This window comes from Cupressus sempervirens, chromosome 1 (assembly GCF_028749045.1).
Source record: "Cupressus sempervirens isolate cs-2001-9-10 chromosome 1, ASM2874904v1, whole genome shotgun sequence".
NCBI lineage: Eukaryota > Viridiplantae > Streptophyta > Pinopsida > Cupressales > Cupressaceae > Cupressus > Cupressus sempervirens.
Genome location: NC_143118.1, coordinates 691,177,689 through 691,321,867, shown reverse-complemented (window position 1 = coordinate 691,321,867; position 144,179 = coordinate 691,177,689). Strand labels below are relative to the sequence as shown.

The 144,179-nt window shown below is 34.7% G+C and overlaps 1 protein-coding gene and 1 pseudogene across 3 annotated transcripts; one reads left to right on the top strand and one right to left on the bottom strand.

Annotated features, from left to right (window-relative positions):
• Positions 1-26,571: 26,571 nt before the first annotated feature.
• Positions 26,572-41,819, top strand: LOC149579822 (receptor-like protein 4; annotated as a pseudogene).
• A 41,661-nt stretch (positions 41,820-83,480) lies between these two features.
• LOC149579821 (uncharacterized) lies at positions 83,481-131,456 on the bottom strand. Of its 3 annotated transcripts, none has more exons than XM_089787153.1 (10): positions 131,174-131,456; positions 114,179-114,425; positions 113,536-113,931; positions 106,020-106,284; positions 103,999-104,143; positions 103,196-103,914; positions 102,105-102,415; positions 101,951-102,007; positions 84,445-84,947; positions 83,481-84,359 (listed from the first exon to the last, which is right to left on the bottom strand). In XM_089787153.1, the coding sequence occupies exons 3-10, from the start codon at positions 113,696-113,698 to the stop codon at positions 83,958-83,960; spliced, it is 2,565 nt and encodes an 854-aa protein (XP_089643279.1). In that variant the 5' UTR covers positions 113,699-113,931; positions 114,179-114,425; positions 131,174-131,456; the 3' UTR covers positions 83,481-83,957. The 3 variants fall into 3 exon arrangements, with proteins under 3 accessions (XP_089643279.1, XP_089643289.1, XP_089643294.1); XM_089787163.1 differs by lacking the exon at positions 131,174-131,456 and adding an exon at positions 130,103-130,554; XM_089787168.1 differs by lacking the exons at positions 113,536-113,931; positions 114,179-114,425 and having other exon boundaries at positions 131,174-131,453.
• Between the last annotated feature and the right edge of the window lie 12,723 nt (positions 131,457-144,179).

The following is a 144,179-nucleotide window of genomic DNA, read 5'->3' as shown; positions in this document are numbered from 1 at the left end:
TTAACATTTATTACAAATAAAGTATAAATATTATTTAAAATAAAAGAAGCTTCAAATTTCTTGTAATTTATTTATCAAATTAATGTTTATGATATTAACTAGATAAATCAATTATAAATCATTAAATATGTGTGATAAAATATAAGATAGTTATTTTCACCTTATATTTCCTATTTCTTATTTTGCAAATGTGAGACATTTATTAAATGGTATTTTAAATAATTTATTTAAATAATGTTAGAAAATAAAAATGGGAGGTGTGTTAAGTGAAATAAAATATCTACTTTGTACTTATTAATAATTATTAAGCGATTTATAATTGATAGTTATTTTAATAAATGTTATCATGTTAATAATATTATCAAGGTAATTTCATTATTACTTAATATAATTACTAGTATAACTAGTATTTATCAAAATAGTAGAATTAATAAATCAATTAAGTATCAAATAGATATTTTATTTACTTTTAAGGAGGTAAAAATGGGATACTTTTTATATTTATGGTAGAGTTCCAAGGGTTGTACTGATGGGAATAATAGTTAGGTAGAGTTATTGTGTATTAGAGACTTTTGAGTGCTTAATTTGGAGATAAGACTGAATTTATGTTAGGAAATTATGATAATATTTTGGGGACATGCATTTTTTGTCATTTGTACACCTTTTGAAGTCTTTTTGGGGCCTCAAAAAGTCCCTTATTGACTAAACTTGTCCAAGCAAATGGTGTTTGCATTTATGATGCATTTGGATGTAAAAGTGCATAAGTATGAGCTTGAGGCTCATTTTTTAAGGGTTCCAAATTTTTTGCACAAGTGCTTTTGAGGTGATCTATCTTGAGTCCTTCATGATTTATTTGTAGATTACTTTATAACCAATTTTATGAGGTTGTATTGTACTGCTTGAATAAAGAACAATTTGGAAACCGATTTTGTGTTCACTTTGTTGTGTGTAAATCACTGGTCTGATGTTACTTTTGTGATTATGTTTTATTCCTTGAGTTAATGTCTCAAATTTAGCATCTGCAAGTGAACTTTGGAATACCTATATAGGTTATAAGTTGTAAAATTGTACTTCATTTCAAGTTGTTAATTGTGAATATCATTAGTCATGTTAGAATTTTGTTTGAAGTCCATCCTTCTTATAAAGTGATTATATATGAGTATGTTTATAATAGTATGGTGTCAGTATTAAGTTGTTTAAGAGAGCCTTCATCATGCTAGTTTCAATAAACTTCTCATTTCAATGTTTTGGTACATCACCTTAAATTTTAGTCAAATTTACCATTTCAATATGTAGTTTTGTGCAAGAATTCCTTCTTACCCTTTTCTAGCCAAACATTTTACTTTTTTGCATCAATCATAGGTGAAGTGTCATATAGGAATTGACCTAGAATTCAAATATCTACTCTATTTTTGGGTAACCCACAAACCCAAGAGCTTTCCATGTTTCTCAAAGTGACTAATTTTTATGACTTGGTTAGGGTGCAACTTTTAGAGATAACAATTATCATACAAAAAGGAGAATAAAATTTCTACTATCTATAGAGTACCTTACAAGAAGCACAAGAATAGCCAGTGCATGGATGATTTTTTAAGTGCATTTTCTCTTAAAAGAAAGGAACTTTGTTCCATTTATAATAGAATAGGATACTGATCCGCATCTCATAATTTTTATTCATTTTTGTAGGTAATTTTTTCTTATGTGTGATTCTTGATCTACTCCCCATAGATAGTTGAATTCTCTCTATGTCTGATATAAGCATACATCCGCACAAAGAGCCACTATTAAGACTCAACAATGCATGCCTTTTTGTTGTACTATTCTCATAGAACAATCACTAGAAGTTTTACACACAAGTCATCACCAAGATTTTGTATTCAGTGTCCCTCAATAAACATTGAAGATGTAGACATTTTCTTAACCTAACAAAAGAATGATATGTTGATGAATTAGAGAAGAGATAGTTACAATGGTAGAGAAATAATAGGGGGGAAGGGTCAAAGTATATCAGCAAGAGTAATATTGATGAAGTAACAAAAGATTATATAGAAAGTCTTACATTGTTGAGAAAGTTTACACTAATGAAATCATTGATAGTAATCACAAAAATCATCATTGTAACTCATTATTATCAAAAGTAAGAAATAAATTGTCTTCACAGTGGTTGATGAGGCCATTGATAAGATTGATGTTGATAAGACAAAATGAAGTAAAATCATTGATAGAGATCATAGCAATAAATTGATATTGGTAAGTTAGTAACTATAAAAGAGGCTATTGATATGCTTTGCCAATTTTTGAAGATGAAAATTGCGATAAATTATGTTGACAAGAGATGAAAGGATGATTTGAACCCACTCAAAGTAACTCTTGTTGATAGAGTTAAAAGGAAAATCGGTGAAAGATATGTTGATGGCCTCATTGGTGAGGCTTTTAAATATGCGATGACAAAATGATAAATATGTTTATGCATGATGGATGAAGTAGTGTTAGCTTATGTCAATAAATGAACAACTAGTGATCTCATGGAGCAACATATAGGGAGTTTTGTCAATGGTGTTTAATGGCTAATATTATTAGAAACACCTATAGAAACTTTTATGTTAGTCAAAGTGGTTGATTGAATTTTTTTAAAAGGGCCCAAGGACACCATTAAATACATAGATCAAATGAATTAAAGAGCTTACATGAGGCATTATAATTATTTGATTTCTTCACAATTTGGTGAAGTCAATACATTTCATAGCCAAAGATTATTACCAAAGCTACAAAGAGTTAACATAAAGAAGAATTACAAAAGGGAAATTCACAAGAGCCATTTTCTATAAGGTTTGTTTCCAAACAAACTTGTTTAGATGGGGTGCTCTATGTAATCAAGAAAAAAAAGACTATCTAAGAGTGGAGATTTAGAAGGAAAGAAAATTAAAATGGAGACAAACCCTGTAAAAAAGATCAACTAGGATATGATTGACCAAATCCATTACCCTTGCCCTAAATCAAGGAGGTTGAAGCAACATTTACTAGAAAGAGATCATCTTGAGGATAGATTTAAGAATGCATGGGACATTTGAAAAAATGTAAGAGGGTATGAGTGTTGGAAACTAAAATTGGAGCAATATTTACGTTGTTAATTGTGTTAAACTTATTGGTAAGCCAAAATGTCAAACCTATTGGAGAGACATTTCCTAATAGTGTAGAGTGTCATATCATTTTATTGATGAAGAGGCTTTGAAAACAAGATATAGTAAGGTGAACTAGTGAGTGTTGATGTGTTATGAGAAGTTAAGTATCATTGAAATATAATGTGCACTTGATAAGTTAGTCCTTGAAAAGATAATTTGTTGTTCAATCAATACATGAAGTGTAGAAGATAGTTGGATGAATCTCAAAATTGAAACAAGTCAAAAGGATGAGCTTGACCAAGTACTTGTTTTACACAATCAATAAAAGAGTTGAAGTAGAAGATTAAAGAACTTATGTAGAAGTCAAAAAAAAATAGTTAAAGTTGAGTGTTAGTTATTTGCTAAGAAAATATATGAAGAAGTGTTAGTAGCAAACGAGAATAGTAATGCATGCTCATGTCGAGTGAGAAAGTAAAGTGTCTTCCATGCTACACATTGATGACCAAGTAGAAGAACATGGTGATTGTCAAGTGACACCAAAAGTTACAGTTTGAGAAAGAATTGAATTTGAGCCCAACAAAGTTGGAATTTTGAATTAGCTAAAGCATGTGGAAGATAAGGATTGATGACATGTCTTATTTAATGCATGAGGAGACTTTTTTAAGAGATCAAAGGTAAGGATTTGATTAGAAGTTTCTAGAAGAAAGAGAAAAAAATGGAAGGATTTGATGAATCTAACCAAACCCTAAGATTAAAGGTGATGTTTAGGTGGTAAAATATTGAAATTACCTATTTAACAAGGCATAAGAGATATTTTTGAAGGTTTATTTGTTGTTGATTGGTGCTTTTAAGAAAAAGTTGTGAAGAGATGAATAGAAGAGGTGAAGTGTGAAGAGTTTGGTGAAAAGTGATTGATTGAGGAGGAGCTAAGAAGATCAATGACAAAGATCTCAATAAAGGCCAGTCAATGAACTAGTAGATGAGTGAAAGGAGATTTGAATTTACAAAGTGAGTTGTACTTTATAGATAAAACCTATTGTTATATTGTAAACATTGTATAAGTCAAAATTCTTTAATCAAGGTTGAACTAACAACTATTTTTTAAATCCTTTAATCAAGGTGACATTCTAATGGAATGATATAAAGTCCTATAACAGGGTCAATCCTAACTGTTAGAGTAATTACTTTTTTTCACTTATTAATTAAATCACTTTGATTTAATTAATTAAGTTTCCTATTACTCTAGTTTTATGAAGCTATCTCATAGGTACATATAATTAATATATTATTAATTATAATGTGCAACCCTAGCTTTTTTAGGCTTTAGGTTACTGTTTTTGGGTTTCGATCTCCTTTAAAAGGATTGATCTCTTTGTAAATTTATAGAATTTGTTGAATAATATTTTTCTTCTTCATCTGAGTTTTTCAAATCAAACCCTTGCCTCTTCTTGTCTTTTTCTTCTCCGTCACAGGTTTTTTGCATGTAGGTTTTCTTGGGCTTCATGGATTTGTTATGCACTTTTTCTCAAATCCTATACTAACATGGTGATAAAATCCTATACTGCATGCAAGTTTTCATGGGCTTCATGGGTTTTTTATGCGCTTTTTCTCAAATCCTACGTACTATCAGAGCTAGATCTGTTGTATCTTGTTCGGTGTTTCAAGAAAAAAGGAGAACAAGGGTTTGGTGGATCAAATCTGGTGTTTTTTTGGTTTTTTTTGAGAAAATAAGGGGGTCACCAATTTTTAGAGTAGTTTGAGGCCAAACAGACATCATAGATGGATTCAGAAGGTGTCAAAACCTCATTTCCATATAAAATTCATCTAATTTGGACAGCGTTGATCTGGGAGGCAAAAAAATTTGTCGAGGAAGCCCTTACGAACCTTGGCACATAGATCAAGGTGAAATTTTCCAAAAAATTGCCAAAAAAATTAAATGTTGGTGTTTTTGTGTCGCCACGGTTAGAAAACTGCTAGCAGCTTTGCCACAGTTATCACAACAATCATCACTAGCAACCTGCTTAGCGGTCACCACTAGCGGCTCTGTCGGCGGCTCCGCAATGGCGCCACAGTGGCTTCATCGCAAAAAAACTAGCTCTGCACTGCTCCATTGCCACTCAGCCGACAGTGGTTTTTTTTGAAGTTTTTTACTTTTTTTATTTTTTTAATTAAAAAATAATAATTTTTCATGCCTTTCAAAGGGCCTATTGGTTTTTTCTCCGTAACTTGAGCATAGAGACGTATTTTTTTGATCCAAAAAATGTGCTAAAAAGCTAGTTCCGAGATGGAGATGCTATTATAGGTATTTTTGGGTTTTGATGCAATTTGGTTCCTTATTTTGGTAGTCAAAGCTGGATGTTCTATTTTGCACTCCAAGAGGCGTATCTTGAGCATCCGATCTCTGATTTTGGACTTCTTTATATCATTGGAAAATTGTTTCCACACTCTTTCTAGTGATACTAGTTTTTGTTCTAGATTCTACTCTAGGAACTTTTTATTCAGTCTTAAGCATTTTTGCATTCTAGTGGATATCTTGGTTGTTTCAGGTCGGAGGATCAATTTTGTTGCTTCAGATGCTTCGTTTGGGTTGTATCTTCTGTTGTATCAGTCTTATACTTTTTCTAATAATTTTTGATATTCATTGTAAGCATCTTTATGCAAATAGAATGAGATAAAGTGCCACTTCTTATTTTTTGAGATCCTTTTCATCATTGTGATTTGTTGTACTCGCACTATTTTATAAAGTGCCATGGGGGGATAGTTGATTTCCATTTAGATTCTCTTCCTTTTTCAAGTGAGTGTCCCTTCCATGACATTAGCCCCATGATGTGTCGATGACATGTGCCTTTATAGGTGTTTGTACCTCACTCTCAATGTGTTTGGTTCCTATGTTGTAGGAGATTTTTGGCCCATCTTTTCAGTTGCCTATCACCTACCCTAGTCTGCATTAAGGGGGGGTTATATTGTTGGTTCTAATGCTTCCTTGATTCAATGGTTCATTACTATGAGCTATGTATTTAGTACTTGATCCTACATACTAGGTGATTACAGTGGCTGGCTACCTATGCATTTTGGTGAGATGGACCATCTACCATATAGACACGCTCAGTTGGTTCCTTCTATTTCCATGGAGGTTCTACAAATCAGCACCTTTTGATAGAGTTTTGTGGCTTTTCATGCTTCAGTGGTTCTCTTCATGATCTCTCTTTGTTCCTTCTTTTGGAACATTCTTTGCTATCTCTTTTTGCAGTAGGGTTTTTCCCATGTGGTTTTCTCTATTTCTCCAATTTACAAAGATTTCCTTGTGCTGGGTACTTGATCAGGCCTTGTTGTCGGGACCCACTTTTCTTCTTTCATTGTTGTGCTAGGTTAGCTCACCTCCTCAGCTTCGCTTAAGTGGGGGTGTTAGAGTAATTGGTTTTTTTCACTTATTAATTAAATCACTTTGATTTAATTAATTAAGTTGCCTATTACTCTAGTTTTCTTAAGCTATCTCATAGGTACATATAATTAATATTTTATTAATTATAATGTGCAACCCTTGCTTTTTTAGGCTTTAGGTTACCCTTTTCAAGTTTCAATCTCCTTTATAAGGATTGATCTCTTTGTAAATTTATAGAATCCGTTGAATAATATTTTTCTTCTTTGTCTGAGTTTTTCAGATCAAACCCTTGCCTCTTCTTGTCTTTTTCTTCTCCATGACAGGTTTTCTGCATGTAGGTTTTCTTGGGCTTCATGGATTTTTTATGCACTTTTGCCCAAATCCTATACTAACATGGTGATAAAATCCTTTAATAGGGTCACATTTAATAGTGTTTTGTATAACCTTTAATAGGGTTGGCTCTTAACCAAGCTCTATAAGACCCCTCCTCATATGTCCTTATTACAATATGAATTTCTTGTTAAATCCTTTATAAGACATTTGAATGGATATATGAGCATGACAAGGCAATGGTATGGGAAAATATTGTTGTTCTTACTAGAAACCATGTAGAGGACATTATGATAATTATGCTTTTCTTGTGTATAATGGTTTGATGATTGTTGCAATAATATAACTTAATACATACCCTCTTATGAATCATTAGAAATTTGAAGACAAAGATTATCAACTCACTAGAAGTTACCTTAGGTAGCTTAATTTTAAATATTAAACATACATTATGATGTGCTAAGGTTGTTAGAGTATTATGTACAAGAGGTTGTACTTTCGTATTGGGATGAGCTATTTGGTTGTTCAAAATTATGGTTTAAATCATAAACATTGCATATGTTCTCTAGGATACATCTGCATAACTAGGTGATAGAATTTCTAGAGTTAGATTATTATGATGATGGATATGAATTAAGGTTTTATGGTTTAAGTGTTCTAATGGAAATTGATATCAGTTGATAAGTTCATGTTTTGATACCCTATGATTCAAGACTTGCTACATTGTTTGATTGTTTAACAATATTATGTGGTGTTTTACCTTATGATGATGATGTTATTTATGGTACCTTGATGATTATGTTATATGTGTTCAGATGGTTTGTTTGATAATATTAAATTGATCGAAATTAGATTTATAATAATTGATGAATTATGTTTTAAAAGTTGAAGACTAAAATTGATGGACTACATCACGATGTTTGAATTACATAAGTGTTTTATACACATACTATTTAGAAATGATAAATTCATTGGAATGATATTACAAACATTAAATGGTTAATTCTATCATGCAAATCAGTCATATTTATTCAATGTGCATAAATGGGAAAAGTTTATTAAAATGAGTATGTAGAATGTTCAACCAAATGATTATGCAATTTGATTTTTATATACATGTGATTTCATCAAACTATTGATATTCGGATTGAGTGTGTGAGAAAGTTAACATGGAAGTTTAGTGGAGAGATAATAACAAACCCTATGTGCAAACTGTAAAACCAAGGTTGAATCTAATGAAGATATTCAAATCTCATTATTAAGTGATTTAATTTGTGATCATAATTTGTATGTATGTATTAGGTGATTTCATTATGTAATTAGTGGCATGTCAGATGTTGTGTAATGTGATTTTATAATGTCACTTGACACTTATCATGTGTATGTATAAATGACATGTCTACTAAGGTTGACAATGTAATACTTAACCCACCTGACTTATTAGGAGCCTAATTAAATGCTCCTTGATTAGAGATACTTGTAAAGTCCCATCAATTAGGTTATTTGGATTCAAATTTTTCAGTCACTTGTAGATGCCAAAAATTGGTCCTAGGGGACTCATTTTAGTGAAATCTAAGTACCCAAGCTTTAGGGGTATGGGTTAGGGACATTTTTAGCACTACGAGAACCCCCTAGTGGCTTTGATGACCCTCTAAATATCTCATTTTCCACATGTTATGAAAATTGAGTAAACTCTTGATCTTCCCCCAAACCCACACTCCTTTCCAATCTTGCATTTACAATAGGGGGAAGGTGAAAGCCAAAGGACTAAGGGTCAAAATTGAATTTAATGTTGATATGTGGGTAGGACTTGGAGGCCTTTTTAGAGGCCCTTGGAGGAGTTAGTGGGTGTTCAACCAATCTCTATTTTTAGAGACATTAGGGTTTTGGATTGAAGAAAGCAAAGGGATTGGGATATTCTCAAATATCATTTTACCATAACAGTTGCGAAGGTTGGTCATCTCCATTGCCATGGAAATCTTGTTCTTGTTTTGCAAATAAATTAGAATGTGATTGTATTCTCTTGCATATGACATTATGTATTTTGTGATATTGTAATGTAAGGGATGGTATTTTGGGTTTGATTTCATTCTTGTTTTTTTCATCTTTCAATTTTTTGTATGAGGGTGTAGAACCAGAATCAGTATGCAAAGAACATTAACAAATAAAGTAAACATTCACAAACCAAAAACTAAATTCACATATATGCTTAGACAAAGAAAGAAAACAAGAAGTGCAAACCTCACAAGAGAAAACACTCCATGCTTTCTTGATTCTGTAGATGTGTCCTTTTGCTGTGGATGTATGCTCAAGATGCTCAAAAGCTGCTTCAATGGAGATGGGTAATGGCAAATTGGTAGCTTTGTGAGCTCTCAATTTGGCATTATAAGGGTAATATTGATGGCTTTGGTTCTCAAAATAGCATGGTAACTTTAGCTCAAAGATTGTTGATGAAATGGCTTGGGATGGGATTCAATTTATAGGCTAAGGGGTAGAGGGATGGAGGGCTTAGATGCAAGGATGGATGAAGGCTTAAGGAGGGCTAGGATGCACTCAAAGGAGAGCACATGGATTGTGCTTTTTTAGCACCAATGGGAAGGTGACACTTGTCACAAGGAGGATGAGTGTGATAGGGTAGGGTAAAGGGTTGGTTAAAGGCATGATGAGTGGGGTTGAGTATGTAAGAGGGATGTAAGAGGAATGAGTGTGGAAGAGGGAAGAGTGTGGAAGATGGGTGTAAGAGTCATGAGTGGGCTTGTAAGAGTCTTTATGTTTTGTAAGAGCACTCATGACTTAGTGGTTGGGTTTTTTGAGGGGAGACTTTGGTTTGGATTAGGAAAGTCTTAAGCTTGTTTAAGGAATGTGACAACATTAGGGGGTGGATTAGGCTTGGGTTTAGGATTAGATTAGGGATGTTAGAGATGTGCAAGTGGATGACATTAATGAGGGCGGGTGAGTTAGTGGCTAAGCTTGGTTAGTATGGGTGGATGGGGTGGATTAGGCTAAATGGAGGATTAGAGATAGGTTAGGGGTTTTTGAATTTGAGGATTTCATTTATCAAATAGATTTATTTAATAAATGGGGAATTTTGGAATTAGATAGAAGAATAGGATTTAATTGATAAATAATAGATTATTTGATTTATCAATTAGGACTATAGATGATTAATTAAATTAATCAACTAGGGGATGACAAAGGATTAATTAAATAGAAATTTAATTAATAATGCCTTTTTAGATAACTAAATAGGATTACTAAAATAGTGTAATCAAATTTAGGTGTCTACATTTTGCCCCTCTTTGACATAGTGTTGAGACAATACTATTTCAAAGAAGTTCGAATGAAGACGACATGAAGAAGATGTTTTAGCAACAAGGTTGCCCCAGTCTCGGATAAGAAGAGGACAGACTAGACTTAGATGATGCCCCCTCAAGAAGGTGGCGGGGAGAGAAATGAGGCTCGACGACTTCTTGAAAAGTACAAGAAATTGTGATGAGCTAAGACACACATTGGCAAAGAGAAGGGGCTGAATGAGCTCAAACTCTCACTATGGGAGAATGATGAAGGGAAATCAAGGGCACAACAGTAAAGCAAGCTTAAGACTTTCCAGGATGGGGGGGGGGGGGGGGGGGGGGGGGGGAGGGGGGAGGAGGAGCGGAGTGCTCTAAAAGGAATCCATGGTAGGGAGATGGATGATAGAATGATAAAGCTGATGCAACAAGATTTCAAAGAGTCAGACTGGTGGAAGATGGGCTCTGGAGATCCCTAGGACTAGGATTGTGGATCTCAAAAGATGAGGCTTGGTGGATTGATTTGATTGGTGGATCCCTAAGACTAGGATTGTGGATCCCTAAAGCTAAGCGTGAGGAGTGATTCAAAGAGATATTGATGCATAAGCTGGGGTAGGAGTGATAGATGTAGGATATGGATGGGGGATAATGGAGATGAAGGGAATCCATTGAAGCTTTTTGAGCGGGGGGATACTTCAAAGAGAAGTACCACCATGTAGTTGAGCACTAGATTTGCTATAGGACTGTTGGTTAATTGCCAAGGTTACCAAGAACATCAAGGCCTTTTCACCAACCGTCCAGAGGACTGACGAACTAACTCGAAACAAACACGCAAGGATTGCCCCAGTATCACACATGAATCCCAGAGGAAGAAGCGTGGAAACGACACTAGGTAACCCACAAGCAGAAAAAGAAAACAAGCAAAAGACCTGATCAAGACCTTACACTCTAATTGCCCCATTCGCAGCATACCATGATATGGAAGATCATGGCAACCTTGAGGAGGGAACAAGGAGATTGCTTGGAAAAGATATTTCAAGACCCAAAAGGGAAGATCCCAAATCAAAAGAAAGTGAAAATCCAAAAGAGAACTGTTTTCCAATGAGATGGGTAGGATGAGGTACTAACGGACCAAGATCAGACATGAGGAAAGCTATATCCTGCAAGAATCTATCAGAGAGCACCTAAGCTGATGGATCCGGATGAGTGATGCATCTGGCAAGCTGAACTAAGAAGGATAACACTTTGGTGACAGGAGATCTAGCTAAAGGATGCATTGGAATATCTAACCAAGGTGTGCGATGTGTGCAAGATGTTGACCAAGGATGAACTAACACGAAAGCCAGATAGATACAATGATACTAAGCTAAAGAGGATGTACAAGCTGATAGACCAAGATATGTTACAAATGTACAAGTTTGTTCATGTTTTGGTTTTTTGTGAGATGGAAATATTTGTGAAGGATGGGATGTCTATAATAGTTTATAGGTGGATAGGTAGATGGTTTGTGAAAAGCTTAAGGAAAATGGGATTCTGTGTGTGCATGTGATAGGATACAGGCTAGGATACAAGATTATTTACAAGCTAGAATATGGTACAAGCTTTGGACAAGATTCAGATATATACAAGGTATGGTACAAGATTTACAAGGTATAATACAAGCTCTGGTACAAGATTTACAAGCTGTACAGGAGGTATTGACAAGCTCCATCAGATTTTGGATATTTGATTGGAACACCAAGGGAACAAGCAGCTGTTTTATGGGATGGTGGGTGGATGGATGAGGGATAGGATAGTGATAGATAATGGATTAGTCTTTAGCACACAAGGCACTTGAATTACCAGGTTTTCACCAAGGTACCTATCCAAGGCGCTTGAATTGCCAAGTTTTCACCATTGGACGCTTATTTCTCTTTACTATTTTTTATTTTTTTTGTATTTTTCAAAAGCTAGGTATACCAAGGATCTTCAAGCATAGAACTTCTTGAGATGAATGATGTTAGTGGGATCATTCAAGAGTTCTCCTTCTGGTGTAGATAATTGATAGGCTCCGGAGCCAAAGGAGGCAGTAACCACATAGGGACCAAGCCATGTAGGTTCTGTAGACACCTAAATTTGATTACACTGCTTTGGTAATCTAATTTAGCCATCTCTAAAGGCATCATTAATTAAATTCTTATTTAATTAATCCTTTGCCATCCCTAGTTGATTAATTTAATTAATCATCTATAGTCCTAATTGATAAATCAAATAATCCATTATTTATCAATTAAATCCTTTTCTCCTATCTAATTCCAAAAATCCCCATTTATTAAATAAATCTATTTGATAAATGAAATCCTCAAATTCAAAAACCCCTAACCTATCTCTAATCCTCCATTTAGCCTAATCCACCCCATCCACCCATACTAACCAAGCTTAGCCACTAACTCACCCACCCTCATTAATGCCATCCACTTGCACATCTCTAACATCCCTAAGCTAATCCTAAACCCAAGCCTAATCCACCCCCTAATGTTGTCACATTCCTTAAACAAGTTTAAGACTTTCCTAATCCAAACCAAAGTCTCCCCTCAAAAAAACCCAACCACTAAGTCATGAGTGCTCTTACAAAACATAAAGACTCTTACAAGCCCACTCATGACTCTTACACCCATCTTCCACACTCTTTCCTCTTCCACACTCATTCCTCTTACATCCCTCTTACATACTCAACCCCACTCATCATGCCTTTAACCAACCCTTTACCCTACCCTCTCACACTCATCCTCCTTGTGACAAGTGTCACCTTCCCATTGGTGCTAAACAAGCACAATCCATGTGCTCTCCTTTGAGTGCATCCTAGCCCTCCTTAAGCCTTCATCCATCCTTGCATCTAAGCCCTCCATCCCTCTACCCCTTAGCCTATAAATTGAATCCCATCCCAAGCCATTTCATCAACAATCTTTGAGCTAAAGTTACCATGCTATTTTGAGAACCAAAGCCATCAACCATACCCTTATAATGCCAAATTGAGAGCTCACAAAGCTACCAATTTTCCATTACCCATCTCCATTGAAGCAGCTTTTGAGCATCTTGAGCATACATCCACAGCAAAAGGACACATCTACAGAATCAAGAAAGCATGGAGTTCTTTTTCTTGTGAGGTTTGCACTTCTTGTTTTCTTCCTTTGTCTAAGCATATATGTGAATTTAGTTTTTGGTTTGTGATTGTTTACTTTATTTGTTAATGTTCTTTGCATACTGATTCTGGTTCTACAGGTTCAAACTTGCCTTTCTTTTCTCGATCTGCTTGGACTTTCATATTTTCTTTGAGGAGCATGTCACCTGGCTGAAAGTGTCATGGGAGCACCTTCTTATTGAAATTTCTTTTGAGATGAGTTTGATAGACTTTGAGATGGTCATAGGCTTGTTGTCTCTTCTCGTCTAAGAGATCTAGTTGGGTGAGTCGAGCTACTCTGTATTCTTCATCTGAGATTTTCCCTCGCAAAGATATGCGTAGTGAGGGAAGTTCAACTTCTATAGGTAATACCGCTTTGGCACCATAGACTAGGGAGTATGGAGTTGTGCCTGTGGATGTACAGAAGGAAGTTCGATAGGCCCATAGAGCTGGATTTATTTGAAGGTGCCAATCACGGCCAGAATCATTGACAACTTTCTTTAGGATTTTGAGGAGGGTTTTGTTAGTTGCCTCTGCCTGGCCGTTACCTTGTGGGAAATATGGGCTAGAAAAGTGGTGATGGATGCGGAGGGAAGTGCATAATTCTTTCATGTTGAGATTTTCAAAGTTACCTCCGTGGTCAGTGAAGATGGTGGATGGGATGCCGAAGCGGCAAACAATGTGGTACAAGATGAACTTGGAGACTTGAACTCCTATAGCTGAGACTAGGGGGACTGCTTCCACCCACTTAGTGAAATAGTCTGTAGCTGTTATTATCCATTTATGTCCATCAGATGAGAGAGGGGTGATAGTTCCAACTAGATCAAGGCCCCAACAAGCAAAAGGCCAAGGTGGTGCAATAGGTTGTAGATCCTGTGCTGGAGCGTGCACAAGATTTGCATGTTGCTGACATGGGAGACACTTTCTAACAAATTCACAAGAATCTTCTTCAATGGTAGGCCAATAGTAGCCTTCTCTAAGGATTTTTTGTGCTAGGACAATACCACTCATGTGGGCACCGCAAATTCCATAATGTACTTCTTTTAATGCCATCGCGGCCTCATTTTCATCTAAACATTGAGAGAGAGTATCGTGATAACCCCGACGATATAGGGTATTGGCTATGATAACATAGCGGGATGATTTTCGGATGAGGTTCTGGTGTTGGGTACGTGTGAGGTGAGGGGATATGATACCATCATTAAGGTAAGCGTGAATTTCATGGTACCAAGGGGATTGGGGACCAACCAAGATACAAACACGGTTTGAATCCTCATTCGCATAGGCAGGTGTGAGGAGCTGCTCAACTAAAAACTCATACTGCGTAGCTTCTTGGGGAATTTCCAAGAGTGAGCCGATAGTGGCCATGGCATCTGCTACCTTGTTCTGCATTCGAGGCACTTGTGTAAACTGAAGCTTTGTAAAATGTTGGGTCAGCTGATCAACTAGCTCTTTGTAGGGTAATAGCTTTTCATCTTTGGTTTGATATTCATTTAAGACTTGTTTGATGATGAGCTGGGAATCACCAAAGACTTGTAACTCAGTGATATTCCATTCTACAGCTATCTTTAATCCTGCTACAAGAGCTTCATATTCTGCTATATTGTTGGTGCTAGGGAATTGTAGCTTGAAGGCTTTTGGAATGTAATCTCCTTGAGGTGTAACTAATAATATTCCTGCCCCTGATCCATGAGAGGTGTATGAGCCATCAAAATAAAGCTTCCATGGGGGTTGTTCTTCAATTAGGTAGATATGCTCATCTGGAAATTCTGTGAGCAAAGGATATGCATCTACTAGAGGTGCATCAGCTAGGTGATTTGCTATAGCTTGCCCTTTGATTGCCTTTCTATCCACACATTGGATGTCAAACTCACTTAGTAGCATAACCCATTTGGCCAAACGGCCTGTAAGTGTTGTTCTGGAGAGCATATACTTGAGAGGGTCAATCTTGGAGACTAGTTGGATGGTATGACTTAGCATGTAGTGGCAAAGCTTTTGAGTTGAGAAAACAACTGCCAAACAAGCTTTTTCCATAGGAGTGTAATTGAGTTCATAACCAACTAGGGTCCTACTGATATATTAGATGGCTCTCTCTCTGCTATAATCATCATGTTGTGCTAGAAGTGCCCCTAGAGCAGTAGGTGTTGCTGATATATACAAGATCAAGGGATGACCAAGAACTGGTGGAACCAAGATAGGGGGATTGGTGAGATACTGCTTGAGCTGATCAAAGCTGCGCTGACATAAAAGATCCCACTTGAAGTTCTCATTCTTCTTTAGCAAGTGTGAGAATGGTGTACACTTATCTGCAAGTTGGGAGATGAAGCGCCGGACAGATTGAAGTTTTCCCTAAAGAGAGCGAAGCTGTCATAGTGTCTGGGGAGGAGGCATGTTTAAGATAGCCTTGACCTTTTTGGGGTCGATCTCTATACCTCGTTTAGAAACTATGAAGCCTAGAAGCTTGCCAGATGTGACCCCAAAGACACACTTCTTGGGATTTAGCATGAGATGATATTGGGCCAACCTATCAAAGACTTTCTCTAGGTCAGCAAGATGATCCATGAAGGTGTGAGATTTGACTAGGATATCATCCACATAATCCTCCAAAATGCTATGGATAAGATCATGGAAAATGGCTGTCATAGCTCTTTGATAGGTAGCCCCAGCATTCTTTAGGCCAAAAGGCATCATGGTGTAGCAAAAGGTTCCCCAAGGGGTAGTGAATGTTGTCTTATGCTAGTCCTCTTCTGCAATCTTGATTTGATTATAACCAGAAAATCCATCCATAAGGGACAGAATTTCATGTCCATCTGTAAGATCTACAATCATATCTATGTTGGGCAAGAGAAAATCATCCTTTGGACAAGCTTTGTTAAGATCTCTAAAATCAGTACAGATTTTGATGTCACCAGAAGGCTTAGTGACATGGACCATGTTGGAGATCCATTCTGAGTAGTCGATAGGTCGGATAACCTTAGCAACTAACATTCTTTCTAGTTCAGCTTTGACTAGTAATGCCACCTTGGGGTGCATTTTTCTAAGCTTTTGTCTGACGGGCTTGATCTTTGGATCGACTGCAAGATGATGAACTACAAGCTTTGGATCAAGTCCTGGCATGTCCTGATATGACCATGCAAATCGGTCAATGTTCTCTCATAAAACCTTAAAGAGGAGGTCAGCTTGGTCTTGTGATAGGGATGCAGCAATGTGAACAATTCTAGGGATCTCTGAAGAACCAATGTTGACTTCTCTAGTATCCTCTATTAGAATAGAAGACACCTCTGGTCGATTATCTTGAGGAGGCAATACTAAATCCTCATGTTCTACTTGTGGCTCTAGATTTTCTTGCTGAGGAGTTCTCTTCGCTGCCTTAGCTAGTCCCAGATTTACCTTAGTTCCAGTTTTGGGTGTATCGAAACTAGGTTGGGGATTTTCTCCAAAATACCCCTTGGGATCTAGCTTGTAGATGTAGGCAGAATCTGGCTTTGTCTTCTTATGAGGAGTTTCAGCTCCCATGAATCTTAGAAGTGCTTCCTCTAATGCGAACTCATCAATATGTATGACACTTGGTTGGTCCCAATCTATGAGTTGTGGATGAGCAAGTGGTAGGTCAATGAGATGGATGGATAGTTCTCGGAGAATAGAGTCTCCTAGGAAGATTTGGTCTGGGACATCGTCGTAGGCTCTCTTTTCAACTTCCTCAAGAATGTCTTTGATTTTGACAAGGTCGCGGTGGATGTTCGAAAAAGCGTGACCGTTCTCGTTGGTGCCCCCAGTTGTGGGTATGCCAAAGCCAAGACCTGACTTTATTTCCCAATTATGTGCTTCGATGGGACATTGCATGCCCCTTTCTTCTGGTCCTAGTCCACCTCCTTGATAGTTCCATTTTTTAGTGATGAGCTTATGTTGTTGGGGATACTTCTGGCTGAAGTGATCAAGGCGTGCTTGATTTCTTGGAGGGGCATCCTTATGTAACCAATTGTTGATATCTAGATTGAGCTCCTCATGAAGAGGCATTTTTGAGGATACAAAGGTGGTTGGGCCAAACTATTTGTATCGAGGAGGTGGAATCTCCTTAGATTTGTGACATGTTGGTCGTCCATGGGTATGTGGATCAAGTGGGATTGCTCCAACAGCAAATGCATCTGATAGACTATATTCTCCACAGCCTTTGTTGTTGATCTTTACAGTAGATAGGGTGGAGGCGAGGATGGTTTTTGCGTCATTACAAGTGTGGGATGAGCTGGCGATGGCTGTGCCGATGTCTATTCTAGGGTAATGGTTTGTATATGAAGCTTCAACTGCATTGCAGTAAGCAAAGGGTTCTGGATCGGCGTGGATGGTTACCTCAGTGCCCTGATGCAAAAATGTGATGCACTGATGGTAGGTGGATGGAATGGCCTTCATAGCATGAATCCATGGGCGACCGAGGAGGATGTTAAATGGTAGGTTTAGATCAAAAACATGGCAAACTATCTCTTGGATGACTGGACCAACCTTGATTGGTAGCAAAATAGTCCCTTCTGTGGTCCTTTCCAAGTTGTCATAAGCTTTGATGGTGATAACCTCACTGATCATATCCACCTTAGTATACCCAGCTTTTTTTATAAATTTTAGGGTGAAAATGTTCAAGGCTGATCCATTATCTATCATTACTCTTTTCACGGCAAAATTGGATACCATGATGGCTATGCGAAGCGGAAGGGTGTGATCTGGCTCAACTGCGGGTATGTCGGTGGGTTTGAAAGATAGGGCACATGAGGATGAAAGGTGTCCAACAAGATTACGAAAATCAGTAGCATTGATATCAGAAGGGACACGGGATTCTATGAGAGCACTGTCAAGGATGTCTTTGTACACAGGACTAGTGTGGAGAAGGTCTAAAATGGATATTTGGGCTGGCATGTTCCCAAGGTGTTCCAAGATATTGTACCGGCTTTTTGATGGAGCTGATGGTGTTGATGAAACTGGTGGGCCTGCGATGTTAAATTGCGCTCTTCGAGTGGTGACCGCACACTCATTGTCTGGTCCTCGGATATTGATAACATTGATAGAAGGCTCTTTCTCAGATATACAACCTATAAGGCTACCATAGTCTATATAGGATGAAGTGTGGTCATTGTTCTTCCCATGCTGTTGGTTTGGCTGGCGGTTGTTGGTGTTGTTTTGGATAGGTGCTTTTCCAGGATTTTGGTTGTTGTGTGGAGGAAAAGCATTTTGATAAATCTGTAAGCCTGCATTGGGAGAGGTTTGGGCACCAACAGTGATTTCCTTTCGATCAATGAGGTCTTGCACATAGTCTTTCAGTTTCATGCATCTGAGGGTGGTGTGACCGCTTACCCTATGGAACTTGCAATACTCATTGTCCTTGTACCATGCAGCTTTGGATTGGCTTGGATCAATTTGCTGGGTAGGAGGAAATTTGATGAGGTTTTCCTTAGCCAATTTCTCAAAAATAACATCCAATGGCTCACCAAGGGGTGTATAGTTTCTAGGTGCAGGTTGGAATATGGGCTTTTGCCCTGCAGCTACATTGATGGCATTAGCTTGATTGTTAGACCCTTGAAAGTTGGGTCTTGTATTGTGGTTTTGATAGCTTTGGTTATTCTGTTGTTGGTAGTTGATAGCTTGTTGATTGCTTGTTTGATATGGTGGGTTAGACTGATTTTGGGAAGGACCAAGGATATTCACATGTCTGGTGTCAGTAACCCCATCTGTTGCAACATGCTTGTTTTTGTTCCAATACCTAGACTTGTCATTGGAATGTGATTGATTTTGGTTGGCCTCTTTGTAAATCTTTACCACACCATCTTTGATGAGTCCTTGCTCAAGGATCATTCCTTTCTCTTTGATATCCTTATAGGTCTGTAAACAGTTCATGGTCATGTGGTGAGCCAAGCTGGGATGTGCATTATCAATAAACATTTTCACCACATGGCGTTCTGGCAAGGTGCAGGATATGCGGGTGGTAAGGGTTTGCCATCTTTGCAGGTATTCGGCAAGGCTTTCTCCACCTTTTTGCTTGGTGTGGACAAGATCAACTATTGATAGCTCTGTTTCAACAAGATGGGCATATTGGGCTACAAATTCCTTAGATAATTCAGCAAAGTTTTTAATTGTGCCATAGGGGATTCTATAAAACCATTCAAGAGCTGGTCCAGCCAAGCTTTTGGGAAAAAGGCGCAAGAGGAAGACATCATTGTATGCCACGTCCTGGCAATGCATGTAAAATTCTTTGATATGTGTGACAGTGTCTCCTTTTCCTCTGAATTTTTCAAATTTAGGTACCTCAAAGTGTTTGGGAAATGGTGTCGTGGTAATGGCTCTGTCAAAATGTAGAACCAGAATCAGTATGCAAAGAACACTAACAAATAAATTAAACATTCACAAACCAAAAACTAAATTCACATATATGCTTAGACAAAGAAAGCAAACAAGAAGTGCAAACCTCACAAGAGAAAACACTCCATGCTTTCTTGATTCTGTAGATGTGTCCTTTTTCTATGGATGTATGCTCAAGATGCTCAAAAGCTGCTTCAATGGAGATGGGTAATGGCAAATTGGTAGCTTTGTGAGCTCTCAATTTGGCATTATAAGGGTAATATTGATGGCTTTGGTTCTCAAAATAGCATGGTAACTTTAGCTCAAAGATTGTTGATGAAATGGCTTGGGATGGGATTCAATTTATAGGCTAAGGGGTAGAGGGATGGAGGGCTTAGATGCAAGGATGGATGAAGGCTTAAGGAGGGCTAGGATGCACTCAAAGGAGAGCACATGGATTGTGCTTGTTTAGCACCAATGGGAAGGTGACACTTGTCACAAGGAGGATGAGTGTGAGAGGGTAGGGTAAAGGGTTGGTTAAAGGCATGATGAGTGGGGTTGAGTATGTAAGAGGGATGTAAGAGGAATGAGTGTGGAAGAGGGAAGAGTGTGAAAGATGGGTGTAAGAGTCATGAGTGGGCTTGTAAGAGTCTTTATGTTTTGTAAGAGCACTCATGACTTAGTGGTTGGGTTTTTTGAGGGGAGACTTTGGTTTGGATTAGGAAAGTCTTAAACTTGTTTAAGGAATGTGACAACATTAGGGGGTGGATTAGGCTTGGGTTTAGGATTAGATTAGGGATGTTAGAGATGTGCAAGTGGATGGCATTAATGAGGGTGGGTGAGTTAGTGGCTAAGCTTGGTTAGTATGGGTGGATGGGGTGGATTAGGCTAAATGGAAGATTAGAGATAGGTTAGGGGTTTTTGAATTTGAGGATTTCATTTATCAAATAGATTTATTTAATAAATGGGGAATTTTGGAATTAGATAGAAGAATAGGATTTAATTGATAAATAATAGATTATTTGATTTATCAATTAGGACTATAGATGATTAATTAAATTAATCAACTAGGGGATGACAAAGGATTAATTAAATAGAAATTTAATTAATAATGCCTTTTTAGATAACTAAATAGGATTACTAAAATAGTGTAATCAAATTTAGGTGTCTACAGAGGGAACTATGAAGGGTGTAATGGCATTACTCACCCTTGAATAGGGAAGAAGTGGCCAAGTATGGGGGAAGGGGTTAGTTGGACTCCATGGAAGGGTAGAGTCTCTTCTTATGGAGAGAAGAGGGAAGAATTGCAAGGTGTATGGGTCTTGCATGCCAATGTTATTGATCTTGTTTTGGGGGAGATAAGGAAAAGAAAGTATGGAAATTGTATGTGAATTCTAGCTTTGGAAGATGCATGTTTCTTGTATGTTCTACATTTGGCATCTCCTACATGGTATTCCACCTTCACCCCTCTATCATGGGTTCAAGGTGAATCCTATTGTCTATACCTTGGATGGGTGTTATTGTTTTGTTTGTTGTAATCCCTACCCCTAGTTTTCTTTTCATTTTGGATTGTCATATTCTTTTAGGCCAATTTTATGGTTATGTTTAATGATTGTGGTACTTGGTTACCCAATTTGATTTAGATGTTATTTCATATTCAATTGATATATTCGATGAGCTACATAATACTCAATTATTTCATGTGATCATGGTTATTCTTTTGATGATGATGCATGTATGTTCATATAGTGATTTCAGAAATTTCATGATGATAGATAGATGAATGATTTATATGTAGTTCTATGATTTACTTACCTTGTACTTGCATGTGTGTGGAGTACTTGTATGTTTTACTTTATGTTTAACATTTCTAATGTGGTTAAGAGAGGGAATCGTAATCACCTGCTAGTTGGGATGTACACAATACACCACTTCCCACCATGTCCTATTTAGTTTAGATTATATGTGTATGTACATGCTCAAATTTTATACAGATTGTAGGTATCGGGCATCAACTTCCCTAAATTGCTAAGATGAGTGTGCCCTATCACAGTACCTCAATGGTAAAAGAGGGAAAATAGTTCTTGAGTCCAAATCCTAAAGTTAAGCCAATTGTCCTAGAAAGTATGACAAATATTTGAGTTTTATCCTTCCAAATTTGTCAAGTGATGTGAATTCAAGATTTTGACCCTTAAGTTTGATTTAGTACTATGTTCTTTAAATTGGGTTTTCATATTTAGTTTTGTGGGTCTGTTGCGATTTTTAGTTATAATTGAATGAAATGAAAAGATAATTTAGTGATTTAGTTTAATGAAAATTATATAAAGAAAAATCAATATTTAATTATATTTAATTAATTGAGAAATTAAATAAATAAAACAATTAAATTTAAAGATTTAATTAAATTTCTAATTTTGGCATAATTATATTTATTTAATTTAATAATAATTTATTTAGGAGTTTCATTTTTATAATAAACTCTAAATATGATTATTAGTTAAATTAATAAATATTTTATTAAAGATGTCTTGTAATTTAATAACAGAGAGAAAGAATTAATTTAATAAAGTTTATTTTAATTAAATTGCAAAAAGATTGCACATGAAATTAAAAATATAATACAATAATTAAGAAAAAGATTTTGCGTGATTTCAAAACTGAAACCATAAAGGGAGAAAGCTCTTTATTAAGAAATTAGAGCTCATTTCTCCACACACAGGTTTGGAGGAGCTAATTTCTGAGAAGAGGGTTTCAAAAGAAAAAGGGAATTTGCTTGCGAGCTCTGTGCATTCAATCATTAGAATCAGATTCAAGTAGGATCTTATTGATGTTTTGCGCAGTAATTCTTCTTTTTAAAATCATTTTGTCTTCTTCGGTTTGTGGATATGTATTCAGAATTTTATTGGGTTCAAATGCTTGTTTATGAATTCATTGTTCTTTGTTTTGAAAACATCTATAAATGAATTGAAGATTGGAACCCTCGTTTGGTAAATTTTAGAGATTCGTAATTTGATTGATTATAATTGGGTAGGGCGTGGAAAATGGATCAAAATTTGATATACAAAATTAAATTGGTTCTTCGTGTTTTCCCTATTAGATCTATTACTTAAATTTTTATTTTAAAAAATATGTTAATTAAAATTGCCATAATAAATAATTTTGTTGTCATAATTTTTATCACATATTATATTGTAGAAATTGAGGAATATTGTTTTTTTATGGGGGAGTTAAGTTGTGATTTCTATTTATAAAAAAAATTGAAAGAGGGAATTGGGGTTGTGACTTCCCCGTCCCCCCCTTCCCATGTTGCAAAGGCAGCTAGGGTTGTTGACAGCAGTCGTAGCTGCTACAATAGCCAAGGTTGTCTAAGTAGCTAGCGTTGTTGATAGCAACAAGCCCGACGGGCCTAAAACATGAGTTTCAATTTTTTTTTTTTTTTGTGTTTTTATTATTAAATTTTGTTAAATAAATTTTTACAATATATTAAATATTAAGTATTTATCAATATGTTTAATGTTAAATATTATTAATTATTAATAACTTTTATTATATTATTAAATTGATAACTATTATTAATAAATAATGTTAATATTATTTTATTAATGATTTAATAATGATTATAATATTAATTTAAGTTATTATTTAATTTTAATAATATTTATAAAAAAATATTTAGTATAATTATTACGAGATTTGGAAATTGAGTTTTGATTTAAATCAACAAGGTATAATTGTATTATTTATTTTTTTAATCTAATATTGATTTAATTAAATAATCATTTATCTGTTAAGGGGAAATTTGTAACTTTTGTAAAAGGACTTTTAGGGATATATTTTTCTTAAATGAAGTACGAAAAACTTGAACCTTGTTGTTTAAACAAAATCTTATGTTTTCAAAACCAAACAAAATTATAAAACTATAATTGTTGTGATGAACATTTATTTTGTTTTGGGCTATGGGTTTGACTTAGTACATTGACCAGTCAAGATGTTTACCAGAGGCTTGGGGAATTTTATTATTTGATGATGTTATGTATATGATCTTTTATACCCCACCATGGTGATGTATTTACATATTTCTATGATGGGTTTTGATCAATGCTTTTTAGTGTTTTCCAGTTGCTTGTATAGAACTGAGGTGTTTATTATGACTTTCTTGTTGTAACCTTTGAGTTTTTTATCAGTTATCTTTTGGTGTTTTCTTGTTGCTTGTATAGAACTAAGGTGATTATTGTGATTTATCTTTAGGTTCTTTCTAGTTTCTTGTAAAAGACTAGGTGAATACTGTGTTTTATCTATAGGTGCTTTCTAGTTGCTTTTAAATGAGTGAGGTGAAAATTGTGATTTTATTAGCTTTACTTTTCATGAGCTTAGGGTAGGTAATCTATGTGTACATTGGAAAGTGGCTTGCAATGGAGGTCAGAGCCCTAAAGAGGCTACCTAGGTAACCCATTGTAATTTTTTTTAATAAGTGATAACATTTTATTAAATGAGAGTAAAATGAATTAATAAGAGTTGGTATTTTTCCTTGCCCATGCCTTGAGTGCTAGTACAAGCTAGGATGGGAGTAGAGAGGATGCTTGGTTGTGACCTTCTTCATTAGTATGCCTTGTATGTATGAAAGGATATTGATGTTGCATAAAGACACTAGGGGGCTAGAGTCCATAGAGGCTTCCAGGGTAACCTTAGAGTTGTCTCATGTGATGACACTTGCCCACTTGTATAGTAGACTTCCTACTTATCTTTTTTGCCTCTGGGTTTAGATGTTACTTGTGTCTTGGTAATCTTTGAGATAGATTGCTATCAGGATTTCTTTGACCTAGATGTTGATTATGACTTGTGGACTGATATCTATATGGGACTTGAGACTATCTCCTCAGCACAGTCAAAGTGGTTGAGTTAGGTTCCATGAGGTCAGGTGGTAGTGATTTTTCTTATACCATTGAGATACGAGAGTTGGATGTTGATGTTGGATGTCCTTGTGCAGTTTTTCCTTTCTTTCTAATCTTGTGTTTCTATTGGATGGTTTTATTCTATTATATTGTACTTGATTTATAATCAAATCATGTATTTTATTTATGATGTATATTCTTTGAGATTTTCATACCCTATGACTTGTACAGTGGATGATTTTGCACTTCGATTATGCCAAGTGGCATCTTATGTAATCGTATATTATTTAATTAGAATTGTATTTGTAATAATTATTTGATGTGGATTTGTTGTGTATCGAATTTAGTATTAATAAAACTTTTGTGTGTGTGTGTGTGTGTGATTCAACGTCATGGGACCCTTAAGAGATGTAATCTATTTATGTTGGTTGTATGTATGAGATTTATTGCTTCCACTATATTATCTCTCATTGTTATTATCTTTTTTTTTTAATCTTTGACAAACTTAGTGAAACTTTAGGTTAATTTATTTTGGGTTCCCTAGTGGGGCGTTACATCTGGTATTAGAGCTCAAGTTTCTACATTGGGAATTGTGGGTATATTGGAATGCCTCTAGATGACAACTAGTTAAATTGAAATGAAACTTAAACAATGTTATGTATATGTTACAACTTGAACACACGATAGTTTTGACTTGATTTCTTGAAACATAGAAAAAGGAAAATTTTGAATAACTCTTGAGTTGGATTTCAAACATATTTTCTTATGATTGTGCTTTAAGGTGGTATGTCGTTGTTGACTTTGTGAGCATTTTTGTTGTTCTTGTTTGGATTTTCTAGGAGGATGATGTCTGAGACTAGATCCATTGTTACGGGTTGTAGTCCAGGTAGAGGTAGAGGTCGTTGGAGAGGTAGACATGATAGTCCTCTTCCTACTGCTAGAGAGAGTCTTGTTCCATAGGTGAATAGAGAGGAGAGACATAGAGAAGAGCATGTTAACTCATAGGAGACTAATTTGAGACAAATGATGAGGATGATATTAGAGTGCCTACCTCCTCCAAGGGGTGTTGATTAGGAGGGATCACATCATGTTGGGAATGAGGAAAGGTGGAGATCCAGGAGTCCTTAGAGAGACCTCCATGGTGACTGATAGAGGTTAGTTAAGGTCACTAAGGTGAAGGACATACAAAGGTCAAAGGTCAAACCTTTCACTAGGATTGGTACAGGATATGTGGTAGAGCAATGGTTAATTTCATTAGATATATGTTTTATGATGTAGGACTTTGAATCTAAAGTCAAAAGTGAGGTATGTCATCACCCACCTATAACTCTTTGGGGCTACATCATGGAACATTGAGGAGAAGAAACTAAGAGTGAACATGAACATCGTTACATGGGATTTATTCCTAGAGAACTTCTATGAACTCTTCCTACCAGAGGAATGGCACTAGCAAAGGGTAGATGAGTTCCATGATCTAAGGCAATGTACTATGACTATTGCAAAGTATGACCATAAATTCTATGAGCTCATGCCTTATGCAGGTACTAGTGACACTTCACCACTGATGGTTCAGCACTTCATTTAGGGTCTAAACAATTGTCTCATTAGGGTTGTAAAGGTTTTCCAACCTAGAACCCTCAAGGATGCAATACATTAGGCTATCCTAGTAGAGAAAAATGTTACTTTGGGACATGGTGGTTTTGTGGGAGCACCTATAGCGTCAAGTTCCAAAGGTAACCAGGGGGCGGGTAGTAGAAGGAAGCCTTGTTCTAGATGCAATCAACAGCAGTAACAGGGAGGATCTTATCCTCCAGTACAAAATGGTGGTGGTGGTTCACTATCTAGGGTTTCTTCAAATTCTCAGCACAACCAATATGACCAGCCATAATAGAGTACTTATTATTTTTCTAGTGGGAGTAGTTTTCAGCAGTCTAGTGCATCTAGAGTGTAGAGGAATTTTGATGGAGAATGTTTTTTAGGCAGATAATGTAGACACAAGTCATCCCATTATCTTTAATAGAAATCATAGTTCTCAGATAAGAGACCTACAACTTTAGAACCCACAATTAGAGATATGGGTAGATCACAGAGGGTGTTTTTAGTGGAGTCTTACCCTCTTACAGGGAGAAAGGGTCTAATGGAACCTGCAAAGTGAGTGCTAGAGTTTTTATCCTTCTTGTAGGCTTCTAGGAGTAAGCATAAGTCGAGGGGGTGGATGTAATGCCTACCCCACATTTTCCTTTCATGTTGGATTTTCATATTCTTTTAGGCCTATTTTATGGTTATGTTTTATGATTGTGGTACTTGGTTACCCGATTTGATTTAGATGTTATTTCATATTCAATCGATATATTTGATGAGCTACTTGATACTCATTTATTTCATGTGTTCATGGTTATTCTTTTGATGATGATGCATGTATGTTCATATAGTGATTTCAATTATTTCATGATGATAGATAGATGGATGATTTATATGTAGTTATATGATTTACTTACTCCATACTTACATGTGTATGGTGTACTTGTATGTTTTACTTTACGTTTGATGTTTTATGTGGTTGAGGGAGGGAGTCATAGTCACCATCTATTCAGGATCTACATGACATACCACTTCCCACCATTGCCTATTTAGTTTAGATTATATGTATGTACATGCTTAGATTTTATATAGATTGCAAGTACTAGGCATCAACTTCCCTAAATTGCCAAGATGAGTGTGCCCTATCACAATATCTCAATGGTAAAAGAGGAGAGATAGTTCTTGAGTCCAAATCCTAACCTTAAACCAATTATTCTAGAAAGTAGGACAAAGTATCTGAGTTTTACCATTCCAAATTCATCAACTGACGTGAATTCGTGATTTTGACCCTTGAGTTTGATCTAGTACTTTGTTCTTCACATTGGTTTTTCATATTTAATTTTGTGGGTCTATTGTGATTTTCAATTATAATTAAATCAAATTAAAAGATAATTTAACGATTTAATTTAATGAAATTTTTATAAAGAAAAATCAATATTTAATTATATTTAATTAATTGAGAAATTAATTAAATAAAAGAATTAAATTTTAAAGATATAACTAAAGTTCTAATTTTGGCATAATTATATTTATTTAATTTACTAATAATTTATTTAGGAGTTTTATTTTTATAATAAACTCTAAATATGATTATTAGTTAAATTAATAAATATTTTATTAAAGGCATATTGTAATTTTGTGTGTGTGTGTGTGTGTGTGTGTGTGTGTGTGTGTGTGTGTGTGTGTGTGTGTGTGTGTGTGTGTGTGTGTGTGTGCGTGTGTGTGTGTGTGCGTGTGTGTGTGTGTGTGTGTGTGAGAGAGAGAGAGAGAGAATTAATTTAATAAAGTTTATATTAATTAAATTGCAAAAAGGTTGCACATGAAATTTAAAAAAAATAGAACAATTAAGAAAAAGGTTCGTGTGGTTTCATAACTGAAACCCTAAAGGGAGAAAGCTCTTTATTAAGAAATTAGAATTCATTTCTCCACACATAGTTTCGAGGAGCTAACTTCCAGGAAGAGGGTTTCGAAAGAAAAAGGAAATTTTCTTGCAAGCTTTGTGCATTTGGTCGTTAGCATCAGATCTAGGTCAAATCTTGTTGAAGTTTTGTGTAGTAATTCATTCTTTTAAAATTAATTTGTCTTCTTTGTGTTTGTGGATCTGTATTCAGAATTTAATTGGGTTGAAACCATTGTTTTTGAATTTATTGTTCTTCGTTTTGAGAACATTTGTAAATGAATTAAAGATTGGAACCCTTGTTTGGTAAATTTTACAATTCATAATTTTATTGATTACAATTTAGATAGGGTTAAATTTGATATACAAAATTCAATTGGTTGTTCATATTTTTCTTATTAGATATATTATGTAATTTTTTATATAAAAAATGTATTAATAAAAATTACCGCAGTAACTAATTTTATTGTGATAATTTTTATCACATATTATATTCTGGAAATTGAGGAATATTATTTTTTATGGGGGGTGTAAGCTGTAATTTTTATTTATTAAAAAAATTAAAAATGAAAGAGAGAATCAGGGTCGTGACATCCTCGTCTACCCTTCCCATGCTACTATGGTCGTCGGCGCGTAGCTATTGCAGCAGCCAAAGCTACCCAAGCAGTGAGCGCTACTGATAGAAGCAAGGTCAAGGGGCCTAAAATGTGAGTTTCATTTTTTTTTGTTTTCTTTTTTATTATTAAATTTTGTTAGATAAAGATTTATAATGTATGTAATATTGAATATTTATTAATATGTTTAATGTTAAATATTATTATTAATTATTAATAACTTTTATTATATTATTAAATTGATTATTATTATTATTAAATAATGTTAGTATTATTTTATTAATGATTTAATAATTATTATTATATTAATTTAAGTTATTATTTAATTATATATATATATATATGAATTCGTATAATTATTATGAGATTTAGAAATTGAGTTTTGATTTAAATGAACAAGGTATAATTGTATTATTTATTTTTTTAAATATAATATTGATTTAATTAAATAATCATTTATCTGTTAAGGAGAAATTTGTAACTTTTGTAAATGGACTTTTAGGGATATATTTTTCTTAAATGAAGTACAAAAAACTTGAACCCTATTGTTTAAACAAAAGCTTATGTTTTCAAAACCAAACAAAATTATAAAACTACACTTGTTGTGATGAATGTTTGTTTTGTTTTGGGTTGCGGGTTTGACTTAGTATGTTGACCAGTCAGAATGTTTACCAGAGGCTTGGGGAACTTTGTTTTTTGATGATGTTATGTATATGATCTTTTATACCTGAGCATGGTAAAGTATTCACGTGTTTCTATGATGAGTTTTGACTAGTGCTTGATAGTGCTTTCCAGTTGCTTGTATAGAACAAAGGTGATTATTGTGACTTTCTTGTTGTAACCTTTGAGTTTCTGATCAGTTATCTTCTAGTGCTTTCCAGTTACTTGTATAGGACTAAGGTGATTATTGTGATTTATTTTTAGGTGCTTTCCAATTGCTTCTAAAGGATTGAGGTGAATATTGTATTTTATCGATAGGTGTTTTCCAATTGCTTATAAATGACTGAGGTAAAATTTATTATTTTATTAGTTGTACTTTTCGTGAGCTTAGGGTAGGTAATCTATGTGTACAATGGGAAGTGGCTTGCAATGGAGGTTGGAGCCCTAAAGAGGTTGCCTAGATAACCCATTTTAAGTTGTTTTAATAAGTGATAACATTTCATTAAATGAGAGTAAAATGAATTAATAAGAATCATTTTTTTTCCTCGCCCATGCCTTAAGTGCTAGTACAAGCTAGGATGGGAGTAGAGAGGATGTTTGGTTAGTGCTTGATATTAATTTAAGTTATTGTTTGATTTTAATAATATTTATAATTATAAAAAATTAGTATAATTATTATGAGATTTGGAAATTGAGTTTTTATTTAAATAAACAAGGTATAATTGTATTATTTTAATTTTTTTAAACTAATATTGATTTAATTAAATAATCATTTATCTATTAAGGGGAAATTTGTAACTTTTGTAAATAAACTTTTAGGGGTATATTTTTCTTAAATGAAGTATGAAAAACTTGAACCCTATTGTTCAAACAAAATCTTATGTTTTAAAAACCAAACAAAATTATAAAACTGCACTTGTTGTGATGAACATTTGTTTTGGTTTTCGTTGTGGGTTTGACTTAGTATGTTGACCAGTCAGGATGTTTACCAGAGTCTTGGGGATTTTTGTTATTTGATGATGTTATGTATATGATCTTTACACCTAACCATGGTGATGTATTCACGTGTTTCTATGATGAGTTTTAATTGGTGCTTGTTAGTGCTTTCTAGTTTCTTGTATAGAATTGAGGTGATTATTGTGACTTTCTTGTTGTAACTTTTGAGATTTTTATTAGTTATCTTCTGGTATTTTCTAATTGCTTGTATAGGATTGATGTGATTATTGTGATTTATTTTTAGGTATTTTCCAGTTGCTTGTAAAGGATTGAGGTGAATACTATGTTTTATCTGTAGGTGATTTCTAGTTGCTTGTAAAGGACTGAGGTGAAAATTTTTATTTTATTAGTTGTACTTTTCATGAGCTTAGGATAGGTAATCTATGTGTATATTGGGAAGTGGCTTGCAATTAGGTCAGATCCCTAAAGAGGTTTCCTAGGTAACCCATTGTAAATTGTTTTAATAAGTGATAACATTTCATTAAATGGGAGTAAAATGAATTAATAAGAGTCAAATGTTTTTCCTCGCCTATGCCTTGAGTGCTAGTACAGGCTAGGATGGGAGTAGAGAGGATGCTTGGTTGCAATCTTGCTTCTTTAGCATGTCTTGTTTGTGCGAAAGGATATTGATGCCACATAGAGACACTAGGGGTTCAAAGTCCACAGAGGTTGCTAGGGTAACCTTAGAGTTGGCTCATGCAATGACAATTGCCCACTTACATAGTAGGTTTCCTACTTGTCTTTTTTGCCTCTCATTTTACATTTGACCCCATTTTTCAACCAATATTGGTAAAAATTTTGACTCAGGTTGGTCAGAATTTGGACCAACCAATTGATCAAAGTTTCTCTTGTCAAAATTTTGACCAACTTACTAGTTGGTCAAAAACTTTCCAAAGCCCTAGTGCAATTTCTACCAGGCATTGGTCAAAATTTCAACCAATGCTTGGTTGAAAACTACCAGGCATTGGTCAAAATTTTGACCAATGCTTGGTAGAAGACTTTTAGGCATTGGTCAACATTTTGACCAATGCTTGGTCAAAAACTTCCAAGAATTGGTCAAAAGTTGGTTGAAAACTTCCAAGACCAATCCTTGGTAGGAAACTGCCAAGCATTGGTCAAAATTTTGACTAATGCTTAGTCCAAAAAAAATTTTGAGGCATTCTATAAAATAGTTCACATGCCTTACCTATGATTTGACATTTTGCATGCATCGTAAACTCTCTCATCTTGATGATGGATTATAGAGAGTGATCTGAAATGATGATGCTAAAAAACACACACAATCAAATCCAAAATGAACTTGCATTACAAATGGATTGTGAAAATCTAATATTGTTAATTTTGCATGCATGTCTACCAGGACAGTCACAACTTTAACATATATATAATAACATGCATGTCTACTAGGACAACCATAACTTAAAAATATATATAATCTATTATATATATGTTTAAGTTGTGATTGTCCTGGTAGACATGCATGCGAAATTAACAATATTAGATTTCCACAATCCATTTGTAATGCAAGTTTGTTTTGGATTTGATTGTGTGTGTTTTTTAGCATCATCATTTCACATCACTCTATGTAATCCATCATCAGCCAAATGAGAGAGTGCAGGATGCATGCAAAATGTCAAATCATAGGTAAGGCATGTGAATTGTTTTATAGAATGCCTCAAAGAAGCTAAGAATATTGAAATACTTACAAGGGTGTGAGGCACTTCATATTTTTTGATCACACAATATGGTTTAAGAACTCCTCCTCAGTGATTAACTTACACCACAGACAGACAATCTTCATCATTTTTGTGGGCTCCTATCCCCTATGTGAGTGTTGATGTAGAAGCCGAAGCAGAAAAAATGTGAAAGTGTGTCGAATAAGGTTTCTAATCTCAACTTGGTCAACATTTTTTATTTAAGGGCTATGGACTGGGCAATTCTTCAATGTCTGGCAATTAGGGGTAGCATTGCATGATTTCTTAAAGAAAATAAATGTTGAAGAAAGATCAACAATGGATTAGAGACACAAATTGATGCTTTTAAAATAAGTCAACCACTAGATTTGACAAAAGGTATGAAATACATTACACTTTTGAACCAAAATTATATTAAAGATGCATCATTTCTTTGATGCTAGTCATTTTATTATTAGGATATATTCTCAAACTATCTTGATTTGTAATTTCACAATGCTTTAGAAAAAAGTAGGACTTTCAGTGATATATTTGCAATACAAACTCTAAAATAGATGATCAAATCAATTATACAACAAAGATCATTATTTATCAATAAAAATTTCATTTGTAGAAAACATCAGAAGATGATCATGGAAATGATTCAATTACGTAGAAATACTTATCCAAGGTCTTCTAAAGAAGCTACGAATAAATATGCATATAATTTGTACTACCTTTCCTTAAGAAATGTCTACCTATAGGGAATTTTATAATTTTTAATCACACATTGTGAATTTTAGGCCTCTCCTCTAGACTAACATTTGAGGTCCTATTGGGTCCAGTAAAAATGGCCAGATTTCAAACATTAAATACAGGCAGCACCTGAAGCTCCTAGAAATTAGTACTTCAGTTAGATCATTGTGGTCTGTTCATTTTCCTTTAAGGATGCATATACATTTCAGTAAGGTAAATTAACTAAAACAACCATTTAACTCCCACTATTATCTATAATGTATTCAACATGCTATTTATGATTGCATACTAGCCATATATAACAAAATATATAGTTTATGCTTCTATGACTCTTCTATAATCTTCACTGTGATCAAATTATTCATACTTGTCCAATCATTTCTTCAATCTTCCATTGTGCATCAATATCAAAAGGATCAGTACTAAGAAGTGCCTACCACATACAAAGCCCTTATAGAATTAGAAAAGAAAAAAGAGGCAGCACCTTAAACAAGAAAAACTTTGTATGTCTCAAGTTGAAGGTTAGAATTAATATAAGTATTGATTACAAACTGCTACACATTCTAAGTAAATATCAAAATCAAAAGAGGATTTTTCATGGTAAAACAAATTCTTCAACAAAAAAAGAAACAAACAATCAATATCCTATTTAAGCAACAACATCACTTATTTAATTCATCTACAAGAATACATGAAAACTTGAAATGAATTCATTAAGCACAATAAGCACTACCATAGAAAATCTAAATGCCAAAGCAAGCAAAGAATTAATTTTTCCATTGAGAAAACCTTCATTTAGACAAGCACAGACTAGAAGTTCAAAACCATAAATAGAATGTGCAAGGTCAATAAAGAATAAAAAATTCACTTACTACTTCTTCCTGTTGTATGTGTTGTTGTTGCAACCTTTCTTGATGGTTTCTTCTAAGAATGTTTTGAAAAGCATCTAAGTTATCCCCGAGAATAGCCTTTGTGAATTCTGGATCTTTCTACAAGATTTTTAAGTTAAAATGGGAAATGAAAAGATAAAATTTCTTTTGAAATGCAATGCAAGGAAGGCTCTGGGACTTAACTTCCCACTTCATAGTTGCTTCCAACTATAAATTAGAGATCAATAACATTTTCCTTAACAAAATACCATACACAAACCAAAGAATACAAAATCTCTATGCAATATGTGCATAACCTCTTGGGATTTAATTTTCAGGTGGTAAGATTTTAGAAATGGCATTATAGGCTGAATGAAAATGCCTCCAAACTAACCCAAACAAGAACATGTATCTTAGTTCTCTTTGGTAAGTCCAACACTGGAAATAGCATTTTAAAAGTGTTGAATTTAACAAGAAGAAGAGACCACGCATAGCTTTACATTATTCAAAGACCTTACAAAAATTGATTTGCAATAATTCTAAGCCTCTTGATCAAATAAGCATATAGTAATTATTTATGGAAGGAAATTTTATATTGAAATAAATGTTAATCAGACAAATCCATGAAAGGAAAAAAATGATTACCAAATGTGGGGCAATAAATTAGCCCAAAAAACTACTAAGTTCAACACTGCATGGGAAAATTGTGAAAATAATAATTAAGATTGATTCATATCTACAATCATGAAATTATATTCAAAATCAATATAGTCCAAGCATAATAGCTGCTAGCATTAATAGAGAAAAATTGTAAGGCATCAATTATAGATAGGCGAGACTACAACATACACAACCTATTTGGAAGACCTCAAACCACAAAAGGAATCCAATGTTGACCCAACTTCAACTACCTTCATCCTCCATATTAATTGAGAAGAAACATTGCCCAACTTTTCTTAAAATTTTAATATATCACTAGCTTCTTCTCATGAATAGTCATCCACTGTGGAAAGGATGGAGAACTACAACTGCTAGTTTAAAGTACAAGTTTTTGCATTCATGAGGAAGAGATAAATTGCACTTAAATTCATCAAAGATTGTTAAGTCATGGGCATGGACTGCTAATTGCCACATTATCTATTAATTCAATCTGATATAAGCCATGTGCACTCCATAAGGGAAGTCTTCTTCAATCAGAGATCACCCTGGTTAGATGAAACTACTAAGTTTGTTGATTATTCAAATCATTTCACTTCTGCAAAAGATGGTGAAGTTACAGTTTGCCTATATAGCATTGCTACATATGCCCCTATCGTTGGATCATTTGAAATCATTAGGTAACTTCATTGTCTTATGCTTCACCCTCAATTGGTAAGCATGTAATCTCGGTGAATTGTTGCCACCTAATATGTGGCTCTTGGTCCTAGCTTTAAGAATGATACAAATAATTTTGGGTGTGCCTGGTAATTGAACATCAATGGTGTTAATAGCCTCAATGGGAGCAAGGCGTTGTCGACCCAAAATCTAATAAAGAGTACAAATCAACCTCATGATTATTTCTTAGCTCATTTGTATTAAACTCCTCTTACATTGACTTCTAATGTAGTCTATGAGTATGTTGATACAAGGTTGCACTATAGGCTTTGGTTTCTCACCTTGCAGAAATTGATTCAAGTATTACTATTGTTGGGAAGCAAGTGTTTGACATTATTTTCAATGGCATCAATTTACACCAGATAGATATCTTTAGGGGAGTAGGAAGCTTCACTGCATTTCATTTACAACAAACTGCTCACAACTTTACCAAACCAACAATGAGCATAATTTTAGCACCTCTTATTAGAACTCCAATAATCGGTGGTCTTGAGAACTATGCATTGATTCCAATGGATTTCACAACTGAAACATCAAAAGTTTTACCTATGAAAGCATTGAAAGAATCTTTTCAAAATCCTGATTGAATGTGATGTAATGGAGATCCATGTGCTCCTTCTACATGGAATGTATGGCACTAATAAAGATAGCTCTTCTCTTGTTATAACGTTCTTTGATCTTGGGAGTCAAGATTTAAAGATTTAGATTTTCATTAGTGAGAAAATCACCACTTTCTCGACCTTGATAAGCCTAAACTTGAGCTCTTACAATTTGAAAGGTAGTATTTTTTTGGAGCTTGGACAGGTATCTCTTAGAAAAGGGGATTTTTTGAATAAACACAGGCATGATTCTAAACAATCTAGGCTTTTGACAACTTTAGCTGGTATTACTTAATGGCAATGGGATCATCTCACAACACACTAGACCAATCAATCTTAAAACATTGCATGCTTTGTGTTTTAGTAGTTCTAGGCATATCAATGCATGAATCAACAAAAGTGGTTATATTAAAAGACATTTCAAACAGCTAGTTATTCCCTTTGTGTAATTGGGTGTGAAAAGTAGGAAATGATGATTATAAAGGTGCACTCCACAATGAGTAGGGTTTGTGTCATGGTAAGTGCTTAGTCATTGTAATCAAATTTATTGTAGTACACCTTAGGAATGTCCCCCTTGGTCAACTAGTGCCAGAAGAGGAGGTCCTACCCTCCTCAATAATCGGTCCTAAAGGGCACTACTTGATCACAATGTGGCAGGTTTTGGCCCTAAGTTTGACATCCCCAACACTCAAGAAGAGACCTACCTTAAGATATTTGGTACAAATGCACTCAACCCTCCTTGGGTTACTGCCAAGAAAACCCCACTCTAGTTCTAGAAAACAAAAAATAAAATCACTTTTAGGCCATCTCATAATTGAAAATCAGCCACTTTTTATTTCCTAAATTTTTTATAGTAATATTTAATATTTGAGAATGTTTAATAGTAATATTTTATAGAATAGCTTTCCATCAGTTCAAATCTACTTTTGTACACAATTGTCTGATATATGCTTGTGTGTGATCAAGGTAGCATGTAATTCTCCACTTTTTTTTGTTTTAAAAGTGATTAGAAGTGTGCACAGAAAAAGCATTTATTTCACTAAAAATCCTCTATATTTCAAGGCTTCTTCAATCTTCCAAGTGTCTGCCAAATCAAGGTGTTGACTCCAAGTCTAGGTTCAAACTCAGCATGCCACATCTATTCTACAATCAAATCCAACAAGTAATATCATGACTAATTTTTCATAGGGATTACACATGTTTCAAACTCATATCTAAACTTTAATCTTTTTATTCCAATTATTTATTTCCTTTTTTCATTTAGTTTAGGATGGGAGAATAAAGTGTTGGTTGTTGGAGGGGGATAATGCTTGGTCACATAACTTATTTCTTATTCTCTTGTATAGACCATTGCACCATTTTCCAAGATTGAATTCATAAAAATATAGAAGACAAGGTAAGGGGCAGTCCATACAGCACCAAAACAAAGACTTGGCACAAGGCCTTTGTAGTTTTGCGATTCTTTGGTATGTTAGTTTGAGCTTCACTTGGTTTCAAGAATACTATAATATTCTCTACTTAACAAGGCCAATCACGTGAAGCTGGAAGCTCAACTAGCCTCACCACGCCCCCCCCCCCACCCCAACATCAATCTAAATTACCCATTATCATCTAATTACATACTTCATTCATTCATTCATCCATTTATGAATTATAACATTCAATCAGTACAATCACATAACATTCATTAATATGATATAAAATTCATTAATACACAATACTAATCAAGAATTTATCAACACATAACAATATTCATTAACATAAAATAAAAATCAATAATAATATGCATCATTCATAGATAATTACTTAAAACAAAGTTCGTTCATTATCCAACAAGGTTTATCAAAGAGCATTTTTAAAACATCATTTCTTCTTTTTATTTTTCTTAGCTCTCTTAAGAAAAACTCTCATAGGAACATCCATATCTTCCTCATTCTCCTCCTCTTCTAGCACATGTAATGTTAAATTACGATGGCCCCTTCTGTTTGGAGGAGCAGGAGGTTGCTACACTAAAGGGGGCTTTGTTGCAAGAACAAGTAAATGGGATAAATTGGCATACTCTTTTTCTTTTTTTAACTGTTACAAGTCTATAATTAAGTACTAGTACAACATAACATGCATTTTTCTTACCTGACAATGCCACATCATGTACATTAACAGTCTGATCTGCTACCACATCAACATGTTGAACACTTGGAACATGCTCCACTCCTTCACCATGATGTTCAACATGCTCTAAAATATTTTTAAAAAGGATACATGTCAAATTGCAATTGAAGATGTTAAATTGTATTCATAATTGCATAATTAATTTCCAATAGCAAATTAATACCTCCACCACTATAATGCACATCATGGCTTTCGTCACAAGTAGGTTCTGTGATAGGATATGAAGGTTATAGTAAAATGTTAAGCACGTTGTTATCCAGTCAATTTACGTTCAAAACTAATAGCAAAAAAGAATCTTCTCAACTATTCAATTTCATTTACTTTTCATCTGAACAATTTACCTATGAGATACCATTTGGTGCACTAGATTCTTGGGCAAGGCTTTTAGATTCTTTGTGTAGGTGTGCAGCCATGACTTTATAGCTTTCCTTCAAGGCAATTTTTCTATCTTCATCTGTGACCTCCACATTGAATTATGTGCCCTATACTTTTTTCTTAATATCATCAGTTTTCCATGTATGGTTTCATTAAACAAAATTGTTTGCAACATTATATAAAAAAATTAAGATAAAATTTAATTGCTCCTACTTACAAGTCAAGACTGGAGATTCATATAGCCACTAGAGCCAAGTTTGTGTTGGCCAACCTTTTGTAGTCTCGCTTTTGTAGCCATGGATGTGTCTTGTAATCTACGAACAATTTCAAACATCTTAGATTATATATTTACAAATATCACTAATTAGTGCATGATTACAATGTACTTAATACTATCATGACATACCTTTTTTTGCGTTGTGCTGCTTCATTTACTCTATTTTCACTTAGCCTTTTCTCCTTTGCATCTTCTATTGTTTCATTCCACTCCATTGGTGGAATCATAAGAGGATGGTCTTACTTTGGGTTCTCCTTAAAACACCTTCTATATTGATCCCTCACAGTCTTTATATGCTTTGATGCTCTTTTTAGAAGTAGGCCAGTGTCAAAAATGTTATTTCCAAATTTCTCATCAAAAGATGTAATTAGCTAAATTTTTAATTCCATAGCTTGTAAATTCCACCATTTTAAAAAAAAATAGATTGTTAGATCAATAACTTTAATATAGTACAATAAATGAAAGAAAAGAAAAATTATGTAGCAATGATATGAATCTACGTACCTTTTACGTATTGTGGGTCCAAATAGTCTCAATGTCATATCAAAAAGATGATCAAAGAAAACATTATTACCTACAAAAACATAAAGGGATTATCAATTCAAAATGAGTAAGATAAAAGTAAACTAAATTTACACTTTAAATAATAACAATTTTAAAGCACCTGGAAGCTTTTGTAATTTTAACAGAAACATAGTTTTCTTGTTCAGCAATAATGTCCCTGCATATGAACAAGTACTAATCACATGAACTCCTCCAAGAAAAGGATCAGCTTCATAGTACTGCTCTATGTTGCTCAACTAAAGGTCTATCTATTAGTGCACAAAATAGGACTGTAGTAAGATCTATCTAGCATAACTTTTATCACTAGTTACAATTGTTGATGAATTAGGGAAAACATTTACAAATGATACTATTATTTTACTACCATTCCTCATGACGAGTTTGAAGATTTAAAGTATATTAGTTCATTGACATCCAATGACCCTTAAAGTGGAATTGAATGGTATGGTTTTGTAGCTAAAATGACATCTTAAAAGATAAAATGCATGGTTTTGTAGCTAAAATAGCATGTGAAAAACACATTCTAACCAACATACATTGACATTTTTGCCCCTAGCTTTTAATTTGTTTGTAGTAATTTAATAGCTGCTCCTGCCAGTTAGCTCGTCAAAATTTGGGAAACCTTTTGTAGATTGTATCACTACATCCCCTCATCCCAAAATTTCATATAAACATTGGTGAACTTATTTAGTAGTGGTGGTGAATAAGTGTTAATATTGATTAAACACCCCTTCTAGCCCACTCAAACCAAACAAACAAAAGGTTGGAATGTTTAATGAGTCTTCTATTATGTTTTGAAATTTAATTTTTCTAATTAGTTAAGTAATATTTGTAGGGTGATTAATATTTCCTATCACTACTCATTCTCCTTGTGTTGACACAAAATAATACTATTACTTCTAAGTACATACATTATGGAAAAGAAAATTTGCTTGAGTAGAAGTGGAGCAAACCTCAGTATGTTGAAAATATGTTCCGTTGAGTGGAAAGTTGCCTCGCATCACTGTTCTACAAGGAATTTGACATGTGACCAGCAAATATTGTTGGAGTTGAGGAAAGCCAACTCCGAAGACGCCAAGATCACCTGCATGCGAACCTGTCAAAGAGAAGCCATAGAAGGGGAGGAGCAAGGAGCACGGGCAAAAACCCTAAACGGACATGAGAGACACCATGAATGCAAACACAATGAGAAATGTATTTACAATAAGAAATGATGTGAAGATTGATACAATGAGAGAGAGCCCGAATATAAAGAGCTCATGGAAGCTTGTAGAACAAGCTGGAAGGAGGTAGAAGATAAGGATGACAACAAGAAGGGAATAAACTCCCGTGTTGTCAACAACTAACCACTACATGCTAATATGAAATATTAAATAAATGCATGACCTAAGTAAACTTAAGCAATAGAATAAATAATTAGATATTAATTATTTACTCTAACACCCCCCCTTAAGTGCAACTTAGGAAAATGCCTTCAGCTCACAAAACTAAGATGAATGCAAAATGGGTCCCGGCAACGAGGCCATTTTAGGTACCCAAGTACAATGCAAGAAAATGCAACCTCTGTAAGCGAGGAAAGAGAGAAAACCACATGGGAAAAACCCTCCCCCAAAAAGAGGTAAGAACCCAGTGAAGAGCTGAAGAAGTCTCCAACTAGGGAAATTGTCCCCTAAAATAGGAACAAAGAGTGATCATGAAGAAGCAGCATCACTGAAGCATGAAGAGCTGCAAATCTGCCAAAACTGCTGATCTGAAGAAACCTCCATGGAAGAAGAAGGCACGAACTGAGCATGTCTATATGGTAGATGATCCATCTCACCGAAATGCATAGGTAGCCAGCCACTGCAATCGCCTTGTATGTAGGATCAACCACTGAATACATAGTTCACACTATCGAACCATCGAACCATGGATGCATTAGAACACAGCATAACCCCCCCTTAATGCAGACGGGGTGTGATGATAGGCAACTGAGAAGGTGAGCCAAAATCTCCTGCAAACGAACCAAGAACGAGGAGAGAGGGAAAGAGGTACAGACACCGATAAGACACGGTCTAACTGACTCTGCATGGGCTAATTTCGTGGAAGGGACACTCACTTGACAAAGGGAGAATGCCTAAAACAGCAAACAAATAATCCCCCCCATGGTACTTTATGAAATAGTGCATGCACAGCTGACTCAAAACAACGTTCATGACTCCCAGAATGAAAAAGTGACAGTTTATCTCAGTGCGAAATAGAAAAGTGCTTCAAAAGGATAGCTACAATGATCAGAACTGAAAAAGAGCTGAACCAAAAGAAAGTACAGCCGAAAAGAAAGCAAACCATGCCAGGAAAACGATCCTCGGGCCTAAAACACTCAAAATATCCACCATAGAGCAAAAAATGCCAAAACTATGATAGAAAGAGAAGAGGCCAAAAACGAAGAAAAAGGACTACATTTCTGAAAAGTACACAGAATCAGCTTTCCAAAAATATAAAGTTTTCAAAAAACAGGCATGGGATGCAAAAGATATGCATGCCGGAGTCAAAAACAGGACTTCAGACTTCAACAGAAAAAACGAGCAATAAAAATGCATCAAAACCAAAAAATACCTACACTAAAATCTCCATCTCGGAACCAGCTTTCCGGCGCTTCTTTCGGATCGGAAAAATACCTCTGTATGCAAGAGTTATGGCCAAAAAACCACAAGTAGGTCCAAAACCAAATCAAGAGAGGTGCATGCAAGGGCTGATGCAGCGCTGACGTCAGCAAGTCAGCCAATTAAATTTGATGGTTTGGTGGCCGTCGCAGCAAAAAAAGAGTTCCACGTGGCAGTACAGATGATGACGTGGCAGGGCCATGTGGCAAAGTGCCACGTGGCAGGCCTGCCACGTGTCACACACAAACTGGTGCTGACTGTGCAGAAAACGGCTGAATGGTCGCTGACTCGGCTGCACAGCTGGCGGGCGGAGGCGGCCGCAGGGGCGGCGGAGCCGGGAGGAGGTGGCCGCAGGGCGGCGACAAGGAGGAGCCGCTGGTGGAGGGTGGCGGACGGGCGGCGGCCGGGAGGAGGCCGGGCCGTGGCGGAGCGCGGGCGGCGCTGCCTGCTGCGGCCGCTGCGGGCTGCGCGCAGGTGGCGCGGCGGTGGCCCCGCGGTGGCGTGGCGGCGGCGCTACCGAAAATATATATTTTTATAAAAAAAAATCGTCGTTGCGTCCGTACGACCGTACGGCAGACTCCTGGAGGCCTCAAAAAATTGCCAAAAATGCCCTGTCTCCAAAAATGACAAGTTTTATATGAATCCTGACTGCAAACGGCCTTCCGGATCCAATGGTGATGTCCGTTCGGGCCCAAAGTGCTCTGAAAATTTGTTGATCCCCTGATTTGAAGAAAAAATGCACAAACAAACTAGGGTTTGTGACTTCAAATCACGGCTTCAAAATTTCTTCAACGAAGCTACAGCAGGAAGGCTCTGATACCATGTTGGAGTTGAGGAAAGCCAACTCTGAAGATGCCAAGATCACCTGCATGCGAACCTGTCAAAGAGAAGCCATAGAAGGGGAGGAGCAAGGAGCACGGGCAAAAACCCTAAACGGACATGAGAGACACCATGAATGCAAACACAATGAGAAATGTATTTACAATAAGAAATGATGTGAAGATTGATACAATGAGAGAGAGCCCGAATATAAAGAGCTCATGGAAGCTTGTAGAACAAGCTGGAAGGAGGTAGAAGATAAGGATGACAACAAGAAGGGAACAAACTCCCGTGTTGTCAACAACTAACCACTACATGCATTAAATATGAAATATTAAATAAATGCATGACCTAAGTAAACTTAAGCAATAGAATAAATAATTAGATATTAATTATTTACTCTAACAAATATAAGTTTCAAATGCCAAGTAACCTTCGAGGTAAACAAATTAGTGACTAGTTTTTGCATTAAGTTTGAAATTAAAAATTTATCCAAGTCTCAAGTTATCTATTCATTACTAGTATTGTGAATTAAAGAAAGTTGTCATTACTAGTATTATGAATTTAAAAAAGTTGACAATAGTGGAATAATTTAATCTACAAGGAGATCAGAGCAACTTGATGAATTAGCTTAAGTATATGTTTTATTAGCAATCTAGGTGAGTGGAAGTTATGAGACTAGCTAAATATGGATGTAGGCTGAACATGGGATATCTAATGAGTATGTTGTTTGCAAATTCATTTTTATGGTGGCAATGATTCAGAAATCACTGCTTTGTGGTTTTTAAAAACTAACTTATTTCATATTAATACATAATTATGATTATTTATGATGTAATATGTGGCTTCTCTGAGTTTTATTGTTCTATTAGAGCGGTCAGCATTGAGCTACACTTCATGGTAGCATAGCATGTAATTTCCTCTAGAAAGCCCTTGGTCAAGAGCTTTTATGTTAGTTGGCAGTTAAACTTTGGAGCAATCAGTTAAGTTGTGTTTTGATTTGCAACATTCCAGTAGAATTGAATATTTTAGCATGAGTGGTCAAAGCAATGATATAGGCAGAGCTAGAGTTGATCCATCATCAGGAAGGGAAAATTTGATTCAAAAAGCATATACAGGTTTCCCCAGAAACTATTTCACATAATTTAAGTTGTATACCTCAAGAATGTCACTATAGGAGAGAGCATATTTAATGTTTCATTTAATATGACCTTTCAACAGTTGAAACAGTTGATTTACACTACATCTAGAGTACTTGGGTTCCCAAGAAACATCCTTTAAGCATCATTGTTCTCTCTAGTTTGTAACTAGAGTGTAGGGATAATACACAACTTATGGTGAATTTTGTTGTATCTCAATGTTTTTGAGTGTAGTTTCTTTTGTCAGCATCCAATACTAATATTGTTGGGAGGAAACTACTCTGGTACATATGTTTTTTTTCTAGTAGATAGATTTGACTAATAGTGTGCATGTGAAAGAAAGTAATTTAATATGTGTTGATATCCATACTATCAAGTAGTGGAAAGCATCAATGATCTATAGGCTTACAAAACTTCAATAGGATTTTAAATGCATAACCAAAAGCTGCCATTAAAGATACAAATGAAAAGCCAAAGAAGGTTGTTTTGCATGCAAGGCTTAATAGCTCAAGTTTGCAAATCCCAATGTCTTAAATACAATTCACCCCAGGATCTTATCCATAGTTATACATAGTGATATAGACATAAGGCTGAAAATGACAGTGATGAGGAATGCTTTGTTGGTGGTGGAACTAAAGTATTAATCACACGGACTACTCTAGGAAATGGATCAGTCACATGTACCAGAGTACTAAACATTAGATTTTGTACTCTAGTATGTATGATAGGTACATGAGAAAAAAATCCACCCAACAAAAAAAATGCATGATTAGCACATTACAAAATATAGCAAAACAAGGTTTTACTAGTTGTAGTGGGCATAGACGAGGATGTTTGCATGGACCTTGCTGCCAACAATACACAAGGAAATATTGGACCGCTGACTGAAGGAGGCATCCACACTTTATCATGATCTGAAGAATACAATATTGTTAGCAAAGACATTTGTAATGGATAAAGATCAAATGGGATACTAGCTAAAAGCATCCACAAAAAAAAGGCAAGTGTTATAATGTTGATGAAAACAAACAAACAAAGAGCTACTTACACGAAGGTTGTCTGCTACAACCCTCACCATGTTCACCATGTGATGTCACAACTATGACATATTTCTATACAAGAACACATAAAATTAGAGATCATGATCCATAAGATACTATAAAATATTAACATCTATTGAACTTCTATTATTGCTTTAGTCGAATTATTGCTTACCTTCAAAGATTGGACCCTACGACCCAATTCTTTTCTCTGTGCCTCTTTCTCCTTGCTTGTGTCACCCTCGATGATAATGTTAACAATTTTATCAATGTATCTTTGTTTGATTTGTTGGGCCATGAACATAGAGTCAGCACTAAGGGCAATGTCATGTAGAAATGATGCCCATATTTCAGATCGCATTTGATCAACTGTCATTCTAGCTTTTTCCTATCATTTGTGACATCAAATATCAGTAAAATTTCATCAAAATAACTCCAAAGCCATAAAAAAAAAAGAACATAATGATACGACATTTGTTTCTATATTAACATTAAAATTTACAATAATTAATGTTTACCTCCACTGAAGGTGTGTGAGATGGTGCATCCATGTCGTCATGTGAAAAAGATTAGTAAGTCTTAGAAATCAGCAGAAAAATTAAAGTAATAGACTTAACAAAAAAAATATTAATAATAAAGTAGATTGCATATGTAAATCATTTATCTTAAGTTAGCCAAAAATTTGGTGTAACTAATGTTTATATCTAAAAAAATATTTGACATGTTCTATTTAATGTTTATATCTGCACATATGGTTTGGAAAGAAAAATTTGGTTGTACATGACCCCATCATAGTTGACATTGATCCTACTTGGACATTTCATTGATCATCATGATCTTCATCCATGTCATCTTCATCATCATCATCATCACCATCATCATCGTACTTGCCACTTTGATCATCGTTGTCACCACCACCATCTTCATCACCATCATCATCATGACCATCATCGCCATGGTCATCACTATCTTCATCACCATGATCATGATCATCATTAGCATCATCATCATTATCACCATTATTGTTAGCATGACCAAAATCATCACCATCTTCTTCTTCTTCATCACTGGGTAACTATCGTTTCTGATAAGCATTTACTTCATCTTGTGTTTCTTCAATATCTTCTTCTGTCACATTATACTTTACCAACCTTCCTCTTGGGTCATGTCTAACAAAAAAGACCAACCTAGTTTGTGTGGAACACCAAAGTAAAACATGTGCTCACTTTGGCTTGGAAGAACATAGGGCTTATCTCTGACTGGCTCAAATGACCTTGTATTAATCATAGTAAATCTACTATCATGTTCAATAACAGTCCTATCAAGATCATTTTGATTCAGTCATAGCCTGTATCATATGACAACAAATAAAACTATTTTGAATGAATTAAAGTTGCACTCAAGTATATCATCCAAAATGTCATAGTATCAATTTTTAGATTGTTGAGGATGTATTTCAGTTCTAGACAAAATATTAGTGATCACAAAGACAGCACTTATCCTAGAATCACACGTTTTCTTCATTTTGTCTGACTTTTTTGTGCAAAATTTATAGCCATGGTAGTGCATAGCTTTGTGGTGTTTGACTTACAATTTTTCAAACATGTCAAAATTATTTGCATCAATCTGTGAGTTGATATTAAACTTATGTCTCATGATTAGTAATCTTATGCGTACCTTTATATCTCTTAAAGCATATACTAGATCAAGTACCATTGGTGTAACACTAGGATCTCCATTATAATGAGCTTCTTTAATCAACGATGCAACACCATCCCATGTTAATGAGCAGCCATTTTTTCAAGACTGTTCAATCTATACCGTCATTCAATCAATATTGTTTGCAATATACAAATGTAGTGCATCCCACTCACGACCAACTATAAAGAAAACAATTACACCAATTAGAAACAACTTATATATATATATATATATATATATATATATATATATATATATATATATATATATATATATATATATATATATATATATATATATATATATATATATATATATATATATATATATATATATATATATATATATATATATATATATATATATATATATATATATATCAATTATGGATAAGAATTATTAAACTACAAAAAAAAAATTATAATTACCTCTCACTCTCCTCAATCTCTCTTTCCCTGTCAGGTACTCCCCTTTAAATTTTCATTAAAGTTGGGATCCCAAATGCGGTCTACATGAATATTGGTTGCAAACTTTGGAAGATATTCACTAATGTACACCATGATCTAGTATACCATATATCCCTCTACCATAGAACCCTCAGGACATGCTCTTTATCGAACCAATCCCTTTATAAATTTCAAGTGCCTCTCAACCATCCACATTGACCTAGTTTGTACAATTCACACAATTCAATCTCCTCAACTTGATGTATGAGTTAGTGTTCTTGAGCTTTGAAAAAGGTTGGAGGTAAATACTTTTGCATTTCACACATAAGCTATGGAATTTCTCTCTTCCAATGTTTTATATCTTTTTTATCAATTTCTTTAGATGATAACCACCTGAAAGAGATCAATAGACAAAAACATATAAATGAGATTTCAAATAAAATTATACAATAGATTTTAGATAAAAAGCTACAAATCTAAGAAAAAATATTTCTAACCTCATGTATTTTCCAAGATCATATATAACTTATTTAATACTATTATCAAACTAGTGTGAAAGGGATAGAGGTAGGACGTACTACAATCATTAAAAAATGATCATTTGAATATTATATTAAATAATGCAATAGGTAGTACATTCAATCTTACAAATATACTGTAAATAGAGGACATGACTTACCTTAACAAAGCTATGTCAATCATGTGTTTTCAACCCAGCCCCAAAATCACCTTTCTTTGATAGAAGAGTGCTTATATTTGTAGCAAACCCTATTGGAAATTTTTCTTTTTTATGAGTTATTTTAATGTATCACTTTTTTGCTCCTTTAATAACCAAGGAAGGGCACTTGTATTTATGCAGTCTCTATTGCTATTTAATTCAATAAAATATTTTAGTGCAATTTTTTCTCTATCATGCCTTCCATCCAACATTTTTCATAGTGTCGTTGTTACATTCTTTCCAATATGCATAGCATCAAACAAATGCACGATTGGGAGATCCTTGTAGTACGGTAACCTACTAAATTGAGTAGGATAACTTTTCATTCCTCTAGGAAGTTGGTCATTGATGTCTTGACGACCTTCAAGAGCATCATTTACAACATTAGTAAATATAAGACTATCAAAATAAAAAAATTAAACTTCAGATGACAAATTGGACATTACTTCGATGATTTAGTCAATCATATTCCAACTTCCATAAATGAAGTGTCATTCTTCATGGCCTTGATGATGTCTCTTCTTTCCCATTGAAAAGATATTTTTTGGCAATTCGATACCTATTATTATTGTAGAGAAAGTGCCTAAACTCATCAAAAACCTGCTTTCCTAAACTTCTCGAATGATAAGATTTCATCTTTGGACCACAAATTGAACATGCAAATTTTTCCTTTGTCTAAAGACCTAAAAGATCATGTACAATTATCATGTGCAACTTAAGCATACAATAGTAATGTGTAAGCACTATAACAGACCAAAAATATGTGATCTTAACAATATAACATACTGCAAAAATGAGTTAGCCCAGGGGCATCATGTATTGTCCATAGAAGCATTGCATGGAATTAAAATTGTTGGTGTCTTATTGGTCTAGCGATGTCATACATAGTGATGCCATTCCATAACTTCAACAACTCGTCAATTAGGGGCTCAGTATACATGTTCATATCTTTAACTTGGTACTTACCTAGTAATTAAATGAACATAAACATTACATAATTATTATGACCATTTTCAATCACTATTTATAAATTAATTTAGATAACTATAAAATGAAAAAATACCTGGCACAATCATTGACAACATTATGTGCTCCCTCTTTATGGACATCCAAGGAGGAATGTTATTGTTAATAACAAAAATAGGCCATACTGAGTAAACAAATCTCATATCTCCATATGGATTGACACCATCCGCTGCCAATGAAAGCTTCAAATTACGAGGTTATTCTTTAAAGTGTGACCATGTTTCTTCTATCTCTTTAAATGTAAAACCATCGGCAGGCATTTGCATAATGTTATCTTGACTTCTATTGCATGCATGGTAATCCATAAATTGTGCCAAGCTAGCGCACCTAAATAATCATTGAAGACATGGAATAATGGGAATGTACCAAAGAACCTTGTGAGGCACCTTTTTTATTATTTGATCTTACTGATATCTACTAATATGAAAATCAAGGCATTCTATTGCAAATTCATGTTGTTTATGATATAGAATGTGATCATTGGGACATGCATGTATTGTTTGATACTTTATTCCAATCTAATTCATAATGGTAGATAATTCTCAGTACAAACGAGGCAAAATATTTGATGGTGGTAACAAAAACTCACCTATCAACCTACAATAACAAATATGCATTGTTAATATAATGAATAGTAATTATATGCTAACATTGAAGATGACAAAAATGGCATACCTTAGCATACGTGACATTGCTACATTGGATAAATCATTCATAACCTTTAAGTTCACCAACAACACTATAGTCGAGAGTAGATTTGTTTGGGAGCCTTCGTATAAGGGCTCGTGTGCCTTCTCAAGTAAAGTTATATCAAGACCATCTTCATCATCATTATCAAATTTGCTAGTACCATCATTGTGAGCCTCTTCATCACCTACTCCAATACCATCTTCTTCAATCATGTCCTATGGCACATTATCATCTTCTTACATAGGAGTGTTATCCTCAGCTTGGATATTCATACCTCCATATTCCTCCAGTAGGAAATCCACATTCAGAAATGGACCAAAATTGCGGTCCCCTTCAATGTGACCATGTTTCCTACAATGACTCTAGGCTGTTGTGATTAGAATTCTTTGATTCTTTAAGCCCTTACACTTTTTGCAAGGACAATAACATTTATCAGGTTTTCTTTGGAACTGAGAGCACAATGCAACCATTGTCTCATTATTTTGTTCTGGGTTCATATTGGCAGGTGTGGCCTTTCTTCACAGTAAAATATATCTACAAATAAATTGGACATGTTGTAGTTAATGTTTATATCTGCACATATGAAAATTGTTGATTAATGTTTTTAAATGTAACTAAAATGATCCAATAATTTCTAGAAGGCCTAGATGTTTGCAAAATGTGGAGTTATAGACAAAGTATCTTAATTATTTGCAAAATGCCTCAAAGAGATCTCACAAGGTGAAAGTTACTTAGGTGCTATTAGTAGTATGCCTTGACTAATCCTAATAGCAATGACTAATGTAATTAATGCATCAACTAATGAAGATGACTAAAAGATTGAAACATATTAATGTATAGCAATGTTTTTCTTGAGGAAATATATGCTCTTCAATAAGATATAAAAGGAAATATGAGTTACATGTGATCTATGTGTGCTCCAGGCAGATGGACATTACCTTTTGAAAATAGTTCAACAGGGGCATCATATTTTCATCAATTTATTAAGAGGTTTGTACAGTTTGAGACTGGAGTAAGAGATAGTTATCATTATCCTAAGGATTGTAGACTAAGTGTAATCCGACATTTTATTGTCTATGGTTTTACCAATTTCTCCTAAAAATAAATAGATTCTTGAAAGATGGATTCTTGAAATAGGTTCCTATTTCAACAACCCATCTCATTTCAAGAACACATCTCTTAAGAATGTATTCATTCTTTCCATTTCAAGAGTCCCTTCATTCTTTCCATTTCAAGAATCTATTCATTTTTTTTCATTTCGACAACTCATCTCTCAAGAATCCATTCATTTTCATGACAAATAGCTTTTTGAGACTACTGCTCATGAAACATGGGTTTTTGAATTTTTGAATTTTGATTTGAAGGACAACACAGTTGAACCCTGAAAGCAATATCACAATAATGGAAGTTTTCAGTTACTCAAATGGAAGCTCATAATTTTTTTATATAAGAAACTAATGGAGTGTTCCTTTTCACTTTGTATATTTAAGAATCTAATTGGAGTGTTTCTTTTCACTTTGTAGCAATCAATATGTAGTACCTCAGAATTATTTATCCATCCCAGGAGGAGTGCAGACATATGTTGACCTATCTAGTCCATCACAGGTCCAGACATTGGCTCAAGCTGGCAGACCATCTTCATTGTCAACTTATTCAAACCGAAATGTGGGTCGTGTTGAACCCACATCAGATTCAAACCAGAATAGAAATGGCTATGGGTCATCAGATAACATTTACCATAGTATATTCTATAAGTGATTTCAACATTTTAATTTTGTTTATGTCAACGATAATTGATTGGAAGATTTAATTTCATTATAAGATAATTTCTACAATCCCTATTTAATTTCATTATAAGATAATTATTGCAATCCCTAAACTTAGAATATTTGAGTTGGCAATTAAACTATGTAATGGATGCTATGAATATAATTGTGTGGAAAATAACAATGAACAATTTCACTTGCTATCTCTGATATATACAATTATATATGTGCTAAAAAGGATTGATACTTCTTGCACTTAGTGGAATGATCCATGCTATGCCAATTATGTCAATATAAACTATATCCAATGGAGATGTAATGGTATTGCTTCTACCAATGCAAATTGTTATCACTAGTATGACTTTAATAACATGCAATATCTAATCCTTATTTATTGCTAATAGTGATACAATTGTATTAATGTTGTTTCTAATATAATCCTTCAATGCTCGCAATCAAATCTAATTATTGCTTAAAGTGAGATTTGATGTTTTTGATTTGTTGATAGGCTTATGAAATAATGGAAATGTTGTTATGTCTGATATGATCGAATAATTCTTGCAACAGGGGTGCTATGTCTGATCTTTCTTTAATTGTGTACAACCAATAATGCCAAAGGCAGTCGTTCAACATAACGTGTTTATTTCAAATTGATGTTGAAATAAATTATAATGAATGTCCTTTTATACCATGTGCTTGGTGTGATAAGTCACATAGGATAAAGAATGCTCTCTATTTCTTTGTAATGTCACTCTTCATAACAGCTAATTGTAACACAGCCTTGTAATTGCCTCCTTCCATTATTAATTACTTATCAGAACATATCATAATTCGTTGTCTTAATCTAGATCGGGCTTGATTAGCATCGTCAAGGTACCTATTCATGATTAGTAATTGCCAAGAATGGATTAACATTTTGTTTTTGCATAATGACATCAGTTTGTTAACAACTCAATGCTAACATTAACATAAACTATCATATTATGGATAAGGTAGTATTTTTTATCTTTATCAATCACTATTTATGATATTGATTATGGATGTTATTCAATCACTAATGTTCAAAAACATTAGCCTCTAATGTGATTGGTTCATGCCTTAGCCAATACTAGTTGTTAATGGCCATCATTGATTCTTGAAAATATTCTCCATTAATTTTGTTATTTGATGGAGAACATGGATCCTCCTCTTAGTTGATCTATTAATCTTTCTCTTGCTCTATGATTGTTTAGTTATTATAGAACTAAATAGATATATTGATATTTGCATTCACTCTTCAACCCTCGATATTGTTTGTTGTTCCTTATCAACCATTGATGCTTCTGTCAACTCCCTTAATCTTGTTTGTAATTTCTGACACTTGTCTCGACTGAGGTTGTAATCTTGCTCACTACTCTGCAATGCATTTGTTTTGAACAGGTATCTAATTGATATCTTCAATTGATATTGATCAATGTAATCTTATCAGTATCTTCTTTTTGATGCTCAGTGACCTCAATTGGTTAGCTTCCTCATAGTATTAATTATATGATTAGTCTTAGTAGGATTCAGATGAATCATCAATATGCATTGATTCTTACTGTCCTTTGCAATTGTTGATCAATTGATCTACACAATCGTAGTCTATAAAATTCATGATGATGTCTTGAATGTGTCAATGAAAATGAAGATACATACTTGGTATGATTGACATGTTTCCCACTTTCTTGGTAAAGTCATCAAAATCTTGGACTAATCCTTATTCCTCTGATGCAACTATGGACCAATCCTTATTCCTCTAATGCAACTAGGAAAGCCATCTTATTCATAAGACTTCACGGTTTTCCAAACATCTTATTCTTCTACGAATACATATGTACTTCTAATTTTAACTATCAATGTGCTATTGGTGTCAAGGACTACCACTCCTTGTCCACAAAAGTACTTTATTGTCTAGATGTTATTAGTTTGATAATGGGTACACCACAACAAAGTAGGTATGTCAATATCTCTAGTTCCTTTGGTATATGGCTAAACATAGAATCTGGTAGTTTTTAGTTTTATTACGCATTACTTAATATTGTTATATATTATAAACTATAGGTCTTATTTTGCAACAAATAAACTTCAAAAATTTTGGTTGTATTTGTCAAAAGTAGAATTTGAGTTAAAAAAAAACATTATATGCTATGACCAAGGTTTGAGAGGCAAATTTTAGTTTCTTTTCTGCTATCATAGTGAAGGAGTGTGTCTTTTTATACATTGATTATATCTATCAATCAGTGGGTAGGATACTTCAACAGAGAGACTCAGCCTATATTGAAATATCTAAAAATTAATCAACTTGAAACTGCCTAATACACAAACAATAATAGTCTAAGAGCACTAATTTCAAAAAGTTCTTGTAGCAGAGTATAACTTAAAAGTTAAACCCTGCATATTCCATAACATGAAAGCAAGATAGAAGAGATACCATAGGCTTAACTAATTTGACTGGCATAGAACTTACAAGAGCACTCAAATCATCTACAATGAGATCATAAGAAGGCTAGAACTCTGGGGGCAAAAAACAATATCATCCACAACATTAGAAAATGTGTCAAAATTTAGCTACTTTAAAGCATATAATTGATAAGGCTTATCTCAAAAGAATATCTAGTTGTTGTGCTTGTGTGATTAGTTTCACTCTATGATGTGTGTAATTATAAAAGATATTAGTGATTAATCATGGATATGGGATTCTAATTTGGGGTCATTAAAACTTTTTTAGTAAATGATATCTCAAGATGGAGGAGATTAATCACAAATTCTTTGTTACTCCCATGACTTCTTGTGAATTTTGACTAATTGCCAGCCCTCTTATTACCTTCTTCTCAGTTATATGCTCGCTAAATTTTTATTGTGGCTTTTCTAAGATAATGTTCTCCTTCAGCCAATAAGGAAACTAGCAAATGGAACATCTTTAATACTAATTATCTTACAGAAGTTCCCAATAATAGATATTCTCAATATTCAAATAGAACAATATTGTCCAATACCTAGATGGACTAATCACATTATACAAGTTTAGATTTAATACAATTTAAGCAGTGTATATATAGGTTGTCTAACGCCCAAAAATTCATGAAGAGCAGTTATGTTTGAAATAGATACATTAAGTTAGGACTCTAGATGGAGTTTTACAATAATCAACATGTTCAAATCATATCTGGAATTTGATTTTTCTATAGGTATAAAGCAATACTTTAACTAGCAAACTAGGGTTCCAATGATGGTTCAAATTCTTCCAAATCTATACTTCTCCCCATAGCTAATATCCATGTATTTTCCAAACCTAGGTGTTGTCAATTATGGAAAGAAACCACCCAAACCCTAGTTGCTTGGCCCTCAAAATCCCATGTCTCTCCTGAAAGTGGGACAGACAGTTGAGGAAAAGGTATTGCCAATTGATGGTGGATAATCTGCAACTTGCACTTCCAAACCTTTTTTTTTTACTGTTATAATATTAATAATAAACCCCCTTAAAAATGAACCAGATTGGTGCCGAAGCACCTCGCACAACCAATTTGGAAAAGGAGACTATGTAGACTTTCAAGACCTTCAAAGCAAATTTGGAGGATGGAATGCACAATTAGGGTCAACAAATTAATTGGAGGATCCTAGCACCTATGATGACTTTCAAATAGTACAATACATTAACATATTTACAATGTCCTCAAAGTACTACTTTTCATTTTGTAATGTCCTCTTATGAACTAAGAACTTGATTGTTATGGACTAATGATGTCCAAGTCTTAAATTGTGTTTAAGAAGTCTAGGAGGGGTATTATGAAACTAGGTGAAAGGCTTTAACAATGAGAAAGGCTCTAATGTTTAATAAAGCCATTTTATGATTTAATTCAAATTTTTAAATCATGATGGCTACTTTAGGAAGTTAGAGGGAATTTTTAACTTGTTATCCCTTTAAGACTAAACTATTCAACTCAACAATGAGAGTTGGTTGAAGCAGTTTAGAGAAGTTATTTTGAAGGGTTTTATATATTTTTGTGAATTCTTTGTTATAGGATAGACTGGTATATTGAATTGGAGAACGAAGCAATAAAACTACTATGTTTTCAGCAAATTGTATGATTCCTAGAATCTCAATTGGATTGGTTTGAATTCCTTATGCACTAAAAGGGTTTTCTTGATAATTTGACTTTCTATTTGACCAATTTCACAATTGATTTTAAGTTTGTTGTTGTGCCAGTAACTATTACCAGTCGGGTTTTTCTTTAGGTTTATTATTGCAGTAGGGTTCTCGAAGTAATGAATAACATTCCATGAGTATGAAGGCCTGATATTTATGGAATGAATTAATTTTACTTTTATTATAAATGACTAACCGAGCATATGCAGATTTGGATTGAATAGAGGTGATCACAGTCAAGATAGTGGGAAAAGTTATTGAAGTTGAACACCAAGTTGTAGCATTGGATGAGGCATAAATTTTATGCTTTAGAACATCTAAGTATGGAGAATGAGAGGTGATTCAATCACCAATTTGGCTCAAAAGTGTGGAGAATCAGAAGATTGAGGAAGCCTTAGATTACAAGGGTTTGAGGGCACAATTTGGGGATTTCTAGGTTGTAGAGTGCTAGAGTCTAATTCCTTTTGAAATTAAGCATTTGAAGACATAAGAAGACACGGTCCAGGAGTTGGGGTTGATAGGAGATCATCGGGGGGTACATCCTTTATAAATTGGATCATTTTTCTACATTAAAAATAGGGCATCAGTGTTGAACAGGTGTGTTAGTCCAAAGTAACTATATGAAATTCATTGATATTTTTTAGAACATTGAAAAGGGTATCCATAAATACCATTACCTTGTCAGGTATCTTGGAAGAAGTCTGAGTTATTTAGTTTTTTTTTCTGTTGCCAATCTACTAAACAACCTACTAGGCATTTTGAATAGTTTGATGAAGAGTTGTGTGGATTGGGGGTCTTTGAATTGAATTGGAAACTTAGAACTCTTGAGTCCAAGTGTTTTAAAGTTTACAAAACCAAATCCTTCATTTAGGAGTCTTGAAGATAGTCTTGACAAATCATATCCTTGAAGCATTTGATATAATATTAGAGAACAAATTTTTCTTTTCACAAACTTAACCAAATTACCCTCTAATGCTTAAAACCTATGACAAGATCTATAACCAACAGTTGAGACATTTGCAATGGTTACATGCAAATGTTCTCTGAATTTTGATGTGAAGGTGTGTGTCCCTTCTTCAGATAAATATAAATTTTGGGAATGCTTTAAACTTGAAAGCAATAGAGACTTACACATATCTACCTGTAAACATAGAATATATGTGGAAGAAGCTTAAATATAAAGAAATTGAACACAAGGAACTGGTACACAGCTCGCTCCCTCACATTCACCAATGAAGATTAAATAGAAGACACAAGAAAGTTTATATTACCTCTCAATGAATAACTTTATCTGAAAACAAAAATCCAAACTAAGCTACATATTTGCATTATCAATGGTATTGAAAAATGATTACAATAAGACAACTCAACATCATCCAAAGAATCAGTAATCAATTCATGGACTCAATAATGGTTCCCCTTTTATTCAATCTCAAAGAATGAACCCACATTTTTAGAATCTATACAACATATGACATTAGAAAAAAAGAGTATCTCTATTATAAGAAAAACAATAACAAAAAGACTCCCTCCTTGAAGTACAAAAACCCCTGAAAGAACCATGGCACATCCCCTCCAATTACAATAAATATTGTTCTTGATAATTTGTTGGTTATGTAACCAATTATTGAAATTACTTTACCTTTGTATTGATATGATAATACTTTATTCTATAAAAGAATAAAACATTATTATTTAATGATATGTATTGATTGGTTATTGGCAAGAAGATGACTTTGGACATATAAATAATAGAGACTTTATGTTGTATGATATGAGATGCCTAAACTCATCACATCAGATTTTGAAATAGTAGGCTGTGAATCGTCTCCCCTTTGAAGACGTTTAATGGCTCACAATGCAGTTACTTAATCTATCATTGATTAGAATAAGCCAAAGAGTTAACACCTCTACCAGGAAGCATGAGAATGTATCCATTACATTATTCAGGTGATTATTGTGAAACATGGAAAATCCCAAATTCATGTGGCAATCATGCTTCTGTCTTTGATACAATATATGTGTTCTATGTCGCATCATCTCATAGAAGTTTGTGACCAGATATCACATATTGTTACCAATTGAGGTCCATTTTTTATATGTGAGCTCCTGCAGGTGTTTATTCTTTGAATTTGATCAATCAAACATTAATGTCTCAGATGCCCAATGGTGCAATTATGGTGATATGATTCGCCAAGTCAAATGAACTTAGAATTTTCTTGTTTGATGGTGTTGATATTCTATCGAACATGTCCCATCGACTTCCCATTTGTAAGGAAACTTGGCAACAAAGAATATAACCGTTTCCACATAACCCATAATAAATCTAAAATAAACACAGAATTAAAATCCACATGCAAGAGAATAGAAAACATACCCACAAAATTGTGACACAAGATATACCCTGGGAAACCCTCATTGAGGGAAAAACCCAGCCTCCAAAAGCATCCATCATCATGTATTATTCAGCAAAAAATACCATTGCCATACAACCATGGAAGCCTTCATGGCCATAGCCACAACCGAGCAAACTATGTGAACAAGCATGAATCCACACATCCCATGCCATGCTTTCAACCTTCACAAATGCTCCCTTGGCTAACCTGTCAAGCCTTGTCCCGCTCGACTCTTGCCTTTTGTCTTCTCCTTGTCACTCTTACTCTCTCTGTCACTCTGCAACAACTACCCTTGTGGCTGCTTATATAGTAGCAAGTCCCACAAAACCACTAAGTGGTATTACATAAACCATGTGCTAAAACCATGTGCTACCTAACCCACTGACCCCACATTTAATATTGGGTATTTAATTCTTTTTCCCAATATTAAATAATTACATTAAATATTATCACAATGTTACAATACAACTCATCAAGAATATTCCATAGAAATCTTTACATGTTGCACGTCCATCTAGGTACAACATTACATAATAAAATATAACAATATTATGCAATGTGTGCAACACCCATTATCTCAACAATCTCCCACTTGTTGTATACATTGCATAGGGTCAATCCGTAGCCACATAAATGAACAAGGGAACAATCCCTCCCAGAACATCCACCATCATGGATCAAAATACACCAAGTGCTCCATTCTAGTACCCACAACAAAATCAAAGTATCCAGCATCTCAAACATGAATGATCTCACCTCCTATTATGCCACTCCCACTGAACATACATAGAAGCCATCCAAAGAGAAAGCCACCCAACCTGTCGCATTAGAAGATCATAAAATCCTGTACCAACTAAAATTCCAAGCACAAATAACCTGATCCAAAGGTAATCACATGTATCCGTAGTTGTCAAAATATCCATAGCTAAAATAGCACCCACAGAAAAGTGCCAAACCCATCCAACTATCCATACCTAAAAAAGGTATAACAAGTGAATCTCATATCACTAACATATCCAATCTAAAACCTGCAATCACAAGCCTCAAGAGCAATACCTGCCACATATATACCAAGAAGCTCTCACTGCAAAAGATAATGTCAAATCTATAACCAATCCACTCACAACATCTCAAAGAAGTGAATCCATGTAGTATCAAGGACATCCACAACACGTAAACTGATATCTTGCAAGAACAACTCTCATAACAAGTCTCCAATGGTCTCCCACGTTCACCATAACCAACAGAGGAAAGAGATAAAGGAATAACCATGTCATCTCTCACATGACATACATGAGCACAAACCAGTGATCACAATCTCCAACCAATCTCAAATCCAATGTAGTCAAAACTGAACATCCAGGAAGATAACCAAGACTAGAGAAACCATGTAAATCATAACCTGTATCATGTCCTTCTACACACACCTCTAGATGTAAACTGTGCAAGTATGATCTCCTCCATAAAACCCCAACAAGAAGCCTCAACAACACCCAAACAATAACATATAACTAATCATGGATGTAAGCCTCTCACAAGAAGATCAAACTCAATAAACTCATTCCTAAACCAAGGAATAACCATTCCTAATCCAAGGAAAATGCCCAATATAAAACCATCTCCCAAATTCAACCAGCATAACAACATATGCACATGGAGATAACCAATGCTAAACCATCTCTCAAATGAACCCTCCAGAACTAACTCATGTACCATAGCTCAAGATCCATATCCATGAAAGATAAGCATAAATATAATGCAACTGAGAGAAAATAATGGGCTATACCTCTCAAGTAGCAAACCGCCGAGTAGACCAAGAGTGGGGAATGAGAATGCTCATCAAGATACCCAAGTCTCCAACCAAGACTCATCTAAGAACAATCTCCTCTCAAGTCCATATCAGGTGACTGCCCCTCGAACTTCTTGCTGAAACCATCAATCATCCCAACAAATACTTCTCTAATCCAAGAGAAATCATCGTCACCACCTTCTCTAAGTATCCATGAGCACCTGTAACCAATCAATCCATGCTAACTCCAAATGCAACATAGAAATATCATGAAGTATCCAGCTTATGATCAGTGTACTCAATACCAAGAAACTAAACCAAGATCAATGTCAAAGTTCCAACCATGGCCTCAGGAACATAAACATGATAACATGATCTAACCATCTCAACTAAAGAGATAACATGCTCCATATGAACATACTATAACATGTCACAACTCTAAATGCGTATCAAGAGTATACCATGACATAATAATGAAACCATCCTCATACCAAGGATAACATGCCAAATAAAAAATATAAACCACACATTTGCCAAGAACCCTGTGAGTCCTCAAGATGCAACCATCTCCACACACCATGAAGAAAACCATCTCCACATACTAGGAAGAACCATCTCCACATACCATGAAGATAACCAAGAACTCCATGAGTCCTCAAGATCTAACCATCTTCACACACCATGAAGATAACAAGTGCACCATGCAAATGTCAAAGATGCTTCTGCAACAACAGGATCTAAGACAAACCTCCAACATTTGCAAACATTAAATAAATATATCAATGCCAACAAAACTCCCATTCAATCGTGGTACCAAGTCACCTATGGCATCATAAAATCCATCCTCTCCAAGCCAAGAAGATATAAACCAAACCAGAAACTAATCCTGCACTGTCACCCCATCACTGTCACAAGCTCCCACTAAACCATGTATCCAAGCTATCCATGACATAATGATGAAAAAAAACCATTTTCTAACCATGAGAATCAACCAAGGCATCAAACCATCAAAGAACTCAAAGTGCACATCATGAGCTCCTCAAAAGAAAACCAAATAACCATGATCCTCAACCAAGAAGATATACCACCATAACTGAATAAAAAAAAATCCAAGCTAATGAACATCAAGGATGTACTTGTGTAACCAATCATGCAATGCCAAAATCCATGACACCATAATCACATCCATGAACCGGGCATCTAGCTCTCAATATGTCCAACCTGTCAGCATAGTCAACCACAATCCTCCACCATGACTGTCCCTGGTAACAACATCTCATCCCTTCTACGTGAAGAAAAAATCATGTGACTTAGGGCTTAGACAACCCAAATCCAAGCCACCAATCTGAATATGCATCAATAATGAAAGATCAATGGGAAAAGACAACCCATAACCAAGCTATAAATGCAACCTGTAAGTATAGACCGCTTACAATACTGCACAACTTGTAGACCCAACAAGTCATCATACATATCCAAATCCAAACACTGATAACTATATTATTATGAGACCAATCTGAAATATGAACTGAGTATACAATGACATCAAAACTTAAATCTCCAATGCCATAAACTCACAATGTTACCATAGTCAAAATATACCTCTAAACTGTTCAGTTCAATATATCAATAAATAAATCATGCCAAACCTACACCAAATCTAAACCAATGTGTAGAGCTCTCCAAGAGCTTTCCGTTGACTACTCGAAGTCCAAAATCTGACTCCGTATGCCCAAGTTATGCCCTAATTCGTGCTCAAAATAAATAAGATCTGACTTTAGGGCTCTTAAAACCTAACAAAATTTCAAAATCATAGAACCAAACCTACACCATCTTGTAGTGCTCTGAATTAGCTTTCCAACGCCTATAAGAACTCTGAAATCCGATATTCTGAGAGAAAGTTATGACCATTTTACTAAAACTGTCTTTTTACCATTTTCAATACGATTTTTCATTTTTTAATTTTTCAGTGACGAAAATTCCGACGGGATTAAATTTGACGGCCATCATGGGCTGAAACCAAAAAACTCTTTCATTTCCTCTGAACATGGCCAAACTAGGGCATATTATATATCAAGTTTTATGGAAATGTCGACCCGGATCCAATGGTGAGGTCTGTTTTTACCCGGGAGGTCATTTCTGCAAGCTACCCCCCAAAATCCTCATTTAAATGAAACATCTGAAGAAAAAAATTTTGTCCAACATTTCACATGCCCAAATCTTTTAACATCCCATCATAATAGCAAACCCAAAACCCTCAGATCTGCAATAAATCATTCATATATCTTGCCCTTTCTTTTATCCTCTCATGCATTCCCATGGATTCAATCTAGGGTTACAATAATAAAACCATAGCTCTGATACCACTTGTAAGGAAACTTGGCAACAAAGAATATAACCATTTCCACATAACCCATAATAAATCTAAAATAAACACAGAATTAAAATCCACATGCAAGAGAATAGAAAACATACCCACAAAATTGTGACACAAGATATACCCTGGGAAACCCTCATTGAGGGAAAAACCCAGCCTCCAAAAGCATCCATCATCATGTATTATTCAGCAAAAAATACCATTGCCATACAACCATGGAAGCCTTCATGGCCATAGCCACAACCGAGCAAACTATATGAACAAGCATGAATCCACACATCCCATGCCATGCTTTCAACCTTCACAAATGCTCCCTTGGCTAACCTGTCAAGCCTTGTCCCGCTCGACTCTTGCCTTTTGTCTTCTCCTTGTCACTCTTACTCTCTCTGTCACTCTGCAACAACTACCCTTGTGGTTGCTTATATAGTAGCAAGTCCCACAAAACCACTAAGTGGTATTACATAAACCATGTGCTAAAACCATGTGCTACCTAACCCACTGACCCCACATTTAATATTGGGTATTTAATTCTTTTTCCCAATATTAAATAATTACATTAAATATTATCACAATGTTACAATACAACTCATCAAGAATATTCCATAGAAATCTTTACATGTTGCACGTCCATCTAGGTACAACATTACATAATAAAATATAACAATATTATGCAATGTGTGCAACACCCATTATCTCAACACCATTGACCAACCCAAACCTCAATCAGGCAATCATAGTAATTGTTGCACCTTAAGAGACAAGCCACATATCTTGATTGCTAAAACAATTATGTCTTTGACCAAACAAGTGCCTTCATAATGTACATTCAGACTTACAACTTCCTTGACGAATTGAAGGGTGCAAGAACATGGCACATACATTCAAGGATTGATGAAAGTCTTCAATCAAAACCCCACCATCTCGCAACACTATAAGTTTTTAAGTTTTGTGATGCAGCTATCATCTACTCGATAACCAAAAAATCTTTTTTTTTGCAATTTATCTCTTCCACTAAGCTTTGGAGATATACCAACAAAAGACAACTAGCTACAACATCAAGGCTTTCTAATTTGGAATGTGAAGCATTCATGTGATTACTATATCATTGTGTCTTCATTAAAAGTATTCTTAATAGGATCAAGTGTCTCCTATTAATGGGTAGCCCTACAGACCGGTCTTAATATGGACTCAATCTTCTTGCTTACTTGAATTTTATTGCCCAGAATAGCATTGGTCAAACATCAAGCCCTAAACAAAGAGTATATCTAGAGTAGTCAAGGGCAATAAAAATTATATATATCTATATGTGGATGCTTATGACCAAGTTTCAAATTTATTGATTGGTGCAAAGTATTGCAATAGTGATTTACCCCCCTCATAGTATTGCTTGATCCTAATAGGGATGTTGTCTTGGAGGTTTTTATAATGTGGAATATTTTGGTTGATTTATTGAGGGAATGTTTAATAATTTTGTGGCCAAAAGAGGTTGGAAATTTAATTGTTGTATGATAAAGCCAATTCGATGAAGATTTAAAATAGAAGAATTGAAGGTTTCAAGTTAATTTCTCATTCACATGAATTAATAGAAGACAAAAAGGTATTATAAAAGGTAATAAAAAGACATGAAGTGCCCAATTTTCAATTCATTCTACATTATACCAAGTCCTAAATTTTATCTGAAGCTATCCATTTTATTGAAGTAGTGTTTCTAAGAAAAATTCAGTGCAAGATTAAGCAAAAAAGTTGTAAGTAGGATTTTCTCTTAGAGTTTGTTCGTATAATTCTTGGCCAAATTTATATTGAATTTTGATGGAGGATTGTGGTTTTTTGGTTCGTAAACTATTGTAGTGAGGTGAATTTTTTTAATTGGGGTACATTGTTTATTGGATTGAAATTATGAGGTTAGAAATCCTTAATTTATAGAGTTTAAATTATTTCTATACAAGCCCTAGTTTATATAGTTTAAATTATTTTTGTAGAAGCCCTAGAATTCATCAATCCTCCACCAAGATGAATTACATAAAAGGAACATATTTTATGATTTCTTGTACCAATTAAATCCATTAACCAATGATAAATATGATGGTCCAAAACTAGTTAAGGGTTGGAAGGTTGATGGTGGATTGTTTGATAAATATGGTTTTATCTCAAATGCCCCTATACCATCCAAGGGTTTACAACTATTTATACAATTTTAGGGTAGGGAAACCTTGAAAACTCAAAGTAAAATGCATTGAGGTATGAATTGGGAAAATTTTTGGTGTCAACAATATTTTTAGATGTAGAATTTTTGTTGCTTGTTTCTCATACATGTGACCCAAACACAAGAATTCTGAGGGATAATAGTGGTGAGGAATTTTTGAGAATTGCAAGAGAAGACACTTTGGAATTTTTTGATACCAACAATCCAAAAATCTACATAGAAGAAAGTGAGCTTGAGGGTTTTGTAGCCAAATATAAAAAACTAGAGAAATGAACAAGGAAAGGCTATTGCTTGCACATTTGGCTAAGGTTGGATAGTCTAGAAAGGTCCATCATGTTGATTGAGTATATTTATATAGTTATTCAGATCTAGCACCGTCACTTAATCACAAACTATAAATTTTCCCCATTTATTGCAAACCAATTAAATGAGGCTCTAGTGAATTTGGAAAAAGGAGAATACAAACATTTCTACTAGTATTCTTTTCTAATTCACGTGTTTCTATTCAAGAATACATATTAAGTCACTTACAGGTATTCTCTTCTATAGGTAAGTGCCAAGCCTCGCTAACATTGTGGATCTTTTGTGCCAAAAGCAACCCTTTAGACAGACCTTCACAAACAGCTCATCTAACTCTGCAAGCTCTACCACACCTGAAAAACTTATGAATGGTTAAAACAATTTTATAAATCCAAAACCCTCTACATAAAATAAACCTTAAAATGGGGAAACAAAGAAAAAAGGAAAAAGAAATAACCTACAGTCTCTGATTTTGCCTCGACGAGTACTTGATTAACATTCTCTTCTATTAAATTCAATGGTTGTAGCTGCCCTGTTGAAGCTAAAATTATATGTTGATGACCTCTAACTCTGCAAAAAACATGTGAAAATTCATAGAAAACCCAAATAAACCCCCGCGCGAGAGAGACATAAAGTAAGAAATGTTTCTTTTTTTTTAGATGTATAAGCCCCGTGTTGGTCAAAAAAAAAAGAAATTTTTTCCTTAACATTCTCACCAACCTAAACTTATTTAGTTGATGGTTGAAAAATTTGGTAGAAAAATGAGGTTAAATGTAGCAGTGTTTGGGTTTAGATGTTACTTGTCTCTTGGTACCCTTTGAGATAGATTGCTACCAAGATTTCCTTGACCTAGATGTTGGTTATGACTTGTGGATTGATATTCGTATGGTAGTTGAGACTATCTCCTTAGCATGGTGGGAGTGGGCCATTTAGGTTCCATGAGGTTGGGTGGTAGTGCTTTATCTTATACCATTGAGATCTGATAGCTAGATGGCGATGTTGGATGTCCTTGTGTAGTTGTTCCTTTCTTTCTGATCTTGTGTTTATGTTGGATAGTTTTATTATGTTATATTGTACTTGATTTATCAGAGATCTTATGAGATGATGTATTTTATTTATGATGTATATTCTTTGATTTTTTCATACCCTATGACTTGTACAATGGATGATTATGCATTCTGGTTATACCAAGTGACATCTTATGTAATTGTATGTTATTTAATTAAAATTGTAATTGTAATAATTCTTTGATGTGGATTTGTTGTGTATCGGATTTATTATTAATAAAAATTTTGTGTGTGTGTGTGATTCAACATCATGGGACCCTTAAGAGATGTAATTTGTTTATGTTGGTTGCATGTATGTGATTTATTGCTTCCGCTATATTATCTCTTGTTGTTATTATCTTTAAAAAAATGTTTAACAAACTTATTGAAACTTTAGGTTAATTTCTTTTGGGTTCCCTAGTGGGGTGTTACATTTGTGTTATTATGGACTCGATTGTCACTGGTTGGTCATTAGTTCTCCTAGCTTAGTGGGTGGTCTCCTTGAGGCCTAGGTTGGGAAGTGATCTCTTCGTGGTTGGTCCTATGTGTATTTACATATTTTTATTGGTTCAAACGATGGAGTAAACTTGGATTTGGAACGTTGGTGGTATTCTTGGGTCACTTGTGTTGGGGACTTCTCCATTGTGATACCTTCTTATTGTATCTTGCATTCATGTGATGAAGATAGATTTGTGATTTGATGAAGATCTATGATGTGGATCAAATGTTGAAAATTTGATAATTGATAATAGGAATGAAGTTTATTGTATGGAAATGTGTAGGTTATGTGACAATGCTTCAATTGGTTTTAATTCATTCATGTTCTTAGATACATTGTTCTAATGTAGTTTAGAGTTGATTAGTCCATAATTTACTCATTGAAATCTTGGAATTCAATAATGTTAGAAAATTGTTAATATTAATAAGATCTTGGTTTTGTATGAGGTATTTAAATTTAAGTTTGAATAAGTTCTTCATAATGTTCATGTTAATGTTCAATGTCAAATTATACATTTCTCCTTATTTGCATCTTACTTACCTAGTGAATGTAATGGTTAAACAATAGATTAAATTCCTAATTGACACATATGGAAAACTAACTTTAATCACCCCCTCAACCCATAGGAAATTACAAAATACCCATGTAATTAAACCACCATGAGCAAACACAAAAAGTGAGGAAGAAAGAAAAATATATGTTGACAAAAACTCAAAATATGCACCTATAGGATGCTAGAAAATGTATGGGACTAATGAAAATTCTTCCCACAACAAGTGCAGAGAATATATCTATTTATGCTCTTCAATATATTTTAAATATTAAAATCCATTGGGTTTGAAATATTAATATAAGATTTTCACATAAAAAGGTTCTTTTAAAACAAATAAATTAATTCTCCATCATCACTTTACAAATGGGATGGAAGACTTTAGTAAAATAAAATATATTAGAAAAAAGTTGGAGGGGATGAGTGGCTCCCATACCACCCATCACCCTCAACTCCCCATGAAACCCACGATAGTTTTATAAATTGCATTTAACAAAGTCAAAAAATAAAAATAAAAAATGTGCATCACACCTTTATTACTCTTACCTTATTCCCAATCCCCAACACATCCACCTTTCTCCCTAACTCCACCCTAGGAAATCATGTGCTCAACTAGGACATGGCATGTTATGTAATGCCCTACCTGGAGATCCTTGGAACAAGGATAAAAATATAAGTGAAGACAATAATTTTTTTTTTTTAAACAAGTATGGATGCACACAAAAAATAACATACTAGAATCACAAAGATTGCAACAAAAGACTAAACAACATCCAAACACCAACAAATATCCAAATGCCACTACTAACCAAAACGACTAACTAGGGAAGGACACAAATGATTTCAAATCCAAAATATTTTGAAATCAAAATGCAATTCCAAGGTATTCAAGAACACTGTAAAGGGTAGCCAAAACACCTCCCAAAAACTTATGGTCAAATTGAAAAGTGTCTATTGTCCGCCCAGACAGGTTTTCCCAGGACCCAGGTGATACTTTAGTTCAACATTGTGCAATACTTTCCAGCATCATACAACCTTTCTAAAGAAGGCATGTGATACTTTCAGGGTCTAGGTGACACTTCTGAAGTCGTGTGATACTTCATAAGCATTGTACAACCTTTCTAAAATGGGTGTACAATACTTTTCAGTATCACACAACATTTCTCCTTAAGACGTGTGAACTTTCCAGTATTGCACGATATTACTTCTTTGGGTGTGTGACACTTTATAAGTGTCTCCCAGTGCTAGAACACGGTCGACCAAAACAAGTAAGAATGCTTCAACGAGAATTTGTAAAGGTACAAAAAGGGACATAACCTCCACACCAAGGAGTACTAGATCCACATATCAAGGTATAGACACTCGAACACTAAACTGTAAGGCAAAAACTGCATTTAACCATCTAACATAGAAGTGAAGGGAAAAAACTAAAAGCAACATCACAATGTACCAAAATAACAAGCTATGTGTGCGATTCCTCCCAACCATAATAGCATCATGAAACCTTGAAGGTCCTAGCCATCCCCCACACATAACATCTCAACTGCCAACTAGATAGTCAGAGTTGTCTTACAAAGACATTACTACTAGAGCACAATAACATCATAAGAACAAGAAATTTAACATGCTAATCCAAAAGCAATAAATACTCCAACTAACTGAATCACATCATCTAATCATATGTTAAGCATCATAATAAGAGAATGCATCAATAAACTAACATCATCTAAACATGATACCCAAGCATTCCAATGAAAGAATAAATCACAAGAAAGCAAACTCCGGAACTCGAAGTACCAAGTGAAAACATCTAGCAACAATCTCACTAGGACAATAGATCGTCTCTGTACACTGGTCCCCAGCTGTGGTATAGGTAGCTATGCCTCCCGACCACATGAAACCTGTAGGTCCACTCCTTTCGTGTTGATTGAGATAATGATCCAACCACAAACACACATAAAGAAAACATCCATGGCTAACACTCATGCCAAACAATAATGATGACTAAAACCAAGATCATGAGATAATGCAAGTACTACAAGTCTTGGTCAAGCACTCAATGGGAAACTATGTAAGGGCTCGCTACATGGAGAGTTGCTCTGCATCGAAAAGCCCAAGCTCAAACTGTGTGGACTCACTCCCCAACAAGAATCTTACACTCACATTTTATTATCTTAAATTTTATTACCACCTAGGGTTTTATTTAATTATCAGTTACTTAAAAATTAAGCACACCAACCCTCAAGAATGGTCATGAAGCTGTAGAAAAAGAAGCCCCCTCCATGAAAAGCTACCCTACCCTACCCATGCTCATCCAACGATGAGTACCCATAGGCATGCATATTCTCAACCCAACCCCAAATGATCATACTTCCAAAAAATCACGAAAGATCAAGCCTCGCAAGTCACCCGACAAATGTACGTGTATGTACTTGTGTGTGGTGCACCACCATCATGAAGAACATAACATAAGGAATGGATGAGAACATCAAGAAAAATATCACTCAACCGAAAACATGCTCGGGAGGATGGATGCAACATGTATCCTAATGCAACATAAAAGTGAAACAATGATTTGACTGATATCCAAACAGATGATCCAAGTCCATGACCAATATCATGCCAAGAAAACTCAAGAAAATAGGGTGGCACACAAAATGAGGTAAAAACCCCAAAACTAGAAAACTTTGAAATTGAAACTCATTTGGTCTTAGGGCACAAAAGCCATAAACATCCAATAATAAATAGAATCAAACATTGGATGCAAAAATGGCTAGCATAACGGTGTGAAACCCCAAACCCTCATCCCAAAAACTAGGAAAACATTCATACTCAACCAACCAGGCAGAACTAGCAAATAGAAACAGAGGGGAACACTAGTTCTCAGCCTCCAAACAAACATCTACTAGAAAAAAAACTAGAAACAGATCTAAAACATGAAAATAAGGGAGCCCTACCTGACAGCCAAAAGGGCTAAAATAAAAAACAACCAGGTAAAATAAATAATCCGCAGAAATGTCTCCCCGAGCTAGATCCAACAAGACCATCATCATGAAGATCCACGCTCGTAGCTCTCACAATGAATAGAAATGTGATCCTTTAGAAAAGGATTTCAAAAAAATCTCTCAATTTTCCAAATTACATTCCTCTTTCAATACTTATTCACTTTTCAAGTGAATAGATTAGGGTAAATAACCAGTTAGACCAGCTAGACTCTGACATTGGTAAATGAATATTTGAATCACTAACTCCATGTGTCACTACTAGGGATATAAATCTTGCACACTAAAACACATGATCAAATACAATTGCATATAATATCATAGAAGAAGCAATAAATGCATTAAATACCTAATTTAACCATTTACTCAATTCTACTAATATAATCCATTTACATCACTCACGCTTGCATAAAACATAGTGAAGCAAGAATTAAGTAAATGTCCATAGCATAAAATCTATCACATAACAAAATCAAAGATATGTCCAAATACTAGATAACCAAATATCATCATAGACCTGCTATCATCTCAAAATGGCATCAACATGCAAATATGATAAACTAAACAGCATAGAAGTATTGCATCTATGATGTTGAAATCAAAGTATAACATCTGACCCTTAGGTCATCTCAAATGAAACATAACAAGAGTATCAAGTATCTCTTGAATCAAAATATAACAAGGTTCAAAGTGCAAACACGAGAGGCACTACACGCTACCTTCACATGACAGTCCTTGGGCAATGCACAAAGGACTTTGGGGAGTGCCCATGGGCATAGGGAATGGAGAAGCCACTTGCTAAGTGGCTTAGGGAGTAGTTAGGAAGGGTTAGGTGCTAAGAAGGGGTGGGGGTAGGTAGGTTAGAATTTTGGGGTTAGTACTAAATATTGTTTTTTTTTAGTAGTTTAAATGAGTATAGTAAATCTTGATTAGTTAAAAATAGTAATGTTTAGAGTTAGTTAACAATCTTTGGTTATTAGGTTAGTTAATTATGTTTAGCTATTTGTTTAGGGATGTTTGTAGGATTTTTAATTAATAAAGTTTGTTTAGTAGTTTTTATTCAAAAAGGCATTGTTAGGATATTTAAAAATGTTTAATATTCTATGTTTTTATTATATGTTACAATCTCATGGTGTATTTGAAATTTAAATTAATTATATACTATAGTTGGTTTTGGCATTCATTGGTGTATAAGTATAGGAATTAGTAGTTTATAGTTAGGAAGAAAGTGTATGGGTTAGCTTTCATTTTTAATGATAAATTTTTGTTTTGGGATTTATGTTATTTTTATTAAAGGAATATTTTAATAATGTTTCATAACAATATTATGTTTTTTAGTTATGGGTTTTAATTAATTTGAAATTGCTAATGTTAAGGTTTGAGGGGTTATGGAAGGGGTCTTGTATAGACGACTTGATAGTTGGTTAGGATTAACGTCAAGAGACGATTTTAATTTCATCAGTGATTAAATGGATGATGGTAAGTTTTTATTTGAATTCTTTTGTGTTAGTATTAATCAAAATTTAGCATTAATATATCATTAGGTCACCTCATAAGTGCAGAATTAGGCATCTAGGGAATTGACCTAGTATGTTGCAACAAGCATGTGACATCAAGTAAACCAAATGTATTCACAAATATTATTCTAGAAAAAGATACATGACTCAATATAGTTAGTATGCTCTATTAAACTATTGATGAGGGGCTAGGCTTGGTTATGTGATTTAACCGCATCTCACCATTTTTACCCTAATTGATGTTTAAACCATAACCCGAAAACTCTAGTAGACTAATCTAAGTAACCTTGAGATTTGAACTCATTGTTACATAGTCATCACTTTTACGCAATGAATTCAATATTAGTATGTGTCAAACTTAGTTGTTATTACCTTATATATATATATATATATATATATATATATATATATATAATGGTGTGTTTTTGTCCTAATTTTGGGCATGTCAAGCTCACTTCAGAAGAGTGAAAAATTGGTAGCATGTTACTTGGTGATTTTTCCCAAATTGGGTTTCTACTTTAAATCTTGGCATCAAAGTGTTATTTTCAAGTGTTAATGTTATCATTATGCATACTATATTTTTTGAGTGGTCTATTTAAATTGTCAGTCGACACATACAAAGACAAAGAGTTAATTTGCACAAAAAGTTAAACTGTTGATGATATTCTATATAGGCCGAGTGGGTACCTACAATTGATTAAGTTTTTTGAAGTTAGTAAAAGTTGAATTGGTACATCTGGACCTAAGGGTAACTGATTCACCCCACACCCTGCCCCCCAATTGGTATCAAAGCATAGGTGCTTGTCAAGAAATTTTGAAGGACTCAAGCCAAAGATCAAGATGTACAAGAAAGAGATACCTAAGTTGAACAAGGATAACTTCCCAACATGGAAAAGGCTAATGAGATTGCAATTATTTGGTATTAGAGATTCCACATCTTACTACCTGGACAATGACTACATTGAGGTGCCTAGACCTATGATAATTGAACAATTAAAAGAGAAGGAGTACAACCAAATGATGATTGAACTTGCAACAACCCTAAGTTATGCAAATTTTGATGATGCGAAGGAATATAGTATTTCTAAGAAAATGTTGGACAAGCTAGCAAAAATTCATGGAGGAGACAAGAATGTATTGAGAGCTAAGGCAAAAAGCTTGAGAGGAAATCTTGATGACATAAGAATGAAAGAAGGTGAAACTATTGCACAATATTGTGATCAAATCAAAGAAGTGGTGAATGTTAACAAAGGAATTGGAGGAGAAATACCCTATGAAACTATGATAAGTAAAGTGTTAAGGACTTTACTTATTATCTATGCAATCAAAGCATCTATAATTGAGGAAGTAAGGTGTACTCTTGGTAATGATCTAACCTTGGATAATCTGATTGGTAGACTTACTACATTTGAATTATCAAATTTTGATAATTATTCCCCTATTGGTTTTGACTATATATTCAAAGCACAACTAACCCTTGATGGATCTAAAAAAAAATGTAGAAAGTGACTATGGATCTAATGATGATCTTGATGAACTTGAAGCGTTGTTGGCAAGAAGACTTCCTAGAGGAAAAGGTAAATACAAAGGTAAACTTCCCATTATCTATATTACATGTAACAAAGCTAGTCATATTGTTGCTAGATGTTCTAATAGAGATGACAAAGAGGAAAGAAAATACTTCAAGTACAAAGGAAGGAGAGTTAATAGAGACAAAAGAGACTACAAGGACAAAGATAATAAATCTTGCTATATTGCTAAAGATAATGGTTTCAAAATTAATTATAATGATCACGATAAATAAATTATTTATGTTAAAATGATTCTAATGAAGATGAGAAAATTGCATTAATCTCACAAGTGAGTCAGAAATAGATGGATAATTTATAGTGGTTTCTCACATCATATGACTGGTGATACAAGGAAGTTTGATAAGCTAGAACATTATAATGGAAGTAGTGTTAAGTTTGGTAATGATGCACTGTGTTATGTGAAAGGTAAAGGATCAATTAAATTAAATGAAAAGATCAAATACGACAATGCATTAGATTGTCATATAAAGAAGAAATTGATGATGATCCAAATAAGGACAATTAGATTGCCAAAAGATTGCGGGTTGATAAGGATAATAGACTGGAATTGCATACATGATTTGTTTCTAATGATTGGTTTATTAGATCAAAGGAGTTTGAATGTTTTCTATTCAATTTAAAGGGTGGAAAGATCATAGAATCCATTCCACATTCTCCCTTGCTATGAAGCATGACTAATGATGAGACTAAAGGTTGATGTAGAATGGGAATTTCAAAATATCCTTATAAGGGTTGACAAATGTTTCTTGTGTAATACATTTTTCAATTTGGGATATAAGTGCTTCATTGATTTTTGACAATTTTTTACATTCAAAAAATTAAGATTTCAAATTGGATATAGAATGTGTTCATGAAATCTACATAGGATCTAGGCTTGATCCAAATGAAAATGTTTTCTCATTACAAGCATTATATCCACCAAATAAAAGGCCTAAGATTATTGATGTGAATAAAGCACTTGGGTACATGACAAAATTGAAGGTTGGGGAATTGATCTCGCAATGCTTGAGAGGTCATTGATAATTACAATAGGAAGTTGGACTTCAAAATGCAACAATTGATGGAATTGGAATCTCAGTCCATGGAAGAAGGGTTTGGTGAAAACATTCCCCAGGAGCAAGATGTAATATTTAGATTACATATTGAAGAAATTGATGATGATCCAAATAAAGACAAATCGATTGCTAGAAGATTGCAAGTTGATAAGGATAATAGAATGGAATCACATACATGATATGTTTCTCATGATAGGTTTGTTAGATTAAAGGAGTTTGAATCATTTCTATTCAATTTAAAGGGTAGAAAGATCATAGAATCCATTCCACATTCTCCCCGGCCATGAAGCACAACTAATGGAGAGAGTAAAGGTTGACATAGAATGAGAATTTCAAATTATGACTCCTTAGAAGGGTTGACAAATGTTTCTGGTGTAATACATTTTTTAGGTTGGGATATAAGTGCTTCGTTGATTTTTGACAATTGTTTACATTCAAAAAATTAAGATTTCAAATTGGATATAGGTGTTCATGGAATCTACATAGGATCTAGGCTTGATCCAGATGAAAATGTTTTGTTGTTACAAGGATTATATCCACCAAATAAAAGGCTTATGATTATTGATGTGGATAAAGCACTTGGGCACATGACAAAACTGAAGGTTGGGAAATTGTTCCCACAATTTTTGCAGATATGAGTATTGATAAGGCAAATCAATAAAGCCCAAATATTGAAAGTGATAAGAGAGGGGGATCATTACAAGGTGAAATGTGAAGACAGACTGAAGAAAGTACTTCCTCAATCCCAAGGATCACTCCATCAGAGGATGCGCAATTGAGAATCAAATATGAGAGTTTGCAGAAAGAATGTCAACAAATGAATTAAAAAAGAATAAATCTTAGGCTAGATAACATTTCCCTTATGTTAGGAATTCTCGAGGTTTTTCCCGTTTGAGCTTTCCCGCTCGCTAGTCGCCTAGGCCAAATATGGTTGTCGAGGCCCCATCCGCTTCCTCTGGCAGTAGATCCTGAGTTAGGTCTACTCCTGTTGGCAGCATTGTTGCCTCTTTTGCGGATGTGGCAGCCTTTGAAGCTGATGTCCATGGATTGAGGGTTCCAACTATGGATCTAGTTGTTTCTTCAGTTGTGACTCTTGTCATGGTTTCCAATCCTATTCGGTTGGAGTTGGAGGATGATATTGTCGATGAGATTGCTCAAAAGATTGAGGACTTCTCTGAGAGCATAGTTATTTTCAAATTTTGAGGCTTCTAGCCTTCCCTTCAGACTCTTCATGCTTGAATTTCTAAGCATTGGGACCCACTAATTTATGAATCTGTCAAAATTTACCCTGTGGCCTACAGTTTTTTCATAGTAAAATTTGATGCTGCTAATGACAAGTTGGCTATTTTGTATAGTTGCTTCAACTGGGAGGGTCGTTACCCTTTGTTGGTCAAACCCTAGCATGAGGGTTTCAATCCTACATCTAAATCATTTTCTCATATGCCTTTTTGGGTCAAGCTCCCAAATCCTCCCCTTCCCTTGTGGCTGGATTTGGTTCTTGAAGTTGTGGGAGATGCCATTGGTGACTTCCAAATGGTGGATTCTAAATATTCTGATAGTCTACATACTACTTACACTCACATCCTCGTGGTGGTTGATGTTTTGAAGGGCCTCCCTAAGAAGATCAAACTTGAGATCCCTAATGGTTCTTGGATTCAGACTCTAGACTATGAAGGAATTCCTTTCCATTGTAGGGTCTACTCCGGGATTGGACATATTGCAATGCGTTGTCCTGCAGAATTGAGGAAATCTAAGAACAAACCTTCTTGGTGGTCTAGGGCTTTGGTTCAGCATTACTCTGTCCTTAAAGACTATGCTCCTATGGATACCCCCACGACTGTGATTATTGCTGGTGCCTGTAGCTCTGCCCCATCTGAACATGCTATTGATCTGTTGCTAGATGTGGAAGCCACGGTTGCCCCTCCCTCTATGGTTCAGGTTCATGTGGGCATTTTTTCTAGTGTGGTTGTGCCTATTTCTCCAGTTGGCTCAGATGTTGATGCTTTGGGTTGGGAGAAGGAGGCTTCTCTGGTGGAGGAAGGTTAGACAAAGGTTAAAGAAAAAAAATACAAATGTTTCCAACAATCCTCTGATCGACTTCTTAGATTTTACTTTTTTGGGATTAAAGGGTCCTAAATGGTTTTATTGAGTTTTATTTGGTGGCAGAAGTGTGTTGTGTTATCTATAAGGCCACCCTAGTCACCTTATTTTGGTTGGTGACCTGTTTCACCTCTGGTCTGTTGTATCTTTTGTTTGGGCTCCATTGAAAATATTTTGATATGTAAAGGGTTTTAGGCACCCTTCAAAACATGTTTTCCTTAATCAAAAACCTTTCCCTTATGTTGCAATATAGATTTAGTAAACTAAAATGTACTCTTGAGAAATTTTGGATTGTTTACAAGGAGAGCATGGAGAACATCATAACACACAATAGAATAAAAAATAGATTAGCTATTAAATTACATGTTATGAAGATAAATGGGTTAGATAGTCAGTCAAACCCTTGAATGAATGAAGCCATTAAAAAGCATGCAAAATTTTCAAAGAGTTTGGAGTTAGATTATGAGGTAGTTAGTTTCGCAATCAAGCAAGGACTCCTAAAATTGGCAGACAAAGATATTGGCTTGAAAGGAATTGGCCCATAGATAGAGGAGTGTAATTCTATTCTAGCAGATGATTTCGATGTTGCTCACAACGGTAGACCATAATTGAAAAGGAAAATCCCACAAATGGGGCACATAGCAGATATGGAATACAAAATTTGAGACATCGTCCAGAATGGAAGAATACCCAAAGCACATTGAGAATTGTGAAACCTTGTTGGAAGATGCCTAGTGTCAATTAATTGTTCTTATTTAGGGATTAGTTATTTGGTTTTCCTTTAGTTGTTCAAACTAAAAATTGTGATTTTGGTGAAAATTCATGTTGTTTCTCGTTGTAGGATCTTTACCTATATAAAGATCATTTTGTAATATCGTACAACACAAGAGAAGAATGCATAATTGATTCTTTTCTCATATCATTATATTGTATACAAACAAGTTCTCAAGTTTAATATAAATCGATTCTTCTTTCTTTAAAGGTGTGGATTCATTCTTTCTACTTGATTAGTTCTTTGTGAGTTCTATTTCTGAAGGAAAAAAATAGAAACTATCTGAATCATCATGTGGGATATTTATTTCATTATATTGTCATTTGAATATCAAAATTAGTACAGTTTTCATATTGATTCTATCTTATTAGCCTATTCCCAATAAAACTTAAATCAATAAGAATACTTTTAGTATAAGATAACAAATTGAACACTTAGAGGTCAACACACATGACATGTCCATTCAAGTGGTGGATTTAAAAATTGTCTCACAAGTCATACATAAGATCAAGAAAGACAAATAACTCTATTACCCAAAGGAAATAAGTCACTAGTCTATATTAAATATTGAAATTTCATCAACATTAGTATGTGTTGAAGTTGATGAAGGATCAACCCCACAGCTCCCAAGAATCACCTGCATGCAAACACTTGTCATGGAAAGAGAGAAGCAAAGGCTATGGAGACTGGAATTCTCAAATCCATAGAGGAGACATTCTTGATGAGAAAAAAGAGAGATCGCTATTATCAAAAGTAAATCAAATGTTATAATTACAAAGAGAGATCGTCCTTATAAAGAAGATCAAAACCCTAAAAGGTAACTAACCTAGGTTGCATGATAATAATTAATAAAAGAATTAATTATTATATGCCCAAAGTTTAGCTTAAGTAAACTAGAGATAATAACTCAATAATTAAATCAACATGATTTAATTAATAAGAAAAAACTTTATTACTCTAACGCCCCCCCCCCCCCCCCAACCTTAAGATAAACTTAGGGAGTAACTAAAAATCTGGAAACTACTATTGAAAGTAAATTTGGGTCCCGACAACAAGGTCTGATGAGGTACCCAAGCACAACCAAATCTCTGAAAAGAGGAGAAACAAAAAAAACCATATGGGAAAAACCTTACTCCAAAAAGAGATGGAAATAATGTTGAAAAGAACTAGTGAAGAACTGAATAAGCCTCCAAACTAGGGAATGTCCCAGTAGATAGGAACAAAAGATAATCATGAAGAACATCACTGAAGCATGTAGAAGCAGCAAAAGCTTTGTCAAAAATAATTGCTGATATGAAGAACCTCCACTGAAATAGGACATGACCAAGTAGAGAAGACTATAATCTGCATTGAATCAGGAGGCACACAAAGGCAAACAACTAAACTCAAAAAATACATATGGGATAAAACACCAAAGCTTGAAGAGTTGTTCAATCGAACGTGGAAGGCTACAACCAAAGTAGGAACGAAAAGAAGAGTGTTTATATGGTAAATGATCCATCTCACCCAAATGCATAAGTACCCAGCCACTGCATCTGCCTAGTACATAGGAACAAATACTGAATACATAGCTCACTCATCGAACCAAGGAAGCATGAGAAACAACAAAAGAACCCTCTCCCCACCTCCCTGCCCTTAATGCAGACAAGGGTGAGGTGACTAGCAACTAGAAAAGTGGGCCAAAAGAATTGCATGTCAAGGAACCATGATCAAGATGCACAAAAGATTATGTATGTGTGTACTGAGGTGATCAATCTTAGACACATCATATGGCTAATGTCACAAAAGGAAAACTCACCAGACAAAGGAAGATGGCAAACAAAGGCAAAACATCAACCCCTCATGGCACTTTAATTAGAGTAGTGCATGTACAATAAGGCACAAGATATGGTGAATCCCAAAAATACAATAATTTGTATGAGTGTGTTCAAATGACACTTCTCTAATCAAAAGGCAAAACAAGGCAAAACAACTGAATCAAAAATACAGATGAAATATGGCACTTTATCTTAGTGTATTTGCAAGAATGCATACAAATGATGCCTAAATAGACGAGAAGAGACAGAAGGTTGATACAATAGATAGTACAACCCGTGACGAAGCATCTGAAGCAATGAATTTGATCCCTAGACCTAAAATAACCAAGATATCCATTAGAATGCAAAAATGCAAAAGATCGAATAAAATGTATCTAGAGAAGAAACTGCAAAAACAACCAACATCACTGGAAAGAGAACGAAAACACCTTTCCAATGATATAAAGAATTCCCAAATCAGAGATTGGATGCTCAAGAGATGTCTCTCAAAGTGCAAAACAGAACCCTTGACTTTGATAGCAAAAAAAGCCATCAAAATTGGAAAATACCTATACCACTATGATGGGCTCGGAACCAGCTTTTCGATGATATCTTATTTGCAGAAAAGGGAGTTTGTATGCCTAAGATATGAGCAAAAATGCAAAGGTAGGTCCAAACAAAGCTAGAAGGGGTGACGGGAGTGTTGATGTAGTGATGGTGTCAACAAATGACAAGCATAAATTTGATGGTCAAATGGTTGTCAAGGCAAAAAAAAATGTCAAAAAAAACCCCTAATAGAAGAAAAATTTAGTCATCGGAAACAAGACAAAGATGTTAAAAAATCACTATCACCGATAAAAGAACCAATGCCGGAGAAACAAATCTGGTGGTTGATAAATAAGCATGTGGAAAAATGATGCAGTAAATAAGGGCCTTTGAAGTAAACGAAGCAAAAGATGACTTGGACACATGGTCAAAGCTCTGCATGTGTCAAATATCACAGAGTCCAATGCCGAAAAAGGTCAAAAAAAACATGCCTGATAAAAAATGGAAACCACTATTGGGACAAGAAACCCCCATAGCTCAAAAGGAAGCCTAAAAAGACCTCAAAATCATAGAGTACACAACAATACTACCAAGAAATCATGGCCAAGAAAATGTCATGCAGCGGTCTTCACTATGTGGACCCAATGAATCTACATGTCCAAAAAAAGGCATGTCAAATGCAAGATCGGAGGACATGACATCTACTGTTGACTTGGGTGCATGTCAAGAAAAGGAGATCACGCATGGGAAAACCTAAAAAATGTCCAACCATTGCAAAGACCACCAACAAGAAATGTTCGAGACCAGAGACAATGGTGGGTCCACCAAAAAGTGGCCTCTACCATAAAGAGGTACCAAAACATGCAACCTTCCATGCCATGATCCAATAATGCCAAAACAAAAGCCATGCGAATTTGGAAAAAGCACCATGAAAAACCGCCTACGTTGACATAAGACCCAAGAGCAAGGTGTCATGCTCGTGCAAGGCATGTCATCATGCATTGGCAGGTCGACCATAATAATCTCAGGTTGTTCACCGAAACAGGCACATTTGACTTCATCTTCAGAGCCAAGCCTAACTGTGTGCCTTCTCACGCAAAGTGATTGGAAACTCGTCCCACACTGACCTAATCAAGCACAAAACTTCTATGACACCACACTCAAGCGAGCACTTCTCCAACAAGATCCTCATATGTGACCTCCACTTCCTTTCATAGTAATCACATAGGCATTGCATTGATAGGGGAGAGGACCCAGTACTTGAACACCCTAACTTTGCGCTTATCAAAATCCTAAGTAAAAATTTAAAATTACTCCTAGTTTTTTACAATAGCTTACTTGGTGAGTTGTCACTTATAACTAAGGTTTCAAGTCCACGTCACCCATTATGATGCCACATCAACATGCTTTTTGCCAAGTTGTCCAAAACAACCCAATAAAAAGTGAAACCAATAGTCGTGCATAAAGGGTACCCATACTTGAACAGCTAATGTGGCATCACATCATTGGTCAATTTTTATAACTAAGGGTACATTTTATTCAATTTCGAATAGTTAGCATTGTACTAACAACTTTAAAGTGACAAGTATTGGTACAATGTTGTCAAAAAAATTGGACATTGAGTCAATAAGTATAGGTATCATAAGTGAAGAACTCCTATCACAACTACTGGAACGCGTTCAAGTAATAGATCCTCTCCCCTAGTACTTATCATTTTCCCTAAGCCTGAGCACAAGCTCGTTCCTCAGTTATCATTTCACATGCGATTTCCAAAATAGGGCACAAAAACAGAAGATGTTGAAAGTCTAATGCGTTGATAGCGCTCCAATGACCATGCATCGGCATTAAAAAATACCCCAAGTCCGAAAAAAAAATAGCACCAAATACAAGCAAGGTGGTGTTGATAAGTACAAAGCTACTTAATTGTTGGGCAACACTGACGGTGCATATTGGTGGGTAGTGCCGATGGCCCGTGGCTATACAGCCACGAAAATGCACTTGCTTTACATTGCTTTTTCCAACTTTCTAAGTCCTCTTCTTCGTAAGGAAGTGCATTTTCGTGGTTGTATAGACGTTGCCGTGCCGATGAGGCCAAAACTCTTGGGCACAGAGTAAAAAGGGCACAAAAGTCATTGAAATAATTTCCATGGGCACAAAAAACCCAAAAAAACGTACTAATAAAAAATTCACAAATCGCTCCCTTCCAAAAACACGTCGTAGTCAAATTTTCCCAAAGAGAGTGAAGTCGGTGTCAGGGATGACCACCAAATCGCACAAACCACTGAATTCCCATGTCAACAATGAGGCGTCGGGCTTGAGGAGTGAGCACGAAAACCACCAGTTAGAAAATAGCAGGCCCAAAACAACCCATGCACTTCCACCAAAAAATGCATATCTCAAGGCCTGAGCTTGGAGAAAGGAGTGCAAACCTTCCAAGACAAAACGCCTTTGGGAAGAGGCATGTCTTTACGAGGAATGCCTCAAAAAATATCGCATGTGAAGATTTTTGTTTGTAAGAGCTTGGGTTAAAAAAAATTCATAGATTTCAACGACCAAATTGGACGTATTTTATATGGAAATAGAGATTTTTTAGCATTCTGAGCTCAATGGTGATATTTATTTGGGCTCAAAGTACTCCGAAAAATAGGACCCCTTAGATTCAATACAAAATCCTCTGAAAGTCACAAATCTGAAAATCGATGTTAAATCTCTCACAAATAGAACAGGGGCATGAAGATCTAAGCTCTAATACCATGTTGAAGTTGATGAAGGATCACCCCCACATCTCCCAAGAATCACCTACATGCAAACACCTATCACGGAAAGAGAGAAGCACAAGCTATGGAAGCTAGAATTCTCAGATCCATAGATGAGACATTCTTAATGAGCAAAAAGACAAATTGCTACTATCAAAAGTGAATCAAATGTTATAATTACAAAGAGAGATTGTCCTTATAAAGAAGATCAAAACCCTAAAAGATAACTAACATAAGTTGAATGATAATAATTAATAAAAGAATTAATTATTATATGTCCAAAGTTTAGCTTAAGTAAACTAGAGATAATAAGTGACTTAATAATTAAATTAACATGATTTAATTAATAAGAAAAAACTTTATTACTCTTAACAGTAATTGTGAACTTTCGAATTTACATATTATATTCAAGCTTTGATAATATAATTAGAAGCCATCCAAATATTAAAAAATTCAAGTAATTGTGAATTACACAATCTGATCTTTCTCAAGAATGCATTGTCATTTTGAGAGATTGTCATTTAATTTTATTAATTTGTTATAAAAAAGTCTTAACCAAGAGATATTGGTAAGGTATAGGTCTATGGGCACATTTAAAGGGCAGGGTTAGAAGATCATAATCAAAAAGTCTCCTCAATTGGCTAGATCTCTTGAAAGATTTGAGAATTATATTTGGCTACTTCATAGAATTTTTCAATCTATTGCTTTGGGAAACAAGTTCGAAGGATACCTAATAAAACCTAAGATTTATTACAACATTCGAACTTGGCTAGATCTCTTGAAAGATTTGAGAATTATATTTGGCAACTTCATAGAATTTTTCAATCTATTGCTTTGGGAAACAAGTTCGAAGGATACCTAATAAAACCTAAGATTTATTACAACATTCAAACTTACAGAGATGGCGCGTCCTCTTAGGAGGTTAAACAAAAACAGATTGTATAATTTTAATGCCTTTTGGAAACTGCAAGGTCAATAGAACTGTGTTTTTAAGAAACACAAGACTAGATATAGTGTAGAATCACGACTACTTATACTGTCAATCGACCCTATCAACAATGGCATGTTCAAAACTCATCAGGGATCGGGTCTTCCATTTGTAGTCTCACCGATTTATAACTCCAAGTCAAAGCACTCACCCCTTTTTGAAAAATATTGTCAATCAACTCTCCACGAAGTCATATCCCTCTATAGCGAACAACACCAACATTTGAGTCCCTATTTCTCTCCCAGTCCATCATCGGGTTAAAAAAAAATTCTACAAAATTATAAAAATGCTTTGTAGCAGCCAGATATTTCGGGATGAGAAAATACTAGCCCTACGATATTTTATTTAACCGCTTAATTGTATGCACATCATGTGTTATTACGAAAATAGAAACCTCAATGGTGGGTCTCCAAGACGGCAAACAAATAATCAGCAATTTATTCATCCTTGCAATATAATGAGTATCTTTGAGGACTTAAAATGTGTCATTCCTTGAATTTCGGCTACTATCAACTTATCAATGCTTTATTTTTGCACCTGTTGCTAAAATTTTGTGTAATATGTCATAACCTAAATAATTTAAGGTTGAATATTATCTAGGCTGATGCAGATTAAATATAGGTCGACTCTTGGAACAGCATCCTAAGAAGTGGATACGTATTTCCAAGGTGGTCAGGTAACTCAGATCTCAACTTATATCGTGCAGTTGCGGTATGTCTGTCAAGATGCAATGCTTGCCATCCGCACAGTGAAAAGTAGCTCGACGACAAATCAACTGACGTCTTTGAATAATTGTGTTTGTCTTTTGTGCATGCTGACTTGAGGCCTCGTAAAAGGATAATAGGTGACAACCGGACGTGCATTTTTAATAAAATTATACTGCAACATCTAATAATTTCGGCTGTGAAATTCTAACATTTAAGTGATAACTTTCAGCTTTGTGCTTAGTCCAACAAGTCTTCCATGTTTTGGTGAAAATAAATAAGAGGCAGGGGCAACCAGTCTCCAGGTTTCAAAAAACTTTGAAAAGAACGTCATTCTAGCAAGTTCATCAATGTTCCTTATAAATGATATAATTGATATTCAACTCTTTTCTAGCAAAATTTTACTCGTTAATAATTAATAGTACACCTGCGAAGCTTTAAAAAATGTAAATTTTGTAATATTAATGGTAAATCCTTGATACTTCAAATACAGGCGTCATTGTGGCGCACTCCACATTAAATACAAACAGAAAATGCAAAAATTATGTTGAGATGTTTTAAATTTTTCATTTAAAATTTCTCAACCTTTTTGCATATTGTAATTACATTTGAAGTTCGGATTATCACCACAGCCTACATATCCTTTGGTATCTGGTACAAGTATGCATGCACTGATCATTATACAAGAACCCTTCTCAAATCATAGGGTTCCTAAATCCAAAAACACCAGACACCTATCATGATTACAAATGGCAGAAAAAAGCCTTTGCAGAGCAATTAATTCTTTCAAAACTTGCTTAAGCTGACCATTGCCTACAAATAATGGTACATGTGACCCTATCTTTGCTAAAATGTACACAACATTTTGACAGGTGTCGTTCAACTATGCTAAAACCAATCCTCAGCTAACTGCTCATAAATCATTTCTATTTTCATCACCCGCAGTACCTTCCTTGTTTTCCATTTGTACTTCATTCATATCATGGTCCTGTAAAGAAGAAGAATTTGGATCTTCTACACTTGCAGCCTGTAAACCTTCAACCTTTTGAAGAGAAGATGACCTCGAATGAGCTTTGTTCCTTTTACATTTAGGAACAAATAAATCAAAAGGCAAGCAGATGTTTGATATGTTTTCTCCTCCTGTTTGACCAACCTCCCTTTCTATTGCCTCTGTTGTCTGCTGCTGGCGTGTCCCTTTGCTAAGAATGCTCTCACCTTCAAAATGTTTTGTACCTCGTAAAGGAAACTCCCGGTGCTTTTTTTCTTTTACCTCCATAAGTGCATGATGGTGCTTATAAGTTTCTTCATCTGTGACCTGACAGTCATCAGAAAAAAAAGGGTCAATCTGAAACGATATTCTAGGGCCTGAAAAGATCTAACTCAAATGGTAGCCTAGTTACCTCATCACTAGAGTCTTCTTTCTCAGGCAGATCTAGAATTCCATCACTGGCTGACAATCGCCAGTCAGGAGTTTCAATAAAGTCATGCTGATCTAAATCCACATAGGATGATGTTGCATTACAAGGCATAACTGAGTTACAGAATTCAAAATCAGAATTCTGTTGGTAAGAAATGTTGGGCCCTGTGTTAAACTTTGAGCCTCCCCCAGCTGTTGTCTGTATCCTAGATGAGTCACCTAGGGTAGGAGCAGTGCTTTGCAACACACACTTTGAGGAGTCAGCAATCAATGAACTGCTTGCAATGTTCCCAGGAGAGATTGTTCTAACTTTTCCAGAACAAAATTTGGTGAGCTGGTTTTTCAGTTTTAGTATTCGCGACTGTAAAGTCTCAATGTGCACCAACATATGTTCTAAGGAATTGTCTCCATTCTTATATTCTTGCCCTGTCATAGTCCCCTCATTCTCCTTCTCGTTTAATGCTGCATCATTTACCTCACCTGCACCTGATCCAAATTGGACAAGAAGTAAATATTAAACTTATTAAACTGAAAAGGATCAACTGCATACAAGTACGTATGTACAAAGCAAATTTATCACAATTGCAGGTCAAACAAAACAATAATTAAGATTAATTATTGTCAAATACAAATTAGAGTCAAGCTGATTTCTAAGAAATGCATCTGTTACTCTGGTGATTATTGCAGTCAGTAATAAACTGGTAACTATCAAATGTGTGTCTATTTGCAAGGCCAATTAATGATCAGAATGCCTACAGTTTTTGAGTACCAATTTTCAATGAATGCTCATTGTGCAATAATAGTCATAGTTTATGTTTCCTCTCATGCACTCCAGGTGATAGGTACAGGGTTAATGACAATCGCAGTAGAGGACCGTAGCATCCATCTAAGCCTAGAAGGGAAAGCCATCTCTCAATGATTTAGACATAGTACTGGGAGATAGTTTGCCCCTTCCCAACTGCTTCCAATTCGACTAATCTGTGGGTGCCAAGGTCCAGATGACCCTATCTAATATCTACAATAGGCATGCCTACTTTGAGAAAAAGCAATGCAAAGTAGATACCAACTAAAACCTATGCCTATTTGTCTAAGTTGCAGATTCGGGTTCGGGGTTCGGGCAAAAAATTTTTCCCCATTTGGGTTTGTGGGTGGGTTCGTGAATATATGTGTGTGTGTGTATATATATATATAGACACACACACACAGAAGAGAAACATGCATAGTTGCAATATGAACAATTGTTGCTTGATCATTGATCAATGCCAAATGCCAAAGGGTTTTGGGTCCCTTCAAAACCTGTTTTTACCTGAATCTAAAAACATTAAATACTCGCTCATTAATCTATCTTCACGATTGTGAAAAAAATTATACATTGAATTACTAAATTGCAAAACATAGACTAGTTCATCAAATAATACATTGAATTACTAAATTGCAAAACAAAGACTAGTTCATCAAATAATAAAGTTTGAAACACGATGATAGATGACAAGTGTTTGGTAGTTTATCAATAATCATAGTATCAAATGCCCTTCAAGGGTCAAATGGATCATCATAAAATGAAGGATCAATGGCTTCATCCCCAACTGCAACTATATCTAGATCTTCAACATTGGAACCCAAACTGGTTCCACTAATCCCATATGCTGCTATATCATCGTCCTCCTCCTTGACATAAGGGATTAGATGAGTGAAATGTTTTTTATTAAGTTCCTTTGAGAGTTGCATAAGAAAACAATTAAAAAAACACACTCTTTAATGTTGACTTAGCCCTGGGTTCGCAGTGGGTTCATCTGGGTTCGCTTCAGCAAGGACCCAGACGAATCCACAGTCAAAACTAAGGACCCTGCCTGGACCCACAGCGAACCCGGGGGCGAATCCGGACCCGTGCAGACCCAGACCTGAATCCAGGCAGCAGGGGACGAATCCAGCAACTTGGCTATTTGTTGAATATTCTCATTTGGTATTAGTTTGGAATGTATGAAAACAAAATTGTGATGACACATTAATATGAAAACAATTGCCATCAGCACAAAAACCCCATAAAATTAGCTACTGCCTCAATAGAACATCTATCCCTTCCTCTATCAATAACAGGGCCATTTTCCAATTTGCACCATCCATTAAAGAAACATCATCATCTCTGCAAATGTCCATTACACAACTGAATAAAATGTATAACATAAGCAAACTCAAAAGTCAAAAACAAATATGCAAACAACCGTAATCAAGGAATACAGTAAAATACTAGACATCGACAATTCGAATGCCAAAGGATATGTCCTAGTAACTTATCAGATTTTGCTCTATGTATCCTTGGGTCTTGCTATTACTAATTGTTACCACAAATGAACAAACCATAAAACATTTACAAGCAAACAAATAAGTGGATAGCATTTGTATGAACCTGTTACTTCCTCAAAAAGCAATTAAAAAATAAACAAGATGTATTTAGAAGCATTATACTAAAAGTACATAATGAAACTCAATATTTAGGAAATAGAAACACCTTCTCAAGTTGGCAAGGTTGCCACTTTAAGCAGTGGATTCCACCTCATCTGCCGATTGAGATATCAAGGAGTGGACTACACCTTTTCAAATGGCAAGACTGCCACATCAAGGAGTGGGCTGCACCTTCTCAAGTGGCAAGACTGCCACATCAAGGAGTGGATTTCACCTCCCCATGTGGCAAAGGAAGAAATTTCTCTAAGCTAGATAATGAAGAGACAAAGGGACAAGCAAGAGGAGAGGAAGCCACCGGGCAGGGATTAGGAAACATTCAGTTGGCTCAACCATTATGCTCCCCCACCCATCCCGGAAACGAACCTCAAGCCGACCAAAGGGAACTGCAGGGTCACTGCCAGTTTTCCAGGGAGACAAGAATGCCTTGTTACTGCACTACATCTGGTGGCTCGGATCCTAACAATATTATACTAACAACACCTTCCTTTGTGTTACCACCCGCGCAGGCAGGATCAAATAAATAGAGAACGGGGTTGGGGGGGAAGAAACTTAACTCAATGGATTCAATGAGGCAAGGGAGAAACAATGTAAGAAAGGGGAGACAAGAAAGTTTTTAACTAATCATGAAGCCCCCTACCCTAGTTTGAATGGCCTAGGTAGAAGCTATGTTTTCACTTCAAATGCCAAATTAAGGGCCCCACCACAAACTTGCAGCCCATGTACCAATAGTGTATAATATCAACCAATCAGCAAGCCCTTTGTAATGAAACACATGGACCTTATATGACCAAATCAAGCTTAAACTAGATATAATGATGCCTATAATTGGGCCTACGATGAAACATGAAGCTCAAAACTTGAGATTGGAGCCTAAAAACGATTTAAACAGCCTCTGGGTCTGATGAATGGACCTGATCTAATTAGACAAGGCCATAATTCAATGCAGAATGGGCTTTGATTAGGCCCCAATAGCTGACATACAAGCCTAATTAGGCCTAGATCCAAGTGGCTAGGGCTTTAGCATATAGGGTGTGAATTTGGGAACATATACCAGGCTAAGTTTGAGACAGATCTAACCTCAAAATGGTAACATGTGGGCCTCGGCCCAGAACATGAAACATATAGGCCTTGGCCACATGAAATAAGACCCAAATCTGGGCACAAAACTCGTAAACAAGGACCTAAACCAGATCCAATCCAAACATGTCGCCTCAAATCTACAAGGCAGATCCTAATCGGCAAGGTGATCACAAATCCAGGCTCTAAGCCTGATGATAAGAGGGGCCCTAAAGACTGACCATCAGTAAACTAACATGCACCCTTGGAGGGATAAAGCAAGCCCTAATTCAATTAAATTTCAAGCAAGTCAAATCCTAGTCAAATGAGTGTGCTTCAATTGGGATCCATGGCCCTAAATCTGAGTTTGCATTAAACTTATAGCTGCTTCTATCAGCCATATGAGCCTAAATCAGGCCTTAATTTAGATGAGGCATGACCTAAATCTGCCCTCTAATCAGACGCACAGTTCCAATTTTCAAATGGAAGGGCCTTATAACCAAATGTGTGGCCCATTGTTCAATGATTGGCCCCAATATCCAAACGTGTGGGCCTCTAATTGGGCCCAGATCTGAATGCATTAGGCCCTACCATGAAATGTGTGACCTAGAGTTTGTAAATTGGACTAGAAAGAAATGCATTAGTCCCCAAATTGTCTAACGTATGGACCCGAGGCCTTAGATCTGGCCCCTTGCTCAGGCGAATAGGCCTAATGAGGCCCGAAACTCAAAAAAATCAGACCTTAAGTGAAATATTCTAGCTAAGGATTTTTCTGTATGCAGTATGATATCTAAATTTTCTATTCACAGATAGCATTTGTTTCAAATTAAGTTAACTAGTCTCCAACACTTTCACCGAACCAATTACAATTTATCACCTACTCATAAGATATTACCCAGCTCACTTCAATCATCAGTTCCCTTATATTTGCACCATTTGATGAGCTTGGTAGCTGCTACAGGTACATCAGCACCTGAGGATGCTCAATCTTCCTTGCAGACCTAACTGCAGTGAAAAAATATCTTCCTGGAAGTCTCAGCAGAAACATACATACTAACCCCCATGAACTTCAGATTTTACTTTATCACTTCTGTCATAAAATTGCTGTTTCACTGATTAATATGACACCAAAGCTAACTGGGGCTACGTCCAGGCAACCTACAGAGGTATCCTCCTGTGAATGCAGTTCTGGTTCGAACTTGCAGAGCCTCAAGAAAAATAAACATGCATCATCAACATACCCATTTCTCTCCTAGGAATTCCCAAAATTAACCCTCCAGCTCTTACAAGACAGATTTTAGATTTCTTCCAATTTAGGAGACCACTGATAGAATATTTCTAATTCAAACACTCAATCACCAAGTCAAGAAAGCCTTTGACTAAGTTGAGGGATAAACTCGGCTAGAGAAGAAAAAACAAATTAATTGCCACTTGAAATTGCCCCATGTCCATGACTGAAATTTAGGAACAGCTTAAGTCAGATTTCAAAACATTAAATGTCCCATTTATTTAAAAATCACCCAAGTCTGGAAGACTACAAAGACTTGACAACTTATTTTAATTATTGAAAGACATTATTTGAGTGGGGCCATTACAACAAGCATCAAACACATGGGCCCTAAATCTGGCAGGTACCCTAGAGTTTAACAGCCAGACCTTATTGCTGAAACGTGTAGACCTAAAACTTTATAGGAGAGACCCAAATTGCATAACATGTAACCTTGAAATCACAAGTCGGGCCTAAATTATCTTCAAGACACCATATACCATAAAAAGCATGGGCTGGCCAGTCCCAAAATCATGAAAACCGGCCCTAAATTTGAATGAAAAGAGGCCCAGATCAGATCATTAATGTGGCATATATATTCAATGCCCAAGGATAAGACTCTAATCAAATGTATGGGCCTAAATATGGGTGTAAGTTTGACATGTCAAACCTTAATTAAGGCATGTGGATTCAAAACTCTACGCTTGCAGCCCCTTTCTAATCAGAAATTTGGATGCATATTTAAGACAGGATGTCACTAATTTTAAATGACACACATCAAACATGGCCTAATTGAGTTGAACCAGAAGAGGCCTAAATTAATAATGCGATGACTACGTAGATAGCTTTGATACATTAAGGAGGTTTAAATTTGATTTTAAAATGAAAGAGAGGCCCAGATTTAATAAAGCTACGAATTCAATGCAAATAAGAGTGATCATTAAATGTCTGATGATAATGATTAAATTTTTGTAGAACTGCAAGGATAGAATCGCTCAAAGAGGCCACCTCTATATAAATAAAGTCATTTGCTCATTTCAAAATAGTTTTTTCTAGCTTATTACAGGCAGATCTGAGAAATCCAAACCATCAAGACAAGGATTTTGGAAGTTTCCAATCATATTGTGGCAGATCTAAACAATGGAGATGATGCAATTTGACACACATCTTTCTCCTCCAAGTTTTTGGGTTGAAGATGAACTGATTACCAGCATTCATCATCAACTTAAGGTCTGATTGCAGGTGTCTACCAGCAAGTTAGGCTCTAATTATCAGCATTCATCAGATAATTAAAGACCCTATTTGCATTTACCAGCATTAGAACTCTGATTCCATGCACCTACAGGCATTCACCAGTGTAAAAGTTCTGCTTTCAAGCAAATTGGGGTCTGATTGCAACAAGAGGACTCAGATTTCAAGCATTTGCCAGTAATAAACTCCAGTCTCAGGCTTTTACAATCAAATTGGGGTGCTTACCAGCAAATCAGAGCTTAATTTCCATCATCACCAATAAGTGCCAAGGTCTGAATCGAACAAAATCAATCAAGGTCTTGAAGCTTCACCTCCAACAACTTTATTGTTGCTATTAACGGTGGTTTGCAATTACTTCCAGATTTATATAATTCTGTATCACAATTCATTTTCCAAATCTGAGTCCTCTTTTCCATTTCCACTAAGAGTGAATTAAAACCAAATTGATAAAGGTGACATGAAGCCTAGTATTAGAAAATGACTACATTCTTAACTGTTTACGCCATTTAGACCTTTAATTCTCTAATTCTAAAAATCTGATGTAAATGTCTATGATCTGGTTTTAGGTACTTCAGCAGCTATTAACTTTAAAACTTAGTCCAAGTTTGATGAAAATAAGATGAAATCTGATTAGAGGTTGTTGTGGCAGGATTATTCATGGAGAAAGAAGGTGAGAACCCAAAATCCAAATCCAAATCCGTAGCCAAAGCTGAGGAGAAGAAAGATCCACCTACAAGAGAGAAAGAAAGAAATGAGCAAGCAACTATAGGAAAGGGAGTTAGATATGCTGAAAACGCTGAGGCACGAAGGTTGGCACAGTTGAAAGCTGATACACAAGAAATGACACATCAATCCAACTTCACCTCTACATGGGAGAAAATTGGAGACACCAATCTTGTGCCATTTGACATGAAATTTTATAAGGGATAGAATGTATGGAGTCAACACAATCCAAGGTGATCAAGATGATCGTTATGAGTGGCATCGCACAAGCAGCAGTCTTCCCTCCTACACATCAGTGGATAGAGTTAGTTTTGGAGATGGCACAAAACTACACTCTAACCACAAAACAAGTCCTCACACCGAAGGGAAATGTTGCAGCTCCACTCACAGTGGATGCCATAAGAGAAGCCTCCAACATCCCAGAACATAAGGTAGATGTTAGTAAGACAAAGACAGAGGCCATGAAAAAGTACGAAAATAAATCCAATGATTACATTAGCCTTGCCAACAAGGAGTGGTTGGCAAGACCTATACGAACTTGCTCCCAGCTCCCCAAGTTAACAAAGATTGATTTTAGAGAAGATGAAGGAGATCTCATTTTGATGCTGAAAAGAGTAATGGGCAGTCCACAGGCAGCGCTTTTCAAGTCTTGGATATGTTACTACATAGAGATGATACATAGTGGGAATGAGATGTTTGATTGGGCAGTTATACTCAGTGAGAACATTGATGAGCAAATGAGGACTGTAACACACACTGGGCATTCTACATGACCCCTTACCCAGTCTACATGATGGCATGGATGCCCAAGTATCCTGGATTGCAGTGTCTTGGGCAAAGTAACAAGAATCGGAATCGGATCGAAATCGGCAAGGCCGAATCAAATCGTGAATCGGCCATGAATCGGAATCGAATCGGCCATGAATCGGAAAATTAAAAAAACCCTTGAAATTTAGTGAGTAACTTATTTCATAAACCCTTTATCGCTGATTCGATTCACCGATTCACAAAAAATCGTTTGGCTTGAATCGAATCGCCGAATCGCGTGAATCGCATGAATCGCCGTGATTCTTGGAACTATGGTCTTGGGACAATAGGGAACTAGAAAGGAGAACTCGTGGTTTATGACTGCTACCCTCAACTGCACCTCCACAACATCAGTGATTTCAAAATTGCTAACGATGTATTTCCCATATGTAAGGTGAGGTTATTGCAGGGGAACTCACTAAGAAGACTATCAAAAGAAGCAGAGGATCTAGTAAAGAAGCATGGTTCATGGTGCATTCAATTTCCCAAATTCACTTACATCTGGATTCTAGGAGGTGTGGTGTGTTCGAAGAAACAGAAACACAAGCATAGGCCAGGGGTTTTGTTTCCATTCAGCCTTGGGAGTGAATTATGCCCAACTCTTCAAGCAGTAAAGACAACATAAGAATTTGAATTCTAATCTTTCCGATTATATCATGGGAGAGCACAGTATGATCTCCACCATCAGAATAAGAGAGCATATGGAGTACAGTACAGGCACATGGAACATATAGAGGATCATTGGCCTAATGCTAGAGACGACATAGAGATAAAAAGATTGTTTTCCAAGATGTCAATTGAGTTAATCAAAGCAAGCAAGTGGATTTAGATTCCTAACCAAGTGGAAGATGATAGGCAATACCTCCAACCTAATTATGAGATAGCAAAGAAGGATGGTATTCCCAACATTGATTGGAAAGACAAAAGTGAGGTAAGTTTGGATGCAGTAATGGTAACAGTTAGAACGTTCCCTGAAGTTTGGTTGCAGAAACAGATAGCTCAACTACAAGTGAGGAGGCTTCTATAGACTCATGAACTGATGAAGGATGTAATTGAACCTGAGGAGGAAACATCTGGGCAACCACAGGGGATGAGTACTGGATTTAAGGGTCAGAATAGTGAGAGAGGCAGCAACAGGCCTTCCCAAACCAAGGATAAGGAAAGAGATGAAACAATTAATCAGGAGCCACAAAAAAAGAAACAAGGCATCCAGCGGCAGTCATGGCATTAAGGCAAACATTGGAGAATGAAGTTTCAGTAGCATATGAGTCAGCAGCTAGTAAGAGATCTAGCTACATCCTGTTGGATCATGGTGAGCAAGAGGTGGATTCTCCCCTCCAGCAGGACAAAGAACATCAAGATGAAGAGATTGAGATTATTGATTTGGAGGCACAATCAGAAGATGGTAAAATTCAGCCACATGAGGTGGAAGCAAATCAAGAAATCAACAAGTTCAAGAACAAAACCAAGAAGAAGAGAACAAAGAGTATGAACTAGGAGAGATCACAGCACTAGCATGGCTACTGAATTGAATGATGACGAGACAAGTTAGAATTAAGCAAACGTTGATAGTGTGGAACAGATAGTGAGGAGAAATTATGATGAAAAGGATAAAGTGCCAGTCAAGAGATTCTATCAAGTTACAAAAAGTGCTTCAGGTACTCGTGTTGGTCAAGTCGCAATTCCACGGGTGGACAAGGTGATAGTGAAGGTTTTTCCAAGGCACTGTGACATAGAAGAGTTCGAATTGGAGCAAACTACCAGGAAATAGGATGTTGAAGAAGCTCACGGGTCTATTCCAGCTTTAGAGGACAGAATAATCAAGGACTGGGAAAGAAAAAAAAGTACAAAGAGGAAAACAAATGGTGGAAAGAGACCCTTAGACAGATAATGAATCCGCTTCAGTGAGCTGATTTAATTTTCATTCCCCCCATGCCTAGTTTTAGCGCATCTATGGTAGAACTAGGAGTGGAACTTACGGGACAAGAAGCAAAAAAAAAGGTAGCATCGGTATTAGAAGAGGCAAACATGTCCGTTAAAAGGTTTATCAAGACTTTTAATACCATGCACTCCCTTCAAGAGATATTGAAACAATGTGAGGATTTCTCATCCAATCAAGAGGAAACTTTTTCCCACTTACAGGCTCTCATGGAGGTACCACTGCATACACAGATAAAGGGTCAAGTATTGGAAAGAGGACAAAAGGTTGATTTCGCAACGTGACATCAATCTCACAGGGGTGATGTACTCAAACAGATAGAATCAGATTGCTTGGCTAAGAAAGATGCCATTATCGAGGTAAAAAATGACATATTGGGTTATGTGAGAACCATATTTCACTTGGAGGTAGATAATAATCAGAATATAAGTGTGTAAGAACTGCAAAGAAAGGTGAAAGAAGTCTATTTCATGGAAGGGAATCCCCTCATGTTTGAGCATTTGGATGCAGCTGCAAAATTTGTGGGCTTCATTACTGTGTGTAATGCAGCTGATTGGAAGAAAGCATGTGCTACTTTTCCAAGTTAAGTGCGATATTATAAATATAGGCTTGGATTAATGCCAAGCGTCCACAGGAGCTCAATCAAATTGTGTCCAAGTTCAGTGATTGTGAAAGAGAAAATGATGATGGACACAATTCCCAAGATGATGACTTGATGTAGGCCCACATGGCCCTGATTTGCTCATTGGTTACTAAATAAATGTTTGATTATGATTGTCCCATTTGGCACCAAGTGGTATAGGGCGCACACAGCCTTCTTTCTAGCTGGCTCTTAGAAGCATTTGAATTTTTTTATCAGTCTATTAGTTGGTGGTTTCTTCTACAAGCTCTCTCTTCTCACTGGTTCGTTTGTTGGTGCATCTTATCTACTGGTTATGCTTATTCTATTTTCTCACTGGTCCTTGAAAAGAAATGTAATTTTCTATTGGCCCTTATGATGGTGCCTGATTGTAATTGAGTGAGCATTTAATATTTGTAGCTATGGTTATGGAAATCGTAATTAATACTTATGTTGAGTGAGGATTTAATATTTGGCATTCATCTTGAAACATTAACTATTTTGTCTTGCATGTTGTAGTGGAACAAAACTCGCATCAACACCACCAAGCCCAAATTAAGGCCTTCAAAACCACTCAAAACTTCTTCTTGCACCCAATTTCTCAATTTAATCACTTAAAAGAGAAATCAGGCATTTGGCAGTTTTTTATGAGGGATATTTGCTCCCCAAGTGTTATGTGAGAAAATGTCAGAGGTGTACATGCATTTATTGGGAAAAGTCATTTTTTTTTACTATTTTTTCCAAGAAGAATTATGTTATTTTTGTATTTCACATTTCAATGTGTTTGGCAAGTTTTTTTTGTCAATCCTGCCAAGTTTTGGAAGCACTCGCAAAAAGTCAATAATTATTTGCCAGAAACGCAGACAGTTTTCTGATGAATAAATATGGGAAAGATTCTATGTTTTAATCCATTCTGCTTTGAGGTTGTCATTGAAGGTTGGTTTGTAATGTCCCCCTTTTGGGACAATCATCTTGCCATAAAATCACTAGTTTAATTATTCTTAGAAACGTAATATAGTTAGAAGTATATCTTTACCAATAAAAATTTTTTATCAAAGACTGATCCTGATTTAGATCTTGCAATCATGTAAGAAAACATTTTAATATAAATCATAACACAAATTATTTCTATTAGGATTATCCGATTAGGGTCCAACAAATAATATAAGTGCATGTATATCAATAAAAAAAAAGTTCATGTATATCAATAATCATCTTAATCTATTAAGACAAATTGTGCAATAGCTTTTAAATTTTGGAACCAAGCCATCAATAGTTCCAATTAACATAGTAAGGTTTGCAAAGGAAAAATCAGGAAGGATGCCTAGAGACTGCGAAGCCCAATTAAGCCCAAGAGTGCATAGCATCCAACTAAGGCAACTCGCCCCTTTGCCCACAAAATGCAAGAACAAATATTAAAGAATATTATATGGGTATTAGATAAATATTAATTTCTATCTAACAAATATGAAAGGGCTATTTAAACTCATGTAATATATTTGAGAATGAATTATATATATTACTATGAGTAAAAGTATTTAATTATTCTAAAATGATATTTCATTTATTCATTAAGAAAATATTATAAGTAGATAATGTTTATTGAAATAAATTAATATTTCATACAAGACTTTATAGAGTTTCTTATGATAAAGGATCACAAATTTCTTGTATCAGTACCAGAAATGGGACTTCTCCCATTTGGCTGACACAATGACGTAGACCACAAACTTCTTGTATCAGTATCAGAGATGGGTCTTCTCCTATTTGGCTGATACAATGAAGTAGATTATGAACTCTTAGTGCTAGTATCAAAGAGGGGTATAAAAACCATTTGGCTGACATAATAGAGATGAATGCATGGTATTGGTGTTAGAGATGGGAGTAATACCTATATGGCCAAATACTATTTAACTAAAACCTCTATAATGTTGGTATACAAGAATTATCTCCATCTGACCAACATGCCCGAGTAAGTATAATGGTAAGAATATTCTAATTATGTCAACATATGCATATGTGAACCTTAAGGGGTGCACTTTAGACAAGACGGTTGAATAACTAAGATTTAGGAAACCCAATCTAGAGACATCTTTAAGGTTGGGGTTAAATTAGAAAGGTGGAATAGTATTTGTTGTTATTATTATTCTAACATTTATTTTGCAGGTGTTAATTGTCCCAAGCTAACCCTATTAGTGGGGACATTGCAGTGACCTACTTAATTTTAGAAAAACTCAGGTCACTGAGGAAGATCGTTCAGCCCAATTAAGCTCAACAGCATGCAACATACAACTAAGTCAACTTGACCTGTGTCCCACAAATGGCTAGAATATCTGACTAAGGCAATTCCATCATTTGGGGTGACCTAATTAATTTGTGGGAATTGTTCTACTGCCTCTCCCTAACATATTCCCATGTGATTGCTTGTGGGAATAAAACATAGATAAAAGTATTTATCAGTTAAAGAAACATAAGAAAATTACAAAGATTATTAACATCTTGCTAAAAGATATTTAAAAAGAATAGATATAGAATAACATTTAACCACATCACATATACTAAACATACATATCAAACATATTCTCATGCATACCACAATATTTACTATTTTGAATTATGGCTGTATTCTGAAATGCAAATGTCTTCACTCAATACAGAATTTGTTTTTCTACATTTTATACTTTTATGTTTTTATGAAAAGAGACAACCTTTGGAGGATGCTAACCTTTGAGAACGATCATGAAAGAAGAATTTCTCATCAACTACAAATGAATACATTTACAATATATAGATATAGACTTCCTCAAAGCAAAAATTGGAGGAAAAAGGGAATATAACTGAAAAAGTTAAATTTTAGTTAACCTGCAAACATTGGATTTAGTTACAAAAAGAACTTGTAGATGCATAAAGAAAAACTTTAGAACAAGAATGAGTTGCAAGAAGTTCTCATTAACTACAAATGAATACATTTACAATATATAGATTTCCTCAAAGCAAAAGGTGGAGGGAAAAAGGAATAAAACTGAAAAGTCAGAGATATTCCTTAGTTACCTTGAAAACTAAGCAACACCAACTTTATCCAAAATATCAAGGATAAAACAAGTTGAAAGGAAAGAGGAAAGAGGGAAAATCCTGTGGAAAGAACCCCCCCTCAAAACATGCACTAGAAAAACACTTAGTTGCCAATTCATGCAATGAATCCAATTTGGGCACGTGAATCGGATCCATGGATTCGGGATTTTCCCCAATTATGATTTGTGTATGTATATGTATATGTACATATACATATATATATACATATATATACATATATATATATATATATATATATATATATACACACACACACTAAAAAACTTCAAACTAGCAACTATGGGAGGGCAAAATGAGAGCAAATGAACTTGGATCATAAATAAAAGACGGATCCACAGGCAAGATAAAGGATCTTGCACTATTCCAAGCCCGAATCCGGATCCGGATCCGGTCTATCTAGGATGAATTCGGCAACTAAGGAAAAACATCCTCTGAGATGACTGTCAAATGATAATTGCCATGGTGTTGAATGAAGAAACTTTTTGTAACCAAGATAAAGATCAAAATCAATCTGCATGAGTGCCCCCAACAACACTACTCGAACAAGCAAAACATCTGTCAATCAAAGATATAAAAGACAACACTCTGCATACGCACTCCCAAACAATGAATAGATGACAAACAAAGCCAAAACATCTATCTCAAGGATGCAGATGACACATGAATTTGTATGACCCTAATGACACTACTTAACCATGCAAGAACAAATTGCTAGTTGATGATATAAATGTCAATTGTCTACAAAAGTGATCAAAAATGGAACCAAAGAAGCATCAACACAAACAATAGAAATCCTCTCCGTAATATTGAAAGGAAAAAACATGACAAGTCCACTAAAATGGTGTGCCACTAAGAGAATGATCTTGGCATGCTTGTGAGGAATAGCAAATTTTGGATCAACCTTTGTTGCCATTACTATTTGATTTAAGCCTCTACTTATGAGTTGAAGAAGAATTTCATGAGTTATTTTTTTGAAATTTTTTTCTCAAAATTGTGCATCTGTACTTGTACGGCCTGGAGAGAAAAAATTTGTCCCAAATACTTTTGTGAGCGAAACAGATCAAATTTTATAACAAAACTCGCGGAAACAGCCTCTTGGATGCAACCATGAGGTATGCTTTCACTCAATAGCATAGGTATTCCCTAGATCAAAAAACACAAACCCCAAACCCTCAAAGCTCCAAAAAAAACTTCAAAACATGAACAAAAAGCAACAGGTTTTAAGCTTTAATTCCATGTAGACCTAGTGAAAAATCAACTTCATAGAGCCCAAAGAACACCTACATGCAAGAAACCTAACACAACAGACGAATAGAGACAAAAAGCAGAATGGTTTTGATGATATGAGATTTTATTATCCAAAGAGGGAATGAATAAAATACAATAAGATCAATGCTTACAAAAGGAGATCAAAAATACCCTAAAGAGGTGAATTTAAATATTATAATAATTATTAAATACCTAAAACACCTAACTAAGTTACTCTTAAGAATGGAATAAAACATGACTTAATTAAAACAATTAAGTGAAATACCTTTTACTCTAACATGGCAGTAATATCCAACTAAGACAATTCCATCATTTGGGGTGACCTTAATTTCAGAGAATCCGGGTTATTTATGAAGATCATTCAGCCCAATTAAGCTCAACAGCATGCAACATCCAACTAAGAGAACTTGACCCATGGCCCACAAATGGCTGGAATATCTGACTAAAACAATTCCATCATTTGGGGTGACCTAATTAATTTGTGGGAACTGGTCTACTGCCTCTACCTAACATATCCCCATGTGATTGCTTGTGGGCATAAAGAATAGATAAGTGCATTTATCAGTTAAAGAAACATAATGAAATTACAAAGTTTAGTAACATCTTGGTAAAAGATGTTTAAAAATAATAGATATAGAATAACATCTAACCACATTGCATATACTAAGCATACATATCAAACATATTCTCATGCATACCACAATATTACTATATCGAAATATGGCTGTATTCTCAAATGCAAATCTCTTCACTCAATACAGAATTTGTTTTGATCTTCCTTGATGCCCTCCTCAAATGAGTTCCACATTTTATACCTTTGTGTTTTTATGAAGAGATATGCCTCTTCATAACACTTCTTAAGGATGCCTCTTCAAAAATAGTCTCTTAATGCTACCTCTTCAAACCCAATCTCTTAATGCTACCTCTTCAAAACCAACCTTAACTCCCTCTTCAAAACCAATCGCTGCTTCAGGTGCCTTTGAATATTTTAATTGCTGGATTAGATCATAATATGAGTGTAATTTTTTGCCTTAATAGTAAATACCAATACTCGCAAGTATTTACATTAGCTGCCTCCTAAAATAATAGATTCACTGCTTAGGATATAATGCGCCCCTTAACATTAATCACTGTCATTTAAGTGATCATTACTTCTCATTATCAGGCCTATTTAATTGCTGCATTAGTCAACTCACTGCCTATTTTGTAAGACGATCACTGCCTTCTATCTTTCTTATGAAGATAATCACTGGGTTAATATATTAATAACTACAGAAAATCATGAAATCTTAAAAATAAGAGGATTTTCTTAGCCTTGACACCTTTTTTATGGCAGGGATATGAAGTCAATGCAAAATTTAATAATTACATAACCAATTAGGAGATGCATGAAATACATAGTAGAAAAGCATGTTACATATTAAAAGAAGAATATATGGCAGTACTGAATGAATAATAAACAAGACAAGGCATGCTCTTTGCTATGACATACTTCTATAATATCACTGTGTCCTCTTTAGTATCCTCTTTTACTGCTTATAGATAAAAGGCTAAATTGTAGCAGATAGCCTTGGGAAGTTCTCAATGAATCAAGTAGATTTGGAAAACTACATTTGGTATAAACATAATGACTCTAGACTGAAGTTCCAGACCACATCAGCATTTTCAGTAATATCAAGTTAAGTCTTCCATAGATTTACTATCTAACTGCAGTTACCAGTTACTTTTCACATTTTAATTATTTATACATAAAAACATAAAAGACTCTTTAATCTAACATCCTTCTTTGTGGATAAATCATTCTCCCATAATAATAATAGGAAAAGGATGATTACAGTAATTAGTCACATAAGACATGCTTGTATATGAAATCAGCTAGTATATGAAAGGCTCAATCAATCCTCACACTAGGTTATCAATGATAACAAAGAAATGTCAGTACAGATTGCAAATACCATTTGAAAGGGTATTTTCTGCTAGACATCATTCATAGCCTCAAGAACTCCTTCCAGCAAGCAGCAAAAGCCTGAATGTTTCCAGGAAACATCCACATGCTAGAAATGTCATTTGAGCATCTTCCTTCACTGGCTTTTGTTACTTTGCTCCTTATATCACCTGGTAATTCTGATCCATTTTGATTGCTTATTCTATATTTCCCTATATTTATCTCTTGACCAGCATTTGCCATAACTCATCCACATTTGGTAATATGTGTGATGACTACAGATGATTAGTTAGCAAGCTAGCAACTATTTATCCAAGTTTCTATTTATAATGTATACATTATTATCTAAAATGCAGATCTTATCTTCTTTATAAGCTCAAAAATAAAATTGTTTGTAATAAATTCATAGTTTAATATGCAATTCTGTTTCAATTTATTTTTTATGTACAAATATAATAGTTTCATGAGAAAAATTATACCGCCTTTGGCACTTCCTAAATTGAGTGTCATCGCTAAACACATCCATGACCCCTTTGTTACAGAAATGCTTGAAATGCTTTCACATTTCTGATAATCTTGGCAGAAAAGAGTAAAAGCAATTTTTGAACATGGCAACCACAGTTCCTGTTACTTTCACGCACACTCAACCTCAACCTCATGATGGTCAAACCTGGGAACTGTATAGTTAAAGTTTATACCCAAAAATTTCCAAAAAATTGACACTCTACTGAATAAATATTAATATTTGCTTTACCAAAATGCAGTTGAGGACATAGAAAGGAAGCAGGGAAAAAGAGTAAAACTAAGTTTTTTAACTGATCATTTTAGACTATCCACTTTTAAAATCCTGCATTTTTTATTTAAAAACCAACAAATTAAATAGAACTTAGAATGCTAACCATGATTTGCTAATGCATGTGTGTCCTGCTACTATGGTATGTTTATATGTACATATATATAGATACATAAACATACATACCATCATCAGGATTGTAAAAATAAGCATTATTACAAAATTTTAAAAAATTGTAAAATATACTTTCCATAATCTGCTTACTTAGTATGCTGTAGCAATCATCATCTAGTGGAACTGCGTCTGCATCCAGCCTTTTCTCTGCAAGCAAGATAACAGAACAACTGAGACCCCTGCAAATAAGCACATCATAATTTTTTATTCTTCAACTCTAATGGAAATAAAAACACCATAGTACCATAAAAAGAAAACAAGGGGTGGCGGGACATATATGCAGACAATTCCACCATGCTTTCAACTTTCTTTCTCCGTTTGCGTTGAAAGACTTGATGTCTGTAATCATGATCTCTTTGAGGGGAAGTTATTGTTGTCATTGCATCTATAGTTTGTCTTCCTCCTTTCTGTTGCTTCTTAGCCTGCACATCTGCTAATAGGTGGTCATATTTTGCGGCTCGGGCTTGAAGCTCCTTAACCCGTAATTCCAGCCATTGGCACCGCCATTCTATACACCGCCTATTATCTTTCCACTCATCACTTAATGCCTTTTTCCTGATAAAAGAAAAGAAAACAGAAAGAAATGTACATTTAAAACGTTTATTAATAGATGAACTATCATTAAAGGTAAAAAAACAAATAAGATTTACCAATGTGAACAGTTATAACTAATCTACTGAACCTATGTCTTAAGTTATTGCAAACCCATTCACTTAAGCAGATTTCCAAAGCATTATTCACATAAATATACATAATTTTGTGTGCTCTGCATAGGCTTATGTTGTTGGTGCATGTACAATTATAGTCATTATAGCATATGCTGAAAAATCTTAGTTTTAATATTCAATACTTCATAGACTTTCTTAGTTAACCTTATCAAACTAAATAGAGGCTAATTTGCACTGCCTCCTTCCTTTGAGCTGAGCTTTGCTGCTATCACTACATGAATTCATCACAAATTAGATATGAAAGATTGTCCATTATTATTGTTTTTGCATCAGATGGTGTGATTCAGCTAGCTCTAACTATTTTCCTACACAAAAGCCAATGTGCATTTACAATTCAGCATATTTATAATTTGGAAAATGAGTTATGCATGATTTCATAAACTCCAACATAATGTCAAGTATTTTACTTATCAATACAGTGTTTTCTTTATTAAGAGATTATAAGCTTACTAACAGATATTTCAATATATTAAGCACAAGGTACTGAAATACTTCTCCATCTTCAACTAGATCCCCCCATTTAAAGACTGCCATCAAATTCAACTAGAACTTTCCAATTCAATAAAAAAAAATAAACCCAAATTGATATGGGAAGCAGCTCAAGTACCTCTTTCGGAATCCACCAGAATCATATTCTGGAGCAATTGATGCTCCATTCCCATTCCGCAATTCTGACTCCACTTCAGCAGCATCATACATCTTACAACCTGAATCATCATCATCAACATTGTCAACCTCTGTATCTCCGAAAGAACTTGAACATTCAGTGGCATGATTGATAGAATTGAATCTGATTCCATCTCCAGTGCAATCCAAGATTTCCACATTTAAGTCATCTACTTCAGTGTTGGCCTCAATCATATCAAATGTAGGTTCAGCATTTGATCTGCATTCATCTTGCTCTTGAACATACATCCTATTTTGTGTGCACAACAAAGTAGATCCAGAAAAATTTTGGAAACTCTCATCTAGAGGGGGATCAGTCATGTCACTGCTTCCAAGTAGATTGACAGACTTCTGATTGGAAATATTATTGCATTTCTCATGTAATACATCAGCAAGTTCTTTGTTGCTTCCTAAAATACCGCATTGTCCCTCTTGATGACCCATATTTTTTATTCTATAATGGCCATTGTTAGAATCTTCATGACCACAAGATCTCCTGTGCTCCAATTTTGCGTGAAGACCAAAAAATTTAATTGCTCTATCTGCATATTGATCTAAATACCTTTTACCTTTGTCCAATAAAGTAATTGCAGCTTCCCAAATTATAGAGCCTTTCTCTTGATTATTCATTGCGTTGTGACAGATGTCCTCAAAATCATCCTGCATAAACATATCAACATTTAAATGATAGAATATTGTAAAGGAAATGAGAAAATTGTAATAAACAAATGAAGAGGAGCATACCACAAGTGACCTCCATGTTTTGTAGTATTTTGACTGGATTTTTTCACGCATTGCTGAAAAGCATGCATTGTTTCTATTATTCTTTGAACGGTCTACTGCAAAACATTTGTCCATGGGATTGGAGAAGAACCCATTCTGATCCAGGCTGTTCCAAACATGCAAAATCAGTTTTACAAATTAGTCATTAAAATATCCTAGATTTGAAAACTAAAAACTTTAGTTAAACTTCAATTGTGAATTACTTCAGGATTCAACTTTGATTTTTCACAAATCGCAAAAAGGAGTCTAAAACAAAATTCACTTGAAACTTATCGAGATTTATTTGAGAAACGCTCAAGTTTTTAACAAAGTAACAATTCTTGTAAGGCCTTTATGGAACATATTAGATGCATCTAGCCCATCCTCCTTGAAATGAAAACCCACTTCTCCACATTCAATATTCCCTCACATGAAGATAAGCCATCTAATGCCAGTGCCCAGGTATTTATACAAAATAATATATTTGACAAATGGCAGACCTACCATCAAAAACATGGTAAATGATATAACAAAAAGCTGATACATCACAATTTGAAACAGAGCAAGATATAAATTATTGAAGAAAATCATAGAACATGCATTCAAAACAGACACAAAATTACATGTGAAAACACCATATCCCTACATATTAGTCATGAAATATCCTAGACTTTCAAACCAATAGCTGTTACCAAATACCCATTGTTAAAAATTTTAAGAAGGGCCTAATACCATCTTGCACAAGAACACTCCTCCAAATATCTTTTAAAAGAGAACATTTTTTCTTGTCAGATGCATTAAGCCAAGCACAAATCCCAAGCCTTATATAAAATCTGGCCCAAGTTAACACTAAAATAACAAACAAAAAAAGCAGTAGCCTTATTCAATTAATGAAGTAATAAACATGGATTGGAATGGACAATCATTATTCCATTGTCTGACAGTTCCTTCAATGCATAGCAATTAATAACATATTACCAACTTGCACAAGAACACGCCACAAAATGTCTTTGAAAAACACTATTTTTCTTGTCAGGTGCATTAAAGCCAAGCACATATCCCAAGCCTTAAATAAATTCTGCCAAAGCTAGTGCTAAGATAACAAACAAAAAAAGCAGTAGCCTTATTCAGTTAATAAAGTGATAAACATAGATTGGAATGTGCAATGATTATTCCATTGTCTGACATTCCCTTCAATGCATAGCAATTACTAACATATGTAATATTTTGAAATTTATTTTAGAAAAAAATTGGGTCACTAATACCCCACTGCGATTTCACATACAATTCATCTTAGCATCATTGTTGCCTTATGAAACAATAATGCTTTAAGTGACATTTTGAAATTTGTTTTAAGGAAAAATCAACAGAATTAAACCTCGGTTAAGAATTTATGCACAATGGTCATTACAGCACTAGTGCCCCCTTAATAAACAATTATTGCTCCATTGTCAATTGTTGGCCTTTCTGCTCAACTATTGCTTCATAGTATTTGCACAAAACTCACCAGTAAGCTGCATACATAATGTTATGGTGCTATCATGAAAAGATAAACTAGACAAATGTTTATCATGAAAAGATAAAAATGGGTCAATGAGTTTGACTCAAAAATCACACAGTTAAATCCTGATAGCAATATCACAATTTGACTTGCTGTGGAAATTATCTCCTACTTATCAAATCTAGAAATTTTAAATCAGTTGTAGCAATTAAGCATTAACATTTTTTCCTGTAAAAAATGACTTTGGAGTCGATTAACATTGTTGTTCCTGAAACTTGGAAGGGCAGTGATTCAGTGAACAGACAAAACGAAGGGAAAGCAAATATATATTAAAAATTAAAATTAGAATAAATCAGGTATACCGTATAGTTAAACATATTGATCGATAATCTTATTTAGCTTCTTCCAGAAAACATAAAATTTTATCTCTCATCTTTATAAGCTTGAACGATTAAACAGATGTTGACTTTATACTTCAAAAAAAAAGAGATAATTTGATTACCTTGCAAGCCCTTCAAGAATTTCAGTCAAATAAGCTCCATTGTCACCAAACAAGCCATCTCTGGGCAACTCCTTCAACAAGATTTCATTACTGTTTATTTGAGTAAAGCTTCCAGATGTTAGATTTTCAGGACTGCTGCCAGTAACAACCTTGTGAAACATATGCTTTCCTTTTTCTCTTGTCACTTCTTGCTTTGCCTTCTTCTCTGATGTCTCTAATGTAGACGAAAATGGACCTTTGGCAGTAGGACATTCTTGTACAGTTGCTGCAGCAAATTCACTATGTTAGAAAAGCTACACAAGCCCAATCACTGATTAAAACAAATGTTTCAAGGTGAAAAACAGATGATTTTGAAGCCTTATTTATGTGTATTAAAATATAAATCATATTAAAAATGTTTCCTAAATGAATATTCTATTCAAATAAATTCTTCAAAATACAGTTACATGTAGCTCTAATCAAACTTCTATGTTAAAATGATTAGATTTATTGTAGACTATATTAAGAATGCAGATTACTATTATTTCCACAACAGTTCCGAAACACTATTGATAAGTTCTGATTATTGTATGTGTAAGACTGAATATGGAAGGAGATTAACTCTCAGAAAGGCTATACACTTTCGATATTTGTGATGTCAAATCAATATTAAGAAATACTGATCATGAATTTACAGAGTCTGAATTTTATCTACAAGAGCAGAGCATTTATTGATTTTGATGCATCTCTTGCTTTGATCGGTTAGATATAAGTATTAATCCAAAAGGCAAAAAGCCAATAGTCATGTCATGAGAGGACATGTCTCATGTCCATTCATGACATGACTGTTGGTATAAATAATAGTTAACATAATACAAACCAATTTAGTTAACCAAAACATGATCAAGACAGATTGCCAATCAGTATAGACATGGATAGATCATCTTGCTCGATTCTAGTATGTCTTAACGAAATGCATTTGATCATTTCCTGATCAATATTATGCAAGATATCATTACTCGATCATCAAGAGAAAATATAATCTGGTAGTACAGATTTCTGCATACTTAGTTTGATATGAATAGTGTTGATAAATGCTTATGTCAATTCAAGACAAAGAATTCTTGTATCTGATTGTAGCTATAATATATCAACACTCCCTCTTAGCTAAGGAAGATAACAAAGTATAGATCACTTTAGATATCACCTAACTCGTGATATCAAGGAGTATAGAGAACATCAAGTCATGTGACATTCTTATATCCCGGTTATGGTATGTGCATTGACATCACATCTCATGATGTCTACCATAACATATCATGCCATGTCCATGCATATTACATCAAATAAGATCCACCACAATTATCTCATAGAGAACATGTTACTACACAACTGATATGAAGTCCGCATGATATCTATCAATAAGTCCAAGCAATGTTAACTATCAAGACATTTCCATGAATATCAAGTCAGCATGATATCCATCATGATAGTGAACATTGTAAAGTCGTCACCTTACAATGTTGAATACAAATGTATAATATCAGAAAGATCATCACCTTTCAGTAATGTACACACGAGGCCCATAAAGTCATAGACTCACGCATATGACAATAAAAGATTTTATATGGAGACACCATGGATTCTCTCACATAGTGTTGTAATGGTGTCACAAATATGACATCCACCATGAACCATATCAAAGGATGGATCCACTATGGCTTTCACCTCAAACTTCTCTCTCAAAGGAAATAATATGTAAGGATACAAAAAATAGATCATCCATGCTGAAGTTCCTTTTCAGCTAATGCTTTATTCTCCATTGTATCAAGCTTGTCCCAGAAGTACACAAAACTTCTCTCTAGTGTGAGGCTTGCCGAGAATGTTGGTCATCTATTCTTGAGTGATAATGTACCTCAATTGAAAGTTAGAGAAACCATCTCAACATGGTCTACTCCCTCTGAATCAATATCATTTGATGTCAACAGTTGTAGATCCTTAAGCTGATCCCTCTATCATAGAGGCATGTGCTGTTCATATACTCCAAACCTGAAAAATATCTTTTCCAATAGACTCATCATCGAGCACATGATTTATTAGTTTAATAATCACAACATTTTTCACGAGAGCAATTTCCCATACACAAATGTACTTATCTAATTCCTTAGTAACATGAGTGAATGTAATAAACTGTGGATTTATCCCCAGATTTGGCTACATCAGGCATTCATGCTGATTTGGCTTCCTTCTAAAAGCCCTAAGTACATTCGCCAACCTCCTAACCTCCTCATCCAAGGTTGCTTCTAATGTAATGTCAAAGTCCTCTAATATTATTTCCTCTTCTTCGAAAATGTTTCAGCCATTCATTCTTTACTTTGTTATCTTGCTATTTCCAAGAAAAAACACCAAAAGTGTCACACGCATGTATTGTATATCTACTACCTGCTCTTTCTAGATTGTTATAGTTTCTAGGTCAATAGAGAAGTCATCTCAACATGATCTTCTCCCTCTGAACCAATATGTTTCTCGATAGTCAATTTAAGCAAATCCTCTTAATACAGAAGGATGTCCTTCCTAATCATGATGTTGTCTTTCTTCAAATAACACATTATCTAGCATGATCTGTATATGACATGAAAGTGATAGATCCAAGATCATTTTGGAGCTACTTCCATGAGATTGAGTCGTACACAGTAGCATGCCTAATGTACCACTCTTCTTTTCCTACAAGAAAATCCACAAAGACAAAGGAAAAGATCAAGGCAAACGGCTATTATAGAATGTATATAAATGTACATAAGAGAGAGAGAATACAATGACTAGATAAATGTAATATTCAAGGATATAAAATACTTATCTGTACATTAACATCCTTGATACAAGTTGCTCCAATGAAGGTCTATATGCATCAAATCAGAAAACATCTCCATATAAGCATTTCTCAAACGATGGGAATTAAACATTGTTTACTATCCCCCCCCCCACAGTGTAAAATTCCCACTTATTCCATTGCTTATAGAGTTTTCAGTCACTATCAAGTTCAATGAGCATTGATGATATCAATCTCTCTTTAAAAAGTTGCATAAGACAGTTTATATTCGATGAAGTTATTGCTCAAACGCCTCTGTAGTCAACATGGAGAGATGACAACCAAATTTCTTGAACCTCCTTTAAATTCCTTTATGACTGATGAATGGTAAATGAGCGCCTTGAGAACTTGTGCCTTCGAAGTATCATGCCTAGATACATGCCAGTAAAAAATGTTTATAGAGCCTGATCAATGTTCCGCTGCTTGTATATGTAACCCCCAAGGCCAGGTTAGGAGACTAGATTCATATATATTAGTCCTTGATATTAATCAACATTCTGGGTAGTCTCAGATATGAAACTGTTCCAAAAATTTAAGAAATTTGTAGTGTTGCTGCCACTTCTAACATTCTGAACGAAAATTCCTTCTTCATAGTCTTTACCAGATAGGAATTCATTTATAGCAAACATCCATAAGCTTCTTAAATTTATAATTGTTATCTTAGAAGCCAATATTATCACCTCCTACAGAATCATAGTTCAAATTTTGTCAAAACACACGTTTCCTTCATCATTTCATAAGTATATTTATAATCATCAAATCGACCCAGTTCTACTTCATTTACGAATAGTTAACCAAACTAAACATATGACTATGTTTAAGAGATTGGCAGTCTTAATCCAGGAGGCATGATTATTATTCACACCGTTTCATAATCTCGATGTCTTGCACCAATTTCAAAGCATTCTTCCAAGTATCTTTGACGGTCAAGTCATCTCCAACATGAATCAAGTCACTTATGATCAAGACAATATACTTCCAACATTGAGAATCATCAGGACCTTTAGGCTGTGTGCCCGGTTAAACAAAGTTATGAAGTAGCAAATGTATAATGGAGTAGACTGTGACTCATCAGGGTATTCGCCTGATTACATATGCCTGAAAGAATTCCTAAGTGTAGACAATTCCATCATAATTCATGGCTGATGTATCTCTGCATCTGTGATTGTTGATTGGAAAACCACAAACCTGTTGTGTTCCATGTTCTTTCAATTCCAACTCTACTGCTTTTTGTTACCCTCTGTAGATATCCAATATGTTTTCTTGAGATTTTCCCTCTGGCAACCCTAGCTATGCACAGATGATTTATGGTCAATATTCATGCTTATGGTGTAAAGTTGCCTTTTATTTTTCAACATCTTTTCAAGCACAAACTTGACTAACAAACCAAAACGAAAATATCAAGTCATTTGATTTTTCTGAATAATCCAAGCTCCCGCGATTTATTGTAATAGTTTCCTTTGGGCGGAAATATTAAAGACTTGATGCACTTAATTATTACTCGTCTTTGATCCATAGCCAATAATACTAAAAAAATACAAGAATCACTAATATGTATGGCCAGCTTCTTCTGTGTATCCCATCAGTATATGTTTTGATATCAGAATCTAATACGGCACTCCTCCTCCAATCATTCGTCTCAGAAATATGAGCTGCGGGGTACATGAAGTATGTTCCATCTTTTGTCAAAATGATGAGGTGTGTATTGACTTGATCCTAGTCTATATTTCAAGTAGACCTCTCTGTATCTTGATTTTCAATGGCTCTGTATCCAAGGATGAACTCTGTTTTATCTATTCTCTATTGGCACACTTGTACTGTTGTGCACCAAATATCAGATGTAATTCGTTCAGTATACTCAGTTTGGTATTTTCAACATCTTAGTAATGGTGTGCTGCGGTATGAGTGGGCACCCTTCTCTACTTCTACGTCAGTAATGACCAGTCAATATCAAGGGAATTTCTTATCACTTAGTTTCTGTATCTTCCAAATTACATTTAAGTGATCTGAATATAGAAAATGTCCCTACAATGTTTAATTTTTCTGTGAAATTTCTAATGCTTCCATTCAGAATCAATCAAATACCAATAATTCAACCATATGTTATTACTTATTTCAAATCTAATAGGATATTTCTTAACCTTGCTCTGATTCCATGTTAAAATGATTAGATTTATTGTAGACTATAATCAGCATGCAGATTACTATTATTTCCACAACAATTCTGATATACTATTGATAAGTTCTGATTATTGTATGTGTAAGACTGAATACGGAAGGAGATCAAATCTCAGAAAGGCTATATACTTTTGATAATTGTAATGTCAAATCAATATTAAGAAATACTAATCATGAATTTACAATCTGAAGTTTATCTGCTAAAGCAGAGCATTTATTAATTTCAATGCATCTCTTGTTTTGATTGGTTAGATATAAGTATTGATCCAAAAGGCACAAAGCCAATGGTCATGTCATGAAAGGACATGTCTCATGTCCACTCATGACTTGACTATTGGTATAAACAATAGTTAACATAATGCAAACCAATTTAGTTAACCAAAACATGATCAAGACAAATCACCAATCAGTATAGACAATGGACATAGATAGATCATCTTTCTTGATTCAATTATGTCTTAACAGAATGCATTCAATCATTTCCTGATTGATAATATGCAAGATATCATTACTCGACCATCAAGAGAAAATATAATCTGGAAGTACAGATTTCTGCATACTTAGTTGGATATGAATAGTTTCGATAAATGCTTGTGTGACTTCAAGACAAAAAATTCTTGTATCTGACCGTAGCTATAATTTATCAACATTCTAAAATATGCTCTAGACATATCTCTTTTTCATTGCCTCTATTTAATAATCTGGCTTCCATCTCCATCAAATTGATTTTTAGCTCAGAGTTAGCCTCAATTTTAGGGAGTTTGGTTCACTAAAACAAAATTCCCACAAAGAATCATGTGTTCAATTCAAAGAGGCTTAAAAAAACATAGATCCACAGGCATCATATTTCACGCCTGCTCACTAATCCTCCCACTTTATGACCTTACTAATCTGTAATTTGATAAGGCTGTTACATGGCTGCTTGCATACAGACCTGGTTTAATTATTGTTGTTCATATGAATAAACAGAAACGTCCTGACTGCTCCTAGCATTTAATCATGTATTTCCATTTGATTATTCTAAAGTAATTACCACCGCAACCAAAACAGTCTCTTAACGCCCACTCCACAATCAGTTGACCCAACTGTTTAAAACTTTAACATCACATAGCCACAACCCTTAAAGAGTCTTCAACCACCATTTGACAAGTGGTTGAAGCACCACGTTAGTGTGTTGTTAGCTGAAAACTCTTCCTTGTTAATTTCAAAGTTAACAACTATTAAATTTATTAACTTTTTATAAGATAGTTCTTCTTTCTCCTTGTCATCAAGTAGAGAGCTACAAACAAAACAAAAATCCATGGTTGGTCACTAGCCCTTCAACAAACATATGGATTGTATACCAATTTGACACTGATCTAGCAATCCTTCGATTTGAGCATAGCACCTTGAGAAAAAGAAGGATTTTTAAGTTTAAAAATCTTGGTCTTACAAATAAATGTTCAAATCTTGACCTTAGAACTACATGAGCAAAATCCAGTGTTGCCTCTCACTGATGCAGAGGCCAAGTATAACTAAATTGAATAAGTGATCATTTAAGGTAAAGAAAATTCAATAGGACCCACAATATGCTAACGACAAGTCTATGCAATATTGATATAACAAAGTAGACTCAATAATTTATCCACAAAAACTGCTCATGGAGGTTGTCTGAAAGGAAGACATACAAGAGAGCATGATCTAGTTCAATAAAGAATTTTAGGGGACGTTTAATAGCAGCACAAATCTTAAAGTGAGAACTTAGACTAATAAATCTGAGGCAAATTTTCCCTTCAACAAACATATGGATTGTATACCAATTTGACACTGATCTAGCAATCCTTCGATTTGAGCATAGCACCTTGAGAAAAAGAAGGATTTTTAAGTTTAAAAATCTTGGTCTTACAAATAAATGTTCAAATCTTGACCTTGGAACTACATGAGCAAAATCCAGTGTTGCCTCTCACTGATGCAGAGGCCAAGTATAACTAAATTGAATAAGTGATCATTTAAGGTAAAGAAAATTCAATAGGACCCACAACATGCTAACGACAAGTCTATGCAATATTGATATAACAAAGTAGACTCAATAATTTATCCACAAAAACTGCTCATGGAGGTTGTCTGAAAGGAAGACATACAAGAGAGCATGATCTAGTTCAATAAAGAATTTTAGGGGACGTTTAATAGCAGCACACATCTTAAAGTGAGAACTTAGACTAATAAATCTCTGAGGCAAATTTTCCAACACAGCAATCAAACAAGGTTTATTTGTGATCAGTTGTGAAACATCTTGTCTTCAGTTCAAACTCATGCAATGCCTGATTGCTTACTAATTCGAAGCAATATCAAAATTCCTCATGAAATCCAAATTAAAATACAAAAGCCTCCCCTGAGGACTACAATCTTAGAAAACTATCACAGTGTCACCCTAAAATAATAAAACTACAGAATTAGTAATCACATTGAAAATCGCACTACACAATTCGATAATGTCATTAAAGAACTTGCCTGAGCTCAGAGGGGCTGGTGAAGGTATCATTGAAGGTTGTATTGTACTTTCCACTGGCCTAACATCGGAGGCCAAAGAGATCCTGGAGGAGGACACAAAACCAATGATACTTGTCTGCCCCTGAGATCCAGACTGAATGCAATCAAATTTGGCCGCTCCCATATCTCAGCTATGGAATTTGTGATTCCGGATAAACTTCTCGTAAGAATCAGTAGGGCACAGACTCACAGATCCTACTTTGTGAGCCAATATTGGCTGGAGTTTGTTAAATTTGAGTCGCAACCCTTAGTGAGATCAGGTGAATCAAAGCTGTGATCAACCTGATAAGGCTAGATAATTGTTGCAGCAACCCACATCTGAGTGTCACGGCATCTTCTAGGAAGTGTGACTTTAATCTGTAATTGACTCTTCTAAGAATGATTATAATTTGCCATAACAAAAATATCATATATTTGAAAATAAAATTCAATTTCCATGGCTCCAAATAACTAAATTTTCTATAGAAAGCAATGCGACTAGTATTCTACTAATCACAAATCAAGAAATCTTTATTTTTTGTGTCAGAAAACAGTTAGAAAAGCCATTGAACAAAAATATGTTACAGCATCCATCTGCACAAAAAATGAAAAATGAAATATTTACTTTTGAGTTGTGCTTGCACAGTGTATCAATTTTTCTGATGAACAGGTCAATCTCCATTGTCCCATTATTCATGCGCTGGATTCAACAAAACCCATCTCTCATGAGGCATGACCACAATAGATCCACTGAGCACTCATCGAATCTTGGTGATGCTCACAGGGGTGAAGCACCAAGACTTCCAGGGAGGTTGGCCCTCCCAGTACTACTCCAGGTCAATGACAATTGACTTGAAACTATGCGTTAAATCCTGATAAACCATCATATAATGAAATATTTAGAGATGAGAGCTCTCCTACGATTGAAGATGCCACAGGAAAAACTGATTTTATGTTTATTCCTTCTGAAATATTTACACACAGATACAGAATTCTTTTCACATAGACAATTAAACAGTGATCTCTCATTTACAGAAAATCTGAAAAATATTCTAGCCTTAGAGAATAATTTAAGATTCACTTTAATTCCATGTCCTGTGTTAAAACCATAACTTTGATTCTCATACAGATCTGAATGTGCAGATCGCACAGACCTTATCTTGGTATATTACCTTATGATTGCCTTTAAATACATTGCTCCTTGAATAGGCATGATCGGCAATTTCATAGATGGGTGTGTGTTAGCATTTACCTTAACTAATTTTAGTTATTCTTGTTTGCTAAACATTATCTCACTTGACGCCAATTCTGAGAATGCATTGTTTGGGCCGACCTAGATAGGGTCATGTCCCTTCAAGGGACATGCCCTTTGGTTAAGGTATTTATACAAGGTGTGATTGTAGTTAAAGGACACACAGGAAATATAAGTCTGCTCCTTTAAGCAATTCTGCCTATACAAATTTATTGCAGAGATAAAACAAATATCTGAACAGCATTTAATATTCTGGTAACACCTCCTACATTCAGAAAATAAATAGGATCAACTACAGCAAGCATAGAAGGTATTATCTAAGTCTAATTTAATAACAAAATTTGCAAAAACTTTACATGGTATCAGAGCTTTGGTAGTCAAACCTAGGCTCTGTAAAATAAAAAATTGGACTTGATATATATCTAGCATCATTCTCCTATCTTCAATGGCATACACAATTAGACCCGAGGACAGGTTTGATGGGAAAGAACACTTTGATGTTTGGAAATTCAGAATTATGATGATTCTTGAAGAAAATGATGTAACACAATATGTTGATTCAGCATCCAAATAGCCTACTGTTGAACCTCATAAATCTATATGGAGTAAAGGAAATAGGAAAGTCATTCAAATCATATTAGATAGAGTAAAATATGATATAGTAACCATGCTAACGAAACATCAAACAGCATTTAATATGATGAATGCATTACTAAATGAATATGAGGTTAACAATGCAACTAGAGTTCTCGCACTAAAAAGGCAACTAAATCACATACAAAAAAAGAAGGGAGAATCGATGAATTCTTACTTCTTAAGGGTTGCCAGCCTAAAAGATAAACTTGCAAGTATAGGAACCATCATTAATGACACGGAACTAACACTAATGGCTACAGATGAATTATCGGATTCATGGGAAACATTTGCACAAGAAGTAAATGCCAGAGATAATCTTCTTGACTTTGATAGACCTAAGGGAGATTGTCTTCAGGAAGAATCCAAAAAACTTAAGAAAGGAGGAAAATTGAAAATGGAAGATGAAGAACTTCATGTTCTTAATACAAATTCCTATAAAGGCAAGAAGAAGCATTTCAAGAAGAAGAGGGGTAATCAAAAGAATGACAAACCTAAAAAAGATCTATCCAAAATAAAATGCTTCAGATGTGAGAAGTTTGGACATTACATATCTAATTGCCCTATGAATTCTAAACAACAAATGAATTGTACAAACATTACTAGGGAAGAAGATAACTATGATCTTGAGAATCGTGTATTGTATTTGGCACTATCAAATGAAGTCTCAAGTAAAGCATGGGTGATTGATGGTGGATCATCTCGACAGATTACAAGATACAAAGAAGCACTGGACTCTATATCAGAAAAAGTTAATGGCGAAGTCACCATGGGTGATAATTCAGCACATTCTGTCAAAAGAATTGGAAATTGCACCTTGAAACTAAAGTCGAGTAGTTCTCTTCTTCTCAAAGGAGTACTCTATGTACCAAGAATTAAAAAGAATCTAATCTTCATTACAGCACTCGAAGATGATGGACATAATGTTGCATTCATGGACAGTAAAGTCATAACCTGGGTTAAGAACTCATTTAAGAAAGCAAAATTGATTGGTCAAAGAAAAGGGTATTTGTATGAATTAAATTCAAAACCTAATCGATCTATTCAAGCCTTAATTCATGAAGTTGCAAATATAAATGAAATATGGCACAGAAAGTTAGGACATCTAAATTTCAAAACCTTATCAACTATAGAGAAGATGGTTACTAGTTTACCTAAACTGAATAAAGATCACTCAAGCATATGCAAAGGATGCACTTTGGGTAAGAACACCAAAAGTCCATTTCATGATAGCACTAGAAAAACTAACAATGTTTTGGAATTAATCCACTCAGATTTATGTGGTCCTATGTTTATTCCTTCTCTTGGAGGATTCTAGTACTATATGCATTTTATAGATGACTTCTCTAGGAAAACTTGGATTTACTTCTTAAAATGCAAAGAATCAGAAGAAATCTTGAAGAGATTTAAAGAATTTAAAATCTTAACTGAAAACTTATCCGGACATAAAATTAAAACTCATAGGACTGATAATGGAGGGGAATACATCTCAGATTTGTTTAAAAGGTTTTGTAAAGAAACAGGAATTCAGCGGGAGTATATTGTTCCTTATAACCTGCAACAAAACAGGGTAGCAGAAAGGAAGAATAGAAAAATTATGGAAGCTACAAGAGCTATGATATTCGATCAAAATCTAAAATATTATCTTTGGGCAAAAGCCTCTGTACTGCAATCTATATTCAAAACAGAGGTCCTCACTCCTACCTTAGAGATAAAACTTCTAAAGAAGTCTTAACTAAGGTTAAACCCAATATAAGTCATCTTAGGATTTTTGGGTGCCTAAATATATACATGTTTCAAAAGAAAAGAGAACTAAGTTAGAACCCTCCGAGAGAAAAAGGTATTTTTGTAGGGTATAGTGAAACATCTAAAGCATATAGGATTTTCATACCTGTTCAGAAAAATATTAAACTTAGTAGGGATGTAATTTTTGAGGAAGATTTAGTATTCAAAAGAGCCCTAAGTTCTAAAAAACCCTCTCCATTACCTAGTTCTAAAAGAAATACTGAATATGAGTCTCAAAGGGAGAACACTGAAGAAATTGAAGATGAAATTCAAAATCTCACTCTTGAAGAAACTCTAAATTCTAAGAAAAGACCATTTTGGGCCATCAAGACAGTAGACGAAGCACAAGACTTCACTGCACCATCTGGAACAGTCAAAGAAAGCAAAAGACCCAAAAGATTTTCTAGTTATACAACAAACATGAATGATTTGTCTAAATCAGAACCAACCAATGTTTCAGATGCTATTAAACATACAGCGTAGAAGGCTGCTATGACGGAAGAATACCAATCCATTATGAAGAATGAGGTTTGGGAAATTGTTCCTAGACCTGAAGGAAAATTTGTGGTCTCTTCCAAGTGGATATTTAAAATAAAGCATGCTGCAGACAATAGCATTGAAAAATATAAAGTCAAATTTGTAGCCAAGGAATTCTCTCAGAAAGAAGGGATTGATTATAAGGAAACCTTTGCTCCTGTTGCTAGATACACCTCTACAAGAGCAGTCCTAGCTATTGCAGCATCAAAGGGATGGAAAGTACATCAAATGGATGTAAAAACAACATTCCTCAATGGAAAGATTACAGAAGAGGTATATTTGGAGCAACCTAAAGGATTTGAAACTCATGATCCTAAAGTTTTTGTTTGCAGGCTCAAGAAAGCTCTCTATGGGCTTAAACAGGCTCCAAGGTGACGCAGGCAAGGGATGAATAACTAGGGCCAAAAGCTCATCCAGCTATCCAAACCACCTTGCAAGAGTTAACACAATGGAAACAAACGCAAAGAACAACAACCAAAGGAGAAAGAAGAGAAAAATACTTTTATTGATTCATTAAAACATCTTCATACATGCCTAGCTGTAAGGCCTTCTAGGTTACGGCCAATTACAAATGCATTCACATTCAATGATCCAACTGCAAATTCGCACATTCAATTCTGCTCTCAGAATTCCTCTTCTCAAAGACTTTCCTAACTCTAAGCCTAAACACTCTATATATACTTGCCAAAACGGCTTACAGATTATTCTAGAACATTACATAAGAGGAGGACCGACCCAACAATGGTCTGGACACATCCCAAAAAAAGATCTTAAAATAAATGTCACGATCGAAAATAAATCCCGCAAGTCGGCTCGCAGAAATCACGTCCAAATGCTAACACTCAGCATACACTGGGTAACTCGACACATGAAGAGTCACTCAACATACACTGGGTAACTCGGCACATGAAGGAATTGCTACAGTAACTCGACACATGAAGGACTGCTAGGCACCATCTTGCAGAATGAACAAAAATGAGCAGGATAACAAGGCAACCCAGGATGCTCTTGCATCAAACAACCGGGGTTGAAAGAAATGATTCTCCTGAATCATTGAGATATCACAACCTGAGCTGAATCCAACTCAAATTGAGAAATCCATGAAGCATCTTCAATAAGTCTGTTCTTCCACTTCACCAAATATTCATAGTAATCTTTTCCTCTTGTGCTCCTGCCAACTCTCTGATCCAATATCTGTTCAACTTCTTCAATCTGCTTCTTAGGATAATCATCTGATGCAACAACTTCATCCTCTAACTCATGATACTTATACAAATCAGCAATATTGAATATAGGAGATATATCCATGTCATCAGGTAACTCAACTTCATAAGCATTACCACTGTCAAACTTCTTCAAGATCTTACAAGGTCCAAATTTCTTCATCTTCAGCTTACTGTATGTTCCAACTGGGAATCTTCCTTTCTTCAGATGAACCATCACTTCATCACCAACTTGAAAATCATGGCATCTACTAGACTGATCAGCATTCTCCTTACACTTCTAATTACTCTGTTCCAACCTCAACTTCACTTCCTTCTACAAAGACTCTATAAAATCAACAAATTCTTCTCCTGCAGTGCTTCTCTTTTCTTCACCAGCAACATCTCTCAAATCTGATATACCTCTAGGATGCATTCCAGTAACAATCTCAAAAGGTGTTTTCATTGTACTCCTATTCACTGAATTATTATATGCAAATTCAACTTGTGCCAATACTATCTCCCAGTTACTTGGCTTATTCCCAACTAAACATCTTAGAAAATTTCTCAAGCTTCTATTCACAACCTTTGTCTATCTATCTGTTTGTAGATGGAATGTAGAACTAAACTTTAGCTTAGTACCCATCTTCTTCTACAAAGTCTTCCAAAAATAACCAACAAACTTACTATCTCTGTCAGAAATAATACTTCTTGGTAATCTATACAATCTCACAATCTCTTTAAAGAAAAGTTCAACAACATGCTCAACATTTGATGTCTTCTTACATGGTATCAAATGAGTCATCTTAAAAAATCTGTCCACTACCACAAATATGGAATCATACCCTTTCACTGTCTTAGGCAATCTAAGAACAAAATCCATACTGATGTCAGTCCAAGGTTTCTCAGGAACAATAATAAGTGTATATAAACCAATATTTTGACTCACTCCCTTTGCAACTTGACAAACTCCACAACTATTTACAAATTTCTAAACATTCTTATGCATTTGTGGCCAATAATACTTCCCTTTCAGCAAACTCAATGTCTTATCAATTCCAAATGTCCAGCTTATCCACCACTATGGCTTTCCTTAATCAGATTCAACCTCACAGAACTTCTAGGAATACACAACTAAATGCCTTTGAACGACATACCTTCTTGAATGAAATATTCATCATACTTATGTGATCTGTCAGATTTGGTGCTCTGCACTCTCTCCACGCCTCAGAAAAATCAAGATCAGCATCATACAACTCTTTCATTTCATCAAAACCAATAACTTCAACCTTCATTTCAGTCAACAAAGAATGTCTTCTACTCAATGCATCAGCAACTCTGTTAGTAACTCCACTCTTATGCTTAATAACAAATGTGAAACTTTGCAAGTACTCAACCCACTTCATATGTCTCTGATTCAATTTATGTTGACTTCCCAAGTATTGTAAAGCTTGATGATCAGTATACATCAGAAACTCCTTAGGAATCAAATAATGTCTCCACTTCTTCAATGCTTGAACAATGGCATAAAATTCTTGATCATACACAGAATACATCCTTTTAGCATCATTCAACTTTTCACTAAAGAAAGCAATAGACTTGTCTTCTTGACTTAATACAGCTCCTATTGCATTACCACTTGCATCACATTCAACTTGAAATACTTTGTTAAAATCAGGTAAAGCTAATACAGGTAATTCAGCAACCTTTTGTTTCAAAGTCTCAAAACTCTTATCAGCTTTGTGTGTCCACTTGAATTCCTTTTTATCTCCCCTCATTGTATCAGTCATAGAATTACAAACAGCACTGAAATTCTTTATAAACTTTCTGTAAAAACTAGCCAAACCACGAAATGATCTTACCTCACCCACATTCTCAGGTGTAGGCCATTCCAAATTTGCTTTAACCTTCTCAAGATCCATCTTCAATCCATCAGTTGAAATCACAAATCCCAAATACACAATCTCCTCTTGCATAAAAGACCACTTTTTTAAATTAATTAGCAACTTTTTCTCTTTCAATTTCTACAATACTTGTCTAATATGCTCAAGATGTTCTTCCTTAGTCTTACTGCATATCAAAATATCATCCAAATAAACAATCACAAACTTACCCAAAAAACTTTTTAGAACTTCATTCATCAACCTCATGAAAATACTAGGTGCATTAGTCAAACCAAAAGGCATAACCAATCATTCATACAAACCATCTTTTGTCTTGAAAATAGTGTTCCATTCATCACCTTCTCTAATTCTGATCTAATGATAGCCACTTTTCAAATCAATATTGGTAAACTACTTTGCTCCACTCAAACAGTCCATTATGTCATCCATCATCAGCATAAGAAACCTATATTTCACTGTTATCTTGTTAATGGCTCTAGAATCAGTACACATTCTCCATTCTTGATTCTTTTTAGGTGCTAATATAGCAGGTACAGCACATGGACTCAAGCTTTCTCTGATCAAACTTTTTTGCAACAACTCATGCACTTGTCCGTTAAGTTCTTTATTCTCTACACGTGTCAATCTATGTGGTGCTTTGTTTGGCAAACTAGCTCTAGGAATCAGATCCATACAATGACTTATGCTTCTTACTGGAGGTAAACCATTAGGAATATCATCAGCAATAATGTCTTTATACTCATTCAGCAACTCTGTAATTGCTACTGATACTCGGCTATCACTATCTGCTATCACTTGGTCATTACTAGCTTCTGCTGCTCGGCCATTACCACCAACACTCGGTCCTCTAGGAACTATGGCAAAATAGACTTGATTCCTTTTCATTTCCTTTTCAAATTGTTTCCCATTAACCATGCAAATTTTTAAAGCAGTACAATTAACCTCATTTGGACTTTTAATCAAGGGCAGCAATGCTCGTTTCTTCTCATTTACCCAAAAAGTATATTGATTCAATCTTCCATCATGTACAGCATATCTATCATATTGCCAAGGTCTACCCAACAAAATATGACAACAATCCATGGGCATAATATCACACAAAACTTCATCAAAGTAATGTCCAATTTTGAACTTCACAAGGCATTGCTCACTTACCAATATTTTATGCTCATCTTTGATCGATGAAACATGATAAGGTTTGGGATGTTTCAGCCTCTGCAACTGCGACTTGGTAACCAGCTCTTCTGATGTCAGATTTGTAGAACTTTCACTGTCAATGATCACTTTGCAACATTTTCCAGCCATCTTACCTCTTGTCTTGAAAAGACTTCTCTTGAAAACAGGTTCCTCATCACTTCCCTTATTACATAAGGTTCTTCTCACCATCAGATTTTCTCCAGCCTCAGGTCCACTTGGTGAACCCTCATCATCTTCTTGAATCACAGCATTTATGTTACCTTGCCTACTTTTAGAGGATCTACATTCAAAAGATCTATGTCCCTCTTTACCACATCTGAAACAATTACCATGAAATCCACCTTTAGAATAGGAATTACCTCGTCCTCGGTAAGAATTAGTGCCTCCTTGATAAGAATTTCCACTTTTCCATTAGGTCTTGCCTTTGTCATCATTCTTCCATTCAAATTTTCTATTATCCTGCATAGAACTATCAGATCTGCCACTTTCTCCATGAGATCTACCTCTGCCTCTCTGGAATCTACCACCTCTACCTCTTTCTCTTTGTTCACACTTCTTTGTCAAGATCTCCTCAGCGCTCAAGGCATATTGATATGCTTCTTCTACACTTTCCAACTTCACAAAACTTATTTCATCTTGAATTCCAGATCTCAATCCATTAATGTACCTTGCAATTTTCTCAACATCATCATCCACATGTCCAGATCTAATGTCCAAACTGTAGAATTCCTCGGTATATTCTTTCACAGTCATGTCCTTTTGTTTCAAATTTTGCATCTTTCTCAACAGGCTAACTTGGTAATCAGCGGGGAGGAATTTGTTCTTTACCTTGTTCACCATCTTTGGCCAAGTTCTGATCTTCTCCTTTCCTCTCCTTTGTCTATCAATTTGCAAATGCTCCCACCATAGTGATGCATGACCTTTCAACCTAGTGACTGCAATCTTCACCTTTCTATTATCAGGAGTGTTTTCATACTCAAAGAACTTCTCCATATCAGAGATCCAATCCAACACGACATTGGTGTCCAATTTTCCATCATATGGAACAACTTCTACAACAGGTTTTGAATTGCCCTAGACAACACTCACAACAATCTTTCCTCATCTTGAACTTCTTTAGGTTCTGGATTATAGTTTGGTGTTGCTGCTTCATCATCACTTATATCATCAAGATGTGCTCCTCTCCTCTGGGCTATCTCCACAGCATCTAATCTGGCTGTAATTTGTCTCAACTGATCCAATATAGCATCATCGACATTTCTTCTACCAAGAACCATCTTTATAAATCAGTTCCTAGAAGATCGTAACCCTCTGCATGTTATAGGTCAAATCAGCAGATCTGCCACCCTACAACCAAATCCAAATCAAGGTTCTACATGATCCAATCTCCATAAGGACGAACCTCAAGCTCTGATACCAACTAACGCAGGCAAGGGATGAATAACTAGGGCCAAAGGCTCATCCAGCTATCCAAACCACCCTGCAAGAGTTAACACAACAGAACCAAACAAAAGGAACAACAACCAAAGGAGTAAGAAGAGAGAAATACTTTTATTGATTCATAAAACATCTTCATACATGCCCAGATGTAAGGCCTTGTAGGTTACAGTCAATTACAAATGCATTCACATTCAAAGATCCAACTAAAAATTCGCACGTTCAATTCTACTCTCAGAATTCCTCTTCTCAAAGATTTTCCTAACTCTAAGCTTAAGCACTCTTTATATACTTGCCAAAACGGTTTACAGATTATTCTAGAATATTACATAAGAGAAGGGCCGACCCAAAAACGGTCTAGACAAATCCCAAGAAAAGATCTTAACATAAATGTCGCAATCGAAAATAAATCTCACAAGTCGGCTCACAGAAATCACGTCCAAATGCTAACACTTGGCATACATGGGTAACTCGGCACATGAAGAAACACTCAGCATACACTGGGTAACTCGGCACATGAAGAGTCACTCGACATACACTGGGTAACTCGGCACATTAAGGACTGCCAGGCACATGAAGGAAGGACTGCTAGGCACATGAAAGAACTGATAGGCACCATCTTGCGAAATGAACAAAAATGAGCAGGATAACAAGGCAACCCAGGATGCTCCTGCACCACAAGGGCTTGGTATGAAAGAATTGTTAAGTACCTCGTCGGCTTAGGATTCTCCAAAAATGAAGCCAATCCAAATCTATATCATAAAAGGGATAAAGATGATATGGTAATTTTGATACTATATGGTGATGATTTACTAATAACAAATGATGGTCATTTCATAGATCAATGCAAGAGAGATCTAATTAGAGAATTCAAGATGAAAGATTTAAGACTCCTTCATTACTCCCTAAGACTAGAAGTAAGGCAGAATTCTTACAGCATCATACCTAATCAAGGGAGGTATACGTTAGATATCTTGAAGAGATTTGGGATGTTGAATTGCAAGTCTATGTCTTTTCCAATGGAGACTAATCTACATAAACTTAAAGAAGTAGTAGCATAATCAACTTCCATAGATTCTACTCTCTACAGACAGATGATTGGGTCCCTTATGTACTTGGTAAATACAAAACTTGATATTTGCTATGTTGTTAAAGCCTTAAGTCAGTTTATGTGTGAGCCAAAGGAGATTCACCTAGTTGCAATCAAACACATTATGAGATACTTACAAGGCACTCTTAACCTTGGGCTCAAATATCAAAAAGTTGACTTGGATTTACATGGATTCGCAAACAAAGATTGGGGTGGAAGGGTTAAGGATAGAAAAAGTACTTTCAGATGCTGATTCAATTTAGGATCAATAATGGGATCATGGATATGCAGAAAACAATCTTTAGTAGCCCAAAGTTACACAGAAGCCGAATACATTGCAGCAGCGATGGCCTCTCAGGAAGCAGTTTGGCTTGGAAGTTACTTATGGGACTACTTGGTCAAGCCATGAATCCTATGATTATTCATTGTGATAATCAAAGTTCCATCAAGCTTTCTATGAATCTAGTTTTTCATGACAGGTCCAAGCATATTGAAATTCCTTACCATTATGTACGAGATATGGTAGATAAGAATACTGTAAAATTAGAATACATTTGTACTGCAAATCAGACAACAGATATTCTTACCAAACCTCTCTCTCGAGTGAAGATAGATCACTTCAGGAAAAGATTTGGTATGGTTGAGTTGTAATTCATTTGTATTCTTTAAATCATTAATAAAATAATTTTATTGTCAAGCTATTGACTATTATGGGCTTCACCATTTGTACTCGTTATTTAAGAGGTGACGATCTCTTAGATAATGAACACTTGTACGAAAGACATTATAAGAGATGACAATCTCTTAGATAATGTACTGAAAAGCAGAGAACTACAGTCAGATCTAGATGAATTCAAGATCATTTGTGACAAAAGCATTTCTATGCCTATGAGTCACAACTTGGATAAAGGAAGAATTTATTCTCCAGACTTTATCCTCTGTTCTAGTAGATCATAACACAGGATCATGTTGTGATATAGGATTGCCAGTACCTATGAGTCACAACCTGGATAAAAGAAGAATTTAATCATTCTTCAATTTTTATCCTATGTATTGCATTCCATGCAATACGGTTATCACTAGTATCAGTGATAAGTCATATCACAGGTATAATAATATGACATAGTATCATGTGTTCAATGATATCACAAGATAAATAAGATTTAGATAGATATAGAGTATCATTCTATGCTTATTCATCAAAAATGATGATGTTAGATATGTTATCTCTCAGTATGATTATCAAGTTAAGAGGGAGTGTTAAAACCATAATTTTGATTCTTATACAGATCTGAATGTGCAGATCGCATAGACCTTATCTTGGTATATTACCTTATGATTGCCTTTAAATACATTGCTCCTTGAATAGGCATGATCGGCGATTTCATAGATGGGTGTGTGTTAGCATTTCCCTTAACTAATTTTAGTTATTCTTGTTTGCTAAACATTATCTCCCTTGACGCCAATTCTGAGAATTGTTTGGGCCAACCTAGATAGGGTCATGTCCCTTCAAGGGACATGCCCTTTGCTTAAATTATTTATACAAGGTGTGATTGTAGTTAAAGGACACACAAGAAATATAAGTCTGCTCCTTTATGCAATTCTGCCTATGCGAATTTATTGCAGAGATAAAACAAATATCAGAACAGCATTTAATATTCTGATAGCACCTCCTACATTCTGAAAATAAAGAAGATCAACTACAACAAGCATAGAAGGTATTATCTAAGTCTAATTTAGTAACAGAATTTTCAGAAACTTTAAATCCTGTAAATTAACTCCTAAATGAGTTTGACAGTCGAATAAAACTCTCATCTCTTTGCTGTTGTGGGACCAATACAGCATGCTGATTGACACCCTAAATTACTTCCAGTTTCTTGAATTATAATTCCCATTTCTGCAAACACTTAGCAATGGCTTCAGTCAGTTTTGAGTCAATTTTTCTTTTCCACTTTATTTTTGTCCATTGTGTCAACCCAACATCATCTTTCCCATCTCAAATTCCTTGTGTCCACCCAAAACCAAACATTTCTCACTTTTCCTTCTCAAATATTCACTCAGGCTTAGCATGCACATATCTTGATCCCACAAGGAGCTACTGCTTCTTGACCACATTTCAGTTACAGCTAGCACATGCTGAAGAAGCCTGTGTATAAATTTCCACCCAGATCAACTTTGTTACTGGTATCCACATTGAATATCTCTTTTTATCTCTTTTTTTCTTTAACCTATTTTAATCTTTTTTTTAAATTAAGTTGTCCATTTCAGATCAAATCGAGCAAGGCACCTCCGTTTGAGACATAACAACAGTGAGAAGATTACTAAGAAACATTTGAATAACAGTAACAGCTTTTCTTGATCTTATAGTATGCTATACATCTAACAAAGAATCACTCTTTGATATGATACAGTCAACAGATGCTCTCATCCTAAGGGTAATGATGGGCTGTCTCTAAGAAAAGCCTATTAAGAGAATATTGAAAGATCTCGAACCTGACAAGATATGTTCTACATAATACCTATTTTAATGCATGAATTTAGAAGCATCTATTTGTAAGGCTCTTCGAGGATGTATTTTGAAGCATTTTGACACAGCGTGACCAAGATATATGTGCTATATGTACTAAGCATCAAGCTTTCTGAACCAAAAAACAAAAAGATATGGACCAATGGAAGAAGTGGTTTCAAAACTAAAAAAAATCCTTCTTGTCTGATAGGGTTGCCATGCCACTCAAATTTATTTCATTGAACAAAAAAATGTCTAGTCATCTACCAACTAGTTGATCACTTGGGGATCAGAAATGTTGTTCATGCTCTTACTGATCATGCTTCAAATTTTATTGCATGCTTCAAATTTTCTTGCCATCAGAAGGCTTCCCGGACAACACCACTGACTGTATAAAATTTATATGGCTCATATCAACTATGAACAAGGCAAAAGCAATAATGACTGACAAACTCACAAGTATACACAGGTCCTCCACTTAATGAATAATATATTGAGACTGAAAGGAGCTTATTTGTCCTGCAATCGTATGCTTCACTACACATTCTATCTCCATGTAACTGACTATGATACAAAGATGCCATATAAGAGAATGATATCCACTAGAGGCAAACTAGACAATCATACCTGATTTATATTCAAAAATTTAGAATTTTATTTGATATAAATTGGTTACCATTATCAGAATAGCCCTAGCACTTGGTAGCAAAAATGTTGGCTTTCTCACCAGTGTGAATGAGTTAAACCTATGAGAACTGATCAATGTCTACAAGTGAACCATAGCACTCAAGCAGTTACAAAAAAGGCTGGCCACTGTAAAACCTAAAGCACATTCAATTTGTGTAGAAAAGTTTCATGTAGATAACAGTAATGACCAATAAGGAAGACCATGATGTACTTTTTGAATGAGCCTAACAAAAGTGAAACAGTTGATAAGCCAATGCCTCAGTATCAATTCTTAGGAGATTTAAATTGAAAGCAAATGGTCTAATAAAGGCTGAATCTTCACAAAGAAGAATTAATGAATCAATAACAGGAACAATGTCCATCAACTTCTTCCACTCAATACAACTTCAAGCATAGAACATCACCATTTACTTAAACACAATAATTTTGGTATCCAATTTAACTGAGTTATTTTGCTACCAAACTCATCTTTCTTGTGATATTAAAAAAACAATTGCATTCTACCCAAATATCATATATGTAATAATTTAAATGAGTTATTTTGCTACCAAATTCATCTTTCTTCTGATATTAAAAAAACATTTGCATTCTACCCAGCTATCATATATATAATAAGTGGGAAGCATGACCTCTTAGTAGATATCTTGTATGAGAAGCTCTTCGTAGGTTGGTTGTCAATATGTTAATACAGTGGCTTGTGCGAGGAGCTACCCTTTTTGTTACCTATGTGTATCAAACTATCTCTTATGAATCATTCTATTTCAATGTTAAAATATGCTTTTCAACAAATCAGGGAGGAAAATACTTTCTCAAAGGCTTGCAAGTGTCAGTGCAGTTGCTTTTTCTTGGTGTGCAGGTGCCCCACATTTCTATTTTTTAACTGTACTTGTGCAATTTGTGAATGCAAAAGGACTGCAAGCAATACTATAGTTTCAATCCCTCTTGATAACTCCTAAGAGTGATGAAACACACATATCAAAACTTTATAAATTGGCATTCTAAAACAAAAACAGCAACTTACTTGAATGCTTAAGCTGTAAATCAGGCTTTGTATCACACAGTATATTAGATTCTACAGCATTTTGAAGACTGACCCAAACAGAAACTTGTGGTGGCTATATGCCAATTCTAACCATCATGGGTCACCATTCACTGAAAGCGCCTTTGAATCAAACTTTCAAGAAAATAACAATTCACATTCATTACATGCTTAAGCAATATTTTTGCCCTCCACAACATCCTGTTCTTCCCTAAGAAATAAAGTGCACTGATATGTCATCCCTGAATGAGAAGAAGTAATCTTTCAAAGAGTTATGTTCAAAGTTTCAAACAAAGATTTACATTGATATTGAAATATGTTTACCTTTGCTTATAACAAAATGAGTGGATTCTCAAACAACTCACCTACAATGCCGTATTGACTAGATATAATGAACATAACCATAGTTCCATGAACAAACTATCTACAATGTGGGCATGTCTCCACATGACATATTCTAAATTTGTAATTGATGCCGCATTTACTTGGCATAATAAAAATACCTTTGTCATAAACAATTCATTGAATTGTCTAACAAAACAATTTCTTTACATAATTCTAATGATGCAACAAAGGCTCATTTCAGTTCATTAAGCAAATAAAGAAAGGAATTAAATTTAAGCCTCTTAATGCAAAGCGTGTGTTCGGTATAGCTGAAATAGGTGGTAATAGTTGTCAAAAGAAAATGCATAGAATGCACAATTAAGAAACACAAATAAAAAAATATTAGTCATGTCTAAAAAAATGGCCACAAAAAAAAAATGACCACAAAACAATCTACCAGTCTTAAAACAGGATTTTGAGTCTTTTGTCTAATATGAATGACAACCATGAGTATTGATACCAGAACTGCTAAACATATATGTCTGATGCAACTTCATATTTGTACAAACTATAGATCTCTTTTCAATTTCAATACAAGAAAACATGCTTGCTGAAGTTGTTCCAATAACTATTGTGCTTGCTCCTGCCATTAATACTGTACAGGGACTCTTTAAGATGATATACTCTATATTTAAACCATAAGAGCTTTCTCTTTTGCCTGAAATCAAAATGTGACTCTCTTCTATTGGCAGCTTTTCCACTCGTTGAAGGCATACAATCAACACCAACCAAAAAATGGCAGGTCTCTAACACATCAGTTACTCTTGACACTTTCTGCATTGAAACTGTATTCTCGTTGGTGCTTCGAGATTTAAAAGGATAATGAATACCATCTTTAAATTAAACAAAATTCTGATCAATGATTGAGCTCCAACTGCAATCCAAAATAATCTTACCCTTCTTTTGAGGTTATATTCTGTGCTAGTGAAATTTATCCCACTCCCAAGGCCACGAGTAGTCCTCAACCATTTCTCAACTGATATCAATCCCTCTTGACCTGTCAGATTTATTAAATCTATTTTGCAATGCAAGGAACACTGATAACAAGTCAAATCATGCCCACCTTTGCAACCACGTATGCCCATTCCTTCAACCAAATTTTTTGTACTAACGACTACCACAACTGCTCTTGGTGTCTTCTGTGGCAGTCCACGTGAATTTAAAGAAGCGTTCAGATTTTCCAATTATCAAACCATGACCTAAAAGTAACCACGCCAATCTCAATCTTCGTTGGGTGACATGCAATCCCAAAATTTATTCCACCTAATTGGTGCTCTCCTTCTACTTTGGATGATTCGAGGGGGAAAAAAATAACTCGCCACAGGTAATCTCAATCTGCTCGATGAATAGCCCCTTAAAGTTGCAGCAGCACTTCATTATTTAACAAACCAAAAAGAAACGTTGGGATTGATATGTGCCTGTACAAACACGTGAACTGCCAATACAAGAACGCCGTGCAATTTACGTCACTGATAAGTGATACATTACATTATATTTAAAGTTTCCGCAAAATGTCACCTCTAACCCACTTGACAAGAATGTCACCTCTAACCCACTTGACAAGAATGTTTTTTACAAAGTTCAACTAATATGCGTTCCTATTTACCTTAAATGTGTAAACCCCTCTCGTGGAAAAGAAAAAAACGGATACCAAAAAAACAACATTACTGGTAAAAACACAAACTAAAATTCAAACCGTTTTCATTAAAACAGAAACTTGTAACCCTCAAAGATCAGATCACTCAACAAAACAAACAAAAATAGCTCCACATAATATAAACACCCAAATAAGAGCAGTTTTGCGAGCTATGTCAAAATGACGCATAATATTCATACTTTGATGCAAACCCAAGATTAAAACCTCTGTTTTTGCATAGTTTTTCAGACCTTAAAAACCTAATGTTCACCATTTTCGACACCAAAAACTCCTTCAAATTTGTTAGAATGGGCAATAAGATTTCACATACCTCCGAATGCATTCAAAGAGCCGCCGATGACCAATCGCTCCGGAAGCCCGTCGAAAAAGGTAAAATTTGATCTGCAAAACCTTCACCTCCGAAGCGAAGAGCTCTGCGAAGGAGATTCTGGGAGGGGATAAAACGTTAAAAAAAAATTGAAAAGAAGAAAATTAACTGTAGCACGTGTTAAAAGCCACCATACTGGTGGGGCGACAACATGTACTTGTCTCTTCGGTATCAAGTTCGATCTGGTGAAATAATGTTTTTCCAAACTAAAATTTCATGTGTGGATAGGCACAATTACAATGTTTGTATTAAAAGTAGTCAAAACAAACGTCTGACTTTTTAACCATTAAAAAACAGTGGTAAAATAAAATTACCGTGTTTTGACCATCCAAAATAATTAGTTTGGAGGTCTTAACTAATTATAAATGGAGTACTAGTAGCACATTCAACATTATAGAATTACTAGTAGTTCCAAGTTTTTGTGCAACCTATAGATTTTTACAAATATTTTTTTAAACAATAATTTGATGTGCATAAATTAAATTAAAATTAATTTCTAATTTAAGTTAAATAAAATTTAATTATTTTAGTAAACTAAAATAAATATTATTTATTTATTTAAATTTATCATATACTTGTAAATTATCATCAAAAAAATAGTAATAGTAAAAAATAAACTAAAAACTTAATTATATTAAAGTGTGTCGGCTTAAATATAAATAAAATAATAATTTAAAAAAATTCCATCAAAAATTTATTATGAAAAATTAATATAAGAGATATAAAAATATATTTTAAAATAGCAACTCCTTCCACAAATATCTTATTAGCTAAACTAATTTAAAAATAAATTAAATTAATTTAAAAACTAAAACTTCAATCAATTTTAAAAACCAAAAATTAAATAAAAGTAAGAAAAACAAGAGTTAAATAGGAAAAAAGAGAGAGTTAAAATAAGAGATTTATTAAAAATTTAAAATTAAATTATAAATAATTTCTAATTAAAATAAAATAATATTAATTTTTTAAAAATAAACATCCAGTAATAACTAATAAGTTAAATAAATAAATTTAAAAATAAGAGTTAACAATAATAGCTAATTAAGTTAAATAAATAGAAATAATGTAACACATATCTTATTATTTTATTATTTTATAGTTATAATTTTTAAGTTATAAGGAAAAAAATTGTTAACTGTGTAGATGATAGTTTTTTTTTTTTTAATCAAAAAGTGGCATGGCACTTATATAATATATTTAGTAATAAACTAGTTCAAGGGCTCATCAGAGAAAGAACTAGCAAGAAAACTATGAATCATTGACGAAGTACAAAAGTGTTAAAAGCTGATATGTCATACCAGGCATACCTACAACAAAATACAATTTCTCTGCACTAAGCAAGAGTTCCCAAAATATGGTATATATCAATACTCAACAATGACCACTATCTAATTATGCCAATGAACCTCTCCTTCTGAAAGATTTAACTAAAAACAAGAGAGTATTGAACCTCCTGTCTAATTGGAGCATTTGTGAACCAAAAAAAACCATCCAAATCAAATTCTGGGAGATGAACCATTAAGACCAACTCTGTGCATTCCATTTATAGCAAAAAGATGAATTCTCATGCACAAAGAATGTGCAAACTAATAGCTGTGAGACGATCAATTATAGTACTAGTTTCTATTAAGCTTCATTCATCTTCTTTGTGTCCCAAATATGGCACTCTGCTAAGCATGGGAATTTCAAAAAAATAACTTCTGAATGGAAAGATTCAAATATGGAGCCTTCACAACCAAGATTAGCTAGACAATCAACTAGTTTATTGCCCTCCCTCAGAGTATGAGAGAAACAAGTAGCTTGAAAAGAATCAATTAAATCCCAACATTGTTGAAGGATATAGGCTAGTTTCCAGGTATGAGAAGATCGTGAGAGACAAGAGTTTATAATTACCTGAGAATCACCTTCAATATGGATGGTGGAAACATTACATCTCTTTGCCAAAATTAGACCTACCAATAGGGCTTGAGCTTCTGCAAGGTTGCTAGTACCAACTAGTAAAACATCTACTTTGATTGCAACTACTTCACCTTGTCAATTTCCAATACAAGCACCCAATCCTGACTTACCAAGGTTCCCATGAGAGCAACCATCAAAATCTAACTTTAGAAAATTTCTAGAGGGGGGAGACCATTTTACATGAAGTCGATCAGATTGATGATTAGAATTCCAATTTTCAGAGAAACCTGGAGGTAACTTAATTTGTTTCCACTATTTTAGAAGATGATAATCCCATGAAGATACTGAAATATTATTCATACAATTGAATATATTTGCATTTACTCTTTCTAAAATTGCATTCTCAATCCCATCTAGAATAGATTCTAGGTTTGATTTTCCATTACGAAAAATGATCTTGTTACGTTCCCACCAGATGACCCACACTTGTTGGAATGCACTTCCAAATACTAGCAAATAGAGATCTTGAAAGTAGAACTGGCCAAGATTGAAATAGGTCCCAAAGACTATTTGGCAAAGGCAAAGACATTTGAAGCTTGTTCAACACAAAAACCCAACACTGATAAGCAAAGGGACACTGGAGAAGGAGTGATCTGTAGATTCTAGCTCCTTGCTGCATAATTTGCAAATAAAAGATTCAGTAATACCTAGCCTAGACAACCGTTCGCTGGTGAGTATTCTTTTTCTAAGGGCTAGCCAAGCAAAACATCTAGCCTTGGGCAACACAATGGAGTTCCAACAAAAGGAAAAGGCTCTACACTTCCTGCTTGAATTATATGTCTATCGTAGACCATAATAACCTTCCTTGATTGAATAATCACCACCTTTGGTTGGGGCCCATATAACTATATCTTCCCTATTAGAAAGAAAAACAATTCTTTCAGCAAGAGAGTCCCTCAAGGAAAGGAGACTTGGCTGACTAAGAAGATGTGTTGGAGGTTCTTTCCAGAGAACCCTTCTTGAATGAATTTCAATAGCCAAAACATAGTCCCAAAAAGAGGAGCCCCACTCAGCTTTTAGGACTTGGCGTGCTTCATCCAACTTTTCTAGTCTATATAGAAGGGGAAATCCATTCCATGAGTCTTCCCAAAACTTTACTTTCTCTCCACTATGAATTTCCCAAGAAACATAATTACAAACAATATCCTTTGAAGACATCATAAAATTCCATATGGCTAAACCTAAAGGAGAATTAGACACAGTAAAAATTCTGGTAGGACTTGGAGAATCTAAATATTTTTCTTGCATGATGGAACACCATTTTGCATGAGGTTTTGTATACATTTTCCACACAAGCTTGCCCCCAAAAGCCTTATTTCTAGTAGCAATATCATGCAACCCCACAGCCCCAAATGCCTTACCATGAGACATTTCAAGCAAAGAAACAAGAGGAAGCTTCTTTTATCTGACAAATTTCCTTTCTATATAAAGTCTCTGATAATCTTTTGAATTTGCAAGATTATAGAAGTGCGAGCATTAAGAATTGATAAGTAATAGTTTGGGATGGCTATTAGGACAGCTTTAACTAGCAAAATATGGCCTAACAAAGATAACCATCTAGCTTTCCAAGTAGAGATCCTAGCCCTGATTCTGTCAATGATAGGAAGCCAAAAAGTTGTCTTGTTTGCCCCATAAAAAAAGGAATTCCAAGGTAAACAGATGGGAGATGATCCACCAGGAAACCCAAGGTTGAAGAAATCCTTTGAGCTACTGCATCATTAGTGTTGAAAATGAAAATTTTTGATTTGTTGGCATTGATTCTTTGACAAAAACTTTTGAATATAGATCCAAGACATATTTAATATGGTTAGCTTCCTTTACATTTGACGTACCAAAAAAAAGAGTATCATTAGCAAATAGGGAATGGGTAACTGTGATAGATGTACGAGGAATCAAAATTCCTTGCCATAAGCCCAATTGTGAACATCTATTGATGAATCTGTTGAAAGCATCAGCCATAAGGATAAATAAAGCTGGAGAAAGTGGATCACCCTGACGAATCCCTTGAGAAGAGGAGAAAAAACCAATTGACTCTCCATTAACAATGACTGAAAACCAGGCACCAAAAATACAATTTTTGATCCATCTGCACCACTTATCTGAAAAACCAAAATTGGAAATAACTTTAAAGAGGAATGACCATCTTACCCTATCATAAGCCTTCATCATGTCAAGCTTGATCACAAAACTAGACAACTGATGAGAATTGATAGAATGAAGAGTCTCATGTGCAACAACAACGCCTTCCCATGTTTCTCTTCCTAGTACGAAACCACCTTGATCTAAAGAAATGATATGAGGAATAAATTGCTGCAACCTCATGTATATAGCTTTAGTAATCAATTTATAAATCATGTTGCACAAAGAGATAGGCCTAAAGTCAGCAAAAGAGGCCGGTTGCTTAACTTTTGGAATAATAGCAATGTTAGTTGAATTAAAGCTCTTGATCATCTTGGCATTCCTTCTCGACTCTTCAACCACTGCTAATAAATTAGAACCAATAAAATCCCAACATTTTTGATAAAAAAGAGTTATAAATCCATCAAGGCCTAGGGCTTTGTCAAGTGGGAATGAAGATACCACTTTTTTAATTTCTTCCAATGTGAAAGGGGCAAGCAACATCCTATTGTGATCTGCTGTAATAAGAGGGGGAATACAACCAATAAAATCATTAATCAAATTGTCATCAATAGGATCCAAATGAGGGGGAGCCAAGAGATTTGAAAAAAAGTGAACACCTTCCTCCTTAATACCATTGTCATCTTCTATAAGATGACCAGATTCTGAGTGCTTAATTGAAAAAATAGTGTTAACTGCCCTTTTAACTCTAGCAGTTTCATGAAAAAAAATTGTGTTCTTATCGCCATCTCTTAACCATAGTTCACGAGACTTTTGTCTCCAATAAACCTCCTCCCTGTTGCAAAGCTCCTCCCATTCTTCTTTCAAGGATTTTTGCTCATGATATAAATCCGGACTAAGACCTTTTTGAATGATGACTGAATTTACCTTCTCAAGTTTTTCTGAGACATCTTGTTTTTGCTTGAACACATTTTTAAAACCCTTCACATTCCATTCCTTGATCATCCCTTTCATGTAATGAAGCTTTGTAGAGAACTGAAGCATCTTAGGATCCCTAAAGGTTGGAGCATTTATCCACCAATGTTTTAAAAGCATAATAAAATCAAGATGCCTGAACCACATATGTTCAAACTTAACAGAACTAGCCCGATTAAGACATTGCAATATGTTGTTCTTTGATATCAATAATTGGACTGGAAAATGATTTGATACAACAAAAGGTAAGATTTCAGATTTAAAACTAAAACTCAATAGCTTCCATTATTGTGAAAACAAGAACCTATCTAGTCTCTCAGCAATTTCTAAAAAACCAATACGTCGATTAGTCCATGTGTATAATCCATTATCAAGAAAAATATCACTTAAGTTATTATCTTCTACAAATGAAGAAAAATCTTGGATAGTTCTAATGGGCGGACAAATTTCCCCTTTCTTTTTAGACATTGATAGTAATGCATTGAAATCCCCACCCAATATAAAATTCATTTCTCTTTCTTTCTGGATAAGATTCGTTAGTACAGCCCAAAGGTTCCTCTTATCATTTGTAGATGTGGGACCATATATGTTGAAGATAAGGAATTTCAAATCAAACTGTTCAACTTTTAGCAACTACCAATTGGAATCTTGCCCAATAAGAATACCATGAATACTTTTAGCATTCCATAAAATTGCTAAAACCCTAGAGGCCCCATGCCCCTCTGCATGAACTGAAATCCAATTAGTCCATTTAGCCAATGTCTTATCAAAAACTTGTTTTGATAATTTAGTTTGTTGAAGAAGAATAATATCTACTTTTGTAGAATCTAGCAACTGCTTGATCCTACCTCTTTTGTCAGAGGCATTGATACCTCTAACATTCCACGTAATGATTTTCATTGCTGACAAGGAGAAGCTCTCATTCTCCTTGTCAATCTTTTGACTAATGAAAACTTATCATCGAGAGTGGATTGAATACCAGCATCCACTTCCAATAATGTCTTTGTAGATTTTGGCTTTCTACCTCTCTTTTTTGGAGTCTTCATCACTGCGATGACAACAATAGGGGATTGATCTAATGACAAATGAATTGAGAAGTCAAAATACCCTCTATCTGTGTTATTGCCATTTTGTTGAGAACTTTCTGATTCTTGACTAGTCAGATTCATAACATCTACATCATTTAATTCATTCAAAATGTGACCTTCTTCGGACAGATTAGCCGTCCTCATTTGAGATTCTACAAGCTCATTGATCTGACAATAATCTAAAGGAAGCTCCAATTTATTTATATCATTCAAGTGATGGGCTACTTCAAGATTAGTAGCTGCTAACAATTTAGGTTGGATGAGAGCATTCATCTGACAATTGTCAAATGATTTTGGATATAAGGAATCAATTGTCCCTTCCTGTACTTCATTGAGACCTAGGGGATTTTCCACATTCACCAGTTGAGTCCCATTTGGACAATTAGATTGATTAATAGACATTATGTCATCCGGGTGAATAATTTCCATTATAGAAACTCCTTCCTCAATTGCAATTTCATGAATCAAATCAGATGCAAAAGTTGTTGAGAGAGCTGTAGCTATTTTAAAAAGTTGATGCTAGGGGATCTTCTTACCTTTTAGATCACTGATAATGCATGAGAAATTCATAGGCTTGTTATGATAGGTGAGATCATGCACTATCATGTCCAGCAGCAGATCAGGGATTTCATCAAGTTCTAAATCGTTTGACCCCATCAATAGTAATGCTAGTAATGCAGACTTAGAGCTTGTGCTCATATTTATATCATTCCTCCAATAATTCTAGAAGAAGTACAATAATGGTAGGACTTGAATTAAGAAATTAAAATCATAAGTGGAAACAAAATCTTGTTGAAAAGGAACCACAGGCTAACTAAAAAGAACTTGATTGGAAGCCACTGGATTTTGTGAATGTGCTTGGAAGAGTTTTGCATTGGCCCATGCACATTTTAAGGGATTTGTGGAGTGATCACAACATATGTCTACATCTGGAATTTGATCTTGCAAACAATCTGATGTAAAGTGACCCAAAATATTTGAAAATGTGTCAACAATCTCTGGACTTTGAACCACAATGAGCTGACTCAAGGCACCCCACTTCGATCTAATCGTGACACCCGTTGGTTTGGGCTTAGACATGTTAAGTAACAAACAAACTTGAACATCTCTTTGAAGATTTTCATAGGGGATCAAATCATGCTTGATAAAAATTCCAATCTGATTAGCTATAATTTCAATAATGTTGGGATCCTTGTACTCCAATGGTAAAACAGGTAGGCAAATCCAAAACAATGTGAATTGGGGTAGAGTATCATTAGGTTTGAAATTTGGTATCCATGAAATGGTGAATAAATCTTTCCCTTTACAAAACCAACCCTTATATTTATGTACAGAATCCCTAGATGCCTTTGAATCAAATAAAACTATAAAGTAATTACACTGTGAATCAATGAAAAAAACTTCCTTGACTCCCTGCCAGATAGATCTAGCCCAGTCCAAAATAATGAATAATGATAGTAGGTTAGGGCCAAACATACCTATTAATGCAGTGTCTTTAAGGAGATCAATATGCACCTCAAGGTAATGATCAAGAAAGATTACAGATGGATATGAAGGCTTCATGGGGGAAGCATCGATATGATCTAATCTAGATTCCTTCTTTCTCCATTCAAATCTGCAATCCTTGCCCAAACTAGTGTTTGGATAATATTTATCATGCTCATGACTATGTTGATTTCCCTTAAAGGAAGCAGAATTACCTATAACCTTAGATCTGTGCCATGGCATCTTAGAAGAATCCAACCCTTGCTGCTTTGTTGGAATGCGTACTTGCCTTTTCCTTCCAGTGGGGATATTATTTGGAAAAGTTAGAAACTTAGGTGTTGCAATAGATCTGTTATTAGGAGATGAAATGAATGATGGCAGCCATTCTGCATGAATTGATTTGGGTGAATGACGATCAGGCAATGATTTGGATGAAGAACCTGAAGCTTGGGAATCTTTGCAAATATCGAAGATCTCTGTCCTCTTAAAACGATTAAAATTTACATTTGATAGAGGCTGCTGGTGGAACCTATCCCCCCGATGATTCATCCAAGCCCGTGTAAATCTACCTCCTCTATTGCCTCTATTAAGCCCATGCCCTCCTCTGCTATGAAATCTCACTCCTCGCATCTTGGTCCACTGAGAATCACTCACAATTGATTTTTACGATTTTGAGAAAGCTCGAGGAAGAGATTTAGAAGAAAAATGCCAAGCAAGCCAAAGGTTCATCGAATGAAATATGCAATCCAAAAGCTATGAACGCTGTACTGAGAGCTTGTGGAAGCTGAACCTGTCGGCTATCTGTAGAAAACATGTTACCCTAAATTTAAACTGATCAAAGTCCTCCTCTGCGACTATTAGGGTTATTCAGCACAGTAACATCCACATTGGCTTTATTTACTCATAATAGTAGACTGCTATGCAAGCTTAGACCCACTCATAGTTGATGTGAATAATGTCGGCATCAGGATCAATGATATTAGCGAAGGCATTGTAGCAACTAACACCAATAACACGTAGGCTTAGGGTACATAGGCCCTAGCCTCGCAAGACGCCATTCCCTCGCTCTTTTTTTCGACTTATGAGGATGATTCTTGGATAATTCTTTTCCAGTAGCCAAGACACTATGTAGATGATAGTTAACTAAATTAATAAATATAAAAAGCAAGAGTTAAAAGTGGAATGAAATAAAAATCGGTCGAAAAATTATTAATGGCACAGGGTGACAATATACCGGTGAAAGGCTGACAATTTTTCGATCAAAAAGGTAATTTTACGAGAGTAAAGTTCTCACATATAGCTTATCGGTTAAACTAATTTATATATATTTTATATATAATAAGTCAAGAGATGTCTTTCTAAGGCGTGAAATAATTTATGATCTATAATAAGTCAAGAGGCATGAAATAATTTATGAAAACAGGCACCTCTAAAAGGATATATGTGGGATTATTATCTGTATATAAAATATATAAAAACTAGTAGCACGACAACACAAAAATGAAAGACATTGTTATAGTTAATATACTAGAGTAAATTATAACTATTAAATATACAATATTTTATAAAATATTGCATATTTTATATGTCCACTTCAAAAATATGATTAATATAATAGATTCCCTTTTTTTTAAATGTGTCACTATATATATATATATGATAATTAAAATGATCAAAATACATCTCTTTATTCAAGTAACTAAAATTAAATTTAGGATTGAAAGGTTTGTATTTGCATTAGCATAAGTTTTATCCTTATCATTAGATTATAATTAGATATAGAACAAAAGTCACAGTGGGTCTCTCTCTCTCTCTCTCTCTCTCTCTCTCTCTCTCTCTATATATATATATATATATCTGTGAGTGTGTGTATACATATATGTACACATACGTATATGTACATATAGGTATATGTACATCTATGTATATATGTGTGTGTATATATATATATACATACATATATCTAGATATATATGTGTATATACATTTATATGTAGATGTATATCTAGATAAATATGTATATATATACATACATTTATATGTAGATATATATGTATGCATTTGTGTATATATGAATATATACATGTATACACACATGTATATGCATATACATACATATAGATATATGTATCACTATATATACGTGTGTGTACAAACACACACATGTGTATAAATTTTATTTTATTTGCATTGTTTGTGTATGTACGTAGGGAAGTTGAGAGTTCAAGAGTTATCGAGGTTTTAATTTTAATAATATATAGTTTATTTATCAATTATGAAATCAAAGCTTTGAGGATCTCTCTCTCTCTCTCTCTCACACACACACACACACATCCAATTTTATCAATCTCTTGCATGTCCTCTCTCTCTCTCTCTCTCTCTCTCACACACACACACACACACACACACACACACACACACACACACATCCAATTTTATCAATCTCTTGCATGTCCTCTCTCTCTCTCTCTCTCTCTCTCACACACACACACACACACACACACACACACACACACACACACACACACACATCTAATTTTATCAATCTCTTGCATGTCCTCTCTCTCTCTCTCTCTCTCTCTCTCTCTCTCTCTCTCTCTCTCTCTCTCTCTCTCTCTCTCCATCTATAGTTTGTGACTTTTTAACCATCAAAAAATAGCGGTAAAATAAAATTATGTGTTTTGACCATCCAAAAAAATAGTTTGGAGGTCTTAACAAATCATAAATGGAGTATTACTAGCACATTTAACACTATAGAATCACTTGTGTGTGTGTGTGTGTATGCGTGCACATGTGTCTATAAGTCAAGAGATATCTTTGTAAGGCATTTATTACATTGAGACAATTTATGAAAATAGGCACCTCGAGAATGATATTTCTTTAATTATTTTTTATGTATAAACTAGCAGTCGCATGCTTTTATACATGCAACGAGTGTGCCAATAGTAGATGAGATTTAAGAGAAAAACGTAGATTGAGCATTCAATAATGTAAATATAAGTTTTTTTTAAAATGAAAATACAAAAATAAAAAGTTGAAGATTAAAACATAGATATAAAATTTACAATATTTAGGAAATTTAAATATTACTAAAGAAATGTAAATAATTTCAATATTTTACAATTAAATTTAATTTATCGAATTTGAAAAAAAATATCATTTAAAAAATAAAATAAAAAAAATTATTACGAAAAATTAATAAGAGAAATACAAAAAAAAAAATGAAAAATAGCAACATCTCTAACAAATATTCTATTGACTAAATAAATTATAGAATCTAAAAAGCAATATTTAAAGAAAAAACTAAACTAATATAAAATAAATAAATTTAATGTAATTTAAAAACTAAAACCTAAATCAATTTAAAAAATCAAAAGTTTAATAAATAGAAATCACAACATAATCTAACGTGGAGATCACAAGTACATATTTTTTAAATAAATAAGAAAAGAAAAACAATAGTTAAAAGTGGATATTCAAATTATAATCTTATGTGAACAAATTAGATTATTAATAATTTTTAATTTAAATAACATAATATTTACGAAAATCTTTTCAATAGATTAATAAATATTATTTATTTAAATTAAATTTATCAAATATGGAAAAAATAATCATTAAAAAAAACCCATCAAAAACTCTATTATGAAAAATATATAAGAGAAATACAAAAAAATAATATGTCTAATAAATATTCTATTGACTAAATAAATTAAAGAAACTAAAAAATAATATTTAAAGAAAAAATTAAACTAATATAAAATAAATTAAAATATTTAAAAACTAAAATCTAAATCAATTTAAAAAATCAAAAGTTAACTGAATAGACCAAAACATGAGCTTATGTGGATATCACAAATAATAAATAGAAAAAGAAAAACAATAGTTAAAAGTGGAGATAACAACTAATAAATATCAAAACAAGAGTTAAAAGTGGATGGAGATAAAAACTGACCCGTAAATAATTAACAGGAAGGATTTTCAATTTTTCGGCCAAACTCTTGCAAATTTTCTGTCAAAAACTTAATTTTCGAGAACAAAGTTCCCACAAATAGCCTATCGGCTAAAAAAAAAAAATTATATATATATATATATATATATATATATAAGCTAGTACATGGACGACACAAGAATGAAAAACATTAGTATAATTAATCTACTGGAGTAAATTATAATTATTAAATATTATATATTTTATATGTTCATTTCAAAAATATGTTTAATGCAATAGATTCCCTTTAAAAAAATGCGTGACACTATGTGTGTGTGTGTGTGTGTGTGCGTGCGTGTGTGTGTGTGTGCGTGCACACACGCGTGTGAGATCAAAATATATGTTTTTATTCATGTAAATAAAATTATATTTGGGATTGAAAGGTTTGCATTTGCATTAGCATAAGTTTTATTCTTATCATTAGATTATAATTTGAAATAGAACAAAAGTCGTACTAGTACTACACACACACACACACACATCTAGATATATATGGTATATGTGTGTGTGTGTGTGTGTGTGTGTGTGTGTGTGTGTGTGATGTGTGTGATGTGTGTATATCTAGATATATATGGTGTGTGTGTGTGTGTGTGTGTGTGTGTGTGTGTGTGTGTGTGTGTGTACATAAGTATGTATGCTTGTGTTCATACATACATACATACATACATACATACATACATACATATATATATATATATATATATAAATATATATTATGTATGTATATGTATATACGTATCATTATATGTGTGTGTGTACATACATATATACATAAGGAAGCTGAGAGTAGAGAGTTATCAAGGTTTTAATTTTAATAATATATAGTTTATTTATCAATTATGAAATCAAAGCCTTGAGACTCTCTCTCTCTCTCTCGTCCAATTGTATCGATCTCTCACATGTCCCCTTGAGATGTATTTATAGGAGGGGACATGTGAGAGATTGATACAATTGGACGAGAGAGAGAGAGAGAGAGAGAGAGAGAGAGAGAGAGAGAGAGAGAGAGAGGGGGGGGGGGGGAGGGGGGAGCAGAGAGAGTCTCAAGCCTTTGATTTCATAATTGATAAATAAACTATATATTATTAAAATTAAAACCTTGATAACTCTCAAACTCTCAACTTCCTTATGTATATATGTATGTATATATACATACACCCACATATTATATATATGTGTATATATAATGATATGTATATTTACGTATATATGTATAAGTGTGTGTATATATGTATATGATCAAAATATATGTTTTTATTCAAGTAAATAAAATTAAATTCGGGATTGAAAGGTTTGCATTTGCATTAGCATAAGTTTTATCCTTATCATTAGATTATGATTTGAAATAGAACAAAAGTCGTACTGGGGCTACACA

What these genes read in the sequence shown, in the direction of transcription:
- LOC149579821 (XM_089787153.1), bottom strand. Translation starts at nt 113,698, where the DNA reads ATGGGAGCGGCCAAATTTGATTGCATTCAGTCTGGATCTCAGGGGCAG. An exon ending in ACCAGCCCCTCTGAGCTCAG is followed by an intron (nt 106,285 to 113,535) that starts GCAAGTTCTTTA and finishes AATTTGCTGCAG; the next exon opens with CAACTGTACAAGAATGTCCT. An exon ending in CCCCTTGTTTTCTTTTTATG is followed by an intron (nt 102,008 to 102,104) that starts GTACTATGGTGT and finishes TCTTGCTTGCAG; the next exon opens with AGAAAAGGCTGGATGCAGAC.